This window comes from Mya arenaria, chromosome 3, assembly GCF_026914265.1.
Source record: "Mya arenaria isolate MELC-2E11 chromosome 3, ASM2691426v1".
Taxonomy (NCBI): Eukaryota; Metazoa; Mollusca; class Bivalvia; order Myida; family Myidae; genus Mya; species Mya arenaria.
Window position 1 is genome coordinate 72,841,368 of NC_069124.1, and position 138,418 is coordinate 72,979,785.

At 35.9% G+C, this 138,418-nt stretch overlaps 9 protein-coding genes across 14 annotated transcripts; 3 read left to right on the forward strand and 6 right to left on the reverse strand.

Annotated features, from left to right (window-relative positions):
* Nucleotides 1-3,143: 3,143 nt before the first annotated feature.
* On the reverse strand, nt 3,144-49,556 carry LOC128226706 (S phase cyclin A-associated protein in the endoplasmic reticulum-like). Of its 4 annotated transcripts, none has more exons than XM_052936690.1 (29): nt 49,286-49,556; nt 38,577-38,685; nt 38,059-38,279; nt 37,674-37,777; nt 37,350-37,490; nt 36,834-37,015; nt 35,729-36,540; nt 34,490-34,654; nt 34,303-34,375; nt 33,985-34,099; nt 33,204-33,315; nt 32,814-32,954; nt 32,093-32,194; nt 31,612-31,808; nt 30,831-30,912; nt 30,466-30,624; nt 30,136-30,237; nt 29,834-29,964; nt 29,013-29,078; nt 27,826-27,952; nt 27,364-27,476; nt 26,956-27,079; nt 25,134-25,360; nt 17,831-17,977; nt 13,913-14,150; nt 13,561-13,710; nt 9,292-9,483; nt 6,830-6,890; nt 3,144-4,824 (listed from the first exon to the last, which is right to left on the reverse strand). In XM_052936690.1, exons 1-29 carry the CDS (start codon nt 49,418-49,420, stop codon nt 4,718-4,720), a joined length of 4,635 nt encoding a protein of 1,544 aa, XP_052792650.1. In that variant the 5' UTR covers nt 49,421-49,556; the 3' UTR covers nt 3,144-4,717. The 4 variants fall into 4 exon arrangements, with proteins under 4 accessions (XP_052792650.1, XP_052792653.1, XP_052792652.1 ...); XM_052936693.1 differs by lacking the exon at nt 49,286-49,556 and adding an exon at nt 44,534-44,552; XM_052936692.1 differs by lacking the exon at nt 49,286-49,556 and adding an exon at nt 39,863-39,997.
* Nucleotides 49,557-49,675: 119 nt separating this feature from the next.
* LOC128226257 (heat shock factor 2-binding protein-like) lies at nt 49,676-58,366 on the forward strand. Its single transcript, XM_052936140.1, has 9 exons — nt 49,676-49,693; nt 52,017-52,155; nt 52,660-52,763; nt 52,991-53,140; nt 53,447-53,579; nt 53,803-53,926; nt 54,302-54,405; nt 56,805-56,905; nt 57,279-58,366. The coding sequence occupies exons 1-9, from the start codon at nt 49,676-49,678 to the stop codon at nt 57,384-57,386; spliced, it is 981 nt and encodes a 326-aa protein (XP_052792100.1). The 3' UTR covers nt 57,387-58,366.
* Nucleotides 58,367-58,375: 9 nt separating this feature from the next.
* On the reverse strand, nt 58,376-71,937 carry LOC128226707 (uncharacterized). 2 transcript variants are annotated; one of them, XM_052936695.1, is made up of 15 exons: nt 71,512-71,937; nt 70,719-70,822; nt 69,397-69,564; nt 68,963-69,062; nt 68,447-68,560; nt 67,184-67,310; nt 66,612-66,813; nt 65,896-66,060; nt 65,451-65,647; nt 65,119-65,245; nt 64,638-64,860; nt 63,665-63,825; nt 63,175-63,318; nt 62,656-62,908; nt 58,376-61,029 (listed from the first exon to the last, which is right to left on the reverse strand). In XM_052936695.1, exons 1-15 carry the CDS (start codon nt 71,699-71,701, stop codon nt 60,287-60,289), a joined length of 3,018 nt encoding a protein of 1,005 aa, XP_052792655.1. In that variant the 5' UTR covers nt 71,702-71,937; the 3' UTR covers nt 58,376-60,286. The 2 variants fall into 2 exon arrangements, with proteins under 2 accessions (XP_052792655.1, XP_052792656.1); XM_052936696.1 differs by lacking the exon at nt 71,512-71,937 and adding an exon at nt 69,816-70,184 and having other exon boundaries at nt 70,719-71,491.
* A 599-nt stretch (nt 71,938-72,536) lies between these two features.
* Nucleotides 72,537-76,253, forward strand: LOC128228798 (bis(5'-nucleosyl)-tetraphosphatase [asymmetrical]-like). 2 transcript variants are annotated; one of them, XR_008259983.1, is made up of 3 exons: nt 72,537-72,718; nt 74,579-74,919; nt 75,205-76,253. XR_008259983.1 is itself a non-coding variant. In XM_052940299.1 (2 exons), the coding sequence occupies exons 1-2, from the start codon at nt 72,613-72,615 to the stop codon at nt 74,896-74,898; spliced, it is 426 nt and encodes a 141-aa protein (XP_052796259.1). In that variant the 5' UTR covers nt 72,537-72,612; the 3' UTR covers nt 74,899-75,193. The 2 variants fall into 2 exon arrangements, 1 of the variants encoding a protein (XP_052796259.1); XM_052940299.1 differs by lacking the exon at nt 75,205-76,253 and having other exon boundaries at nt 74,579-75,193.
* Nucleotides 76,254-77,418: 1,165 nt separating this feature from the next.
* LOC128228755 (bis(5'-nucleosyl)-tetraphosphatase [asymmetrical]-like) lies at nt 77,419-78,977 on the forward strand. Its single transcript, XM_052940252.1, has 2 exons — nt 77,419-77,623; nt 78,441-78,977. The coding sequence occupies exons 1-2, from the start codon at nt 77,506-77,508 to the stop codon at nt 78,779-78,781; spliced, it is 459 nt and encodes a 152-aa protein (XP_052796212.1). The 5' UTR covers nt 77,419-77,505; the 3' UTR covers nt 78,782-78,977.
* A 2,264-nt stretch (nt 78,978-81,241) lies between these two features.
* On the reverse strand, nt 81,242-88,752 carry LOC128226496 (polypeptide N-acetylgalactosaminyltransferase 14-like). The gene is made up of 11 exons (XM_052936400.1): nt 88,713-88,752; nt 87,830-88,302; nt 86,927-87,096; nt 86,437-86,614; nt 85,348-85,551; nt 84,833-84,950; nt 84,395-84,580; nt 83,880-84,014; nt 83,455-83,598; nt 82,981-83,118; nt 81,242-82,795 (listed from the first exon to the last, which is right to left on the reverse strand). Exons 2-11 carry the CDS (start codon nt 88,198-88,200, stop codon nt 82,619-82,621), a joined length of 1,821 nt encoding a protein of 606 aa, XP_052792360.1. The 5' UTR covers nt 88,201-88,302; nt 88,713-88,752; the 3' UTR covers nt 81,242-82,618.
* A 4,072-nt stretch (nt 88,753-92,824) lies between these two features.
* LOC128226258 (uncharacterized) lies at nt 92,825-96,657 on the reverse strand. Its single transcript, XM_052936141.1, has 4 exons — nt 96,585-96,657; nt 95,682-95,889; nt 95,218-95,422; nt 92,825-92,941 (listed from the first exon to the last, which is right to left on the reverse strand). Exons 1-4 carry the CDS (start codon nt 96,655-96,657, stop codon nt 92,825-92,827), a joined length of 603 nt encoding a protein of 200 aa, XP_052792101.1.
* A 5,996-nt stretch (nt 96,658-102,653) lies between these two features.
* LOC128226623 (aldehyde dehydrogenase 1A1-like) lies at nt 102,654-110,532 on the reverse strand. The gene is made up of 15 exons (XM_052936586.1): nt 110,449-110,532; nt 110,207-110,290; nt 109,571-109,675; nt 108,690-108,830; nt 108,373-108,502; nt 108,200-108,261; nt 107,381-107,509; nt 107,149-107,262; nt 105,275-105,377; nt 104,924-105,108; nt 104,579-104,743; nt 104,228-104,385; nt 103,915-103,989; nt 102,992-103,031; nt 102,654-102,837 (listed from the first exon to the last, which is right to left on the reverse strand). Exons 2-15 carry the CDS (start codon nt 110,264-110,266, stop codon nt 102,808-102,810), a joined length of 1,497 nt encoding a protein of 498 aa, XP_052792546.1. The 5' UTR covers nt 110,267-110,290; nt 110,449-110,532; the 3' UTR covers nt 102,654-102,807.
* Nucleotides 110,533-114,512: 3,980 nt separating this feature from the next.
* Nucleotides 114,513-122,405, reverse strand: LOC128226624 (aldehyde dehydrogenase 1A1-like). Its single transcript, XM_052936587.1, has 15 exons — nt 122,256-122,405; nt 121,303-121,380; nt 120,995-121,099; nt 120,741-120,881; nt 120,376-120,505; nt 120,196-120,257; nt 119,934-120,062; nt 119,648-119,761; nt 119,080-119,182; nt 118,698-118,882; nt 118,344-118,508; nt 118,084-118,241; nt 116,706-116,780; nt 116,357-116,396; nt 114,513-114,737 (listed from the first exon to the last, which is right to left on the reverse strand). Exons 2-15 carry the CDS (start codon nt 121,351-121,353, stop codon nt 114,708-114,710), a joined length of 1,488 nt encoding a protein of 495 aa, XP_052792547.1. The 5' UTR covers nt 121,354-121,380; nt 122,256-122,405; the 3' UTR covers nt 114,513-114,707.
* Nucleotides 122,406-138,418: the final 16,013 nt, after the last annotated feature.

Genomic DNA, 138,418 nt, shown 5'->3' on the forward strand with positions numbered 1-138,418 from the left:
ACAATGACTGATGACGTTACACGAGCTTTGTCAGAAACAAGATACTCCAGTAATCCGCTCAACTTGCAGATCTTTCGAGACAATTAACCCTGACACCACTTCCATTCTGACAAACCCCGAAAATCCCGACATTTCTACGAGAGGTTTGTATTTCTGATGACATTTCCTGAGACCCAGGGGCCGTGGAGCTTGAAATATTAAATTGATTAATTTCCCCATTGACCCTTTAGTAGAAAATTGAAAATAAATGAAGCTTACGGACAAAGCTCAAGTTGGCAAAATGTTTGGATTAAAACTGTTTGTTTAATGGCGAGAGATGAGATCAGAGAGCCATTAATTTCTGGATCTGATGATTGTATGTAAACGGAGACAGTTTAATCAAATTTTATGGTCTAAAGGGGTCGTGCCAGTGGAAAATCAGGGTGGACGTCTGGTGCTGCACACAACATAGCAGACTTGGTGTTTGAATAGAAATAGCTAGCACTTCTACTAGATCATATACGGAATCATCGTCAACACAAATGTCAGGGAACTACTTGCACGATGAAAAAAAATGTGAAAACACCATATTGTTTTAAATAATGGTGACAAACAGTAACATGACCGAAGTCATTGTTTCAGCAAGCCAGAAACTGAATCCAATGTGGTTTTCTATTTAAGGTCGACAACCGACAGAGTATAGTAGGCGCCAGCGGCTCTGATTAATTAAAAGATCCGCGGACCCACGACTCAAAGTTTTACCCGAGCTATCAACGTCAATCTGTATTTTTACCTGGTAAATGACAAAGTTGTTTTCATGGATAAAAAGAGAAAGGATGATTTTTATTTTCCAAAAGCACATCAGTTATCATTTTCAATTTAATTGGTATCCTTAGGGTGAACATCGTAGTTTGTGTCTTAATATAATGCAATATCAACATCATTCGATCTATTTGTTTGAAATAAAAGTCAGCATCCTAGCCGTCGGAAGTAAAAATCGCTGAAGCCGATCTGTATTACCTATTTTACTCCTCTGTCGACACGAAGGTCACGTGACCAGGACTGGAGATCGCGAGAGCATTTCCGGTTTACGTCGCAAATCTCGCGAGAAAATGACGCCGGGGTTTCATGTCTTTGTTTTTATAACACGTCAGTCATCAATGAATTACTCGTAATTTCCGCAGCAATTTCAGGCAGCACAACGCACGTTCAATAAAATTTACAGCAATAATATTTTGTATTATCCAACCAATCATCGGTTTAAAAGGAAATCGAATACCGGGGATTCATCGGTTCTCAATATAAAACGCGGCTGTTTTTATGCTGCAGCTTGTTGTTTTTTGCCAGAACCTAAATATTTGAAGTAAAGAACCAAAATACAGACATTTCTCTTTTTCAAAACATTCGGCGCCACAAAACCTAAAATTCCAAAGAACGCACATGGTAAGAGAAATACATTAACTTATAAACGTGTTGATTTTATTTGAACAACATGAAGATATTTGTACAGTCAAAATGGGACGGACTCGTGTCAGTATATTGTTTTCCAGAAACATTTTCGGAATTGTTACTCTCGGGGTACATCGTAATAAACATAACTGTCATACCGGAGGACTACCTGGCTAATTGACCACAAGCACGGGCGAATTTAAGGTCCGTGAGATCAAATACACGTGAGCAGAGACGTCCACATGAGCAGGTCCGCGGAATTCCGTAACAGTTGGAAACAATACATTCTAGAATGCGGAAAGCATTATGGAAGTGTTAAAATACGTCGGTCTTTTGTCCGTGGATGACTTAAGAATTAGTTAGCTCACAACTAAGGTAATGGATTAAGATCTGATTCCACAAAGAGGTAGGCGAGATATATGTACGCTATTAGCAGATGACACGAAGGGGCGGAGTCAATATTCAGTCGCTAAAACGCCGGGCGGGAAGGGTCCACGGGTCGTCGCTCTCTGCACGCGACATGGCACAATGATGTACACTTAGAGCTAATGGAGAGCATATTTACCCGGGACAGGGCCTGCATACCTAGCGTAGAACGCCGTGTGCCCGCGTCCCGTGCAAGCAGACGTGCGTGATGGATAGCCCTGGGTCCGCCTGCACCACGGGGTCTCAATGTAGACATGCACGTAGTGATATTTTTTCTCGAAACTTTTTTTTAGCTCGTAAGACTTAATGACAGAACATGTGGTGATATTATACGTATTTTCAGCCTTGACATTTTCTCCTCAATCTGAATGACTAAGCCATGATGATGTTTACCATTATTAATGAATCCAATAATTGATGCTAAAAATAGTATAAATTTAAATCCAAACCTAAAAAGAATCAAGCTGACAAAATTGTCTCATAAACATCATATCATGTATGTGCATCAGAATAACCAGTGGCACAGTGAAAATTGTGGCCATAAAGAAGCAATACCAACACTTTCCAATTCAAAATAGACCTGAATTTTTCTATTTTAGTAACAGTGACCTCGACCCCTGGTGCACAATTTCACACGTAGACTGCCTAACATATCTTTGTGAAGGTTTATGACCGTAACTCTTCGGTGTATGCTACATTAAATGCTATAGATGATAATTTAAATTATGTCAAGGGCCAGAACTCTGGTGAGCATAGTCACAAATAAACCACCAGATCATCATGAGATGCTGGTAAACATTCCCGAGTTTCATTAGGGTGGTACAAGCTTCAATGCTTGGTATGCAGTTTTTAATGCGATCAAGGACCATTAAACTAGTACTAATGACAGCTGTACACTATACACCAGATACACACATTAACATACTGGTTGACATTCCTATCAAGTTTCAGGAGTCTGGCTCTCTCTTTGGAGATGCAATATTGCCTATTCTAAAGAATATTTTTAAATAGGTCAAGAGCAAAAATTCACACACAAACCCACTAGGTGCACAACTATATATGGCAGTTTACATTCCTGTACAGTTCTGTAACTCTGGCCCATATACTTTTGGAGACACAGGCTACACAAGATTGCATGTAGTCATTTGTTTTAACAAAGTCAAGGGCCATAACTTTGCACCGTTACTTAGTTATACGCGTAACACAATATTTTGTGACAGACTGACAAAGGCAAATCCATGTGATTCCCTACCCCCACTTTTAGTGGGGACATACAAATAAAAGTTGAATTATTTAAACATTTATTTACTTCACAAAATCAAAATGCAACTTTGACAGAACAGATCAATACTTCCATAATAAACACTCTAATGCCAATAAAAAGCTTTATACTATAAATTTAATAAACATTATTGAATAATAAGAATAATAACAATATTTTTGATCAGGCCTAGAACTCATAAAGCATCTTTTACAACAAGTTCTTTAAATATTTTTCTTCTTTGCGTTAAAAATCCTAACTCTTACAAACTAGAAGTAAAGACTAGAAGTTTTGTTATGATGGTATGCTAAAATGTGTAATTTGATTTTCAGATTTCTTTTTCACTTCTTTTTTAAAATTTAAATTCCAATTTTCTACATGTTTCCTAATTCTCAAATACCCTTGAAGTACCATAAAGTTGGAAGCAGAAATGTTCAATTTAGAAGAACATTTTCAAATACTAAATAATCAAGAAACACTAAACGTGAACGAACATAAACACATTTTCGTGACTGGATACTTATATATTGTATCTGTAAAAAAGATTTAATACTATATGAAAAAAACAATAGGGATTCACTGCTTTCTGTTTTATCCTTAACTGTTGCCATGGCAACGAATAAGCAACAAATTCAGTGGCATAAGAATTAGAAGTCACTATAATACGTACAATGGCAATGAACACAAACATGAGTATGTAATAGATAAAAGTTGTTCAAGATAAAGGATACAAGCACAACAGTTAAAAGAAATACCGAATCATTAACCAATACTGACATTACAACAGCATATGTTCACAAATATGTGGATATACATGAAAACACATGTCATCTTCGTGTCAAAGACCAGACGTCCTCAACTAAATGGATGGAATGGAAATAAAAATATCACAGACAGTCAATCCCTGTAACAATGGATTTCTACCACATAACATGGCGTAACACTTCACAAATGCATGGAATAGTGACATAAACCATCTATTATTGGATGGTAATAAAATAAAAGGAATTTTACATGCAGGGGACCTGTCTAAACAGGTTAACGTTATTACAGAAAAACTGCATACTGTTTTGAACCTGGGTGATCTGTTCAGGAGTTGGAAAATACCAAGAGCAAGACTCTGTTTCAGTGGAAACATTTGAACACGTGGTTTAGTTTTAGTACACACAATACAATACATCAACTGAAATAATCTCTGTGGATTAAAAGTGAAATTCTTCAAATCATAAATGATTAAATCATTTCCAATACTAATGACATATGGTTGAATAAAAAAGTAAAGACTTATTTTGCCTGTGGACTTAATTTCAAACCAACAACCAGGAAATCAGGAAAGATTTATAATAAAGTTTAAAATCAATAACAAAAAAACAAAACTCATAACACTATCAGCCAGTTGGAGCCCCAAAGACAAATACATAGATAGATTCTCAAGGGCTCATGTATGACATGATATGTCTTTCATCATTGTGCCTTGCAAAAGAATATGCTCTTTTAGACTGATGCCCCATTAACAATATGGTACAATACAGTACAATAATGTTCACAGCTCGGTATCCCACTAGAGCCTCTGCAGCCCACAAGATGACCACAGGTTCACATCTAGGTGACCTTGAAATACTCCTGTGCTGCGGTCCACTGCTCCTGTGGGAAGCGGTTCACCAGGACCGTCCGCTGTTCACCCTCACGAATGTCATGCTTTTCTTTTTCTGTAACAAATATATGATACTTATAGAAGGAAGCTTGATCTCAAACATGTCATAAGCCATGAGATGACATGAAATCACTAACAGATACAGTGAACAGTGTGGAAGGGTATGGATGAACTAACAGATACAGTGAACAGTGTGGAAGGGTATGGATAAACTAACAGATACAGTGAACAGTGTGGAAGGGTATGGATGAACTAACAGATACAGTGAACAGTGTGGAAGGGTATGGATGAACTAACAGATACAGTGAACAGTGTGGAAGGGTATGGATGCACTAACAGATACAGTGAACAGTGTGGAAGGGTATGGATGAACTAACAGATACAGTGAACAGTGTGGAAGGGTATGGATGAACTAACAGATACAGTGAACAGTGTGGAAGGGTATGGATGAACTAACAGATACAGTGAACAGTGTGGGAGGGTATGGATGAACTAACAGATACAGTGAACAGTGTGGAAGGGTATGGATGAACTAACAGATACAGTAAACAGTGTGGAAGGGTATGGATGAACTAACAGATACAGTAAACAGTGTGGAAGGGTATGGATGAACTAACAGATACAGTGAACAGTGAGAAAGGGTATGGATGAACTAACAGATACTGTGAACAGTGTGAAAGGGTATGGATGAACTAACAGATACAGTAAACAGTGTTAAAGGGTATGGATGAACTAACAGATACAGTAAACAGTGTGAAAGGGTATGGATGAACTAACAGATACAGTAAATAGTGTGAAAGGGTATGGATGAACTAACAGATACAGTAAATAGTGTGAAAGGGTATGGATGAACTAACAGATACAGTAAACAGTGTGAAAGGGTATGGATGAACTAACAGATACAGTAAACAGTGAGAAAGGGTATGGATGAACTAACAGATACTGTGAACAGTGTGAAAGGGTTGGATGAACCAGCTAAAACTAGAGCTGTCACAGTAGTGACGAATACCCCCAAATGCCGCCTGGACACAGGAATGGCAAACCATTCCTTTGAAAAGAGGCCATAACTCCAAGGTTACTGCAAACTGCATCTTCTTTTATCATGCATGTACTGTTTTATTTAAATATGTTGAATAATTTAGAAGTTACACTGCTGACAAGAAAAACTAGCCTTTCATGAGTTATCGTCCGGAAACTGTTTTTCTATTTTTAGTAACAATGACCTTGACCTTGGCCCCACCAGCCCCAATATCGAACTTGACCTGTATCTTCTGATGTTACACCTGTGTACCAAAAATTGTTCAAATCTGTCTAGCCTTTCCTGAGTTATCGTCCGGAAACCGTTTTTCTATTTTTAGTAACAACTAGACAAAGCTGTATAATTTTTGCCTATTTTAACTTATTCAGGGGCCATAATTGGAGACATGATCATGTGATTCCAACCACAATCACAGGGGCAAATGTTCTCACCATGGCTAAAAGTTTGAAAAAGATTCATTCAAAAATGACGAAGGAGTAGGACGAACAAAACTAATTTTACCCAATTTAACTCATTAAGGGGCCACAACTCCACTCAGGATCATGTGACTCCCACCAAATTCATGGAGGCAAAGGTTTACATCATGGCCATTAATATTTGAAAGTTTGAAAAAGATTTGCTCAATAGCTTCAAAGAAGAATCCTGGACAAAGCTAATTTTGCCCAATTTAACTCATTAAGGGGCCACAACTCCACTCAGGATCATGCGACTCTGACCAAATCCACGGAGGCACAGGTTTACATCATGGTCATTAATATTTGAAAGTTTGAAAAAGATTTGTTCAATAACGACAAAGATGAATCCCGGACAAAAAAAAACCGGACGGACAGACGGACGGACAACCCGATTCCAGTATACCCCCCCAAACTTTGTTTTGGGGGGTATAATTATTCAAGTATTGAGACAATCATGAAACAGTGAAACCCAGGTCATCGCAGAGTGAACAGACACGTTTTAAATGTTGTTACTGAAAGTTGATGGAAAGGCATCTTCTAAAATGTTTAACTACAGAAGAACCTACCTGACTTTTTGCATGCAGGTGACGGGGCTGCTGATGCCTGCTGGGTCTCTAGCATCTTCTCCTGTGAAGAGATGTAAAAAGGATTATACATTTAACCAGAAGACAATATATATGCACCATACATTTACGGGTGTAGCAAAATGGAATGTGTAAGAAGTCATCAAACATTGAAAATACAATCATTGAACTACTTCAGAATGATCAGGGGCACAGTGAGACCAAAGATACATTTACTCAGAGGGATGGAAATGGTAGGGGTGTATTTGTTTGGTATAAATAGCATGATAACTCGGCCCTTATCATGACATGGATATCATCACGATAAAAACATAAATTGGGCAAAAAATAGCATCAACAAGACTAAGAGTATTTGTAATCTGATTTCAATTTTCTGATACTAGTATCCGGTATATTTTTGTTGCGATGTGGTTGAAGCGAAAACAATATATCATGCGGTTCTTTGGTTTCTTCGATTTTGATAAAATACACAAGTGTCACTTAAAAAAGCATAATATTATGAAGAATACCTGCAACATAATTGGACAAAAAATATTATAAATAGATACTAATATACAGAATAGAATACATGACAATATCAATAAAATATGGTGAAAAAAGACAGATACTGCCAATGTTGGCAGCTAGTGCCTATACCTTTTACTTTTGCCGCAATAAGATTATATAGGCCCATTGCTGGACCCAATACAATGTGCATGCCCTGCCTGCTAGTGGTTTATACACAAGTATGCCTGATGCAACCTTTGACAATAGCAGGCGCAGGGTTTGGTATGGGTTTGTGATATAGAGAGCTCTGGAGGAATTGAGGGAATAAAATCATAAGAAAGGAGTGACACAGAGATTACATGAGGGCCTATACTACTTTAGGCTTATGTTTTTAAGATGTTTTTCAAGTTGTAAGAATTTGAAATTTTTCAGCCTTTAATTTAAACATGATTTACTCACGTGAGTAAATGAATATGGCATGCTAACCATCCACGTTACTAACCATCATCACTGATGATGGCTAGTAACCTGGACAAACAAAACTTTCACAAACAGAAATTTTAAACTTCTTATCCAATGTGAGAATTTATGAAACATGAGATCAAGAGAAACAATTGAATAACTTGTTTTTGCATTCGTTACAAATACAAATTTGTTAATGTGCTTAAATTCTTTTTTATATTTTTATCCCCTAATTTGTACTCATAATTGTAAGCTTCTGAGCTCACTTGCAACCTATCGATTTAAATGGGTATTCACTGTTTAACACCTATTCAGGAAACATAAACCTGTTTACGAGCAAGTATTTTCTCCACAACAATCTTGATCCGTACCAATCAAAATTGTTCAATCACTATTTAATTGAAATATATGTGCAATTTCCCGACCATGAACGTTAGTTTTCTTGCCAGTAATTAGAGGAGAAATAGCTAGCCATTTTTCCCAATAATTACACAATTATAATGTACATTGTCACCCCGATTACCCTCAAAAACGACCTAATCTTTATTTACAGTCCATATCTATTGTCAGGAAGTAGAACCATCAGTATTGTAAATCAAAGTAAATAAACAGCGTTTAAACATTCAACTCCCTGTGGAAAATACATTAATCTCGGCATGATTAAAGAGACAATGGTACATTTCCACATTTAAATCAAACACTGGCACAGAGATGCACTGAAAGATACTGAATAAACCACGGGGGAAAATTTTATTTGAAAATTGTCAACGGGAAGCTGAGTCCTCAATGACAAAAAGATAACGGACAATTCCGTGAAATGCGCCCCCAGAAATTTGAGACACAAACCAGAATGTCAATATTTACTCTCGGGCACTGATTTATAGAAGCAAAGTCAAGAACAAATTGATTGTATTGCCTGGATCGTGTTTTCATCACTTGTAGAACAAATGAGGGGAAATAAAAAACTGTAATTTAAGTCTGCGACTAAAACATCATCAAGCCATCACAGTCATAGATTGGAGGGCATTTCCATTTGAGCATAATAAAAAGATGTTAACATTGAAGACTGGTGATAAATTTTAATCTATTCAGAGATGAATTTCCATCTAGAAAAAAAGTCAGAAATGATCTTGTCGCAGACCAGTTATATATTTTTATTGTGACAGAAATATAACAAGTGCAGTGAATAATTCATCATAATGTCACATTTTAGAGTCAATTCCATCTCAAAACATATCAAAAGATAACATACATTTATATTGCATCTAATGCCTAGCTTTATAGGTGATCAGGTCATTAACTATTCAAACAAATGAGCTTCAGCACAATTCCACTGTTGAATCAGCAACTTGACTGATTTTGCTGTATCAGACAAATGATCCTGAACTAACTTTTAGTCTATTTACGATTATAAGAGATCTTTTTATTATTTAAATCATAAGAAAGAACTGTAAATACTATTGTAGAAACATTTACTCTGCTTAGTGTTATCTCACCTCCAGGAAGTTAGCAAGGAGACTTCCACTAAGTTCTTGTTCTAGAATCTCCTTGTTAGCTGTGTTGTTATAGCAACAGGAGATGAGGGTCGGGAAGAGAATGTTGACAAGCCGGGGGTCGGAGAAATATTGGAACGGAAGTGCACACATCTGTTGGAGAACTGTTGGCGGCTGGCCGGACTGGATCACAATCTGCAAGAGATGAGTGGAATGTAGGCTTTTACTTCAACCAATAGAGACAAGATGGGGTTGGACAAATACTGGTATGGTAGCTTGCACATGGGTTTGAGAATGGTCATCAGCTAGCCTGATAAAATTATTTTTCTCAGATGTCTACGACACTTAACATGTTTTGCAAAACTCTACCGCCACCGACTAATATGCTGTAAAGAAAAAAATACTACATTTTTTCCCCTTTTTCGGGTGAGCTAAAATGAAAAAAAATATCATCAGATAATAGCTGTCATAAATTAGACTTTAAAATAAATTAAATGAACTATAACATATATATATGCTTTAAAACCCTGTTCTTCAGTTCTAGCATAACCAACTGCATCGTTTAGCATTGTCATGCTCAGTAGGTTCCTGGAAGTAAACCTAATTAAAATACAGAAAGTTCAGACGGCACGTTTTCAGTAACACTATTCATATGAATTGTGCTAATATGTATGAGCATGTTTAGTCTTGCAGTTAATAGGTGACATTTTCTCAGTAAAAAAGTATTTTGTGCACCACGGACTGTAACATTTTAAAACTAATTTGTCTATTACATCAAATGCTCAAAAGAAATAAAACTAAATATGAACAAATATAGAAGTTATGCTAAAAATAATGTACTTTCTACTAATTGTTTTTTACTATGCTAAAAAGAATGTACTTTCTACTAAATCTTTTTAACTATAACTAAATGTACTTTCTATTAATTGTTTTTAACTATAACTAAACTCGCAGTTACTGTTGCATTACAAGCCAGTTGCTTAATTGTGCTCAAATTTGTACCAGCCTCAATTGGAGGTCTTTGTCTCGCCGATCTCAGATTGAAAACTTGATACCTGAATTTCAATACCTCCATGTGGGCCCACTATTTTAAAATAACTCTTGTGAAATTAATATGCCTCAACTATCTGTCAATCACAATAATACTTGGCGATAAAATTAATTAGAAAATTTCACAATATTTGTCCAAGTGAAAACCGCAGGCAGTAATCAAGCAGTTGTTGCATCTGTGATGAACAATAAGATCAGGGACTTTTTTCTCCTTCATTAAACATGACTGGAGTGTTACAATTATAATGAACTCTCCAACTGGATGGTTATGGAAAATGAAAATCTTCAAATGAAGAAATTGAAATGAAATTCTGACAGCACTGTTCAGCAACAACGGATCATGACTTTATAAGATTTGTAAAAATATGTTCAACAGGAAAAAGCATCCTTAAAAGTAAAACTCATTGATGAACTTCTTGGATTAATTTCCTGATTAGTTTAATTTCCTATCCTGGGATCTGGCTCCCAGCGTGCAGACTGGGACGCGGATTGTCAGCCATTGTAATAAATATCATGTGACAATTGTGACGGCAAGCCGCTGCTCCTTAATGAAAGGAATCAATAGTCATGCTGTTATGGACAGCCAGATTATCCCCTAGAATTTCACGCAATGAGCACCTTTAGAATTCAACTATCTCTAAAGCCATCATATGAGTATAGAACAATTTGCGTAAATGTCCCTTTCGGTGTTGTAAGTTGATATAAGAAAAGGGCCTCCAATGTATTCAATAAACACTGGTAGGATGTACATGTAATGCCAATCACAACAACCACCTTAGCAACCATCCCATATATTTTGTTAATAAAACGAAAAAAATAAAAATAAAATATAATTAAATATCAAAACACTGACTTTTATATATAGGAGTATGTCTATTTGCAGATTTTTCATATTTCCTTTTATTTGAGTCTAATGATATTTTAAAATAGCTAAGAAGCTACAAGCATTCAATATAAAATGACAAAAACAATTAACTAAGACATCTCAGAGGGATATATTCCATACACGGATGTCCTCTGTGATTCTAAACCCATTTCTGTGCTAGCCAATTTAGAGTGCAAAACATGAAAGTAAATTGATATGAGATTTTATCATAATTGAAGGATGACTGCTATACATAAAAAAGAATATTTAACCTATCCTCAAGGGCCCATTTAACATTCGCATAAACGGAGTCTAAAACATTTCTTCCTACGTAAATTAAGACAATTATTAAAACATTTTACAATGTGCTAAACCTCAACCATGATAGAAATGTCATTGTCACATCATTCTGGGTATTGTTTGGTATTCCTATATATTAACAATAAGGTGAAGAAAAGCAGTTTTCGCTATCAAATCTTATGAAAGGCTGTTTGGTCGCTTTAATAACAACAAACTTTTTAAACTGTTTGACACTATGGTTGTCCCCATTACGACATATGAGGCAGAGATCTGAGGCTCCTGAAATCGAACAAATTCAATTTCTGTAAAAACTTTCTTGGTCTAAATATCAGCACTCATAATTAATTGTATGGCACTAGGTGAATGTGGTTGTGTTCCATTTTGCGTGACCTATTATTCAATATGTATGAAATACTGGTGTAAAATGCTGCAAATGCGATCATCATGCAACCCCAAACAGTGTTACGTTATAGGTCAATACGTCATGAAAGCCAAAATTGGGTAACCAGTCAGAGAAATATTATTTCAGTATGGATTTGGTTACATCTTATTATGTCTAATTACAGCAAGACATAGGCAACATTAATATTTTCACAATACAAAAGCAAATACAAACTTTTACTTAAGACTGTATGACTCGGGGTTGACCCATAACTGTTAATATTTCTTCATAATGTGATCTCTATAAACATGTTAAATCCTTACTCAATCTGGAAAAATATCTTTTCATCAATTTATCACATAAATATGTATGTGCACTTGCGCGATTTAGGTGATCAAGTGTTAAATATTGAAGTTGGCTGCTGGCATCTTAACATAAATGACAGAATATGCACATCCTGTTTGATAAATGAGGGTAGACAAAATTCATGGGTTTTTCATATGCCAGAAGTTTTCTACTGTAAGAGTTTTTATATAGTTGGTACAAGGGTTGTTCTGACCTACATGCCTTTTACAGACTCCTACAGTCAGATAATAATTTTATTATTTACTATTTTTTTTATTTTAAACTTGTTTAAAATGGCAGCGTAGATTAAATTTTGAATAAAATTCGTATTAAGCAATGACACTACTGTATTGTAATTAATGATGAATATATAACATTATGTAATTTAGGCTGGAGGTCCATCCTTTATTTACTGAATAAAGTTGAGTTGAGTTTGCTTTGAGTTGTTAACGTACCTAGTCTCGACCTTGTTTAGAAAGAACAAGTCTGAAGATAGTTTGGAAACACCTTTGGGTCTGTTAAAGGCAATGAATAATGAAGGATTCCCATGCATTACCACTTCACTAGTCTCTGTCATATTTGTCACTACAATGGCATTAACTAGCCATATTTCACAGTTTAACTAGGCAGAAAACCTTATGGTTTATTAATTTTCAGAGCTAAAAGGTGCGATAAAGTAAAAGAACACTTTGAGACTCTAATTGTGCTAATGTGTTTGATAAAAGTTTAATAAAGGAGCTGACAGGGCAAAGACTGTTATGATGGAGTTATGATAAGATAATAGCGAAAAAGCTTGTGCATAAAAGATGTATAACTTTTCAAAGGTTTTGAATTATTTTGTTAATTTAAAAGACAGTTTTATGAGCGATTTGATAATGCTACATTAGCACAGACAATACTAATTATATGAGTGAACTGATGCTATTTAGACAATGAATGTTCAACTCTTGTGAGATGTGTGACAGATTTAACCGCTACACAAATAACATAGCAAACTAGGACAGCCTATCACCAAGGTTACTTTTGGGCCAATTTTGAAGTAAAGCTACACGCAATGCCATGAAAGTAAGTTGTTGCGGTATAAATGTCCACCTCTCACACACGAAATGGTAAGTTCAAGCCTCACCAAGGCGTCTCAAAATGAACTGGAGTACTTGTTTTTACAAGGAGGTCTCTCAAAATAGACTCAAGTACTTGTTTTAACAAGGAATCAGACTCAAGTTTGATATATAAGATACATCTGTTAGCTAAAGTGAACTACCATTAATTAGAAACTACCGGTAATACCATGATGGGTAATAAATGGACCTATCCCCGCCCCAAGTGTTACCTGGTTGTCCGTGTTGCGGATGGTAAAGTATCCGACACAGAGGATGACCTCATGCAGAAGCTCCTCGGCGTTGTGGTGGGAACAGTACCAGATCAAGTAGCTCGAGATGTGGCGAAACTCCAGAGAGGTCCCCTCCTGGCCAAGCGTCATCTGTAAACGAGAGAAAAAAAATTGAAATTTTTTTCTTAGGATACCTCATAATTATAATCGATTCAACTCATTTTTAGGTATATAATTCATCTCCATTGTGATAGCCAAATTAGTTGCCACTGAAAACCCTTGAAAATCTTACCAAGAATCTTTTCTGACAACGAAAACTTATTTGTATCAGACATTACTTTTGGGCCATTACCTGCATCATGTCAAGATCAAGGGTAGCCATGAAGTTGAGCATGCGGATACCAGTGATTGCAACAGCAAGTGTGTGGGCTGGAAACTCCGGCGGGGCAGAATCCCCACGCCCGGGGGTGCCAGAGTGAAGCAGCATGCCGTAGAGCAGGGACACAATACCCACAAGCTCGGTCACTTCAAACGTAGAGATCAGATGGGTCGGGTCATCTAGCTTCTTCTTCTCAAATATTGATGACTTCCTGAAGTCGGAGATAAGTAAACAATTAACAAAATATATAAAGTACCGGTACTTAAAATAACTTTTACAACATTTTATGAAGGAAGATAAAAACCCACAAGACTTTAATTAAACCACGCTTTTCTTCGGGCATTTTTAACAGTTCATTAACGATCAAAGATGTTCACCTTCAAAGGTAGATGAACAATTCACTCAGGCAAGATTCATCTGGATAACCAAATCAGTCACAAACTCAGGAAAGTCAAAGCTAAATACATTTTAAATTACCGAACTTCAATCTGCATTAGCAGAGTCTGTTTGCTTCTGGTGACAAGACCTAAGAGAATTAATCAAACAATTTTCTAGAATTACAGAACCATATGGCCGAACATCCCTGCAAATCCTAGCATTGGCACGGCTAAAGGCCTGAGGCAGACACTACCCCGAGATTTACAAACAAAGCTTCCTTTTGTCCCTCAAACCCAATCATTCCATTATCTTATTTGTCATTTATAATTTCCTACATCACAGATTAGTGACGACATTCCGAAAATTTTCTGAAATCATAGAAGCAACATTTATTGAGTTATCATAGAGTGTGCTGAAGTCCCCTCAAAACATGGTGAAAATTGCATGCTTTTTTGTCTCCTTTTTTCTCTATGGTTTTCCCAGCTCATAAGTAAATTAGGGAAAACCTAGTAGGGTGCTTCATTGTCAAATTGATTATAGCTTTGAGAGGGTGAACACCACTTTGTGGTTCTTCAGCAGACGTGAATTGGTCACCATATTTTCGTACGAAGAAAGGGGAAAGACCAAAAATACACATTGCCACATAAAATGCAATCAGCAAATGGGTTTGTAATAATCAGGCGTGATTATTTTATTTGCTATCATTGTTTGGTCATAAATATAACAATAGGGGAACATGCCCGACCCCTAATAAATCATCCCCAACCGCAATAGGAATGAAAATATTATTATGGGACCTTTGACCCACACAGGGTCCAGGCTAATTAAATGTAAAGACCATCCAGGGAGTTATTGGTCAGCGATCATGCTGGTATAATATCCATAATTTGTATTTTCCTTCCAGTTGATGACCACCAAACTGGATAGCTTGAGACGGGCAGTTTTAATACCATAAAAGGCCTGCGATGCACTTTATGGCCACCATGACATAAAATACAAATGACCATTACCCTGAATATGCAAACAAGCATGGTTATTTTAATTGAAGCAATAATAGTATTTCAGTCAAGTTCAGGAAAGAATGGCTCTTTTTTTTGAGAGGTGATAATTTGTTTGTACTCTAATGATGGTTATATCTTCTTTTAAAAATGCCGAATTTATTGCATTTGGATTCAAACTAATCCATCAACCTCAACACAGGGTGAAAATATTAAAGTACCATTGAGATAAGAAATTATTTTTCCAGGAAGCCCCATTGTTACAAACAAATGACACAACCATGGGTATATTGGCACTGCCCATCAACCGCCATATGCTGGCATACGACCATCATCATCAGATGAGAGGGTATCTCTGTCTGTCCCGGGCTCCTAGGTTCTGTGCAAAGTGTCAGATGGCACGGTTATCTCGTGCAGCTAATGGAGGCAAGATATAACGTGTGCACATTAGCACTAGTCTCAGACTAGGTGGCACTCAACACTTGCCATATCTGTTGTGCCGTATTTGGAGATGTAGCAGCTCAAGTACTCTTTGTCATTTCAATATTTATGATCGAGCAATGTGCTTATAAAACATTAATACTCCTGTGAAGTGTTGCAATGATACCTGGTAGGTTTGATTATCACAAAAAACCTTATTGCAATTAAAATGCTTAATGATGTTTTTATGAGCATAAAGGCAGACCGTCGTAACGAAATCCATATAAGGTTACACGCAATTATTTGGTGTTACATGATTGCTTCATTTCATAATATGCTTGTTACCACTATCAGATGATATAAAGACATTATAAAAGTGGGAAATTATGAAAACTAATTATGAATATGGACTTATTTTCACGCTTAATCCCTTGTATCACTAAAGTGCGTCTCTGTGGTAGAAGATCAAACAAAGATTATGCACGCAATTAGTGTATGGTGTTTGTCAGTATTTTAAAAAATTATACCAAAACATTACCTAATTGCAACAAACTTACAATAAAACAAGGGATTCCATCATGTTAACATTCTGAATTAATAAACAAAAAAGCCCACCAAGATGGCTAAAACACTGTGAATCAGACAGAAAAAAATCAGCACTGTGTCAACATCCAATGAGTAAAAGGGCCCCCTTGTGTACGGTATACGCCACTCTGTCTATGAGATATATAACTGAATAGCATGCATTTTTTATGAAAACCCCAACATGCTAAATAAATTTAACCCGAGTTTCTAAATCAATCAGGGGCCATAACTTGTGTTCATGATCATACAAAGTCATCTAACTTAAATCTCTCATGGCCCTAAACAACTGTCATAAGTGAACAAACCTTCTTTTTTTTACAAACGATTTGAAACCAAAACTTGCCCTTAAATGTTAACAAAATTCTTATGTCATTCATTGGATATAAGTTGTATTTAGCACCATAAGAGTTGCCTAACTGGATTGTCTGATTGCCCTGATCAACTGAATGGAAGTCAATTGAATGAATGGTTATGAAATATGACTAAAAATTCCAATTTACGACAAAACTTAAACTAGGCCTCCTTAATCTTTAATATGTCGAGCTTAAAACAAATTACCTTCTTACGTTTGTTTCAATATTTTGAACTGTCAGTACTTTTGAGGAAAATATTTTTAACAATGTTTGAGTCCATAACCCAGTAGACATCGCATGTGAGTTTAGTATTACATATGTGCCTATCACCTAGTAAACACCGCCTGTGAGTTTAGTAATACATGTGTGTCTATCACCCAGTAGACATCGCATGTGAGTTTAGTAATACATGTGTGCCTATCACCCAGTAGACATCGCATGTGAGTTTATTATTACATATGTGCCTATCACCCAGTAAACATCGCCTGTGAGTTAAGTAATACATGTGTGTCTATAACCCAATAGACATCGCCTGCGCATTTAGTTGAACATATGCGTCTTTGCGGACATACATGCTATATAATTATTTTACCTGAGAGGTCTGTCTATCAGTGTAGGGCTCAACATTAACGATCGTCTGATCGTCCCTGGCAAGTCAAAGTTGGGTTCGAACAACCTCATTCTAATTCTATTTGTCCAATTGGACAAGAAGAAAGCCTGGTATTTAATATAAGCGAATGCATTGTCTTAAATAAAAACGCTGATTGAACTGTTTGAAATTCATTTTAATTGCTTATCAAAGCCAGAAATGCGGTGTGTTTATATAGGCTAATGTGCATGGCAAAAGGAATGTATCTAGCCCAGAATTCACATAACTGGGTTTTCCCATTCCGGTACAAATAAAAAGTGAACTTCGAGCTATTGAAATTTATGTAACAGTCCAATGACTCTATTGTTTCCGAAGTATCGTGTGTATATTAAAACGGTATAATATTGTTTGTACCGGACGATTAGCTTGGAAAAACCAGAATATCTATAATTCCGGGCTTAAACTATTTCATTCCTATTTATGCTCAGACTAATAAATTTCCCGAAGTACTTGTCCAAGTGGACAAGGAGATTAGAAAGCTACTGTCGAGCCCTGCATCAGTGATTACCTGACAGTAAGGAACTTTGTAAGGGAGACAAGCAGGCCAAGACTGTGCTGGATGAACTCTGCGGCATCCTTGTTATTGTCTATAGGGCCCTGGACCAGCCGCAGGTACTGTGTCAACTTGTCCACAATCCCCACACTGATGATGAAGCTGAAACAGGGATGATAGAATCATTCATACATTTTTATAAGAAAAGTAACAGGTAAAATCAAGGACACCACAGGAAGTTGATGCAGCACCTATTTATTAACAAGAGGAAACTCATTAACATCTTCGTCAAGAGTTATAGGGAGTTACATTGCAACAACTACAATGACAATGAAAACACCAATAAGCTGTTACAATGCCTCCATTCCCATTACTGCAATTCTGAGGAATAAATATTGGTCTCTATAGATAAGTTTATTGCTACATTTGCAGATGTTGTTGTACTTTTAAATCAACAGACTTTGAACATATACTGTCCTTCTAAAAAAAATTCTTATGGAATTAGAAATTAACAAGAAATGCAGAAGTTTGTACATGATTAAACAAGTGTTGTCACTGAAAGTGATTCATAACCCCACCAAATGTGCCCTGAATCTACAAAGGGAGCTGGGTGTTTTAAGGGCGCATCATTTGTAATTAAATTTCATCAGTTTTATGTCCCTTTTAACTCACTGCATAATATTATGGCTATAATCATTTGAACAAAGTTTCAAAGCAGTACACACAATTCTGTTTCAGTTTAGTGGTAAACAATTTTCAGATTCTTGAATTCTAGTCAATGCTTGCCGTAAAATGGCGTGGACCTGAATCAATAAAAGGTCTATAGCTCTTTTAAAAAATCATTGAACCAGAACACACCAACAGTATGCGCATCTCCTATTTTTGGTGAAGCTTCCTATAAGGTTTCATTGAATTCCAGTGAGTGGTTGTTGAGAAACAGAAAGGACAACAATGTTGATCAGACTGACAGACCTTCAGAAAGCATGAAAATGAACTGCTCATTCTCCATACGAAATATTTTGCAATGCACGGGCTGGTCACATTTACTGTGAACAAGATCACGGTGGCGCAAATGCAGACACTCAGTGTGAACAAGATCACGGTGGAGCAAATGCAGACACTCAGTGTGAACAAGATCACAGTGGAGCAAATGCAGACACTCAGTGTGAACAAGATCACGGTGGAGCAAATGCAGACACTCAGTCTGAACAAGATCACGGTGGAGCAAATGCAGACACTCAGTGTGAACAAGATCACGGTGGAGCAAATGCAGACACTCAGCTATTGCTTATCAGTAGAAAAGAGATAATAATAATCAAAGCTAGAGTTATTGGCCTTGCTATACATGTGCATATTGTCGCTGGCAAAATGTTTCATTTGCATATCTCTACTGGTTTTTGAATGATGGCCATAACTAATGCTGACGATGACGACGGCATGTGGCCTATGACAATACCTCCATTTCTATCCATATCTTTCCATAGAAATTCAGATGAGCTAAAAGTAGTCACATCAACCATGTTCAAAAATGCTGACATCATACAATAAGATGATAACATTTCACAGTTTAGGGTTCAGATTTTATGGAACAGAAACTGATATAAATGAAAAGTATTATTGCAAGTGAAAAAAATGATACCTTATAAATTTATAGCAATTTAAGAGCTGAAATCATAAAAACCATGTAATGTTGAAATATATAACCAAAAGGGTATAATATATCATATATCAAAGATCTTGTGAGGTAAGACAAGATACAATTAAACTAATGCTTACCGGTAATTGCAAAACAAATTGTCAAGGAAATGCATGAACAACAGTGATTTACAGTCCTCGAAATTACCTTGTGGCCTAGTATCAGTCCGTATCATAACAAGAAAACACGTGTAAATTCATGTTTTTAGTGATCTGGTATTATTACAGTCTGCACTATTTTTTTTCAAAACCGCTTAATATGATTTACTAATCGTTGTAAAATGATCAGCAAATTGAGAAAATGATTTATTACCTTTACACAAAATTAATGACATATCTGAATATATTTTATAATAATATATCGTTGCAATGTCATTTATAAATAAAATTAAATACCTTTTATTATAAGCCACAAATAGGAAAAATTATAGGACATTAAAAAGGGAAGGAGAAAAAACAATGTCCCGTCGGCAGGACATTTAATAACTGAAGCTTTGGAATAGTATAAGAGGTATAATTTAATAATCAACAAAGCTTTGGAATAGTATTAGAAGGTATAATTTAATAATCAACCTTTACCTGTTATGTGCAAGTATGATCGTTTTCTAAAGATAGATCAACGGAATGTTTCAGATTTCTAAATAAATGAAGGGAGAAACTAATTACAAAAAAGAGGTTTTCGTAATTTACTAACATATTTTATTACATTAACACATTTCATAGATGAACGAAATGAACAGAAATCTTGTTTTTTTTATCTTAATAGTCTTATATTTGTCTTAAACATCATCAAATGTACAGAAAGTCTGATACAAAGTTGATGATCATTTTCTTGAATTAACAGCAACTGGAAAACCAAACTTCAGGGATAAGTAGTAAGATTAGATATGATTTGTGCAAAACAGACAGACAGACAGACAACTCAAGCAAAAACAATATTTTTCCCTATTTAGGGTTACATGAAGATATAATAACCTGCTACTACAGACTGAACACAGTTTTACTTTACCAACTGCATGCTTACTTTCAATGCCACCTGTCCCACATTTTTTTTTTTTTCAAAACCATATAAAAAATATTTTGTAATATTTTAAAGTAATATGTGGACAATTTTATTTTGCACATTCAAACCAACTTGTTCCTAAATTACAGCCATATCGACATAAAACCTTGTGTTGGTAAAATATAATGTATCCATTGAAAGAAGAACAATAATCATACAAAATGTCTCTCTTTTGCTACTTTAATGCCATCATCCACCAATAAAACATCAACATTAAAATCATGCCCATAAAAGTTTGCCGAAAGGTGTAAAATTTACATTAGGAGTCGAGGGTATGAGGGTCTGAAGCTCGTAACAATCGATGCTATGCTATCAATTAGATCCACACGAGCCCAAATATTCAAATAATCAACAATAAAAATCTTTAATTTCCCTAATAATCGTGTATGAATTTTTGTTTCATGAAGTGATATGGCTGTGTTTGGTTGCAATAAAACTGTTGGGAAAGTGTGAAGCTGGGATTCAACAATAATTCGCTAATGTACAATGAATGAGGAATAAGGGGCTCTTTCAATACAGAAAAAGACCTATGGCCAAGGCCATGCAGTTGAAAATGGAATATTTTTTTCCAAACAAAATCAGTTACATTAAACTATTTATCCATGCAAACATTATAAGATAATAAACTATGAATGTAAAGACAGGTTGTTACATGTCAATGGGAGCTACTGATTCACACAAAACTATCAAACTGGTTAACACGTCTTTTTTTTCAAAACTTGGAATTTTGTTCTTTCACAAATAAAGCAATTTTATAACACTGAAATCCATGAGCAACAAATGCTGATTCTTAAAGCTTTTGTTTCAACATATTAACATAAAATGCTTTTGCCAATATGAGACAACACTGTCCACATAATGATGTGGATTGTCAGTAGAAATACCATGTTGAATCTTGTACCATATTTGAGAAGGCAAAAATAATTATTCCCAATACTCTGACAACTCCAAAGATATGACAATACCTTGTGGGTTTTTTATCTTTAAGAGCAAACTAAAAATGGAGTATGAAATTTTTAACAATAATTACGTCCATCAGTCAGCTGCATTTCGGTAATATTAAATAGGTGAAATTGAGAAAATGATATTTCAATTATGATTTGAAGGTGAGTTAATGATTTGACATGAACAAGCTGACACTTTTTAATAATTGTAGGCTGGAATTCAATCTTTCCATAAATTGTGGTGACATAATAATTGATTTTTTAATAATACATCCTAAAAGAGGAGGCAACTTTAATTATTTTTCGTACTGAATAAGTTATTTATAAATAAACGATAGAACATACTTTTGAATAAACAAAAATATAATATATTAAAAAATTATATAAACAATTGATAATTATTAAAAAAAAAAACAATATATATATTTAATATTTAAAAGAAAACAAATTGCACTGCTGACTATGACCAGCTTACCAAAATACTGGTATTTTCTGGTTTTGTTCACGTTTGCCAAACAGTTTTATTGATTTGTCAATATATTGTCTTATAGCTACTGTTGACCAATCAAATTGCTTTTATATGCAATCTAACCAATAGGTAACATGAAGATAACTTATAGCCTAGTGAAGTCCATAGGGACAATAACTTGTGATCTTCAATATTCAAGAGGCATTTCCTCTTTAAACGATATGCATTGATCTCAATTTATATCAGTTACAAACACAGACAGTAAAAAAATACCAATATTGTTGGACACTCACAAAAGTGAGAGGGAACTGCCTAAATATTGCTGAACATGGGCTATGAACAGCGGTATGGTATTCAAAGTGACATGAGGAAGGTCATCCATCACGGGGCACATGTCAACTAGGGGGCTCTCATCATTAGACATGACTTTGGTTAAACTGGGGCTAATGTGGACCAGGCAGGCCATCACTGCATCAATCCCTCCACAGACAGGAAGCCTCACCTCCGGTCCACCGTACAACTTCCTGTTCCAGACAGGACACATCGGACGAGTATCTCCTTGCCTACCATGAATCCTCCTTCCGTGAGGTATCAATTTACGTCTCATGAATATTCATGCGATGTCACTACAGCTCCATCTCCTGTTTTCATCTCTTATCTGTAAATTGCTGCCGAGATGCCACGATACATACATAGGGTTTGTTGTCCCCATTTTCCAGTCCTTTACACATGCTCTGTGATGTATTAATCTTTCAGTTCAGAAAATAAGAGACATGATAGTCATCAATTTTGAATATTTTACACACAGGCTTCTTTCTTTTGCTGTTTTAAAATTCCTTAAATCAATAAACTTTTAGTAAAGTTCCTGGAACTTGTTAAAACTACTTTGATGACAAATATCTTTGACAGAATATTATGGAGAGGATAATGGAGTCATTAAATTATTAAACAATTTAATGGGCCTTGAGCAACGTAATTATATTTTGTCTTTTTACATCACCTTTCTAAAAGATTTGCAGTTATTATTAGGAGACATTACTGAATTCCACCAACTTAATAGAACCTATAGCATCAATGCTCTTTGTGGGTTTTCATATTTTGATAATAGTTTCCAGTGTAAAATATGGAAACCCAGCGTAGATGTTAGCAAGATAGCAGTAAATCAAAATTGACAACAACAGACTAGATAACACCACAGAGTGTAGAAACCAGATTTTCCACAATCAATGCCATATTAATCATATCTTGTATGAATTGTGTCTGTTGATCACGGTGATGTTTAAATTGATTTTTGCATATTTCTTGTTTACATTTCCCTGAAATGCAGGACCATGATAGCTGAGTTTGAAAAGGAATCAAGACTTGATAAATTGCTTACATGTTGCAAAAATCGACTGGCATAGAAATTCAAAATCTCATGAACGGCGGAGCAACTATCAGATTATAGGGGAGAAAACAAGGTAGTTGTATTACAAATACACATTATGTTTCCTGTAGAGTTACAGATAAGAACTCTCAACTTTAATATGTATGCCTCGTATGTGTTTCTGATCACAGAAAATAACAATCAGCATAAAGGAACTTTAAAATCAAAGCACTGAAAATTCTAAAAGATGGTAGACTGTATGTAAGTTATGAGAAGTCTAACCCGTTATTATATACATACTATTATGAAACAACACAACACTGACCAAATAACTTATGGAGTGCAGAGATATGCAATTTAGACTGCATATAAAGTAGATCTTTAGATGCTTGTTCTAACAATAGCCTAAAGCTGGCAAGCCAAAGCAATCTAAAATGAATATATTATGAAAGTTTTTGAACTATTGTTTGATCATAATTGTTCCTTAGTTTGCATGCGAGTGTAAATCATTTAGTTGAATAGCAGCAGTTTTTCAGGCATGTTCTGTTTTTAGAAGGTAGTTAATGTGGGTGGTATAAAGTAGGGGAAGTGATGTTGAATGGCATAGAAAGAGTTGTGACATATATAATATTCAATAAATTATTGTGGTACGAATAAGTTATTTGTGAAAACAATAAAATAGAAATAAATTTTAAGGTAATGCAATAACTATTTCAATGTTGCAAATAGATGAGCGTGATATGTGATATGAGAGATATGACTCTATATACCTGTAGGCGAATAACCAAAATGCACATAAAATGGTGCATCATTGAAATCAAAAGTTTTTAGTTGCAAATAAATTACACTCTGAAGCTCATTTGTTACAAATATGTTCATAAATTAAAGTTATAATTCATTTTAGGAGACATTTATGATTAAGTTGGGACTGAATTCATTGCATCAAAAGAACGCATAAAACATGAAAAAAATAATAAATAAAAACCAGTACAATTTTCTCATAAATGTACTACTTCACGTTTATAATTGGCAATGGAAACAAATACTACATATCCAGTGTTACTGATATATTTAAGTTTAAAACATGTATATTCTTATCTGGTTCCTATGTTGTCATGATAAGTAAAAACCAAACAGATAATCATTTTGTATTTCTCTCCAATTAATTAAAAAATTGAATGTTTTTCTTAAAAAAATCACTAATTGATTAGATAGATTTTTTTCGGCAATGAGTGCATAACATGGACAATCAAAACAACATGTACAGTAAATATAAAAATATAACATACATGCAAATATAAAAGGTCCATGTCCTGCACACCAGCACCAAGGAAAACTTAAAAAAGGGTCATAGAGAACCCTTATTTCCATTGAGGTCCTTTAATTGTAAAGGAAATCACATGGAGAGTCCGACTCAATTTAAAATGGTACAAGGGGAAAAACTCCTGCCATTCTTTCCAATATTTCACCACTACATCCTTTGCTTAATGATCTTTGTATCTGCTATTTATTGCTATACATACATATATCGTCATATGTCACATAATGTGAACAAAAGCTATCAGGTTTATTTTACCATCATTGACAAACAAATTTATAAGGAAATGTTTAGTGCCATTAAAATAGATTATTTATATAGCCTATATTTTGCTATTGGTTTCATTGTAATAATGTTAAAGCCTAGGAAGGCCCTTTGAATATTAAGCAAAAATTTAATAACAAATGCAAATCAATTTCCCCCCATTTGAACATGCCTTAAACCAACTCCTGAAGCTTCTAACCTGATGATGTCGTTGCCGCGGGAAGTAAAGGCATCAGTAGTGTTGCTCATCCTCACTAGTGACGCCTCCGAACTCTTTGTGTTGGGCGAGTTTTTCGCGAGGCAGTTCAGGATGACAGTTAGGAGCTGTTGGAGGCTGAGCCCCAGCAGGTTGTACGGGAGTGTGGGCGGTTCAGGCATCAGCGGGTTCTGGGTAGTGGGGGTGACTGACTCCCCAGGCAACATCAGCTGGAATGGATAAGAACAACAGTTTACAGATATGGTCAGACGTGGAATAAAAACATTCTTCTCATCTGTATGAAAAGTATTTAAATCAAAAGTAAAGAACATTAATGCAAAAAGGTGTAGGGCTTTCACGAGAAAATTGTGACCAAGTTTAGTAAAGATAAGAAAATGGATGATAACATAAGCAGGCCGTCAACCAAGTTTTGGTGAAAATATAGGAAATTTTGTCCAAAAATATAGGAGGTTGTGGCATTTTCTGGGCAAAATATAGGAATTTTAAGGTTGAAAAATCGAACATTACTTGCTTGTTTATTGGCTATAAATAATAAAATCATAAAATTGGTGTTTCACTTAATCCACATTCCTTAAAGGGAATGTACACCAGATTGGCACCAAAAAAAGTTTTTTTCTGTAAAGAATCTCAGGACAATTATTTAATAAAATATTTTACTCCTTGATATCATAATTGTAAAAAAAAATATACCAAAATGTAAAAACAAAACAAGTTTGAGACCGGGTTCGAACCAGAGTCGCCAAAATTGCAGTCCAGTGTTGTATCCACTGTGCTACGAAGGCTTACCCTTAATATTTTAAATATATACCTAACTTGGTAATATCACGTGATAACATCGACTAGCCAATCATGCATAAGGATGAATTCTACTATAGGTAGACATACCTTGTAATCTTTTTTAATGGAAAAATACCAAAAAACTACGAAAATAAATTAATTGTAAACTATGTGGTACTTCAGTTAGTAAGTTTCAATGCATTGTACACATCAATGCCAAGTTTATGTCAGCCCCTTTAAACCTCTCCATCAAGGCAGACTATGCTGCAGCAACACAACTGTGGTCATCAAAGTGGACACCTTTAAAATTTGATGTTCGGCATACTCTTCATCAAAGGTGTCCAGATGGATAACCAAGGGTGTACAACAACAATTCTGAATGATGGTGATGGTTTGGAGGATAAAGACAGTCTAAAACTGTAAATAAACAATAACTAAAGGCAGTATCAATCCTTTGAATGATTTCAAACATATCCCAGCACCAGTTTTTAAGAAAAATATAGGAAAAAAATCCAAAATATAGGAAATATAGGTTTTAAAAAATATACCGGTAGGAAATTTCTCAAAAATATAGGAATATAGGAATTGGTTGACGGCCTGCAAAAGGGAGCAGACATGAAAGTGTGATGCCATGGACAATGATGGCTGAGAACATGATCCCTATATGTCTGCTACGCATGGGACATGAAAACACACTAAAAAAAATGTATGAATTGTTCTGGTCATATTTTGAAGAAAATATCTTACTGAACATATTTTAAGCTCAATCTCCTGTCATACAATAGCGGTAGGAATTTTATCTTTATATGTAGCAATAGTTTAGAAAATAAAGAGGCATCTGCTGCCCAAACAGCCTGTTGGCCCTACATGTAGATCTATATGCTACAAAATGCAATTTTAGCCATGTTTGTTGGATCAGCCACAGCTAAGGGGTGGCCATAGATTGAAGTCTTACATACATTGTACATTTTAGGCTATTTATAACATTATACATCTTAACGTTCTGTTTGACAAAGATTGTGCATACTGTGAGTTGGTGTATGGTGAACTCTATGACAAGGCCAATCTTGTTGCTGAACATCATGTAGTGACAGTTGTCATAGTGACCCTTCACTGCCTGCCTCAACACCTGACATGTCAACACCAGCGACCTGTAAACATTGTATTCATGATGTGAATCGCTTAAAAGTCCAGAATAATTCTTTTTTCATAATTCATAGTAAATAAGAAAAATCCACCTTGCACAAAGAAGTTGCAAAGAGAGCTTCACTGAAAGTGCAACAAAGTTTGTTTAATTGTGTTAATAACTTCCTTAAACCAAATTCACATCTCAACAAGTACCATCTTAGTATATTATGAACATGATAATGTTTTTTAAATTCTATATTCTGGAAAAGTATTCTTTTGTCGAACTAAAAAGCAGTAATTGCCGTACTTCTGTGGTATGGGAGGTGTGGCCTGTATGTTGGAAGTGTCCACGAGCTGGATGATCCTACACAGGCTGGTGAGCCCACCCAGGTGACGGAAACTGTTCTGGTCTCCTACAATCTGCAATACAACAAAAACATGCAAACTGACAGAGCCACTCAAACACTCAGAAGGTGATTTTGTCTTTATTTCCAGTGACCACTGACCATTATTTTACTATCACTTCACCAAAGACCGAACCAGTTGTGAGGCAGAGTGCCCATGATTGTGAGCTGGGAGTTTCACAAAATGATTTTTGTTGATCAAGTAAGTCAATAACAATTGCATTCAAGCTGATGCTTTTATGTCATAATTTTGTAAACATGTTATATTAGCATATTATCTGAAGCAAAAAATGTCATAAAAAAACAAACTATCTTAAATGAAGTTACAGAGGCCAAAACCCACTACTTCACTGATACTTTCCTACCTTTTTCTCAAAGATCCTATTTAATTCCCCGAGTGCCCTATCTAGGGCGGAGACCCGGGGCTGGGACCATGGGCCACTATCTGGTGACTGCAGGTACTTGTTGATGTCCCGGATATTCTTCTGTATCCTAGCAACACAACAGAAGGCAGGGATAACACACTTTATCTTCACCATGAAATATTGCATAATATTATTCCTTATTAGAGTGCACAGTGTCCATATTCACTCACATCTTGAGTCTGGATTTGAGACTGGGAACTCAAAACTGATCATCTTAATTGCATTGTAAAATTCTTATAAGAATAACAAGAGCTGTCACAGAGACAGCGCGCTCGACTATTCTGCCACTTTTCAATGTAAGAGTTGAACGGTTTTGGCGTACATGCATGGATCACTGTATTCAGTCTCGATTCAATAAATCAAGTAGTTGGTGAGATATTAACCTATATGCTTACATGCAAAACCTTGACCAGAATTTCTAAGTCAAATAATAAAGGGGCAAAATTTATATTATATGCAAGATAGAGTTATCTAACTTGATTAATTAAGAAGGTTGAATTGCTGGGAGCCCTTGTATAAAGTTTCAATGCAATACCTGATGTATTTGCTGAGATATTAACATAAATGTGGTTACATGCAAAACCGTAACCAGAATTTCTATTTCGAATAAAAAAGGGCCAAGGGCCATTATTTATATTTAAGGCAAAATAGAGTTATCTGACTTGGTTATTTAAGCAGATTGGATGGTTGAGTACCATTGTATAAGGTCTCAATACAATACATCAAATAGTTGCTGAGATATTAACCTACGGGTATGTGTGCTTACTTGCAAAACCTTAACCAGAATTTCTAATTTCTAGTCGAGCTAAAAATTGTTTTGTTAAACACCTTTTACAGTTGTTGATGTTAAGATAAACAACATTAACAATAAACAACATTGAAAATATTCTGTTACATTTAAGAATTTGCTTTTCTGAATTTGAGAACCAAACTCAGATGTACATGTACATGTAAAGTGAATTTGATTTTTCATTAATAATTCATCTGTCAGACCAGAAAACTTGCTTTGAACAAAAGAATACAACAGACTTGCTGGTAATATTTCACTTCCACAATTTCCTGTACATAAATTGCACTGAATGCTATTTTACTCCCCAAAAATGTTATGAATCAGTCACCACACTTACTTGGCTTTATTTTCTGAATCCACAAGAGGTGACTTCCCTTGTACAGTGTTCTCATATTCCAAACCCCTGGAAATACATAGATGTACTGTTGGAAATGGGTAAAAATATAAAGTGTTTAGTAACATGCAATATAAAAGCATACCTGAATATACAATAAAAGAGCTTCAAAGCCCACCAGATTGGTAAATGGTATTTTGAAAATTACAAATGCACTGTTTATGCCTATTGTTGCTGCTGACAATCCAAGAACGAAACAACTTTTTTCTTAGGAATCAGACCCGGATAATACACTTTATGTATCTAGCGCAAAATAGTGCATGCTTCCAAAACACCAGCACAGTATCTAGAGCAACTGAGTGCATGATGCGAACCAGCTCATTAACTAAAGCAACAGTGTATATGTTACTTAAATGGCCCATTATCTAGAGCAACAGAGTGCATGTTACCTAACCAGCACAGTATCTAGAACAACAAAGTGCATGTTATTTAACCAGCACAATGTCTAGAGCAACAGAATGCATGTTTTCTAACCAGCCCTTATCTATAGCAATAGAGTGCATGTTATTTAACCAGCACATTACCTAGAGCAACAGAGTGCATGTTATCTAACCAGCCCAGTATCTAGAGCAACAGATCACATGTTACCTAACCAGCCCAGTATCTAGAGCAACAGAGTGCATGCTGCTGAACCAGCCCATTATCTAGTGCAACAGAGCACATGTTACCTAACCAGCCCAGTATCTAGAGCAACAGAGTGCATGCTGCTGAACCAGCCCAGTATCAAAATAAACAGAATGTATGCTGCCGAACCAGTCCAGTACCTGGAGTTCATTCTCTGTTTCAGTTTCTTGCAGCGCTTCTTCTGAGCCTTGATGCGCTCTTTCTCCGATACAATCTTCGGGTGGGTGTTGTTGTCAGGAGCATTTACTATGTGTGCCAAGTTAAATGATTCCTGAAACACAGATTGAATAACAAGGCTTTATACAATTATGATCTTGGTACTCAAACATTTTATCAAGTAATTCATTGCTTTTTCATCTGGTTGAATCCAAGCAAAATGCTGCCAATATTTCAAACAATGGTAGAATACAATTCATGTAATTTGCAACAAAAGTTTACGTACAATTTCCTGTTTGGTCATAGACATGCCGTTGTTATTGTGCTTGAGTGCCTGCTGGTGAGTTTTCCCTCGCAGATGGCTCAACAGGTACACTTCTGACAGGATCTGTAAATGGATAAATAGTTTATGGCAACTTAGTACAAATACTTTAAATTTAAAAATAAGATGAATTTAATCATAAACATCAACTTGAGTAATTGAGAAGTATTAACTTGATTACATCTCTGATATTCCTACAAATTTTACGATACAAGAACCAAGATGACATGGGGCCTCGGCTATTTTATGGATTCATCTTTTTACGAACGACTGACCAAACCCTTCCAACCATACCAGTGTGTTACAGATAGTGCACATTTTCTTGACTGGGTAAGGTGTGATCTGTGGGGCATCGTTATGGTCCTCCGTTGAGTGTCGCAGGATGCTCATCTCAAACGCTTTCTCACGGATATGTTTCAAAGCCTCCATGTGACGAGCAGAGCTTCCCTCTTGCTGAACAAGATGAAACATTGTAAATTAAAAAGACTGAATGGAAGAGATCCTAATCCCTGATATTGCTCTTGAATACTTTCAAAAAACTCCTCTTAGAAATGGCTCATGAGTACACCACAAATACAAATAATCTGACTTCTCCTTTCTTCAGGTAATTTCTTCCTCATTTTATTTCCTGATATAGCACAGTGATTTCAAAAAATTACCTTTTGTTGTATTTTCTTCTGAAGTTCCTGTTTCTGTGCCTCATGTTGTTTGCTGAGTGTAGCTAGACGCTCCTCTCGGTCTCTGAAATATGCCATTATATATTTACTCATGAATCATGTATATTTACCTATTTTACATGTGTATTGTATTGATTCATTATACATGTATATCTTCTAATGATACATGTGTATTGACATAATTTAAACATGTATTTATTCATCATTGATTACATAAAATTTACATTCAAACTTTCTGAAATTCATCAATTAAAATACACAAAGGTACACAGAGTAACAGATAAGGTGCGTATTTGCGTAAATATGCAATTCAAATAATTGAAACGCATTTTTTTTTAAAAAGTTAACAAAACGCATAAGAAAAAGCAGAAAACCTGAATAAATTGAAATGGACGTGTAATGAATTAATATTGAAATTTGAAACTCAATTTGTCTTATTTGGTGAACTCAATTTGATAACCTTATTTAACCTCAATTTAAAATATACCATTGTTGGCTGTCATTTTGCAGAAGCAAACCAGAAATAAACAATGACCTTGACTTTATAAGCTTGACTTTATTGCAGAGTAAAAACGATATCCTTGGAGCATGAACATGCAAAGTTAAAGGCAAGCACACACTCTTAAGTTCATATTCTACACCATCACTTTGTCAAAGGCATAGTCAGAATTTCTTTCGAAAAGAAACAACATAAACAATCAAATGACAATAAAAATGTATGAACAAAGTCACAATTTGTCCATGTGTGCAAACAAGGCCATACTTCTCCTTGGCCCGAAGAGCCTCAATTCTCTCTGTCTCCCTCTCAGCCATCTGCTGTTCCACACGGGCGTCCTTAGTCTTGCGTCGCTCCTTGATCTCCTGGAGCCGCGTGAGTCGGTCAGCTTGCAGCGCCCTCCGTCTTTCCTCCACTGCAGCCTCCTTCGCTAACTTTTCCTCGTGCTTACGCTGGCGTTCATCCTTGGAAAAAACATGGGCTAAGTAATGATAATGAAATAGAAGATGTATTTTGACAAATTGCAACACCCAATAATGTCCGTCAAATGCATTCTAAACAACTTAATCTTTTTCCATTTAATTAACTGTGTATAACATGTTCGTTCTATTTCAGATCTACGCTGAATGGCTTCAGATACATAAAACTGATTAAAACATTTGGCACTGTTAATCCTGCAGTATGTATAGTTTTTCTCTTTACCCCTTAAAATGCCCACTTGTTACCTGTGTTGACAGTTTATCCATACCATGAGATCCTGCAGTCTGGCCTCCGACTCCTGGTGTTTCGACATGATGTCCAATCTCTTGTTCTGAGCCTCTAGGCTGTTGATAAATGCTATCTCATTGGCCTGTAACAAAATTATTATTCAAAAATTCCAACTTTACAAACTAGAAATTTTAAGTTGATTTAATTCAATTGATTCAATTTAGGTAATACTCAAAATGCAACAATCAGAAAGAGGATTAATAGTATATGCAAAGAAAGCAGAAAACATGACATAATAGGATTCTGTGATAAACAGTGATAATAAAAGTATAAACCAGAATACTGCAAGACCTATATCAATTTCTGCTTGCTTAGGTCAAACTCTTAAAGTAATAGACTTGCAATGCAATGCCTTTTAAAATAGTGATTGAAATATGTTGACTAGTAGTCAACTAATACATTCATGTATCTGACAAACAGCAGCCAAACTGCTACTCTGTGCTTCTCAGTGGCTAAAGGGGCGTAAATCTAAAAATATTTAAATCGAGTTAATGGACTTGCAGGACATGTTTGTATTAGTGACCACATTTAATGCACAAAGTAGTATTGAGAATTTTAATTGTTTTTAAGATTTGGCCAAAATTAGTCTGCAAGCTGGCAAAAATGACGACAACACAATGGATATGACAATATGTTCAACATTCTTCTTCCGAAATCAGACGATCTAAAATAACTGAATAATCAATTATCTTAATCCTTACCTTGGCCTCCTCATCATGAGCCTTCTTGGCTTTGGACTTGAGCATGATCTGCCTCTTCTCCTCGGCCTGGGCCATCTTCCTCTCAATCATATCCCGCTTCTGCTTCATCAGCTCCTCCTTCAACGCCCGCACCTCCTCAACCTAAGATAATGTATAAAGTAGCAAGCAATGCAGGTGAAACAGTCTCACTATTTTAATAATTCCTGACTTCACGTCCAACAGAATGATTCTGCTTTTGTTTCCTTCCTCAAAAAAGTTTGAGGACTTAGTTATATATGCAACACTGACAGACATCCTATTGCTCGAAGGAAAGAAAGAGTTTGGTTACCATTTTCACTTAACCCATACATGTTGCTCATAATGTTACATCGATAACAACACTGTACCCACCTTGGCACCAATCACTCTGAGCCTCTCAGCCTTCTCCTGCATGAACTTGTCCCTCAGCTCCTGGGCCTTGGCCTGCTTCTCTTCATGGCGCTTTTTGGACTCTGTGGGGGATCTACAAGACAAAGCAGGATCTACTTTCATGAGGAAATATCACATGTAATAATGTTATTATTATTATGTTATGAACACAATTGGGTTGGTCAAAGTGTGTGGAGTCCGAAGGACGCATTTTGGACTCCACGCATACTTTGACCACCCCAATTGCTTTCATATCCCCAATAATGACATCAACCCCGCAATTCATTCCTTATATTTACACCAATAGCTCATTATTTTATTCAAGAATTGTTAAAAAAATACTTCATTTCATTTAAGAAAACCTTTCAGTAATCCTTTTCTTACCCATTCTGTAAATAGAACGACCCGACTGTAACTGGAAACATTTTTTAAAATGACATCACAATAACGTGGGATAAGATCAACCACTAGAAATCACTTTAAAACGTAAAATTGAAACACTTATGGCAACAAAACATTAAAATAATAATAAATTAACACATTCTAAAACGTTGATTTATATTTTACGGGACCTGCTGACACAAAACAAACAATAACAAGACCAATAGTTTTCATGGATATCGTTATGCAATGAATCGCGATCCAAACATATCCGAAGATGTTGCGTTCATCGATAAACGCAATTGCCGAAAGGCAGTTCCTTTATGGAATGAAAGTTGAGGTGTAAATATTTGTTAAATGATATCATTCGAATCTCACTGACCGTTTCCTTGAAGGTGATGAGAGCTTCTCATGCATGTGGACAGCGTACCCTGGGGTGCGCGTGTCCTCCTCCGCCATTTCACCCCAGTTCTTCTTCACTCCAGCCTTCTCCTCAGCTGGTGAAACAATAAATGTTCATACTAAGGGCAATTTAAATTCCTTAATTGCAAGCACCATTGTCAAAAGACTATAATTTGAAAAGATGCTTTTGAGCTGTTTATACCTAATTCATTTTTTACTTCAATTCCATTTACAAATGTAAAAATTGTACGAAATCATAACTTCTCCTTTATATTTATACAAATAAGCTTATACCTACCATCATATTCTGCCACCATGGCATCCCAGTCTAGGTTCCCAGGAGTTGACAAATCGAGAGAACTCATCGTATTCTGAAATATACATGAAGTTTTCTTTAAAGGTTGAACTTGAGAATGTACTTTTAAACATTTTGCTAAATTTGACAGAAGTTAAATCATCATTAAAACATGCTTTTGACAACCTACCCCTAGATCACTCTCAGTCTCTGTCTCCACATCGATGACTGTGTTCTCCTCCTTGGCAAGTTCCTTCAGCCATGTCTCCTCCTCAGCAATGGCTGTCTCTATCGCCTGCTCCTTCGCCAGTTCATCTGTCAGACTCGTCTCTGCCTTCTCTGCGGATGCTAAAGCCTGAATGACAAATTTCTTTCATTGGTACAGAAGTTTTCAAAACAAATTTCATAACCAGTTGGAGAGAAGATCTCAGATGTTTTGAATTTTTTTCAATATACCTTCTGGAACAGTTGAGATATTTGGTGTATTTTCTAAACAGTAAACTTTAAGTCTTTGTCAGTTAGAAATCAACAAATAACCTGAAATAAATTAAACATGTACTTTTTATGTCTCCAAAATAGGTTTACAAATGGAGATAAATTCTTGTTCAAGTTTAGACAACAGTTGTATTTTTGGATGTTTTCTAAAAAATATTATTTTCAATTTTTCTGTTTAATATTTGAATATTTCAAAAGATTGAAAGTAAATTTGAAGCTTTGCATTTCCATTAAAAAATATTGTTCAGCAGAACATGTGGTGCCTATAACCCATGTCTTGACTACATGTTCCATGAACTCTGATGTACCTTGTTCAGCAGAACATGTGGTGCCTATAACCCATGTCTTGACTACATGTTCCATGAACTCTGATGTACCTTGTTTGGGTACAACATCAATCATAGAAAATTGAATATAGACAAAAGAGATAAAAAAATATTGAACAAATGATAAATCACAATATCTGATTTATTTTCAACAGGCACTTGATATATATCTTGTAAGCAAAGCAAACATTGTGACAGTCAGAGATAAATTTCTAATCAATATCGACTCTCCAACTGGTACCTGCTTATAGGACTCTAAATAAATAACAGCACCCTTGATTGATGTCGGCACTTTTCTCAACTAAAAAGGGGCTTTACTCAAGAAATGTTTCAGCTACTAGAGTGATGGGACTTGCTGCATTATTAACACATAAATGTAGTTACTAAGTTTGTAACTATATAACAACTTGTATTCTTAATACATGTAGCACATAGACAAGCTAAAAATGACACTGATAAATGGTTACCACACCATGGTTAAACAGATAGGAATAGAAAGCCTTCATTTTTGAAATTACAAATGGGTTGACACTATATTTGCCCTGAAACTTTAAAGCAAGTAAACATTTTAACAAAACACCATTACAACTACAATGAAAGAAACTCACATCATCCAATTTCCTCTCAGATTCATCGTCACTGTATGTTGACATTTCAACCTTAATTTCCATCTCATTCTCCACAACAGGCTCAACAACTGCACTCTTATCATCCGTCTCCTTGATGTTTTCTAATGAGTTACTCTTTGGAGACTTTTTGCCACTTCCAATATCCTTATCTGAACCTTTAGGCACTGGAGATTTCCTTCCAGATTTTTTCACAGATTTTGAGGTATCAGTCTTTTGTGTTGGTGTTTTTTTCCCAGACATGGGTTTGGTTTTTGTCACTGCTTTAGAATCTCCAGCTGAGGGTTTCTTCCCAGTGTCTGTAATACTACTGTCACTTCCAGACTTTCTTATACTGTCGGTGGATTTCCTTGTCATTCCTTGAGATCTATTTATCACAGCTTCAGGTTTTTTAAGGTCTGTTTTCTTGTCTACAGACACAGCACTGTCTTTACTTTTGTCAGATGAATCTTTCTGTCCTTCAGAATTCACACTTACATCACCATTAACAACTACTGGCTTATCATTAACAACAGTATCTTTCTTCTCTCCATTAACAAGACTATCTTTCTTAACAGGAGACTTCCTAGCTGTTCTTCCGTTCACAAGTTTAGACTCCTTAGGACTGCCTTTAGTGTGAGCCAGTTTCTTCTGGAGTGCCTGTCCGGCCGTGTACGGCTCAGAAACAGACCGAGTCAGTTTTTGGTGCTCTATTTTGGTGATGGTAGACAGGTTTTCCATGGATCGCTGGGAGGGAGAGCCATACGGCTTCACCTTCCGCTGTACCATCTCCCAGCCATCGGAATCCTCAGATTCTGAATTCAATAACAAAGCAATTCATTGTAGTCATGTGAATAAACAGAAATTGTTATATTCAATGAAACTTTTCTCAGGCAGAATAACAGAACACTTCTTAAATCAACTCCTTTATCAACAATACCTCTATATGTTTATTGTATTCAACTAAAAGTATCAAAATTGGAATCTTTAAAAAAAAAATTATCTGTAAGAAGTACTTAAAACTATAAGAACATTTATTTATTAAATATTTATAATATTACAACCCAACCTGTTCATGTCATTCATTGATAAATTGAATTCATATTACCATTGATCTCTCTGTACGAGTCCGACTCCGTGAGTGAGGAGGGGACAGGGGAGAGTATGGGAGGTTCAGGCAGGACAGGGTGATCCCCCTTGTCTGGGGTGACATCACTTCCTGTGGATGGAGCGGGACTTGTCACCGTACCCTTCACACGGTCAGCCCAGCTGTTGCCTACAGGGGTACTTCTGTAAAGGATGAAAGTCATAAAAAATTTATTTCAATTTAGAATTAAATAGTCCAGTATCATGCTGATTTCAAAACATCCTCAAGGCTATTAAAGAAGCCTACATTATTGTCATAACACTGAAAAGTAAAATTGCAATACCCTTTTTCACAAATATCACTTCTCAAGATCTATCTGTATTTACCATACCCCGCAATGCAATCAGATAAGTTGTCATAACTGCTCAACCAGGATATATATATATATGTCAGACGAACCACTTTTTATTTCTAAGATTCTTTTATAGTACTACTAGTATGTGAGTTTCACAAAGCATTTGATGTAACTACACCTACCCCTGTTTCTGGCCCCTGCCTTGGTCAGGATAGGAGAAGTTGAGGACCCTCTGTGCAGGGCTGGGGGAGGTCCGGTGACCTAGGCCACTGGGAGACTTCCCTGGTGACATTTTACGCACCTCCCATGCTATCGATGTTGGCCTGAAACAAGCCGAGTAAACAATACTGCTACGTGTATAAAGAATGGTCATAGTTACAATAGCACATGTAAAGAAAACCAATAAAATTGCTGGTATGCTTAAGACCCCTTAAAGACATAACCTTTTCAAAAACTATGAAGAAAAATCTTTAGACCCAATTTTCGATCACTCATTCTGTATGTACCTATCTCCATCCTTGGTGGCCTGCTCGTACTCTTTCTGGACATGCAGTCTCTCTATCAGAGATTGGAAGTCCTTCGTACTCTGCTGCAACATCATTATCACCTCCTAAAACAGACATTTATTCCATGAATACATAACTGTTGAAAAATAGTATTGGCTTTCTGTTACCATTTCTCTAAATTTCCAAAGATTCTTAAGTCACATGATATTTTCACATGTTTTCTATAAATTTCAGAACATCATTCATGGTAAGCTTGAAAAAGAAACAGAATTGTATTTATAAAGCTTAAGATCAGGTTTAAATTTCCACAGATAACCATCTTACATATATTTTTCTATTTACTAACATATATTACTTAGTCAACTGAAGCACAATGAATATATACCTTGCACTCTAGAGCACTCTCATCCTGTTCACAAGTCTCATAGATGGCATCCACCGCCCTCTGCAAGTTGTCAAACAGGAACTTCCAGTATCGAGCCCGCAGGTCGGGTTTCTTGCCTCCATCAGACTTGGGGGACTTAGTCAGGTCAGACTTCTGGCTGGCCTTCAGGTCGGACTGATCCTTGTGTAGGGGCTTCCGCACATGACGGGGACGGGAACGATCTGAAAGAAATCCTTTTAGGCTTATACTCAATACCATGAGTTTCTTATTCAACCTCTATAGAATTTGATCATTCCTTTTGATAGATTTTTTTAAGCATATGTGATACGTGTTTACTGTAAAATACTTGATTTAATACTGTGCTTCTACAGGCTTTATTGTTTTACACATATGATATATAAAAGGTTGTCTCGTCTGATGAAATTTGTTTAACTTGAATGAAAAATTATAAACCAATTCAATTTGTTAAGATACAATAATGTACTAATCTGCTGATAAGGAATGAACACAAAAAATACCATGAGCTTGGTTTTCCTGCACAGGTACATGATAGATCACAAGATTACGCGCTGTCCTGCCCTCCTCCTGTACGATCCGCTTCACATGGTCAGAAGTGCTCATCCTCACCTGATGAAGAACATTAACTGATCATTGATGTAAAAGTAGAAAATTTATAGGTATACTTCACAGTAAGTCTACATACAAAAGTGCCTCAGAGCGACACCAAAAGTCTTCTTGTGTTGTTCTGGTTTTTCACATGAATAGATTTTTGAATTATGACTAAAGCCAATATAAATATATTTATTTATCTCATTTTTTTTGTTGAATATGTTTTCATGCTCTTTCTTATTGCATCAACAACTATATACATGTGTTTCCAGACAAACCATTAACACAATTGTTACACATCGTCACCATAAATGAATACACCGTTCCCGGACAGTACCGGGTAGATACACAAATACAGACCCCTAAGTCAATAAAAATTAAGGGGCACCGGTCAAAAAGGGGGGCTGGCAGGGATGAATATCTAGCAATTAATTTATAGTGGCTTAAGGTTATCACCTCAAAGAACAAGGCTATATTATATTACAATACAAGTTGGTTTGTTTTTTGAAAAAGAGACAAGCTAATAACATAGGACTTTCACATTTTTATGATCATAAACTATATACAATCATATGTGTATACAGGCTTTTTGCTGAAAATAAATAAATATATAAACACAATCCTCAGCTTTAAATTTATGCATTCTGTTCAACTTCTAAGTTTAAGAACATTTACTTCATTGACTTAAGATAACATATTTACTACTGCGTAGTACTTGCATTGAGTTAGGAATGTACTGCATGATCTAGCATTGAGTTGAATGGATAGAATAATTACTACTTAGTACTGCATGGGACATGCATTGAGTTAGGATATATAATATAATATTTGTCTTTATAAGCTTATGAATCAATATCGCCCATTGATATATATCCTTAGCCCAAACGTATGATGGTCAACTGGGCTGCATGGTACAAACACAAAAACAAAAATTAAACACCAAAAAAAGTCCATATATTTAAGTTAGTTTAAAAACCACATGGAATTCCTATCACATTGTATGAAGACTGTATTCACATGTCTAAACATCCATTATATTTGAAAACATTGTAATCAAATGTCAACACTCCATCTTATCAACATTATTTTCAAAGGTTACATTGACGAGACTGTGTAGACAGAGTTATAAGTGACAAGAGCAGACAGCATATGCATACTTTCTTCAAAGATATGATCACCTATATAAAATCCTCACCTTAAGATTTCTCCTTGTAATCCACAACTTAACTCACACATTCATACAGGTAGGCTCACTACATGCAGGTAGTCTGATCAAAGAATGCACCAAAAGCCTGTTTCCTACTCATACCTGTAGAGTTTACTGTTATAAACCCTGACACTGTATACAGTATATACAATAGTTTGTACAGGAGCATCCCAGCTATCAGCCAATTACTTATCTCTACTGTAAACACACCACTGTTTGCTTGCTGACTTTTTACCTGATATGAACTTTTATTTGAAACTACTTTTGATTTTTTTTATATCATTCTAATTATAAATGATAATATTTTGTTATTCAGATGAATTTCATTGCACTAATAGAGTTCAAGACAAAAGGTTTTCATTTTTTTAAACATAATTATGTAGTCATGCAAATAGTTTAGTGGTTTTCCATTTACATAGATATGCATGCTGTTCTACTATTGTTGACCTTAAAGCAAAAAAGATTTCTTTCATGTTAGAAGATGAGAGAATATGAGTCATTATGTTTGACTTTCATATTTTCTTTGTTTAATATTTCTAAAGTCTAATTTAATATTGCCCGCATCCTTCACGAACATACATGTAGTTCAAAAAGTAAAATAAACACATGTGAAGCAAAGCTTCTGATAAGCATACCATAATAGCATACATATGACATTGTAGTTAAGCAAAGCTGCATGGTTGTGGTGGTGCCACTGCTGCTGCTGGTTGAGATGATTGAAAGAAATACATGAACTGTACAAAGTGCACTTTAAAAAATCCATATCATCATTGCTTACAATAATAATTTATACAAATCAATATTTCATTAAATCATTAACATAAAACACATTATGCTAAAAGTGAGTGAACTTTTTCAATGGCGGCTATGTGCTGTTGAACATCGCCCTATTTCAACTGCTTAATTTTCTCATGTATGGTAGTAAATGACAGAGGCAAAAAGCAGTTATTGTATCTTATGGTAAACGAGGGCTAAAAATTATTGGAAGGAGCAACGAAATGTGTTATTTCCATGTTTTTGTAGATATTTTAGAACATGGCACTATTGAAAACAACTTTTCAGCCAGCAAGGGTTAAATATGTAAAACAGTATATTTTGTAACCTATTGCCGAACATAAATAAAATAATCAATATACCAATGTCGAAAAAAATGTGAATTTTCCACATAAAAAAGACTCCATGCAGTTAATCAAACCTCTAGTAAGAATTTAATATTATTAATGTGCTATTCTGGTACATTCCCCTGAACTAAGCCCCATTGAAAATCTGTGGTTGCTTGTGAAAAATGCCTGGTTTAAAATACTTATAAACCTATATAGAAAAATAGATATATATCAAATATACACCGAATACCGCAAACACCGACCAACATAATTAAATGATTTAGGTCAAAAGCAACTATTACATTAATCATAGTTTATTTGACATATTAGGACCAAAAACTGAATGATGCAGAGAAATTAAGAAAACTAGAACGAAAAAGAGTTCTTGATTTCGCTTTTCATCTCATTTAAGTAATGAAGAAACGCTGTACAAAATTATTGAAAATAAAGTAGTATTTTTACTTGTTTTATGTTTTATTTATGAGTTTTTTTTCATAACAAGTTCACTCACTTGGCGAAGGCTCTGTAAATGTACCATTACTTTAGTTGATAAATTAGAGGCTACTCTGTAAAGATTATAAGGAACACATCTTCCTGTGTCTACAGTACAGCTGGTAATGCGATATATGACAACTTCACTGATAATGTGGAAAACAGTACAGAAATCATTATGGTAGTTTATGTATGTAGGAGAAGTTGAAATGAGAGGTTGTAAATAATTAACATTAAAAATGATTGGCTCTATTTACAAAGCAGTGCATATATCAGTTACACTGGGAATTACAGATGGACAATTCAGGTATTTATTTATTTACTTGTATCTATGCTGCTTTAATATATAAAAAAAATATCATTATGAACTAGAATTGCTGAGTTCCTTATGCTGCTTTAATATAAAAAAAAAATATCATTATGAACTAGAATTGCTGAGTTCCTTATGCTGCTTTAATATATAAAAAAAATATCATTATGAACTAGAATTGCTGAGTTCCTTATGCTGCTTTAATATATAAAAAAAATATCATTATGAACTAGAATTGCTGAGTTCCTTATGCTGCTTTAATATATAAAAAAAATATCATTATGAACTAGAATTGCTGAGTTCCTTATGCTGCTTTAATATATAAAAAAAATATCATTATGAACTAGAATTGCTGAGTTCCTTATGCTGCTTTAATATATAAAAAAAATATCATTATGAACTAGAATTGCTGAGTTCCTCTTATCTTTTGACAAACTATAGAGGTCACCACAAAGGAAACATAAAACTTCCTGACTTTTCTGAAATTTCATTTTGTATATTGACTTAAAATTCCATGAAAAATCACTGACCTTGAAAAACACATCTCTTACTTTTTGGGGTAGGTGGGAACACTTTAATTTGCATTCCACCCTTAGCACAGATGATAATAACAATGACCGTTATCATTTAACTCTTTTTCTCACTTGCTCATACATGCCATATTTCTGGAGACCATTCCTGGGGATTTTATCAGAAAGGCTGAACAGTCAGGGGGATTTTGATAGAATTCTGGGGGATTTTTTTAGCAGGTCTAAGTTGGCAAAATAGCAAAATAATTCTAGACACAAGTGTGATCAAATGTATTCACATATATTCATTGCTATGAAAATCTTTACCTTTTTGTACATATAGAAGTATTTTATAAACCATCATATTCTTATAAGACACTGTTTTGTTATGTCACATGCAAATACTGTTAACTGTAAGGCACTTGCAGAACAAATTATGTCATAGAAAAATATGTTTTTGAGACAATTAAGTTGGCTTACCTTCCTCCAAAATCAATTAAAAATTTCTGCTTACTATCAGCAATGATGACTTTCAAACAAAAATAAACATAAATATTGTTTATTTCTTCCATTTCCAAAATAAATTGCCTAAAATTATGCATGGTTTTAAATGTTACTTGGTATAAATATGAAGTAACTCATGGAGTCAGTACCAAAGACCATATTTCCCAAATTGAGTAGCCACACGTGAAATATTTGGTGGTCATGAGGTAAAATGTATTGCAATCCTTTCACTTAAACGAACAGTTCTGCTTTTTATTATACGATATTAAATGGCATTTAATTATAGCTTTTAAGGTAATTTTGCCGGATTGTATGCTATAACGTTATGTTACTTTTTTTTTGGACATTGATGAAAATGTGTGACATTGATAAGGCAAAATTAACTAAAAATCCATTAGGCCTTTCAACATTGATGCTTAATTTTAAAGCGATATTTAAAGCGATATTTTCACTGTTTTAAAACAGTGAAACATCAATTTTATTTCACTGATAAATCTCTATAAACCAGCGGAATGCATATAATTAATTAGTTGTTCAACAGTCAGTAATTATTATGGAAAGTGCTAACAAAATTAAGGAATAACCAGTCTGTTGCTACAACTTAATTGTATGCTACAGTAAAACTGTGATCGTTCAACGACACAGGGGACCAAGCTAAAACCTCGAGTGACATTCAACGACACTGGGGACCGAGCTAAAACCTCTAGTGATCCGATGATTCGAACAACCCAAGTTTCCATTTCACTCTGTTATGAAATGTCTTCAAGTGCAGTGGTCAAAATTTAAAACAAGCCCGCAAGCCCTGCACTGGTAAAATGTCTTCCAGGCTTGCTCAAATTCTGAATTTTATATAGCAAAAGTATATGAATTCGGGCTTGCTCATCCAAGTCTTATTTCAATGACTGCCAGTGTAATTTCAAGGTTTGAAGATGTCAGATTACTTTGGCACCGATTATGTATTGCGTTGTGGAAATCGCTCTTATGTTTAAAAGCAGTCGTTACTAAATGTGAAAAAAGATGAATAATAAGCAAAGTTAATTTTTACCCAAAAAACACATTTTCTAAACCAACAACACCAGAATATGGTTTTATTCTCCTCATTAACTTTTCACAATTATCCTCTCAAATCATCCTTATCAAGTATTAGCAATGAAAAGTTGAAATCAAGTTTCCCTTCAAGAAATCTGGAATCCGTTTGAAAATTTGTCTTTGTTCTATGCGTCAGTTGAGGCTTTTATTTCTCTGTTTAACTAAGAATTTCACATCACATATGGCGAAGAAGGGCTCTTAAATTCTTCAGTTTAAATAGTTATGTTATAGTGTGTATATTATTTTATATAAAGCCATTAAAGGTGCTATTAGCATTAAAAAAACACAAAATGCTTAGAATCCTAATTTTGAGTAGATCGCGATGTTAATGATGGGGTTTGGGGTACCCCCTCCAGCCCCCGAAAAACTCCCCGGATTTACACGATTTAGAAAAATGACCCCTGAGAAGACCGAAAATACGGAATTCCGTATTAATACGGAAAACTTTCACCCATGTAATTATATGAATGAAATATTATGAGTTTTGAATCATGTGTATGAAACACATGGAGTACACAACAGGGTTTCATTGTTAGCGAGTTCTTGTCAACTTCATATATTGCATGCTTGAGAGGTTAAAATCTAGTGTATGTAGATATATTGTCCTATCTAACTTTCTGCCAAAAAAAGAATGGGTGTCCTGTTTGGAAACCTGATATGGTAGTTCTGGAGTCCCTCCTTGGAACTTGGCGTCCTCAAGATCCTGGGACAGCGTTAAGTGTCTAACGTTGTCAAAAAAAAAAGAAAAATGGCTAAGAGAGTTATAACGATAACAATGAGCATACATTGATAAAATTTGACGAAAAGTATCACGATAATCAATGGAAATATTGTGATATTTTTCCTTACAACAAGTAGTACTAGAGTAATTAGACAAACAGTGCATAGCTGCCTATAACAAGTATTCACTATCTCACTGTTGGTTTACACAAAAATACACATTCTTCAAACTGTTGATTTCTGATTAATTTGTATATATTTATTATGATGATGTACATTCAAAGAATAATTTACTCATCAGAAAATTGCACATGCATAAAAATGCAACTTGCATTTAGCATGTTACACCCCTGAATGATAACAATGACACAAAAGATTCTCTACTCTTCCAACAGAAGGGTCACATAGTTTAACTTGCATGAGTGCTTAACTGCATAAGACTGAGCTTGAAGAACTTGTTTCACCCATTTTATTCGAAGAGCGTAAATTGCAAAATATATAATTATGTAAATAGCCATTCTAATATCAGCTTGCGCTCATTTGAATCCACATCACAAGTATACTCTCCAGAGGGATGCAATGAAAAGAGGTGATGTTGCCTGCATTAAGTTAATGCCGAAAGTTTGGGGATCAGCCTATGAACTCCTAGCTTGCAAGTCAGGTACAAGTATTTTACCAACTAACCTGACTGGCCTGAGTAACTCACAATTAACATAGTACCTGTGCAACTCAATAGCACTGTGCTATTCACCAACTGAGCTAAAATTCATCTCAAAAGTCCCAAACAAAATAACCATCACAGCTCAACAAACTTACCGGGTAACCACAATATACTTAAGGGATCTAGCAGCTGTGCATGTTATCAGGTGCAATGATTTCCTCGACACCAATTTCTATGCAAAGGACTCCCAATGCTATTTAACTGTGCATCTCTGGGACCCCCAGGGAATTTCACATGCGTGTGAACCTAATTTGCAAATCTAAAAAATGTTTTCCTAAAATGAGTAATACAAACAATGATCATTGTGTACATACTTGCAAAGAGTATTGTCAAGTTAATTTCACACGCACATTCACCAAAATGTATAAAAAGCTTAAAATTAACTAGCTATCTAACATTTTCTTATTATAGCATAATATTTAGTTAATTAAAAACTCAGACAAAAAATACATGATAAGCACATAAAGCCGCCTCAAAATATATTTAACGGAAACTGCTCCTCATCACCAGTAAATCAGAGAGGTGTAATTACCCTCTTGGTGCCCCTATCACACTATTAGTAACATCAAACATATGAAAATATACAGCAGCTTTAGCTGCAGTAATCTAAAATGTGAACATTTTTAGTATCGATTGAAAAACAGCTCCTATTTATTCTACAAAATATTCACTTATTTTTTAAAATTTTAACTGGTCCAAATGCCATCTGAACTGTCAATTTGGGCCAGCAGCTGGTTCTTATTGAAAACACTGTAATTCAATAAAAACCTGAAAAAACTGTTGGAAACTGATTTCAATCCGTATATGAATATATATATTTAACAAGATCCCTAATAGGTCAACCATGAAAGTCACAGGACACTCAGCTGGAAAATTTAAGGAAACCCTCCTTATTAGCACCAAATCAGAAAAGCATCTGGCCTGGCCCAATGCTTGCAAACCAGCCCTTATAACAGTATACTTTTAACACAGTACATTCCCTATGATACAGCCTAATTGGCAGACTATATAGGCAAGTTTTATGAAAAGGGCTTTGATTAAAAGATGTCCCAAATTGAACGACCATACGGTCAAAATCAGTAGACTGTAAGATCAGCAAACATACAGGCCAGACTTAAAGAAACAAACGTAATTAAAATTTGCCAATCCAGGCTGTATGATTTTTTTAATCTGGGCCTGGAGGACTAATTAGGCCAAGTAAAAAAATAGGTCTGTTTCAGGTTACCCGACCGACCCTATTTTTTCCCGCCGACCCTAACCTATATTACCCTTAAAAAAATGTGATTTGGGTACGAAAAGCATTTGTTACGAAATGTATGTTCGTAAAGTTGACAATATAAGAGTTGGATTTCTGAATGTATTTACCGTACTTCAGCTTAGAGTTCGGACACCTTGAAATAATTATTTTTCGCTCTGCAAATTCATAGAAAATAACCATTTTTACATTTTTTCTACATGTATGGTAAACCTGCCTTTTTTCTTCATTTCTGCATTTTACCACTTATTAATTTATCCGTAGTTATCAATGGTTATTACGCCTATAAGTGTAACTCCTTCATCAAGTTAATTAAAATCCCAATCAACACCATTTTATACATGCATTGAAATGAATTAACACCTTTTATCGGCTTCAGATCAAACAGTCACATTGTGTGACGTCACATAACTCTCAGTTATACCCACGAGGATTTCATGGAGAGCATGGATATTGCTATGCAGGATTAATGTGTCTGGGTGGTGTTTTTGATTGTAACTTAAGTATTGCATTTCTAACTTTAATTCATCACATTAAATAGTTACCTGTATCATTGAATGTGTTGACTTTCATTGTTCTATTGGTGTTTCAATGAGTATTACTGTACGATTATTGCTTCATAAAGTCTATATTAAAAGTGTGGTACAAGTTTCAAAGTTTATTGGCGGATCGTTTTACAAACATGTCATGTCTGTGTTTTCTTAATCTCCTGATTGCCCTTGTTTTTTCTTTAATCCTCCATTAAATATATCACACATCCTTTTCAAAAGGCAATAAATCGTTTAGTAGGTAGTAACTATCACAGTGATGTATACGGTTAGGTAATCTAGCCAGGCATTGTAACGATAAAGATCAATAATTTTTGTCTGTGAGACTTAGTAACTGTAAGTTACAATCGATGTCCTTTGGGTGTCCGAAAATTAGGTACCTAAAATTAATTATTTTTGAAAATAATAATGGATGTCCGAATTTTTAGATTGTCCGAACTCAAAGGTGAATTACGGGTAGTTTGTGCTTGTGTGGCAGGTATATTTCAATTCTTGAACTATATTTTCTTGTCAGATACTGACTTTCGGATTGATATGTCAGACTTAAGTGTGCAATTTTGGCAATAAAACCTGCATGTTACTTGTTCTTCAAACCTGGTCCTCTTGACAGCATTGAGGTTTCCTTGGCTGATGGCTTATATGGTAAATTTGCTGTCCCACTCTTCATGTAATTATGTTACAGGGAGGTTAGCATTCTACAGAGGGTGATTGAAAGCAAAAGGGTGCATAAAGAAAAGTAAAACCGTTCCTGGAAAGTCTTAAATAATAGCAGAGTGGTGTACCATAACTTAGTTGAAATCCAACCATCATTGTCGAAGTATTTAACCAGACAAATAAAGAATGTTTCCTTTGAAGCATGGAACATGTTTAAAAACTACTGATAAACCTGAAAATTGATGACTTTTATTTTTGTTACTTTCTGAGTCAACAGTTACTGAAATCAATATATCAAAAAAAAAAAAAATAATAATAATAATAAAAAAATATACCTACCTAGTCTAAAATAATAGACGTGTTATACGGGATTCTTCCAATCCCTAACGTCTAAACGGGAATGTGCAAAAAACGGGGGTATTTTAAAAATATTGAAATTATTTTAAGTGAAGTATTTTATGGTTGAAATTGATCATTAAGAGTTATATTCATATTTTACCATGTAAGTGAAATGTTATTTTGCACTAAACAAGCATTTAATGCATTGAAACAAGTTGTTTACCTTTCCAATAAAACGAAAGTTGACTGACACAGAAAACAATTATGCGAAGGGGAACAACTCGATACAATCGTAATAACTCGGCCTCCTCCGACAAAGCTTCAAGATAGACCTCGTTATACAATCGTAACAACTCAGCCATGGCCGAAATGTTCAGAGCGATTTAAAACTGTGCCCTGAAGCCTTGCAGGTGCCCTTCATGTATATATCGTTATGTTTTGACAGAATGAAATGAAAAAAAGCCGTCAAACTCATAATTTTAAGTTGGATATTTATTTTTTGTGTACGGAACTAATATAAAATAACATTATCTGGTAATATTTCTTGTTTTTATGATATTTTATAGACGCTATATGCTTTAACCCGGAATCCTGATCGGAACAACTACCCACTTTTGATACTAAACAATTTGTACGTGAAGGATTTGCCATATCAAAAATCTAAAAAAAATCCGTCAACGTACAATTATTTGGACTACCTACCTACCCTATTTTTTTTGGCAGTGTTACCTGAAACGCACCAATTTTTTTTATTTGGCCTTAGGTCTTTTGATATGGGAAGTATTGTCTGCCAATATTTACTAAGTAAAAATGTAAATAAAATTTGCCAGAAAAAATAAGCAAAATAAATAGGTGGGCTTGACTTTTGCATAGAATTGATAAATTTGTAATGTCTAAAAATATCCCAATACACTATGACAAATACATGTACTATTTCAACAGTGGCTGAATTAAATGTATTGTGATTTCATGAAAAAAATGTTTCTAAATATCAGAAATAAAATGGGTTGGTCCAAACTTGTTTTTATTTAGAGTCATTCATGTGGAACCTTCAGGCCACTACATGCCTTTCCACGCTGTAAGATTCCTCATTGATAATTTGTTCCCGAAATGAAACCAAAAATAATAAAATGAATTTCAATGTATTAGTCCCATATTATTACTTACGTTTCCATTGTGAGCATTGTTATTTCTTCCCCTGTGATTGCCACTCTGTTGCCCTGGTTGAGACCTTGCTCCGGCACCAACTTCAGAACGCGTTTTCGCTGTTCCGACTTGGCGCTTTCGCCGAGCATCACTCATATTTGCTGTCAAAGATAATATCCTACCAAAAACTTCTATCTGCTTCCCCGATCTTATCGTTTTAACAAAAAATATCGAGAATTTCTGCAAGTCAATTGAAAATATTATGCATGAAACGCAAGAATTTCAGCACCGATAAAACGGAAGTTGGACCGCTTAGGCTATTAAAGGATAAATAATATCTTGTTCTGTAAGAGTAGTTTCCCCTTAAAAGAAATTGTGGCGGGAATTTTTGACAGTCGCACAAATTTCAGTATGGAACGCTACCAAAAGGTATAAATTAATACATTTTTTTGAACAAAAGTCAATATTTGAGCATATATCAACATTTATTGAAGGGTTTCGTAAAAAAAGTGCATTTTACAAATCATGAGCGACCCCTTTAAGAGACAATCATGATATATATATGTATCCACACAACTTTCAAGAGTATTTTATAATAACTTCACCATCAATGTAAAACATAACACCACCACAAGAAAATCTTCTGCCATACCCTTATTCTACATAAAATAAAGTGAATTTAATAGGACTTGAGCAGGGGCGGATCCAGGAATTGATGTTAGAGGACGCACAACCTTTGACATGCTGTGTGTCCCCCTCCCCCTCCACTATATCCTCTAATTTTAAGTGTCCTTATGCACCAGAAATTGTAACCACGGCCCCCAGGTCTGGAGATATACCAGGGATAGCAAGGAAAATGCTTTTACCTTCTAGGTGGCCCCGAAGTGCCAAGTGAATGCGGGGGTTTTGTTTTCGCGTTGAAAATAGTGAGATTGGGCTTTATCTAGGATGTCCAAGGGGGTGGAAGGGGGAATTTACCAGCAGTTTGTCCCCGGGGTTTTACCTAGGATTGGCAGGACCGAAAGGCAAAATCTCCGCTTTTCCTCTGACCATGGGGTGGAGAAGTGGGGGGGGGGATAAGATCAGTTTTATTTAAAGTCGGCACGGCATAATACAAATAACATAAGGCATAAAAACCCTTCCTCCTGACCAACCCTAGGTTTTTTTTCATAATTTCCTAAAAAACGTTGTTTATTTGAGTGAACAGTTATATGTTAAAATTTTACCATTTCATATTTGTAATTTGTGATTAGTTTGTTATAGGTTGGTTTGGAACAGACTCCTGTTTCTCATAAAAAATAAAGCTATGCCTACCTACCTACCCCTTATTTGGGCCTGAGCTCACAAAGCTTTTTTAATGATACTACTGCATTAGCTATTAAAATAATGTTGAAGTATAACAGATGTATACAGTAATGGCTACAAAAATAAAACAAATAATTTAGGATGACATGAATAGTTACAGCAAACATTACAAAGAGATATTGATTGATGATATAAAATGTTATTTTATTTTAAAGATCAGTTGTACAGAAAAGAGATGAGATGAGACATATATCAAATTCAAACTTTTAGATAATTAAGGACATACAACCAAAATATATTAACTTTAGCAAAAACTAAGTTATCACATTCACTTTTTTCTAAATGAAATATTAAAATGACTAGCTAATTTAGTATATACAGTGGAAAATAATATTGTATGGGCTACCTTGTGATTAATATGTATGTTTATATATATAATATATATATATATATATATTATATATGTTGCTTTATATATCATTCCAGGTCTTAGAATGGAATAGTCCTAAGCATGGGTGGGTTAATATGATGTCTGGGCTACCATTTAACAGTATAATATTGTATGGATAACTAACACAATGTTCACCAATATCTCTGCATTGTAACATATGTTCGACATCAATCAATGTAAACATAAGACAAAAAATAAAAAAAAGTTGTCAAAATGTTTCATCTGTGAGAGTGCAGCTTTAAAAAATAAAAAGCTCATAATTAAGCCCCACACATTCTTTCACAGTGACTTTCAGTTTTCCATGGATGTTACCAACATATGATTATGATAGCAAGAAAAACAATCAAGTTTTTTTTTAAATCACTCTCTGAATACAGGTTGTCTCTCTTAGTCTGTAATTTTCACTTGCCAAAATAAAATAATAAGCTGTTATTTTGTGGTTTCTTAAATTCTAGTATATTCATTCAGTTAAAAGAAATATATAAATGAATGCATAAATTTTCTATTTCATGGATAAATTAATGGTCAAATGTCATACATGCCATATTTTCTGCAGACCATTCAGGGGTATTTGTTCAGAAAGGCTGAAAACTCCGGGGGATTTTTTTATCTCTCGCCAGGAGACCGGGAGATGGATTGAAATTTTGGGGGATTTTTCCATATTGATATTCGGATATGAGATATACCATATTGATATTCAGATATAAGATTTACCATGTTGATATTCGGATATAAGATATGACATATTGATATTCAAATATAAGATATGACATATTGATATTCGGATATAAGATATGACATATTGATATTCGGATATGACATATTGATATTAGTATTATAATACAGATATAAGATATGACATATTGATATTAGTATTTAAGATATGACATATTGATATACAGATTTAAGATATGACATATTCATATTCAGATATAAGATATGACATATTGATATTCAGATATAAGATATGACATATTGATATTCTGATGATTGCAGGCAGGTATCCAGCTACTGGTTGGAAAAGAAGACCTGGCCCAGTTGGCTACAGAAATAACCCAGCTAAAGCAGAACATTCCTCTTGTACTCAACACATCAGCCTCTGTGATGCAAACAAAGATACATATTCTGGAAGTAGGTAATGAGATTAATAAAGTATTTTCATAATTCCCATTGTAAACTTTTTATTCAAGAATTCTGCCTAATTTATACACTGTGTTTGCAGTCACAACAATTGATGTGTCAGAAAATATCAGTGGCATCTGACATCTGCCACCTGGTATGAATTCAAAAGAAATCACCGATGTTTAACTTATTGACTTGAAGGATTCCAGTTTAGTATTTAATCCCGGAAGGTTTTTATATCCAGTGTTTAACAAATAATGTGAATAAGTTGTAATATTCACTGATGTAAATGACTAAAAAGTCCTCTAATTATTAATAGATATTGTCCTGATAAAATAGTATACAGTAGTCGAAACTAACACCAGCCCACATTTATTGTCCTGCGCTGGTAAAATGTCATTCAGGCTTGCTCAAATTCTTGTTAAAAAATTTGATGCCAAGCAATAGTATAAGAATTTGGGCTTGTTAATCTAAAAGTCTAATTTTGATGACTGATTATACAGCCACTTTTTTGCAGAAAATGAAAAACTGAGAGAGCAATGCAGACATTTGTTGGCAGAAAAGGACCACTGGAAATCTCGCCATGAAACTGCCATTGCTGATACACAGACAGAAAAACAGGTCCTTCCTTGAATGTTGAAATATTTACCTGAAAAGTGCATGCTTAGAGGTTTACAAATCTAAATGCTAGTTGAATAAAATGCAATTAAGTTAAAATGTTTAAATATTACAGCTCACTTTTTAACAGGTCAATTAGAACTATTTAAACAAATAAAGTAATAGTTAAATGATAACTTCATCATTTAAGTATACCATTCTGTGATTTTAAATCTAAGTGAATCTTGTAGGAGTGTATAAAATTGCGATGTGAGCTACAGTCCCTGGGACAACAGTTGAGTCAGCAGTTGGAGTACTGTACCAGCCTTGGCAGTGCCTGCTGTACATTACTATGGAGGGTCTCCAGACAGGAGGACACCATCCAGGCCATTCTGGCTGGGGTATAACAACTTTTAAGTCTGAAGTTTGGATACAAAGATTTTGCAAGGATGCTTTCAATCAACATACAAACATCATCTGTTGTGAGAATTCTTTGGCTTTGATTTTTAAACCTCCAAAGAAGATTATTCAAGTTACCTCTTACAGAATATAGATTAAGGTATATCTTGAAAAACACACACTTATTTACCTATTCATGTAACAATCAAACCTGCAACCCAAAATGAGTTTACCTCACATCATCTTGCTGTTTTACACCTTATGAACATTTACAAGGTTTTAACATTGGTTATTTGAACTTATTTCAGACAAAGGTAGACGAGTTCCTTTCGCTGGTATCAAGCACCCTAGCCAGTTATGTGTCTGCGTACAGGGAGGACTGGCCCAGAGATGACACAGAAGAAACTCACTTCATTCTTGCCCTCTGTGGCATCATCACAAGTAGGACATCACTTTGATGCTTCATGTATCTTGTTTTAGTTTAAAATTCTCAGGTAAAATATATCATAAATTAATAATTATAGTAAAATTAAAACTGTACAGAATATTGCCAGCCTCATCATCATGGTATTTAATCAGCATGGCATGAATTTGAGGTAAAATATGTCTCTTTGATTTTTATGATCCCAATATCATACATAAGGACAATAATTGTGCCCTGCAGACATAGCAGCCTCAGCTTATGGTCGGGAGTTTCTGTGCACAAACCCAACTGGTAAAGAAATCCTGGACACCTATATTAAGGCACTATCTGATGCACCCCAAGGGAAAAGTGCCAGGCTTAAAAAGTAAGATTTGGATGCTGTAATCAATATTCTTCTTCTTCTTCTTGTATGTGCTGTTTTATATATCAATGTAAAATCTAGAAACCCCACACAAAAAAATATTCAGGTTGTTTACTAGCCTTGTTTTTTAATCTAGACTATTATTATGCTATCAATTTAATTTCATGGATTTGATTTTTTGTGGAATCATCATCATATTGAAATAGTGACCAGTCAAATTCAATATACAAATGTATATACAATTATCAACCATGTTGACTCATTATGTATCCTTCTGGCGTGCCTTTCAGCATCAACCATGTCCGTTCTCCTCTCACTGGGTTCCATGCTCATACAGAATAGAAGTGTTGTATTAAAGTAATAGTATTATCTCTCCAGTCTGCTTGTGATGTGCCTTTACAATGCTAGTATCAACCAGAAGGGCAGCAAATTCCTGGAAGCCAAGCCGGGACTGCTCTCACTGTGTGCCTGGCTCATACAGGGTAAAGTGTTGTAACAAGACAGTATACATATAATTAATAAGAGATGTTTGTCAAACATTTGTTTGTCAAACATTATGCCCCCCCCCATTTTGACCATGACCTTTGACTCTATGACCTCAAAATCAATAGGAGTCATCAACTGGTCACCAAAAATCTAAATGTCAAGTTTGAGGGCCATGGGTGCAGGAATTGACAAGTTATCACACAGAAAAGCTTTTTTCGTTCAAGGTCACTGTAACTTTGACCCCTAAAATCATAAGAGGTCATCTACAGGTCAGACACAACTACAAGTCAAGTTTGAGGGCCATGGGTGCAGGCATTGTCAAATTATCACTTGAAACATTTTCACATTCAAGGTGACTGTGAACTTGACCTTTGACCCAATGACTCCTAAAATCAATAAGGGTCATCTCCTGGTCAGGCCCGACTTCCATGTCAAGATTGATGATCAAAGGTTCAGGCATTGTTGAGATATCACTGTGAGAAGTTTGTTAACTTTTTTGTGTTAAAGGTTACTGTGACCTTGACCTTGGCGCCGATGACCCCCAAAGTCCAGAGGGTTCATCTACTGGTCAGGCCCAACCTTCATGTCAAGTTTGAGGACCATGGGTGCAGGCATTGTTTGATGAGGTCCAGGAATTGTCAAGTTTGCTTTCATGGTCACTTTGACCTTGACCTTTGACAACTAAAATCAATAGGGGTCATCTATTGGTCAGACCCAACCTCTAAGTCAAGTTTGAGGACCATGGGTGCAGGCATTGTTGAGTTATCACTCGGACCCTTTTATCATTCAAAGTCACTGTGACCTTGACCTTTGGCCCAATGACCCCTAAAATCAATGGGGGCCATCTACTGGTCAGGCCCAACCTCCAAGTCAAGTTTGATGGCCATGGGTGCAGGCATTGTCGAGTTATCACTCGGACAACCTTTCGCCATTCAAGGTCACTGTGACCTTGACCTTTGGCCCGATGACCCCCAAAAACAATAGGGGTCATCTACTGGTCAGGCCCAGACTCCAAGTCAATTATGAGGACCATGGGTGCAGGGTTTGTTGAGCTATCACTCGGACAACCTTTTACCATTCAAGGTCACTGTGGCCTTGACCTTTGGCCAAATGACCCCCCCAAAACAATGGGGGTCATCTACTGGCCAGGCCCATCCTCCAAGTCAAATTTGAGGGCCATGGGTGCAGGCATTGTCAATTTATCACATGGACAACCTTTTACCATTCAAGGTCACTGTGACCTTGACCTTTGGCCCGATGACCCCCAAAATCAATAGGGGTCATCTACTGGTCAGGCCCAGACTCCAAATCAATTATGAGGACCATGGGTCCAGGCATTGTTGAGTTATCACTCAGACAACCTTTTATCATTCAAGGTCACTGTGACCTTGACCTTTGGCCTGATGACCCCCAAAAACAATAGGGCTCATCTACTGGTCAGGCCCAACCTCCAAGTCAATTATGAGGGCCAAGGGTGCAGGCATTGTTGAGTTATCAATCGGACAACCTTTTACCATTCAAGGTTTTTGTGACCTTGACCTTTGACCCGATGAGCCACAAAAACAGTAGGGGTCATCTACTGGTCAGGCCCAACTTCCATATCAAGTTTGATGACCATAGGTCTAGGCATTGTTCAGTTATCAGTCGGACAAGCTTTAAAATTATTTTACCATTAAAGGTCACTGTGACCTTGACCTTTGACCCGATGAGCATTAAAATCAATAGGGGTCATCTACTGGTCAGGCCCAACCTTCATGTCAAGTTTGATGACCATACGTCCAGGAATTGTTGAGTTATCACTCGGACAAGCTTTGGTCTACCAACGGACCGACCGACATACCGACCGACATGTGCAAAGCTTGAAGGGGGGCATAATTATACTATTAAAGTATTTTCATACTTTTTTTTAAATATCAAAAATGAAATAAATTAACATTTATTATATATGCATCATTGATTTGCAAACAATATATATCGCAAAATACATTTTTTCCATATTCCATATTGTGCATCATGACACTATTCCTCTCCACTGACCTTGCATCATAACAAGTATTATTGCATGATATAAAAATAAGATTGGTTAATAAATTATATGTTCTAAGTGTTGTGCATATAATAAGAGGGTTACTAGTACTGCTTTTTTATCCAGGTCTTAATCTACTCATGGAATTTTGAAAATTACGCAAAAATCAGCTCAAGTCGAATAGGACCTCAAAGATCAAAATGTTCTAAAATTCCAATTGTATTAAAATTTGCTCAGTTAATTTCAATACTTCTTATAGAAGCCATCTAGTACCAGTTCTTCATTCTGGCTTGCTTAGATATCAATGATAAATGATTTAATTATATCTGGTTGAAATGGACATCATGTATTTTAATAGTGGCATTTCAGGAGAAAGTGACTGTGAGTTGCGGTTGAACAGTCTACGGTTGATACAGTCTCTTGTGTGTGACCAGACGAATCTCAACACCCTACACAAGCTCCAGGAGGCAGTACATTGACAGCTTACACAGTTCTTAAATGACAATACCATGGCTTATATGCAATGCCACATTTTCATGAGGGACTTTCCTTTGCCTGACATATAAAACCCCATATAAGCCCCTTTCAAAGTCATGCTCTATGGACTTGCTCTACTGTTTTAATAAAATTACAACAATATTTAACATTTAATACATTCTGTTAGATGTTAGAGTGCTATTTTTGAAATCTTATTCAGGTCAATGTTTTTGAGCTTGATGGTGTGGTGGAAGAATAAAATTGTTGCCCATAAGTAAATTAAACAGAGCTCAGAAATTCAATTTTTTTCATCTATTTTTTTATTCAGAATAACAATGATAGTTTATTACTTTTTTTCTATTCCAGCTGCCATCAGTGGTCCTGGACCAGCTAAGCCGGGACAGTAACAGTGACATGAGGAACCTGGCCCTGGAACTACTGTCCGACATAAGCCAGATAACACACAATACTTGAACATATGCAATTAATTTCATGCTTCATTTTTTAATAAAATTGTTGTTGTGTTGTTTTTTTCAATGACATTGGTGAAGAAAGGATCTTTGCAAATCAATCAATTAAGAGTTATATAATATATTAATCTATTTGATTGATACTATAATAAAATTGATGAGTTTCAATTTTTGTTACCAAGATACAATTATGTGCAAGATAGTGGCTTTTGTATGAAAATCTTTAATACCTAAAACAGACTTACCGGTAATTTTCATTAAACCCAAACATTTTATCTCATTTTACTGGGTTGCCTGATACCCTGGATTTTGGTTTTGTTTGCATGCAACACAAACAAAACTGCAACACGAGCGTGGGGGCAATTGTAAAGGCCCTCTTTATTCTTTGAATAATCAGCAGCTTGTAAATTTAAATAGTGGCAGAAAAAAGAACAGTACATAGTTATGAGTGTGCTTATCACAAATATATTAGTTTTGAGTAAGGCAACCACAATGACACCTATATTCTCTGCCACAAAGAGTAGACCTGTTTTATGTAAGGACTTGCACAATGCCTGATGCCTTAATGGGTAAAAGATAAATGAAGAATAATGCAGGGTTCAAACCCTGGACATAATTCTGTTACCTTGACCTTCAGTCTTAATAGTTTCAAGATCAAGTTTGTACATTGCATTGTTGAATATAAGATGTAACACAAGGCAGTGTGACCTTGACCTGTACGATTCAATATGGGTTCTGTTTATTGCATTGTTGAGTGTAATATGTAGCCTTAGACAAGGGAGTGTGACCTTGACCTGTGTGATTCAATATGGATTCTGTACACTGCATTGAGTACATTAGAGATATAACCTTATACAAGGTATTGTGACCTTGACCTGTGTGATTCAGTATGGGTTCTGTATGAGTAAGTTATTTGTAGAACAGTTTCAACAATGTCCTTCAATAGGCATATGAGGCATGGAGTGAACAAATATAAACAAAGTAACAACTGGACTTTAGTCATTTCTATATTTTTATTTATTTCATAACATTTCAATACAGTGCTGATGCTAAAACCATACAAATTCAGTGTTTATAACATTTTATCCGTAACATATTGCTAGAATCAATCACATATTATTAATACAAGTGCTGTGTATATAAAATAACTGTTTCAACATTAAAAATTCTTTATGAACTAGTACATTCAAAATAAAAGAATAAAAAGCATGCATTTATATCACTAATATAACCAATGAGAACAAGAGTGCAGGGGAGCAAATATCAACGCTCGTCTGTTGTTGTTTCTTCAGTCGCAAAAAGAGCATAAATCAACACTTATTAATGCCAGAGATATAATGGGCCTTGCTGTTCATTTGCGAATTGTCTCCGGCAACCAAGTTTCATGAAAATATCTTGGAACTATTTTAAAATTCTCTATTATTAGCCAAGGCTGAAGTTTTTCCCACCTATTCTGACAACACATCAACTTTTTCCTTTAAAGATTTCAAATAAAAACAAGCAAATTAGGTGAATTCATATCCTCCATCTGATTAGGCCAAGTAGATTGAAGGAAACAAGTGTTGATGAAATATTTCAACAAAAACATGCAATATGGCTGCAGAGTGATGGACTCTTCTTAACATTGGATATGAGATACGAGTTTTTTTTTAAATTGTTTGAAATAAAAAAGAAATGGTAAATTGTGTAGCATTTAGATTTGACCTAGTAACCTAGTGTTTGTCCCCTCGTGATTAAGTTTCAAACTAATGATCTTTTTTTATTATGATGAAGCTTTATAAATAATGGACCAGATATATTTCCGGTGTTTCATAGATTTGACCTAGTGAGCTAGTTTCTGAACCCCTGTGACCAACTTTTAAAAGCAGTTGTGACTTGAACAAGGTTAACATTGTGAGCAAGTTTGAACATAATCTTACCATTCCCTACCAATATATGGTACTGATGTTCCAGACAAAAAAGACTAGTCCTAGTCAACCAATTCTTGATTGCATGTGATCCAGTTTTAAATTTGTTCAATAATTCTTCAAAGGGAAACATTCTAATTAAATATGATTTTGTTTGCGTTCCAGAAATGTTTCAGATTTTTGACCTGGTGAACTAGTTTTTGATCTGCCCAATCCCTACCAAGAAGATCTTGACAGATGAAAGGTTGATGGATGGACAGATCAGACTGACAACGCCAACACAATACCTCCTCCAGAAACCTTCCATTCGGTGGGATATAATAATACAAATTATTATTACCTTGTGTATAAAAAGTTATTAGTGTATTAAACATTTAACACAAAGAAAATTAAGTGCATTATATGTTGAATACTTCAAAATAGTAAATACTGCTGTAACTAAATGTGATTGATACCATGTTAAACAGACACAGGTATGATAAAAAGTGAACTAACTAAACTAATAACGTAGTGTTGAAACAAATTTCTTCTAGCAATCATCTGTGTGTTTCATATAATATTTTTCAGTAATAACCTCTTTTCTAGTCATATTATCTCATAAGGTTATCTCATAAGGTACCATTTGCACAAAGTTGTCAACAATCCATCTCTATGATAGACCTATGAATTCTTATGAAAAACAAGAAACTGTATAAAAAACCTTTAAAAGATTCAAAAATAGAATTTATGCTGCTCTTTGTGACAATGACCTTGAAGATGTTCAAACTAAAATGACTCTCAATCTTTTCTGATGATAAACAAATAAATTTACCCTTTCAAAAGTCAACATACCCTTTGCTCTTTGTGATGTTTTTTAAATGGCATACTTGTTAAGAAAAACATCAATGGTCATAAACAATGAATCAAATGACAGCAATTGAAACCTTCTGTCTCTTTTGTAAACCTTGTTAACATTTTCAGCAGGGTAGAAAAACAAGTTCTGGTTTTCTTTGTGATATCAGAAAAAGTCATTGAGTAATCTCTTTCTTGGCGTTTTCTTTCTTGGGCTTGGCATTGTCACAGACCCTAGAGTTGACAATGGCTGGGAAGACAGGAAGTTTCCAGACAAGCTGAATGTTGTCATCTGGCTCCCAAATATACCATTCGGACTGAAAGTCACATTATGTGGTGACTGCGATGGGTTGATTTCAGGTAATGAGTTTTGCGATGGTTTTAATATGTCCTGAGTGAAGGTAAGCTGGGAGTTTTCAGTTAAACTTTGCTCTGAACAACCTTGGGAATGAGCATTCTGTACACTATTGTTTTCCACTGTAGAAATGGACGACCCAGACTGTTTGTGTTTCGAATGTTTTCGTTTTGATTTCTTTTTTCTCAAAGATTCAGAAGGCACACTCGAGAACAAGGAAGCAGACTCGTTCATCTCTGATGATAAAATGTTCAGTTTTCCCATTGATGGTGTGGGTTTTATCACAGGGACCAGTTTGTCAACTGATTGGGAAGTTTTTTCTACCTGGTCCCCTCCTAGTCCCAGCCAGCCACTCACTTTGTAGCTTGTTTCATCATTGTCACACATTGTACTACTAGATACTATACTCCTGGCACTTGTTGATTTTGGACTTGCTAATCTTCGTAAGTTTTCAATTTGTGGTTCATACAGCTTTGAAGCAATGAAAGGTTTATCTGATAGGTTCATTTGTGCAGCTCCAGATAAGGCATTTTTCTGTGGATCATTCTTAGAGGCTGAAAGGCAAAAGCAAACTTTGACAAAAATATGTTCTACTGTTCTTAACTTTACCATATTCACTAAATAATGTCATAGCTTGAAACAAAAAAGGTACCGGTACATATTATTTTATGAACAAGAATACATAAATTAGTTTATTTGTACTTCTGGGCCTTCTATATAAAGCAAAAGTTTATTACTGAATCATTAAATAGGCATAATTCTAGCTCAGCTGGCAGCCTATTTTAAACGTTTAGAAAAGCAAAAATGAATTACTATATGAGTGTTCGCAGGAATGACTGATGACTAGCCAGTTCTTAATGCGAACCAACCCCAAACCCATGTAATGATTAAATGAAGCTTTGGCAGTCATGTTGTTAAAAGCTTTCTCAATCATTTAATCAGAATCTGTGCGGTGATTTCATTGGCAAAGACATGATTGTAAACACTAAACATGAGCTTAACATTAATACCAGTAATTCAATTAGTAGGGACAAAATTAGCATTATATGCAAAACAGAGTTAACATAGTTGATTGTAAAAAGTTTCAATGCAATATAATCTGTCGTTGATGAATTATTGACTTATGTGCTCACATGCAAAACATTTACCAGAATTTCTAAGTCGAAAAATAAAGGGGCAATTTTTTGCATTGTATACAAAATAGAGTTATCAAAATTGATTAATTAAGAAGGTTGGATGTTTGGGAGCCCGTGCATAAAGTTTCAATGCAAAACATGATGTATTTGCTGAGATGTTGATTTAAATGTGGTAACATGCAAAACTTTAACTAGAATTTCAAAGTCAACATCATTTGCACAATATAGTTTTAATACTAACTTGGTTATTGAATAAGGTTGGATGGTTGAGTAAAGTTTCAATGCAAAAATCAAATAGTTGCTGAGATATTAACCTTTGTGTGCTTATATGCAAAACTTTTACTTTACTTTAAATGTTGAATAATAAAGAGCAATTATTTGCATTGAATGGTAAGTTATCAAAATGATGAATAACCGGTAAGTAGGTAACACAAGCATAAAGTTTCAATGCAACACATGTTGTAGTTGCTGAGATATTGGCTTCAATGTGGTTACATGCTAAACCTTAACCAGAATTTCAAAGTCAAATAATAAAGGGGCATAATTAGCAATATATGCAAAATAGAATTACCTTACTTGAGTATTCAAGTAGGTTGGGTGGTTAAATACCATTGTATGAAGTCTCAACGTAATACATCAAGTAGTTGCTGAGATATTAACCTATGTGTTCTTACATGCAATACCTTAACCAAGGTGTGACGTGGACGCCAATGCTAAGGTGAGTAGTAAAGCTCTCCTATTCATGAAATAGTCCAGCCAAAAGTAGCTAGTTTGCTGTGTGTGAGAAACTCAGCCAAATTACTCTGAGAATAATTTGTTCAACATAACCATAATGTAAGCCCCCTTTAAATTATTTAAATGTTCTCATTTTTAGATTAAGTCATCACTCACATTAACATTATCTGAATTTATTGACTTGCTGGAAAAGCCTGGTTCAGGCTATGCTCTAATAAACCTTTAATATGAAAATGTCCTATTAATGAGGATTCACAAATTTTAAGATATGTGTGGAAGGGCAGGTATTTACATATATTTTGTTCTCACCTTGCAGTGTGCCACTTGAGTCCATATATGGCACGACATCAGATACTTCAGAGGTCATATCTGCGTCATCTCCCAACAGTAAACTGGTATCAACTTCAAATTTCCTAGTCCCTACTGGTTCACTCAGACCCAGGTCACTAGGTGGAATGGACAGGCCAAGTAGTCTCTGGATCACACTCTCTTCATCCATTCTTGCAACAGCATTCTGAGACTGGATTAGTTTCTTTTTGCGAAGTTCAATAACTTCAGAATCCTATAGTGTACAAAAATTGAGGTATAACATCATTTTAATGACTATTATTCCTATCATTAATACCTTTATTATGTTTTGGTTAAGCTACTTTAAGATAGCCAGTACTGACATAAGTATTTTAAGAGGCATGCAATTGTGATGACAACGGTAAGAGCTTCGCAAAACTGAACTCTCATATTTTAAATATCCTTGCACATGTAGTGCTTTGAATGTACCACAACTTCTGGTAAAATCACCAGCACATGGTATGCCCTATCTCTGCATACCCATAGCTTCAGCTCCTCATCAATGTCAAGGTCCCGTTCCCAGTGCTTGAGGAGAAGGCGGGAGAGTGCTGACCCCTGGGGTAGGTTTTCCACCCCGTATAGACCCACTGGCTCCCACAACACCTCATCACCAATCATCTGCTCCTAAATACAACATCACACTGTAACACCCAGCTTAATTGACTGGGAACTCATTCAATGCTATAAAAGAAATCCATTCACTAAAACTATCGACATTATTTTTGACCAGTACAAATAGGAATAAATACTGAAGGTACCAGAAAAACTGATCATTCGAATTTGCAATTATCTGTTTGTTTCTAAATATTTATTGGTTCAAAGATCCCCATCACACATTTCATTCTTTGCAGATTATTCAACTTTCAGATTTCTTTTTTGTAACTACATTATGTTTAAAAGTTAACATATGTAACTGGTCTTGGCATAACTTGTTTTATTTGTTTCAAAAACACCCATAACCCAACCATACTTGTTTGTGTGCCTGTGTGAGGTGGTATGCCCGATCAGTGGAGACAAGGCAGCGATTACACAGGTCACCAGTGGAGACATCCCCGAGAATACCAGGCGTGTGGTACAGCTCTCGTCGACACAGGCAACAGTTCTTATGGCTCTCACGCAGGTAAACTATTCCTGCAGGAAGTATAATAAATACATATTTCACTTTTTTCAACAAGAAAACACATCTTAATAGGCTCATCAATAAGATTACTGCATTTTGTATTTCCTTTGCATACATATAATCTCACTGATTTCTCTAATGCATCATACATATAGTTCTAAAATTTAAAAGTTTTCCTTTTCTTTAATTCCCCATCACCAGTCTAAAGATGACATTTTTTCTGTAACGAATCTCAGGACAATTATTTTATTTACTCTTTCACATCATAATTGTAAAAAAATACCAAAATGTAAAAAAAAAAAATCGAGACGAAGACCGGGTTCGAACTGGTGTCGCCAAAATTGCAGTCCAGTGTTGTATCCACTGTGCTACGAAGGCTTACCCTAACAAGTTGGAATATTTAAGCTATATACCTAACTTGGTAATATCACGTGATAACATCGACTAGCCAATCACGCATAAGGAACAAATTCTACTAGGTAGACATACCTAGTAATCTTTTTTAAAGGAAAAATACGAAAAACCTGCGAAAAAAAAAAATATTGTAAACTATGTGGTATTTCAGTTAGTAAGTTTCAATGTATTGTACACATCAATGGTAAGTTTAAGTCAGTTTTCGACAATTTTTTTTTTTTTGCTATTTCATCATACGGAGTACAGCCTCTTTAACACTATCCAAAAGCAACAGTTTTATCAGAATCTGACATTTTATAGCGTACATTACTTAACTATAACTCACTTATCCTTGCATCAATTTCTATTGTCAAATGCATTATCATACAAGTGAATGTATTAATGGTATAAGTCACAGTAATTTTCTTGCCATGCATGGCTGCCCGGACATCTGTAAGGGCCATGTTCTGCTGGGTGTGAGCCAAAGTGAGGCTATCCCAAGAGGCTATCCATTCCCTAGCAATTTTGGTAGCGATGGGGTCCGGGTTCAGGTCATCTGAACCCAGGCCTGCAGAGAATGTCACATCTTGATTGGTCAATAAGGAGGACATCTCTGTAAAAACCTGGTGAAATATTTCACCATGACTGTCCATCTGAAACAAGTATAATCTTGAGACAGATTCTCTTCATACAAATTGTACAGCATTATTTTACATTCATAAAAATACAATGGTTTCATACCAGTCTAAGGGCACGGTTAGACAAGTGACTGTGTTAAGATATGTTTAACACAAAAGATAAGAAGAAAATTGTTTTTATCAGAGTTGTTGTCAAGACATTTTGTTACAGAGTAGAACACCGGTAGATAAATGACAACCAATGGTTTATTGTTGATGTTACCAGGTGTGTACCTGGAATACTGAATGTCTGCCGTTCTGGTCACACACAGCAAGGCCAGCCAGGGAGGCACAAAGCCTCTCCTCAAGTGATTGCAGGCCCTGACACTGCTCTGTAAACACTCCCCATCGGCACAAGTCGCTGGAATACAAAATAGTAAAACTTATGCAAAAATAATGATAATGATCACATGCTTGCTATACAGATTGAAAAATCTGACATGATTGCATATGTGACAGCTTGTAACATACTATACTGAGAAAAGCAGTCAGTTTATGGGATAACTATTGAATAAAATACATATGGAATTTTCAATTAAAATAGTTATGACTATGCTAACATCTACCTGTATCTGGCGACTCTATGTGGCGAGCCCACTACCTGTACAGGCTGGTTTCCTGTGAATTGAAATGTGTGAACCTCTGCAGGGAACTGGCTGCCCACAAAGATCATTTGACTGTCAGGCCCCACCCCAAGGCTGGAAAGGCTCAGGCCACAGATGTACTGGGGTGGGGAATGTAGCATGTGATCCCACTTTACAACCTGGTAAAAGAAAGAAAATCAGATTTCAATTAAAAACTAATCAAATTCTAATAATCACTGAAAAACATGTTTGTGGATTATTGTTATACATTTAGGCGGACACTGATAGTAGATATCTTTTGCACTTACACAATACTTGTAAGCCCATATAATGAAAAGGGCAAAATATGTAGAAGTATAATAGTTATGCACAGAATAGATTCCACAGACAATATTTTCTAGATATTAAACTGTAAGACTAAACATACAGGTTGCCTTGGAAACCTCTGGTCCACCAGCATGAGGGAGAAATCTGTTGCCAGTACGGTATAGAAGGTGGAGGCTTGGTGAGGAGAGCAGGTTCGCAGGCGCTCGTTGATGTGCAAGCTCTTGTTGGGCAGTGCAAACATGTCCACACCTTCTTTAGCTGGTGTCTGAAATACAAGTTTGGGTATTATGACTGATTTAATTTCTTATTAAGGTCACGTAAAAGTATATAACCCCCGGTGCCTTATTGTTAGTCTCAGCTCCTTAGACACTTATCTGCTCATAAGGCTGCAGTCAGCTCCAGACTAATGTTGATTTAAACTAGGCAAAAAGCTTTTCATAAAAGCAAGCTACCTTATTTCTCTGGGGAAATTGGGTCCCAATTTTAACCAGGTAGTTGGGGCCCCGTCTTGTAAACACTTGTATTAGATAGTTTTAAACCATGTCAACTCCACAAGGCAGCCATTTATCACTTGTAGGTTTTTATGAATAATGACATCATGACTATAAATGGTGACCAATCAGCATATTAAAAGCTATTTTAGTCCTATTAAATAATCACAACTACACAAAAACTTATTTCCGTGTCCATTTTTGATTTCCCCAGCTAAAAAAATATTAATGTTTTAAACGGCAGTAATTTCAACCATTTAACACTTGAATTGAATTAATCCAGGAACAAGTTATCATAATAAATAACACATGGAATGGCACCCACCCTAATGTCAAGTAACTGTAGTGCAGTCTGGTCACAGTAGAGCAGCTCCCTGGGATGGGCACCAAAGTGGGCGTGACTCCAGCTGTCACTCACAGCAAACCTTGGCTGGATTGGCAGGCCACATTTGGTCAGCTTGTCACCGGTCCATAAATAACATTGGCCCTGGCTGGTGGTTAACACACACTCATCGAGAATGTATGGGCTGAAATCACCAGCATTGTTGTCAAAAGTAAAAACTAAAAGATGTGTGATAGCGGGAGATAAAACTCACCAACATGGAAATGTTGAAAAGGTAGATACATGTTATTTGTTTTGGCGTGTACAATGTATGTCAAAATTTATTTCAATATATTACAGAATCCAATCTTATTCATTGCAGCACTGCTAATTTGCTATATACTTTTGTTCTAAAAAGTATTTACACTGTAGTGCATAAGTAGCAATGTTTTTTTTCAAAAGAGAACATAATCAAAGTATTAGCAATACCCTTAACAAGCATTCCATACCATAACCATAACATGTACAGTAAAAAAGTCTACTCTCCACACGAAAATATTATAACAGCATCTCACCTGATGGAGGCTGACATGCAGAGTCCCCCTGGGTCCTCTGGCAGGTCCACCCTCATCGCTTCCTTCAGGGCGGCATTCTTCACCTTATACATGTAACATGTTGCGTCTGTCCATACACATACCACACCTGCATATGCACAATACAAATGTTTATAAAGGAGACCATGGTAGGAGTATTATCAAGTTTAACAATACACACAATTCAATTTTGTCTTAAATTGGGATTGTATATGAGCAAGGATCACATTTTCTAAAAATGTTATTTGTATTTAAGCAAAACACAATTAAATTTTCGGATTTTTTTCTTGTATGTTAGATAAAGACACAATTAAATATTCTATATTTTTGCTTGTCCATATACTATATCTGGTTTAAACCTGGCATATACATGTACATCAACATGTTGAACTAAAGGCTTCAAAAGCTTAAAAAAATCAAAAGATTTTAATTGTACAAGACCCAATTAAAGATAATAACACTCAGCTACCAAAATGAGTCATTGTGTATGATGCACAGGCTCCTCATTTTTGTGTGTTTGGGTGTTGGCTCCAGGCACAAATGAAACTTTAGACAGTATTTGAGCAGTTACACACAGTTGTGGGCCTTCAGACATACATCTGCCCGTTTTTGATATTTGATACATTGAATTTGATATTACAACTCAGTGACATTTCAGAAAGTAGCGCTGAAAAAAATCATTATGATATCAATAAAATTAAGAAAGTATTTGTTTACAATAATGACCATGTGAGGCAAATAATCCAACTGGGCTTAATTTTAGTTCATCCTAACACATAGTCATTAAAGATCATAAAGCTAGGAATCAAAGCTTCATAATTCTAATAAATTTTAACTTTCAGGCAGTTTAAAAAAAGCAAGGGAAATTTTGTCAAATTATCATCACATGTAATAATTATAAACATATAAAAACAAGGTATGCAATAAACCTTTCCATTCAAAGCATTCATAACTTGTTTTAAAAAAATCAACACTTTTTGCAAATTTTACCAACGATTAACCCCATATTGAAAGCTGCAGTACATTTAGTATCACATTGCATGATTTGACAACCCTGGCGTTACCACCACCAGAGGTATTTGCTACATGATATCTAGATTGTGGATGACTAAAACATCCATGACACCAGGTAGTTTGATAACTTCCTTGCACCATGAGTGGGGTTTGACAACAAAAGTGGCAGTTTGTGCAAATATTCTTATTGTGTCTGATGAAAGCAAACTTAGAGCAGATAGAAAACTGTACTTTTGCCCTGGACTTCCTGGGCGGTGATTCCGTAGATAGTCTTGGGCAGCTCAATAGTGGACAGCAGGTTAGACCGGAGTATTCCCTTCTGACGGTCCAGTACATGATGTAAATCTATATACAGTTAAGTCAAACAACTTAGTTTCCCAGTATACCTCATGGTACGCTACTCGCAATGTAAGCATATGCATTATAATGTAAGAATATGCATTCTAATGTCAGCGAATGCGTAAGCATATGCCTTCCAGTTTAAGCATATTTTTTTGTTTGTACTACAATACAAGTAATTTTACTCCACCTCATGTATATGAGCCACATTATGAAGGCTAGAGCTAATTTGCAGTGTAATCAAGTATTATTTATCACCATATACATATAAACATACACATCATGTAAATCTTTCATAAACTACCTTTCTCCCAAAGGGATCTTTTTGCAGTTATTTGGTTTTGCTAAAAGTGTTATTTGGAATCAACATGTACATTGAATATTTAATGGTTGAAAACAAAAGGATACAAATGGTTTTGAAGTCATGGCCACCAGCGGAGACTAGAAACAAGTTATTTCTCTTCTGGATACATACCAAGCATCCTCCAGCATACATGCTGTTATTCAGCTGAAAGATATACTCTATACATTTATTTTAAGTTACTTTTAATTATTGGCATATAACATTTTTCATAAACATGTACATGTAAAACATTAAATGAAAAAATAGGGTGCATGTATATACATGAACTACATGTACATGTATCATTTACTGCTAAATTAAAATATGCTTTCCTTTGCTGGCTTTAAAAAGAGCTCATCGCTATAAAGTATTTAGCATTAAGAAAACAACTCAAATATATGATATAATATATGGTGCTTTTCTCATCACTTGTCTTTCTTCCCAAGCTCATATTAGGTAACAGTCAGTCAAATGTCTTGAATGCAAAATGAAAACATACATTGACATTACTAATCTGTTCATTATCGACATATTCACTGAGAAGCTGTTTAAACCAGGGAGCCATTCTGTCCCGCATTGAGATCAAGTCCACATCCTTAGTCAGCCGTGCCTGCTGTATGATGCCCAGTACAAGATCCGCCTCCCGAATCCTGGCATTCCGCACATTCTGCAAAACAATCATATCACAATTATATGAGGACCCTACATAATTCCCATCAATCAAGTTTACTGTAAACTTAAGTTCAGATATGAAGATCTTGTCTTGACACCTACAATTTTGGATTCAGACAATATAAGAAAAAGGTTATAATGGTTAACAACAATTCATCAATTAATACAGTTGAACCCCGTTGGCTCGAACTCCAAGGTGAAAATATCTCAAGCCTTGGAAAATTTTAGCCAAGTGGAAATGCTTACCTTCAGAATAAAGAAATCAGTCCTATTCATCCAATTCGATCAAACAAGGAATTTGAGCCAAGCAAGTATGAGCTAACGGGGGTTCCACTGTACCTTGGTTTCTAATTATTCTTTTGGAAGCAAGCTTGTAAACATCATGTGTTCTTCTTCTTCTTTCTTGTTTACGTTTAATAGTTAGCCTTAAATATCTATCATTTTAATCATTAAAAACTTCCCTACTTTCCCATGTTGATAAGCAAGGTATGAATAGAAGTTGATAAGTCAATGCAAGATGAACTGGAGCTCAGCTCATGTCTCTTGTACTTGAACATGTACGTTTGTGAACATTTTACATAATGTTAGAAATATTTTTGACAGGATACTGAAAACCTAGAATAGAGAAAAAAGTATGAAAAACTGACATCATAATCTACAGGGTTCATTTTCTGGTAGAATTCAAACTAGCTACCAAGAATGTGGTACATGTACCTATGCCCAAGAGTTATTTGCTTTAATTTTGATCCACTGACCTCAAAATAAATAGGGTTCATCAACTAGTCATGACAAACCTGCCTACCAAGTTTTGGGTCTCTGTGCCTCAGCTTTAGTTATTGAATGTCAACAGGTTTTGAGTTCAGGGTCACCACAAACTTGACCTTTAACCCACTGACCTCAAAATTGATTGGGTTCATTTGTTGGTCATGTCAGATTAGCAAATTATAGGTCTCTGTGCAAGTTATTGGTTTGTAATGGTGGGGACTGACAGACAGAAAGACGATAACTATATGCCTACCGTAGGGGCCAATAAAAAATAATATCAAATTCCCTATATACTACTGTATCGTTACATTACATAACATTTCTGAGTGATTTTATTTTTATTCATCATTTTATCATTTGTTCTACATAAGACCGCAACATTACCTTTGTTTCTCTTTGAAGTCTTTTGACTTTTGATACAAATGATTTCAGCTTCATGTATTCATTTTTAACTGGACCTATCACTCTGTCTCTAACTGGAAACACCACTGGAACGAATGTTGCAAATGGTCAAAAGCTACAAACATACACACGTAGCATAATTAACATTCATTTGTTTTTCTCTGCTATATATATAAAAATGTAATCACTGTATTGCTTGAAACTGCAAAGTGTGAGACCAAATGAAAAATTTAAGAAAGGTTTACAACCCTGCATTCTGGCTTTTGATGACTGCTGGAAGAAAAATGAAAAATGCACGCAAGATTTAAGAAACTGGTAACCTATGCAGCTTATTTTTTTGCATCGATGTTTATTTAGGTTAAAAAGCATTAAAACACACACTTTGTTATAAATAATACAAAAGATTAAATGTTATCATTAGAATATAGCTTTAAATTACTTGAAAATATATACAGTATTACATTGAACTTATAATTTACAACTTACGTGTGTGACTGTAATTACATATTGTGACCTGAAGTCAATTTAAGGTATAAAGTGCAGCCAGACATAGACACAAACTAGTCCAAGCAATTGTATATTGACAGATTTTTATTATGATTTTTGATATGGCAAAAAGGATTGGAAGAATCCTGTATAACACATCTATTATTTTAGACCAAGATTCAAACCAACCACTGCCAGAACTTAAGCTTTACGCTCTAACAAACTGAACTAATCAGGTAGCTTGTTCTTACTCGCACAAACTAAAAACACTTAAGTCTATGTCACTCACCGGATTCACATTTTGTGTTGAGTGGTAAAACAGGATGACAAGCTACAAATCTACACAATTGACCTGTATTCAAGAACCCGTAACCCAATTTACCAACATCTAGTGTGGGTTTCATTCCATAATCACTAAACGCATTTCTGATTTTGCGATGCTTATTTTCTTCTTCTGGAAAATTGACAGGCATATCCATGTTTACGTTTTACTTATAGCCATGTGAATGCCATTATCCGGAAAGCATATCCGAAAATACACTCAACTGAGTCAAGTCAACTTTCTTTGACATTTAAAGATTTTCGTAATCCATCAATTCAGTTAAACTAAAGGCTATTCTTGTAAAAATCGAAATTGAAAAAAATAAAAGGTTTTGAACTACGGATGTTTAACTAAATCTAATTTGTTTAATTTTTAAGAAATATATATTTTTAACCCAACGATAAAAATGTAGCAGACAACAATCTGTAACAGTTAGCTTAATGTATATGTCGTAGTGTATACATGCATGTAGGTTGAACATGCTGTTTATTAACCGTTAAATGAATATAGAAGAATGTTTGTTTGTCTATTTATTTGAGTTTATCAAGGTCTGCCCGAGCTTTTTGGCTGCATTATGCCTTTAGCCCGCCTTGACGCCATCACGACTTAAATTGAGTTGATGAAATGTCATACTTGACATGAGAAAAAAGTAATATGAATACCAAGTCACATCCAGATGTTAGAATACTTGAAGAGTGAGATACAAGACTCAAGAACCTTTATTCGAAGTCGTGTATATGATAATAAGAAACATTAGCCCAATGAGCTATCGGACAACCAGTAGGCGTAGGTCACTATTGCATAATGTTTAGCTCTGATCTAGTATATACAATGTATGTCCCTTTTATGTGCATTTTAGGGCGCCACCCAGAAGTACTGAGGTAATTTTGTTTCATCTCGCATGCATATTCATTTTGGTCGTTATTTTGATCTTGTAACGTGACACAAACAGCTAACCTAGACTCCGCCTCCTCCACAAACTGGATGTCGTTTTGTATTAACGGACCTGTGTAAGGACAAAACGGCAGGTGAAAATATAGCTATTAGGATATTTGACTACGTTTCACAATGATCGTTTCTGCAGGTTTGATAGTTTTCAGGAGAGTTGTGGACAGTGTAGAGTACTTAGTCTTGAAACATTCTAACACGGAGGGACATTGGTCCCCTCCTAAAGGTACGTTTAAGTTTTGTCTTATATACATGTTTGCCGTACTAAAAGTAATAGTTTTGAATGCTAGTAATTCTTCAAGTGTGCTCATCCCTTTGACCGCTTATAATATAAACCATGTAAGATTTTCTTGTTACTACTGGCCATACCACAGACGGTGTTAACTAGTTATCAGTCAATATTATTTGATTCAAGTCAATAAACTGACAAGTATTAGATCATAGCCTAGCTGAGAAAACCCATCCTAGCTATTATTAACCTTCGTGGTATACATGTACCATGGAGGTTTCCCAGTGTAGACCTATTTTTAAAGGCTGGATTTTAGTGGTCTATTTATAGCATACAGCATGTACCAATAACGTATGATGACATTCATTTTACTTCAAAATATTGACGTGGGGATGCAGCAGAAAGGCGTTATTGGTTCCATAACATTATGCTCACCTACCGAGGAAAACGTTGCCACCTCAAAAATACTGGCCTTCGTTCAAATGAAAGTGCTTAAAGTGTCGAAAGGCTGTAGGCGCGACAAGCGTGATTTCACTATTTTTTAGTTTTGTTTACAGGCAAAAACAATCGGACCAAAACATTCTTTTGAGTGTCGCCGAACTGTTACAGATAAGTGCCTGTAATTACTTAATAATAGCTAATGTAAACTAATGTCAGTCATAACCGAGGAAAACTATGTCAGTCATAACACTAATCGATAAACCTTAATGTACTAGATTATTTAAACATTAATTGCTTTCAACTCGCAAGTGTATTGCTAGTGTTAATTTAATCTAATGACACAAGATATATTGAGGATGTTTTGACTATTTTGGTAGGTAAAATAAGGCAGGGTCGTTTTGTATATACATAAACCAACATATACAATAAATACATTCCATGAAGTATGACAATTGGATTGACACACCAGTTATATATATAGAAACCACACTAACAGGCCATCCACAGTGCCAAGGATTGTTTGAAAGACCAAAACATAAATGTTAAGGTATAATATTGATAAGATTTTATCAGATTTTCAATCAAAAAGCATTTACATTTTTTACGGAAATGTCTTTGTACAAAACTAATATGTTTTTGTGTCATAATAGCCAGGACTACCCGATCAATGTAACAATGTTTTTGAGAAAGATGCTTGCATTATTGTAACCAGGAAATTATTTAATCTGACCACTTTTTGCATTGTGTTCTTGAATATTTTTTCTTATTTGAAAATATATAATCAAGAACCCGCAAGACATTTTCCTATAGAATTACTATATTTTTCCTTATGTCCAATAGGAGTAATTTGACAACTTGTTTTGAATACACTCTTTAGATTTGAAATTTACTAGTATAACTTTGAAAAGAATGCAATATTGTTTGCTGTGTACACAACCATATTGTAAGGTATATGGATGCATATATTGTCATTTTTTTGTCCTTTTCTGTGACATTTTCCCCATCGAAAACTCAACGTTTATGAAAACAATGTTATAACTTGAAAATAAAGGTATGATTCATTTGGAGCTCCTCGACCATTTTTATCGAAAACAACATCGGATGTATGCCGGTACATCGGTTGAAGTAGTTCGTAATTTTTTTAATTGTATCATTTATGAAATGAAGTGTTTTAGAATTGTATTTAATGATCTAAGTTTAAATTGATTGTCAGTGAAGTATATTATTGCAAACATAATTAAGATTTCCAAGATTAAAGTCATAAAGTTTAACTGCTAAATAAAATTACTACGCGATCTACTTGCAGCGGACTTAAACGTACCTCTTTTTGAGTATGTAAACCGTCCAAATACATCCGAGGTTGTTTTCGATAAAAATGGTAGAGGAGCTCCGAATGGGTATGATCTTTTCTTTCAGGTAAGATAGATCCCGGTGAAGCATTGTTTGATGCCGCTCTGAGAGAGACCAGAGAAGAGACTGGACTTACCGTACCACCACTCGTACTCCATAAAGACTTCCACAACACCGTCCATTACCAACGGAAAGGGGTACCAAAGAAAATAGACTTCTGGCTAGCAGAATTATGTGATGATACTGATGTGAAGCTCTCTGAGGAGCACACCGAATTCAAATGGTTAAAAGTCACAGAAGCTTCTGAATATGTTCGATATAAAGAAGTGGGAGGAGTCATAAAAGAAGCTGATGTGTTTATACAAAAGAACATTCTAAAACTATAGCCATTGACGCCAGCTTCAAATGTAAGGAGATCCCGAACTAAACATACTATGTGTATAGTAAATGAAACTTTAAAATAATACCATCGGCAAGTTGATTTGTTAGTATTCATGTATACAGAAATAAAAAAGGAAGTTGAATCAAAGCTTAGTGAACGCTTCTAATGTAACTAAATTCGTACACTCTGATAGCAAACTTGAAGTGTTTACAAAAACGATAACTTTGTTTGAATGTGTGATCATTTCATTTGTTACAATAAATTGTAAGCGACTGTATTGACCTGACTTATATGCAAATATTTATTACAGTATTTCGGGAGTCGTAAATAGTCCACCATAGCATCGGCATCCACGCTACACAAATGATACGTTTAAACTACGCAAGAACCGTGGGATATTCGACTTGCAAAGTCTTTTTAGAAAGAAAATGAAAAATGCAAAAGTGTTTTGGTGTAAATCGGACCTACAAGGCAACATTCTTTGATCTCCTCAGTCAGCTGTTATATTGTTAATTGAATGCTTTATGTGTATAACTTATATTTCTTAATTAATGTACAGCTGTACGCATCATCGATGACGAGGCTAAAATATGTCGGACGGAAATAAAAAGACAATTGACACTTTGACAAATATAATACTTGTATTAAAAGTGAATGTTTGCATGCTGAAAATAACAGATGCTTACTCTGTAATTTAATTGCATAGCGTGTCTGCGGCGGCCATGTATTATAGTTCTCAGCCTGTTTGAAGCGACGAAGGTCTTGCACAGTCCCAGTGTAATAAATTTTAAAACTATACACCAGTTAATAAGATTAAATGCGTTGTTCCAAACGATATCAATTTCAATTTTCTTTTTGTCTTGCAATTGCATCATCTGCATGGTGTCTAGTCCTTTTAAGACAGTTAGATGACCTGAAGTTATATTTCATTGATTAAGCAGGGCTCGTCGCTCAATCTCTGTGCCCATTCTAAGTCAAATGTTACTTCAGGTCATCTAACTATTATTAATACTTAAGAGTCAATCTAAGAAGTAATAACAATAAACATTTAGTGAATATGTAGTCGCGTAACTACAAATTAGATCAAATATAATGAGATCAAATATTGTAAAAAGCACAAATTTGCAGCTTGGGTTCATGTACGATCTTTAAGTTTGTACCAATAAGGATGGATATGATATCATTTAAAAGAACAAATATCATCATTGAAAGGATCACACTTAAACAAGACTTTAAAAATGAAATTCGTCAGCATGAAGGTGTATTCACAGAAGGTACATAATTTTCGATTAATTTCAATGCCAAAATGGTGCCCTTTTTATAGGCATGGAACGGTTCATAGTCTTAATTTACAAAACAATTTTCTCCACTAAACCAGGTTATATATATCTGTATAATCTTTAAACCAATAATCTGTTTTATATAAACGATATAAAATACATTTTTAATAAAAATCATATACAGTACTTACAAAATTGGTCATACTTTTTTCTTTACAAAAACTGGTAAATATTGTCGATAGTGTGGTTAATGAAATATTCAGACACTCCCAACTTATCTAATGTATTTTTTACAAAAGCGGTCCATGGAAAAATAAGTGTTTTATCACTACATGTATGTCAAGAAAATGCAGTTTTATACAAAATATTACAAATTTTGTCTGTTTTTGAATGCAGTTACTTGGCTAAATGCAAATAATTCTAAAGTGTACTGGTATGATAATTACGGGACTAATACACAACTCTCCATACACCATACCATACGGAGTTGATGATTTAATACCCAGCATTAAAACACCAAACTGCACTAGCTTATATGAAAGTAGGGGGCAATCTTTTAATCCAATAAATACTTTTATAATATTATTCGGAGATCAAGCTTTCGAGATGTATTATTAAAAAAGAACATCGATCACATACATGTAGTATGTCTACTAGCTGAGCTTTCGTTTCAATAGCAAAGTGAACACTGTAAGTGAAATGCACACCAAGGTATCAGAAATCATTTACTTACTCCAATTTCACGTCTTAAAAAGTATCATTCAACATTAAAGATTTGGTTTACGTTAAAAGAATAAATTATAATAGTTTTTGTTTTAGCTTCATAACATTGAGATATCACATAAAACAATTATCATACTTCACATCAAGTGATCTTTGTATTTCATCTTGACTTATAGCTAATATGACTGTATCATCTGAGTGTAACAGAAGAAATGTACTTAAGTGCACATCAACATCATCGTAAATAAGTCATCTAAGAGTTAAATCTCTAATTCAAACTGTTTTGATGTAAACTGAGATAAATCGTATAGAAATATGGAGAACAAGAAACGAGACAGGTTTTTACGCTGATGTTGACCGTTACTGGGAGAATGATTATTTATTGGAATGTTAGTAACGAAGAAAGACAATCTAATCTAGTCACAAAGTGATATTGGAAGTAATCCAGACTAAATCCAAACAGGCAAATAAGAACTGTTGTCTGTCTCTTTTTTACCCCAAAGAAAATCAAGCGTCTGTAAACGATGAACTATCAGGAAAACGCTTATTGAAAGGAAGCAGGAAAATGATATTTGTGCTGTTGTAAAGAATCTGTCAAAGTAACAGAAATGACTTCAAAAATAGTTGTCGCTGGTGGTTTGATAGTTTTCCGACGAATAACAAACACAATAGAGTATTTGCTTTTGAAAGCTTCTTATGGAGATTATCATTGGTCACCACCGAAAGGTTAATGATTTTTATTTCTATCTAAGTAAAGCTGAACTTAACAGCTAACACTTTCACCGCTCACTTACTGACTTTAAATGCTGCAGGTCATGATGCCAGTCATGATGTATTGCAGCAATAAGAGAACAGTGAAAAATTACCCATAAAACCAAACCGTTAGATCCACATCAAAAGACAAATATCGCTATTTTTAGATTAGCCGAGGTTTAAGCACTGATCGTCACTGTGCACATCTGCTATGGCCAAAATGCCGCTACGGCCAAAAATCAGCAGATCCAATATACCATAACACTGATCATTAAACTGCCCGCAGGAAATCTGTAAAGTTTGCACTCCATTTATTGTTTCATTAATTAGGGGCTTAATTTGGATGTTAATTGATGAATTAGCACAAACTGAACCATTCAATATTATGCAAACTGGGACGATATGTTTAAAATTAAATGAGAAATACTTGTATCAATTTAAATGAAAGAATGTAGATACAATAAGTTTGCCGACTGATCTTTGAATATTTTTTTTCACCTTTGGTTTAACCAGTATTTATTGCAGAAAATATTGAACAAGGTGAATAAGCTACAGAAATGCATAACATACATACAAAATAAGGAGTGATGAAATGCATAAACAGTGAGTAAATCACAATGAGTAAATCACAGAATTGAAATTTAACCATAATTGGTGTTACGAAGTCTCTCTTCTTTTTCACCTTTATGTGAAATAAATAAAATTCTATAAAAATCAAATACAGAGTGACAGTCAATTTGTCTTCAAAGGTTAAATCTCAAATTACCACTGTCATTTCTGAATAATTCAGGTCACGTTGATCCAGGTGAGAGTGAGTTAGATGCTGCAGTAAGGGAAACTGAAGAGGAAGCAGGCCTGACCAGAAGCCAGCTAACATTACACCAGGATTTCCAGTCAGTCCTTAACTACAAGGTTAGGGACAAGCCCAAGAAGGTGGTTTATTGGTTAGCGGAGCTTCGCAGGGACTGTCTTGACACTGAAGTGAAGTTGTCTGATGAACACACAGACTACAAGTGGCTCAAAATTAAAGATGCCATGGAGTATGCTGGCTATGAGGATATGAAAAAGTCATTAAGTGAAGCTGACGTGTATGTACAAACGAAGATTTTAGGATTAGATTCTAAACAGTGATGATGTATTTTGCATTTTTCATATTTTGCAATTTGTGATATTGATTTATATTAAAACACAAATGGGAAACGGTTTCTTTTGAACTGTTAAATTAAAAGTGACATATCATTCACGAATCATGTTGTCATATGATATGATACTTTCTTTTATGTATTTTTTTCATTTTGTTGGGGATAAATTAAAATTATAAACATGACTTTTTATTATTCTTGTTATTTTACATTTATTTTGTGTTTAATTGATGGATCAGTGTGGCTTTCTTTAAACAATATTATCCCAAACCATGCTGAACTGTCCATAAACATATCCATACTCTTTGCTGCCCATCAAAAAAACAAGAGCTGTCGTAAGGCAGCGCGCTCAACCACGCCGCTTTGTCTTAGAAGTGAATACAATGATGTAATATGTGCCTGTCAAAAGCAATTAAAAAATCAAACTAAAAAGTAAACAAAAACCACCATGTGACAAAACAGGGTTTTTTAATGATAGCAGAAGACTTCAGTTTCAACTGCTGTCTTCTATTTTTTGTAACAGAGACCTTGATCCTAGGTGCCCCAAACACAATCCTTCTTACATATCAGCTTTGGTCACAGTATGTCAACCATAACTGAAGTTATTTAGTACCAGTCAGTAATCTATTTTTAGTAACAGTGACTGACCCTAAGGGGCCAAATGGCAATCCAATGAAAGGTCTCTATAAACTTGTCCTATATACCGAGTTTGGTCACACTTTGTCAACCCTTACTTAAGTTATTTAGTACTAATTATTTTTCTATTTTTAGCAACAGTGACCTTGACCTTGACCATAACACTTGGGGCCCTAAACACAATCTCATGAAAGGTCTCTGGAAAAATCTTCTTAAATACTAAGTTTGGTCGCAATATGTTGACCCTTACTTAAGTTATTTAATACTAACCATTTTTCCAATAATAGTAACTTTGTCCTTGACCGTGATCCTAGGGCCTTCAAACACAATCCCATGAAGGTCTCCAGAAACTCTTCCTATATACCAAGTTTGGTCACTATAATATGTCAAACCTAGCTAAAATTATTTGATACATAAGGTGACTTTGATAATGCCCTCCCACCAGCCTGGCCGAAAAATGACGCAAGTCATTCTAAAAAATAGTTTCCCCTTTGTGAAAACCTGGTTAAACCTGATAATAATAATTATGTGCGTGTCAAAAAACAATAAATGAAAAAAAACGACAAAAAGTCAAACATGGGCCATTGTATTTAGGTTAATATGGAGTTATGTAACCTCATTGTGTAATGGTCCTGAACAACTGTCTCCGTGGCCTAGAGGTTAAGCGTCCGCCTACGGAGCAGGAGGTCGTGGGTTCAATCCATGGCCGCGTCATACCAAAAGACATTAAAAATTGGTACAAGTAGCTCCCTTGCCTGGCGGGCGGCATTTAAAGGGTAGTGGTTAGAAAAGTGGGGTACTCAGTACTGGTTTAACCCAGGAAAGTTGTACTTTCCACAGTGCATGTAAAAGAACCAAGGGGTCTCTTCGAAAAAGAGCTAGGGTATCGCATCCAGACTTCCTTGTATCCCACCACTGTCTCTTCAGCATGTTGTTCCTTCAGCAAAAACAAAGGACCCCGTTGCACTTTCACAGGTTATCCTTGACCACATGGTCTAAAGAAATACATAACATACATAAAAGTACCAAGTGAATGAAGGATATAGAAGTTATTAATAAATATCCCAACCTGCTCTAAAACTTTAACTAACCTAAGTTCCATAGTTTGTATAAATGATAATATGGAGTTATCTAACCTCATTATGTGATTGCCCTGAACAACTGTGTGAAATATTTAGTGAATTGAATGAAGAGTTATTGGTGAAAATCCCAATTTGCCCTAAAACTTTAACCAGACGCCGACGCTGGGTCAAGTAAAGCCCTCCTTATTCTTAGAATAGTCGAGCTAAAAATCAGTGCTCTAGCCAGCATTTGAAAAGAGCAGGGTGCTAGGTCAGAAAGGGCACTTTTTCAATGTTCAATTCATATTTTGTATGTGTTGTAACTACTTTCAATGCTTATAGTTAGTTATGTATACCTTAGCGGTCATCTTGACTTAAGTGTCAAAAGTACGTATATTTAATATTTTGAAACCTATCTCTATAAATTGAGGACAATATGTCCAATAAATATCAAATATAGCTCATTTTCATCAAAAGAAGCTCTGTCAAACAAAAGGGCGCAGCAGGAAACGGTGAAAAGGTAGCTGGGTGCCGTAAAAGGGCAGCAGGGTTGCCCCCCTGCTATTTAAGCCTATTAAACTGGAGCACTGAAATTAAACATTCATTGTGCATGGATTTTTTAATAAGGCCATACGTTTTCATACATAGCTTCGACCGTTAACTCTGCTCATTACTAGCTTTGCTGGTAAAGATATATTTACACTACATCTCATCCCAGGTGACCCCAAAAAGAAGAAAAAGCCTTTTTTAAACTTTTGTTTACTATTTATTACATTGACACCATCAGGTGAACTTATGGAATGTGGTACAATCAGTACAAGGTTAGCATAGTGTTAAGCTGATCTTTATATATTTCATTATACAAAACAATTTAACTGTACTTCTAAATTATAGAAAAATATATACAAATGATTATTATAAGTATAGCTTCCAACTGCAGCTGTGTATATTTAAAGAAAACAATATGTAAACAATAAGTACTGGTATATGGAGAATACAGGAACTTTATTTTGCTTGAACTAATGTAAATGATGAAGGCATAATCATTTTATTAAATGTTGAAACGAGTTAATGTATACACCATGTATTATTATATGAATATTATAATAATAATAAATCAACAACAGCAAATAACATATATAATGCCAACAACTCACCGGACTGATTGAACATGTATAAAGTTAATGGGTACATTAGCAGTCCTCATGTAACCAGGTAACAAATGTTTCTGATTATTAACGCTCAGTGATTCATGCTCACATTTATTTGAGTGCACCTTTCGTGACTTGCATATTTCACAAACATTGGTCCTGAACAAAATTCAGGCCCCCAATTCACCAAGGTCTTGAGTCGGAGTTTGTCTCCGGCTCAGAAAACTGAACTCTTAAATGTAAAATTTCTTAAGTATAAATGGTTTTGACCACAGCCATGTACGTTATTGAAGAACCTGCTGATTGTTTCAGGCACAACATTAGTGAATTAGTGAATACGGACCCTGGGCTTCAAACGTTACTTTGTTCACTTATAACCTGATGCACATATTATTAAAGGAATAATGGTCCCTTCGACGATGAGTATAGATTTCGGGATGGGCGGCTAAAGGGATATATCTGTTCATAAACTTCTAATAGGAAGATTCCTTATTACGGTAATCAGTTTAAAAAGGATAAAACAAATGTAAAATATATTACCGTACATAAACATGAAATAAATAGTATGCATGCATTGTGATTCATAATATCTTTTATTCTAGCGATAGTGCACGATACTTTCTGTTGTTTTTTTTTTGCAGACCTGCAATGCGTTGAGTGGGGCAAAATCTGTTATGGTTTGTATCCCTGTTTCAACTCAGCGCAGACAGCGGGAACCAAACAGCAAACGTCCATCGCAAACATGCTTACTGAACGCATGGCAGCTCGAGTGTAACAATTTTGTAACTAAATATCATAGCACAAATAGAGTTTGGAATAAGTTTAAGTAACTGTCTTAACCGTCCTCCGTGCACTGAAAACTAACGAGTCTTTCTCCGAATATTGCACGATATATTCTGAGTGCGTAGTCCAGACGAGTCGGCGGTATCAGACATTAATTTCGTTGAGCAATAAGAAAAGGGGCTGCTGGTCTTGCATCTACTCAATTCGATGTTGTAGTTTTGGCGGTTCAGCACGCTTGTTGCCTGCTGGATTGTAGTGAGCGAACACCCATCGTTGCCGCGGATTTTCAGTGTCGCACGAGGACATGCGCAGTGTTCCCCTTTTACCGATTTCCAGACAAAGCTCGCTTTTGTCGTGCTGCAACAAACCGGGCTGAAATAAGATATACAGCAAAGTTAAAAAAACATAATGTATATCCAACATACAGAGAAAAATTTTAAAACAATAATTTCAAACATTTACCAATCACGACTCGAGTAAGAAAATGGACACTAGCTGAGGGTACTGACGAGTTTCAACCATCACTGATTGTACTTAATTCAACAAGAAGATTTTACCCCTGTGTGTGTCCATGTTTCTGGTTCTCTGTCAAAGCAGCCGACCATGACTGGTACCCGGTCCGACAGAAAGTGACCTTCCACGGCCACACATTGCAGAAGCGTTCGCAGCCGCCGCTCCTTTGTCAGTGCCATCGTCTGAGGAAAAAGGATTAATATTCTTTGACGGAGGATGATCCACATTTATGGGGAACATAGTTGTGCTTTGACAGGAACTAGTTTTTTTTAAATAAAAAAACTAGCTGATTCATTAATTGATAGTATTTTTCTCTTCTTTTTTGAGGGGGGGGGTAAAACTTGAATGAAAGTAGCCTATACTCCATCAGTGCTTTACAATGGATGATACGGAAACTAAGCATTTAAAACTATGACCAGTGGCGGTATTACCCATAAAATGTCTTGACATCGAAGTACATGATAAGTTCTATATATCGACCATCAACAAAAAAAGGTTGTTCGTTCCCCAAGTCTTACTTGGTGTGTGGCGGTAAGGTGTTGAGCGTACTCTTCCGGTTTGAGCTTATATGTGCAGGATTTCGCCACCAGCGGATGAGAGACCGAGAAAAGGTACTCGCTGTTGTCAATGCAAAGCTCCTGTCCGTCCGCTGAACATTTCAACTAAAAGAACACGTACTGTTCTCAATTAAAAATATAAGTTTCTCATATATCGCCGTTGAATATCGCATTGCCTCGTTAACAGAAAAGAGGATTAAATTTTGCAATATTGATTAATTTAATTGACACGGTTAAATACCCGGAATATCATTCAATATACGATGACACTGGGTTTTAATTTTCGTCGTTTTCTCGAAGAAACATTGTATACATTCAAGAAAAAATCAACCGGCTTGTCATATACACTGTTCTCGATACCAGATGTCTGGCACTAGTATCCATACCCATCCCCAGGCGAGTGTGTTCTCCTTGTAGACGAGCAGGTCGGGCCAGACGTTCTCGAGCAACCAGCTGAAGGGTCGGCACTTAAGCCTCGCTTTCAGCTCTAACCGCTCCGTCAGATCGCCGGCCTCCGCATGCTAAAACAACAACAATTTAATTACTGTATTACCCGTTATTTCACATTAAGAACTATTCACTTAAATACTTAACATATAAACTTATTTCCAAATCACAAGCACATGTATGCCTATCAAATCCTTTTTTCTTATTTTTGGTTGTGAGAGGGGGGGGGGTACCAATAAAAATATATGCATAGTAACTAACACTGGTGTACATACTGTATATATCAATTTAATCCAAATAAGTCAGTTTGTGTACGTTGGTATAAAACATTTAAAACATTTAAACATATCCCATGAACACCAGCCAGAGAGAATAGAACTGAACTGATAATACATCAACTTTACATGTATACTGTACGACACGGCGAACCAAGACACTGTGAACATATGCGTACCTTGATGGCTGGGTTGGCCTCGTACACATACTGCTTGTAGTCGTCCATCCAGACCTCGATAGCGCGCTTATAGTTCCGATGTTCCGTTTCCAAGCGCCCATGCGGGAAATGGTACGGCTGTGAACGGGCAATGTGACCGATACGTGAGCAAGGCACGTGCAGCATGCGCCCACCACACAACCAAACCTTGACAAAGAAAGTTAATATACACATTGCAAATTGAATGACATTACTCGTTAGTCAATTATTAGCACCAAAAGAGGTCCTTTTTATCAAGATACCGTATGAGGAGAGAATACCTAATGATCAAAGACTGAACACAAAAACACCGTAGTCTACCTTTTTTCTATAGTTCACAGAAAATTTGCTCCAAACAAAATTTGATGCTGGCTGTCAATTTGATAATAGCTGCTAATTACAGGGACCCTTAATGCTTACCCTCCATGGGAACTCGAGATTCTCGCCTCCCCAGATCATCATTCCGTCATCATAAGACCCCAGCTCCCTAAAGTACTGCACGTTCATCACCGCACCAGGACCAACCATCACCACGCCCCTACATGTATGAAACACAGGAGGTTATATGCTACTGCATTCTCGGAACCCATTTATCTTCAGAGAATACCCTGGGCAAATTTCTGCAGACAGGTAATCGTGATGCTTAAACGAGGTGAAATTTTGCAGACGTTAGGTTTGACGCCTGAGACACACCTCAGGAAATAGCGGATAGGTTAGTGAGGTTACGGTTGAAAACCAACTGATGATATCGGTGCATTACGAAGTTCGTAAGCCGATCTTCCCATGGTACATTCTGTATAGTAATCGAATAAAAGAAAAACTCAGTAGTAAAATAAAATAAGTCGGAATTTCCATTGCAGCAAATTTCAACGTTACCAAAATAACGCAAAGAAACTGCCAACTTAAGCAATTTATGAACTATTTAGAACTCTTACGGCAGTGGGTCTGTATCGGACGTCCCCTCTATGTGATCGTCTCGAAAGTAGGTTTCAAAGAAGACGAGTCGCCAGTCGAAGCCGTAGCGAGTCCGGTATCCGTCGGTGAACTCGTACTCGAGCGAGTCCTTATTGACATAGTCGAGCTGCGCCATGGCCACCGTCCGCCGGTCTTTCAGCACCTCCGACAGCAGAGGAGGTAACCTGTGGGGACACTTGGTTTCTATTTTACACTGACGAAATGATTAATATCGTTATAGATCATGTTTTCTCTCACCTCAGATAAGTACATCCAATAATTTAACCATGCTAGAAATTCTTATCTTGCCCACGGGCGAAGATAAAAGACCCGCATGGAACTCCTTTTTAATTGTCATCACATTGTAATTACCTCCATTGTTGAAGACTGGTCTGTAGCATCATAGAAACCTCGTCTTGTTGCAATATTTAAAACGCTAACAAATATTTCTCGCTTCAAAACAGTTTTCACGCACCTTTCAATAAATAATGCTTCACTCTCCTTAGAACTATTTAAAAACCGATTTGACTTATGATTAACTTAGTCTGAATCACTGCACGCATATCCATGACAACCACGAATTATCGCCTATCCATACGCAATTATTTTCACTACGCACAAACGAGTTCCAGCAAAAATACATTTTTAATTAATTTTGTTTTACTGAGGTGGGAGAAAAAGCATCTACCATAGCCGCTCGGTAAACCTCGTTTCCGCAAAACACCCTACCGCTCGGGTCGGAATGAACCTTACACTCTCGGACATGGAATATACTTATATTCTAAGCCCTGTTTAAAAAGAAAACATACCCAGTTAATATAAGAATCCTTCGCATTGATTTGTTTTTCTACTTGTTTACCAATCAAATGTTTGTGCAGTTTTTTCACCCAAAACAAAGAAACTAAAATTCATTTTGGCTTGATGATAATAGTATAATAAAGGACGGACGGACGCACACACGCACGCACGGAATCGCGCCTACCATTACTATATCCCCTCGCCTTTTCAAGGCAGTGGATAATAAAAAGAAAGGGGTATAATGAACGTGAAGACATGATTTAGGTGCTCACCAGTTCTCATTGACCTCCATATGGCTGTCAAAGAAAGATACGGTATCGGCAGTCACATATTTGAGGCCTTCGAGGCGCGCGCCTATTAGCCCCGTGCGGACCTGGAGGCGCCGGAGCTCCACCAGCGGCCCCGGAAACTGACGTCGCAGTTGTTCCTCCAGGTGTGCCTGCAGACCCGCTGCTCAAGATGGCGATAAACAAAATATTCATTAGCAATTTCGAGCGATATAATTTTCACTGAAAACATACATGACCTAATACGAGCATTTTTATTACATGAACTATCATTCTCGAAAGGCTCACCTACACTGACATATCCAAAGTAACTTTAAAACAATGAAACAGCTACAGTTCGTGCTCTGAATTGATTTTTAAAGTAAAGTGCAATTGGCTAATGACCCGAACCGGCAATATCATCTAATGAAGCATCGACAGGACAGACGCTGGCTGCCAGTTAAACTGGCTTCCTGTTGCGCATGCAGCTACTCACGGAGGTTGCTGTTGTCGTCGACGAGGATGATCTGTTTCAGGAGGCGCGATGGCGTGCGGCTCACGAGACTGTGGACGGTCCGCAGCAGCACGGACGGCCACTCGTTGTGGAAGGGGATCACTACGCTTACTGTCGGCAGGTCCGCTTCTGGGTATTTCAGGTATCGGCACCTGTAGCGCGAGTATATACATGTATAAAAGTGAGATTATTGAGTACAAGGTTCTTGATGAATACCAAATTGCAGACAGGGTGACCATTAAACCAAGAACTACCTATTTGTACCAGGTTTTCCTAGTATTATTATGATATATGTTTCGTTAAATTCAAAAGTATCATCAAAGGGATCATTTGACAGGCATCACTTGGCTTTATAAATTTGCAATTGTTAATGGTAAAGTCATCTCCATTTATTATATAAATGTATTGACATAGTAGTTATGAACATGAGGTGTGAAAAAATCACTCAATACAAGGACATTTTAACATAATCAATAATAACAAATATCAAAACTAAATGCAAAGCGAAATGATGCACATAACGTAAGATCTTGAATGCTGTTGCAAAATGTCTTGGGCTTTCGATACAACGCAATACATGCTGTTTAAGTGACGTTCGGAATTATTAATTGTAAAAGTCACTATTATCGAGAAAAATACCTGGACAGAAGCTTCTTAACAAAACTTAATGTAGAATGATAAAATGTGATAGATCAAATATTTTCTCAGAGAGTATACCTGATACTGAACAATTATTGATCAAAGCATTAAAGCACTGGAATTAGACTTTAAGGATAGCACTTTAATTAGTCGTACATGATTATATGATATCCTTCTCCGGTTCAATTTTGCTCCAATGTTACCTTTCATTAGATTTCACTGTTAAGTGTAAGCCACTGTACATACCCGCTAGGCCTTGAGTCCGGGACGGGTCGGTTAAGCGGTAGGAGGTCGCTGAGCGCCACGTTAATACCGTGCTTTCGTTGGCTCTCCGTCACCAGGTCGCTGTCCAACACCTCTTCCGTACGGTAGTCCGTCAACGTTGACCGATCAACATCTTTCAAAATATTGTACAGTGGTGAATGTTCATAGAGATCATAAAAAATAGCGTTTGGATTTCTGTTGAATGTCATTGCGTCCGAGAACACCCCGCGTCGCCCACCCAGAATCTTGCTGCTGTACTTGAGTTTGACGTGCTTGTAAATGAAGAACGTCACGTACACGGTTAGACATGACGCTAACGTCATAAAAAGGACGTATCTTTGCCAGATTTTCATACTGCTGACGTCGTCATAATCGCTGGGCAAGGATGTGGTCTCTCATGGTAATGTCACGACATAAGCTGAACGTCTGATGCTGTCTACAGCATTGTGTTATTCCTATGAAAACGAGAGAACATTACCAACGTTGATTGAATTAGTATGCGACAATGAATTTGAATGCAATTTATATATTCGAAATACTCATTAATTCACCGAGCACAAACGATAGATACAAATCTTTATACCTACTCTTATACCCCATTCTATCTTTTCTACCGTTTCTTTCCTAATTGAGTAAATTTCGCTTATGAATAAAAAATATTTCACTGTTTTCTACATAACAATACCTTTGTGATTTCCGACAATCTTACTTAATTTATCTTTGTCTGTATTGCTTATACATATCGATGTTTTAATGATACAGTGTATAAATAAGGAGATAAGTCTTAAAATTAGCTTTAGTCTTCAATCTTTTACCGTGTCTACGTGTAATATGCTGGTATATTAACATCATATTTAGTACTCACCTGGTCAACTCTACTTTCGGTTTACACTTTAAAGCTCTTCTAAGGGAACTAAATCATAAAACTACTAAATAAGGTCATATGCCAACTATAGTATAAACTGAAAGCTGACTACAGTATAACATTTTATTGCGTTATAATGTTCCTCTGTTTCCGCTGAATATCGACTGAACCAACTACAGTGTTTGTTTAGCAATAAAGAATACAGAAAACATTTATTTTAGCAAAGCTGACAAAATAACATGAAATAAGACACTTAAATGGGGCGTATCTAGCACTAGCAGATCCGCACCCCCCCCCCCCCCCGAAAAAATCGTACAAGTTTACTTTTTAATTCAATATAAGAGAAAAAAATACGCCCCAAATGCACCATTTTGGGCTTGATATTTAAAACAAATATTGGGGTAGTACCCCCAAACAACCATACAAACACTTAAAACTAAATAACTTTCGGAGATGCGCAAGACAAAAAGCTACGCCCCTAGGTTACACCCCCTCTAACGTCCTGGAAATCCTGGACCCGGCCCTGCCTAGGCATACTCAAGTTCTCACTAGCGGAAAATCCATTTTGTTGTTTCCCCGAAATGTCACTTTTTATTGGCTAAAGTTCGTCGTCATTTATTCGAATGAATGTTGGCGTTTAGAATGCTTAAAAATATTCTACTTTATTCTTCATTTTCCCCCCAATGGTTGGGACACGCAACCCCACTCTCTGCCTCAGGATGATGCTATTCAACATATTTGAGGATATCATGAAGACTTTTAAAGGGACTAGACACCAGCCCAGATGATACAATTGCAAGAGAAAAAAAGCAAAATGCCATAAACTTACATAATATTGACATCGTTGTGTACAACGCATTGAATCTTACTCATTGATGTATGACATCGCTAACGACACATGCATCTTTCCCAGTTTTTTCGCATTTTCCTAATCGAAATTTACCATGGTCGTTTACCATGTAAATCCCAGTAAGTTTTAAAATATTATATTTATTTGTTCTTATGAACATATATGACTTTACTGGGAAACCATTATGCGCAATTTGAAACAGGGAAAACACAGATGAGACAGCAACATGAGTGTTGCGTTAATTATTTAAAGCCGCACCCTCACAGATATAACGTATTGACAACATTTTAATTTCTTTGTCTTGGAACGAGCCAATTTTTGCGAAAATCCATGGGAACCAGTTATATAAGACTGCTGACAAATAATTAGATCGCAGATTTTTATATTTCAGTTTGAAAATTGATGTTTTATGCATTTTTCTTAAACCGTTAGTAAGGGTTTAAGTCATAAAACATTAATTTTTGAACGGAAAGATGAAAATCTACGGTCTGATTCTTTGTCAGCATTATTATAGCATTGATTTGCAGATATTAACGCAAAAAATGCCATTTCCAAGACAAAAAATAGAAAAGTTGTAAAACTGATAAATCTGTGAAAGTGCAGCTTTAAGGGAGACTTATTTACACGAAATTGAATATTTATTGTTAATGTTTAAAATTAACAGCGCATAATATATGTAAATTTAATAACATCTTATTATTTATTGTGCATGCATTACATAAAATATACATCACTCTTTGAACTTTAAAGACTTGCATTTTTTGTGTCGGTGGCCTTATGTATTACACATAAATCACTATTGTATTGTCTTATCTTATCCTGTCTAGTCTTGGTATTGGTATTGGTATTGTATTGTATTGTATTGTAGTGGTATTGTCTTGGTATTGGTATTGGTATTGGTATTGGTATTGGTATTGGTATTGTATTGTATTATATTGTTTTATTTTTTGAAAATCTACTAACTACTTCAACTGATATACCGGAGATAAAAAGGAAACGGAAGTCGCTCATCATTGCCGTGCTGATCGATGTTCTAACATCATAGATATTCCTAAATAGGAGTTTATATATAATAACTTTTGCTAGTGAAGCTTTAAAATTGTGTTTTCTAAATAGTAAATACCATAGGATCGTAATGAATGTATTTAAATTGTTGTATTCAGGGGGTGTCGAGTATAATCAAAACGCGATGCGCTGAAAGACTATCTGCAGGCAAATATGTGAGAGTTGCAAATTTTATATGAACAGTGGGAATGGGTAAAGGGCACATAAATAAAAGTGAAAACTGTGCCGAGGGTCAAGAGAGCTTGTGCCCAGATTGGGCGAGGAAACAAACATATCTATATCTATTTTATGGCGTCTGGTGTCATTTTGTATATGTAAACGTCACTTGTTCACTTGTTAAACGTCGTAACCCCCCATCCCCATGTATTTCATGTAACAATGCATGCCCCTTTCAATCGTTTTTAAAGGTTGTTCGTTGCTTTGATTAGCCTGATATCATACGACAGGAAAGTATAATACATCACATATACCATTTCCTTTTATGAGCATACATGTTTTGTTTAAGGAAAATCATTTGTTTAAAACCAACTTCAGCAACAATTCCGTTCTAAATGCACAGCTTATCACTTCAGTCGACGTATCCCCCATCCCCATGTATTTGAAGTTATAATGCATGCCCCTTTCAATCGTTTCTAGGTATTTCGGTGCTTTGATTAGATATTATACGTATGTCAAGTTTTATGAACATACACGTTTTAATTGTTTAAGGAAAATGATTTTATTTTAAGAACGACTTAAGCAATAATTTTAAATGCAGAGCTTATCAGATGGTCGTTTTCCCGCGGTGAGGACAGACATGTGGTCAGTTAATGTATGTAGAAACTATGTTTAGAAAATCGGTCAGTTAATGTAGTTGAAACTTTTTAGATTATCGGAACTTGTTTGTTCTAAGAATGAGAAAATGTTTGTGCTTTTTAAAGTTTATTGATAAATTTAATGTTTTATGTAAGTACCTGTGTAGAAACAGTACTAGTGCTGTTATGAATGCTTCGTACTCTTTGGATGTTTTACAGGTTTAATCCGAACTACTTTGCTTCACCAAACGTACGCATGACTCACTGTCGTATCAAGGCTTGTGCGCTTATATAAATTGAAAGCCTAATGTCTTAAACTATGCCAAGAATACACCGGAACGAAGCGTTTATGCAAAAAATGAAAACATCTCATTAGAAATATAAACGCCTAAAATCATAGAATGAATAGTATCTTGTTATTGTGTAACAGGTAAATTATAGTATTTTAAGCATTAGCAACGCGACACCTGAGATACAACTATTTTGACACTCAGACAATCATTTTTGTTTCTTATCTCATAAAAGTCAAATAAAAAATGCACCATTACTAATAAGCGTGCTTCAGGGTCACGTCAGGTTATAATAACAAACCCTGCAGGCGATGGGACACTTGCGGTCGGTAATAATTTCTGGTAACATCATGGGCTAAACTCAGAGTGAATATCATTGTTACCTTCCTACCAGAGCCTTCAATATTTTGACCCACACTAATCTTATAAATATAGCGATCTAAAAATAGTTATATTCTGCTAAACGGTGAGTAAAATGCCGGAATGCAGAATAATAGCGCGGAAGTAGCCGAACAAGCAAAAACTCATACTCGGACTGCAATACAACCAATCTATTTTTATGGTTTCGACGTCATTCTGCTAAACATAGAGCGCATTGAGACAAAAGAATGGGTTAAAACGACATGAATAGAAGTAGTTCTTCGGAGTTTGCGGTCTTAAGACTACCTGTGCGCATGCGCAGATAGTCTAAAAACAAGAGACACTCCATTCAGGAGGAACGATGCATTCAGCGAACCTATTGATGAATACTTTGATGATACTAAATTTTCCCAAAATGTGTCGAAATACACACTGAAATAGTTTAATGTGTGAACGGTCTTTTGCATCATGATAAAAAAGTGCAGAAACATATCTTAGCTATGTCTATTGTTAAAAAGATAAGATAAGATAGCATGTACGTCATGTGCACGGTTAATAAAATTCAAACAAATTGTACCGTTTACAAGTATGCATAGATTAGTATTTTACATCGATGTTCGTGGTTCAAAGACTTAGCAATTAATACCTCGGACATACAGTTGTACATAGATCATATCAAACAATTACTCAGCTACAATAAAGTATGTGATGAAGTTTTTTTTTATTATTGATTGAACGACGACACGAACATTTCTATCTACCGACAACAGGATCAGTGTTCTGGCGAATACCTGTATTGAACTCGAGGCATCCGATGTTTTCAGTTGCGATTGGATCGTCCTTCATCCTGAAAACAACTCTGAAATCCCCCTGCAATAGAAAAAGATACAACCAGTCAATCTCATGCGTTTACTTATCTCATTCTCTAAAATAATTTTCTACACTCCTTACACAGGTCGGCAAACCATGCATACAAAAATGGACCCATCTCTATCGTACGGTATTTTTTCAGATTAATACATCCGAGTACTCAGTAGTTACATACTCTATTTCGCACATAACAGATTTATTGGTCTGTTGAGCCAAAGCGAATATGTTTTTGAACATAAAACTTTCAATTCACATTGTGTCACTCAAGAAATATTAAAAATAAGTTCTTAATTGTATGATAGTTTGTGATCCGATCGTTGATACCGTCGACCCCGTATCTTGTTATTGGCCCCCATGTGCATGTGTACTCTCCTCGTTGTAAGCAATAGAACGCCAGTGTTATTCGCACACATGTGTATGTGTACTTTCCTTACTGTAAGCAATAGAACGCCAGGGTTATTGGCCTCCATGTGCATGTGTACTGTCCTCATTGTAAGCAATAGAACGACAGGGTTATTGGCCCCCATGTGTACGTGTACTCTCTTCATTGTAAGCAATAGAACGACAGGGTTATTGGCCCCCATTTGCACGTGTACTTTCCTTATTGTAAGCAATATAATGCCAGGGTTATTGGCCCCCATGTGTACGTGTACTCTCTTCATTGTAAGCAATAGAACGACAGGGTTATTGGCCCCCATTTGCACGTGTACTCTCTTCATTGTAAGCAATAGAACGCCAGGGTTATTGGCCCCCATGTGTACGTGTACTCTCTTCATTGTAAGCAATAGAACGCCAGGGTTATTGGCCCCCATGTGTACGTGTACTCTCTTCATTGTAAGCAATAGAACGACAGGGTTATTGGCCCCCATTTGCACGTGTACTCTCTTCATTGTAAGCAATAGAACGCCAGGGTTATTGGCCCCCATGTGTACGTGTACTCTCTTCATTGTAAGCAATAGAACGACAGGGTTATTGGCCCCCATTTGTACGTGTACTCTCTTCATTGTAAGCAATAGAACGACAGGGTTATTGGCCCCCATGTGTACGTGTACTCTCTTCATTGTAAGCAATAGAACGACAGGGTTATTGGCCCCCATGTGTACGTGTACTCTCTTCATTGTAAGCAATAGAACGCCAGGGTTATTGGCCCCCATGTGTACGTGTACTCTCCTCATTGTAAGCAATAGAACGCCAGGGTTATTGGCCCCCATTTGCACGTGTACTTTCTCATTGTAAGCAATAGAATGCCAGGGTTATTGGCCCCCATGTGTACGTGTACTCTCTTCATTGTAAGCAATAGAACGACAGGGTTATTGGCCCCCATGTGTACGTGTACTCTCTTCATTGTAAGCAATAGAATGCCAGGGTTATTGGCCCCCATGTGTACGTGTACTCTCTTCATTGTAAGCAATAGAACGACAGGGTTATTGGCCCCCATTTGCACGTGTACTTTCCTTATTGTAAGCAATAGAATGCCAGTGTTATTGGCCCCCATGTGTATGTGTACTCTCTTCATTGTAAGCAATAGAATGCCAGGGTTATTGGCCCCCATGTGCATGTGTACTGTCCTCATTGTAAGCAATAGAACGACAGGGTTATTGACCCCCATTTGCACGTGTACTTTCCTTACTGTAAGCAATAGAACGCCAGGGTTATTGGCCCCCATGTGTATGTGTACTCTCTTCATTGTAAGCAATAGAATGCCAGGGTTATTGGCCCCCATGTGTATGTGTACTCTCTTCATTGTAAGCAATAGAATGCCAGGGTTATTGGCCCCCATGTGTATGTGTACTCTCTTCATTGTAAGCAATAGAATGCCAGGGTTATTGGCCCCCATGTGCATGTGTCCTCTTCTCATTATAAGCAATAGAATGCCTCAAGTTTAACAAACTGCGTACATGTGATTGTGAAACTGTTTTGATTTATAAAAATTGTCACGTGCCTTTTTTATTCGGCTGGATAGGTCAGTTCTATTGCACGTATGGAATACCGGTCTTATTACTTGAGCTGACAAATATCGCCACCCGCCTCAATCCAACACCATTAAACTATTATATAAGATTATAAATAAGCCAAGTTTTTCCAAAAGTAATAACTTGGGTACCGAAAATTACTGCGGGTGTCCTTTAGTAATCATCCTGTTTGTCTGCCAATCATTGTATGACCCTGGTCTTTGGTAGGCAAAAAAAACCACTATAAAATTAGCATTCGTCATTTTTTTTCTAAGTGTTGTAAATATTGTTATAAAAGTAATGGCCACAAAACTACAAACTTACTATGGCGAAAGGTCTGATTCGAGACGGTAGGTCCGGAAGTACGATGTGCTTGTTTTGCAGCGTTAAACTCATCGGGTAAATGGGGCACTGGCCCAAATGACTAAGGGCGGCGAGGAATATCTGTATATAAATGCCTCTATCCGTGATAACACCAGAGAAACCATTCCACATCCGGAAGATAATCCCACAGGCGTCAATGTTCTTGCTACAATGCAAAACAGGAGAGATGATTTCAATTTCTAGTAGACATATTCTACGTATGCTCTACCATGCTTGCCGAGGAATACTTTATGTACATGTTGTTGTTGTTTTCAACGAGAAAGATTGGCCGGATTCGGATGTCTAATTCTGGTATAAGTAATCTACGCAGACATGACTTTGATCAATGGTTTGTCATGGAAATTATATTTTTTTATTAAAAAGGTTTTCACTATTGTCCCTTAAAACGAAAAAATATCACATACCATGAGCCAATGCTGGTGTCTCCAACACATGGCACTTTGGAATCTCCGAAGGATGTTTTCTTCCAGATCTCTACGTCGATAAAGAGCTGATCAATCGTCTGGTTAACGGTCAGGTCCAGGGTCACGTGCAGTTCGCCCGGGAACACTACGGGGTTTGGGCGGACATCAAACGAATAAACCGTCAACACCGTCGGGCTACCTTTTGGGGCTGTGGTTGAAAAACACTTGGCTTTTTATGGGATGTTTTTATACGCCGTATTCTGGTAGCGACGAGTTTTGGTAGAAAGCGATAATGATGATCGTAGTAGTAGTAGTAGTAGTAGTAGTAGTAGTAGTAGTAGTAGTAGTAGTAGTAGTAGTAGTAGTAGTAGTAGTAGTAGTAGTAGTAGTAGTAGTAGTAGTAGTAGTAGTAGTAGTAGTAGTAGTAGAAGTAGTAGTAGTAGGTAGAAGTAGAAGTAGTAGTAGTAGTAGTAGGTAGTAGGTAGTAGTATAGTAGTAGTAGTAGTAGTAGTAGTAGTAGTAGTAGTAGTAGTAGTAGTAGTAGTAGTAGTATATATATATATATATATATATATATATATATATATATATATATATATATATATATATATATATATATATACGTGTGTTTCTTCAACACACTCGACTTCCCGGGTTCATTAAAAAACCCTTATAGATTTCGGCATTTTTGCGACGCATACACATTGTTGGCGCGGTCAACGTCTATGATCGTGGCCTTGTGGATGTTGATAAGGGGTTGACAGTCTGTCGCTTTTCATTGTCGTTCGCAGGAAGTTTTTCATTCATTTCAATCCACTAAACGACCTTTCACAAAAGTCTGAAGTAGGTGGCATGGTAAGAAGAACCTCTAATATTGTTAATATGCACGGAAACAGGTCCTACTCGGTCTGCTTGAGGGTCTCTTTAGGAGTAGTCTAGAATGACTTGCGGTGCGATGCTCCATCTGACCTTCCATCGTGTAATTTCTGTTTTAATCGCTTTGCAAAAAGTACAATGATTTCAGTGATTCAGGACAAGATGTGCTAATTTTTCTATCACTGACAGTTTCAGGAGGCGGTTTGTTGATCGACTCACTTTCCTCGGACTGGATATGCTAATAGCGAATTGCTAACTTTAACAAAGTTCTGAACAATCGGCACTATTGATTAAGAGAAATAGTTTATATTTATTCTTTACCGATATTAACCTAACCCTGAAAATTTAACTAAGATTTGAACTACATCTCCCCGAAACATTCTTGTACAATGTAGCTATTTCTAACATTATTCAACAAAATAGTTTTAATTAATTTCATTTCATCAACAGCTTATGTGTTTTTAATCAATAACTTGCACGAAAAACTTCGTACTGGGGTCTTAGTTTGCATAAATGAACCCTGGAATTACCGAACTTGCTTAAGTACATGTATATGTGTTGACAGCGGTGTTGTTTTAAGTTTCAGTCACACACATAGAGTGGATGTTAGATATGGACTTATTGTCACTTGTGCACCAATCTTCAACCATAATGTCCATTCAAACTCGGTAATTCTGCTGCATGTGAAGCATCGTTTCGAGTTTCAATTAATCACATTCAGTGGATGGTGAAATATGAAGTAAATGGTACCTGCACACTTTAAGCAGCATTTACAACGAGGGCCATACTTTGCATTAAATCATGCAATAGCTATATACCAACCTTGCTTAATTAAATTGGTATGATGACTATAAAGCTTTTTTTATATTTCAAGCAAACACATTGATTGGTTGGTTGGTTGGTTAGATATGTTGGTTTGCATGCAAAAAATTGATTAAACTGTGACACCGCTTCCAACGCTTCAGTTCTCTGTATTATTTGAATAGTCGAGCTAAAAATAATTACATAATAAACATGACAAATTTTAATAAATATTTTTGATGATACAGTTTATGAACCAGACATTACCCCTGTAAAGGCCTCTGTCGACAAAAGCCCAATAACCATTGAGTTAAGTTATTAGATGTAAATCATCATTTACTCGTATTTCTAATTCATTGCCGGATGTAGCGGAGGTTTGTGCCATGTGACGCCGCATAGCAGCATCGCCGCATAAACGTGTTTTTATTTTTCGTTTATGCGGTGATTTTCAACGCATAAACAGGGCGACAACGTTTATGCGGCGACGCTCAACGCATAAAGCAGAAATTGCTTATATGGGGCACATAAAGAGGATTAACTAAACCATTCATTATAAAGCTAAACAATAGAGTTCTAATAATTGAACAAAAACGATGGTGATGACGTTGTTGTTGTTGTTGTTGTTGTTGTTGTTGTTGTTGTTGATAATGATGATGATGATGATGATGATGATGATGTCCGTCCGTCCGTCCAGAAATCTTGTGACAAGGGAGTTCCATAGTCACTTACATTTATTCATTGGTGTATGAATGATGATGGTGGTGGTTGTGATTGTGGAGATGATGGTGGTGGTTGTGATTGTGGAGATGATGGTGATGGTTGTGATGATGTTGTTGATTATGATGATGATTAATATTAAGGCGAAGCATATTACTGTCATTTTGAAAAAATACGGGAATGATGATGATGATAATGATGATGATGGTGGTGGTGGTTGTAATTGTGGTGATGATGATTGTGGTTGTGATAATGTTGTTGATTATGATGTCGATTAAGATTAGGGAGTAGCATATTACTGTCATTTTGAAATATTTAGGGAAAAGTAGGCAAGCAAATTGGTCACATCTACATTTTTGTTACAAATGACTAGTGCATAAAACACAATCAATGAAAGAAAGACGTCCATGATGACCCTATATCAGTCATCTGAGTCCTCTTGTTTAAGTGCCCAAAACTAATGTTGTGTTGAAATTTTTGGAAACAATATCATTTTCAAAAGTATTCCTTTCCTTGCCCTGGTAACCAGAGATATATGCTGATGACCTAGACGGGAATAATTTTCACAATCGCACCATTATCAGTGGTTTGTCAGTAGAAAACGTGAAAAGTCAAAAGGTCCTCGGGGTGCATGTTGATCAGACATTGTCATGGCATACATATGTTAAGATTGTAGTGAATAAGCTTAATTCAAAATTGGCACTTCTAAGAAGAAAAGCATATTATCTAACAGACGAGATGAAATTATTGTATTTATAAAATGAAAAACATGAAAAACAATCTTGACACTTTATTAAATTCACATTATATTAAAAAGTTCATTGTTTACATGAATTGTGTTAATGTACGTATATGGCATTCTTGCAACAACTTGTAATGGATACTACCAAATATGTAAATGTTGAAAATATATTGATTGAATGTGGTTTTACTGAATATATCTACATTATTTACAGTATGAAATTATTGTAATTTATAATCATCATATTAAACTGAGTTGTGTTTGTCGAAGAAATGTATGATAGTGATAGTGTGATTGTATGTTTTTTATGTTGCTTAATATGTAACTTAGTATATGTTTTTTTGTAATACTTTTTGTGTGAAGGCCATGCTGGAAATAAGTAGAATGTCTGTAATGATTGTACACTTAGTATGTAACCTTCGTTAAATAAAGTTGTTATTATTATTATTAATATTATTATTGTTCTTGACATTGGAATCATTCTTAGCTCATCTGAGCATAAAGGGCACATGTGGAGCTGTGAGGATTGTTGGATTTCTGATGTGTGTCCGTCGTTAACACTTGACTTTTCTAGAAACGTTTGAAATGACGTTGAAAGTGCGCATTGTCGTACATGCTCGTCAGTCTGACAAAAAGGCAAGAATATATGTTACGTCATACGACCAACCAATTTTCTGATTGTCCCTAATGACGGTGTTGTGCGTTGTCGTAACATATATTCCCGCCTTTAGTCGGGCCAAACGTTATTTCAAACGTTTTCGTAGAAAGATCAATGGGTTTGGTTCACATTTAAATAGAACTTACTAAATCTTTGTCAGAATCTACGTCTCAAAAAGTCTAGTTCAAAGCTTGGTTAATTGGAAACTAAGTCCGATCTTGATGAAACTTTATCAACCACTATTGTACTAGTATGTGTTTGAATTGGGGGTTTTATTCGGCGAAAGTGTGCTTTTTTGTCACAGAAGAAAGTCCTGTTTATGCGTTGAAAATCACCGCATAAACGTGGTCAATTTCGTGTATGCGTCGATGCTGTTATGTGGCGTTACAGTGCCACCCCAGTTTGCCGAGAAATGGGTTTATGGGGAAATAAAAACACCTTATTAGTGTTAACATATTTTGGTGCATGACGAAACATTTAAACAATATATGACGAAGAAAAACAGCAAAGAAACAGAAACAATGTAATGTAACAAAGCTGACGTTTTAACTCAAAACACTGAATTGATACCTTAATAAGTAAAACGCTGAAACCAATGTTTGACGCCCGTAACCAGCCCGCTCGCCCAACGACATTCTTATTCTAATAACCTTTTTTTCATTGAAAATTTGGTTAATGAGTCGACAATATTACATGACCACATCAGTATATATATATATATATATATATATATATATATATATATATATATATATATGATATAAGCGTTCATATAAAAGGTGTTGCAAACGTAGACACAGGGGCCGCAACCGCGGTCAGTTATGGCTAAAATATTATCGTAGCCGGTGCCTCATGATTGATTTGGCCGCCGTTCCTGTCCTTACTCTACAACCTTCCCCTGTCTGTGACGCAAGGCATTGCCTATCATTGCTAAAAAAACATTTTGAAAAGCAACACTTTAGCTGAGAGTTATTTTAGTGGTATAATTGACAGATTATCGAAGTTGTTAATAAGTTTGACTATTTAGGTCCTGGGATAGCCTTCATGTAGAGTATAAATTAAATTTTGAATTGAACCATAAGCATTTGATTTCAAAAGCCCGTTAGGCTATGAATGCCTTATCATATAAATGTAAAGGATTTGACCTAAAGCCTAAATATTATGTCAATTGTTCGATTACTTTATTAGTTTTAAATTAGTATTGAATTGTAAATGTGCAATATACTGACATTATATATATATATATATATATATATATATATATATATATATATATATATATATATATATATATATAATTAAAAATTGGTGTGTCACAATTACAGTTACATCAGTGAACTTTTTTTCATTTTAAAAAATGCCTTTCATGCTTGACCTGTCATGGTACTTTGGACATCTGAAAGAGCCACTGGGGGTTATTCCGAAATAATTAAGCTTATGAACAATCTGAATTGCATATCCGTTATTACAATAAAAAGATACACGAGTCTTCCTCCTTTACTAAAAACATGGGTTTTTTTTCAGTATGAGCAACTACTATTCAACGTTCGCAATACTCTGATAACGATTAAGTATCTTTTGCAATTCTACCGTAGTTTTAGCAAATAGAACAGTATCATCAGCATACAGTAAAAAAACGTCAAAACCTTTTTTCACAGTAAAATATAGATTTATTATTGATATTTCTTAATATGAGGTCGCCTTATAACATGCAAGGTATCAATTTGTTAAAGTTAATAAAATAACATGTTCAACTGTCGTCCAAAATTGTTATTCCTCCTATAATCGTGTTTTGCATGTCCTGTGCACTCAGGAAAAAAACTTTGTGAGTATTCTCCTAGCGATTGAATCACTAGTCATGACACCAAAAGGAATGAAAACACACTTAAACATGTCAACAGATCAAATATGTTTTAAATGGTTACTACATTAAACATGTTTTGTTTGTCCGATTTTTTGGTGTTTTTCTTCCGTAACGCCATTCACTTGGTCAGTTTTTATATGAAAAGAGGATATAATTATTATTATTATTATTATTATTATTATTATTATTATTATTTACTTACTGAGCAAAAAGACACCATTAATGAAATACAATAATGCACAAATTTAAAGAAATCAGTTAAATTTTAAAAACTAAATTCCTCCGTAAAGTTATACTTCTGTAGCAATATCAATGTCATCAGCACAGCATTTATGAAAATAATGTTAGGCAATCTAACCCAATATGGTTCTAGGGGAGAGGCTTTAGTGTCCCCTATATACAAATACCCGGTCTTCTGGGGTCATATCTTCCTCATCTGGCTGAAAGTTTTGTTCAGTTTTGTTTTATTATTCTTTCATTTTACCAATGCCCTTTCTGTGCATTCAGTCACTATATTTAAAAGTATTCAACTGCGCAACTATCCAAAAGTAAAATAAGCGACTTATGCATTTGTTTTTGGATGTACTAGCTTTAACTTGGGACATTCTTTTACATGTCATTGATGTGTGTTTCGAATTTATTATTACTATAAAACAATTCACTTCTTGAGAATTCACCACTTTCATCGTTCCTGGCGATGAAAAATGGGTGGTGTACAATATTAGGGTCTGTTGCTTTTAGGGCCACCTACTATCGAGGTCAAGGTCGCTGCTACTCCTTCATCTGTTATCTGTAACCGCTTAATCCTCGAACCAGAAAATAGAAAGTTGGTACACCTAATTGGATTGCAGTTATGTCCCTTGGTTTACATATGGAGGTCACATACTACTTAATAAATTCCTTATATGCTCTATAGACAATTGACCAATTTGCACGAGAAATAACACTGAATTCTAGTGCTTCACGACCCAAACATCATATATGGGGAGAAAGTACCGCATGTGTACTAAAGTTTAAACAACGGTAGAAAGAGAATTAGGTTTCTTGTAAGAAAACTAAATTTGTTGAACGTAACCACTGTGTATTCGATAAAGTGACCAAATCCGGTGTGTGTGTGTGTGTGTGTGCGCGCGCGCGCGCGTGTGTGTGTGTGCAAACACTTCGATGAAAACGTAATGAAAAAAGTAGATCAAGCATGTTCAACATGTTTTTGAAATCACAAACCAGTCAGCTTCATGCTTGAGATGGTTTAAACATGTAATATAAAAGCCACATACATGTATTTGTATCCGATTGGCACCATAATGATATAAATTATATTCCTGTAATTTATTGAACTTGAACAAATGAGTTCAAAATTATATGTTTCTATACATATTCAAATAAACACTTTCGATAGTCATCATAACAACCTTTTCTCAGTCCGGAGTGTCACAGAGATATGGCAGAGATATTTCAGGTGCTTAGTCTACAGCTTCGTCTGGGTCTTGATTATTACCTGAAAAAAAATGTTGAAGGGTACATACACTGATAATTCATAGTTGTAACCGGTAAAACATTATATATTCTAAGAACTAATAGAAGAGTTAAAAGGTTATTAAACACCTTAAGAAATACTTTTGCCCATTTTTATTGAAAGTAGTTCTACTCACGTTCTTGACCTCCGAATACTGGGAGAGCCCGTACTCGCCCCTGGAACAACAGGGTCAATCGGATTAACATGCATGTTATTAATTCATTATTGTCGCCGAAAAGCGACTGGGATAATTATAGTAATGGTAGGCGTATGTGCGTGTGCGCGTATTTGCGACCGGACAATCTTGTCCGGAGTACAACCAGAAAAGTGTTTGAGGTATATATACTTCAAATTTCATACACAGAAAGATCTTAAAAAGGAGAAATGCAGCACACAAGAATCACTGTAGTATGTTTTTGTAATTTTCATTTGTTGGTTTTCATTATAATTGTTTTTGGTCGGAGCTTAACTGTAAAGATAGTTAAGGTACTGCCTTCATATTTCATAGACAGATATATTTATTTGAGGAAACGGACAGTGCGTGGAAACCATAATTTTTGGCTGTAGTTTGTATTGCCCTTGATTGATTTTCATATTTTAATCCGGAACATAACTTGAAATGTTTTGACTCCAAACTTCATTTACAGATATATCTCATTAAGAAAGGTACAATGTGAAGAAACAATAACTCTGGCTGCGGTATTTTGTTGTTATTACGCTTTGTTGATTTTATTTACTTTTTTTGTCCGGAGCGTTACTCGAAAAGTATTTTGAGGTATTACCTTCAAACAAGGTGTACATATGATCTCCTTTTGAAAAAGTAAAGTGTCCATAACTCCAGCTGCAGCATTATTTTAGTAAGTGCCTTTTGTTGACGTAAGGCGAAGTTGCTATTGTTTTTAATTCGGCGGGAGTTATGGCAGTCTATGACTGCTCTTTTTTAAATATCTTTTGAATAATGTCATTAACATTATAATACATGTCTGAATCGGACTTAACGTTCACAAAACACACACGACTTTAGGCATTGACCAGATATTAGAAAGGTTCTTTACTTACATTTCTCTGCCTACACCGGACATCTTGAAGCCTCCGAAAGGAGCCGCAGGGGAAACGAAGTGGTAAAAGTTCACCCTAGAGACGAACAGAAAATATGTCAAACCAAAGATTTAAGATTTAATACCTGGCTTTTGATTAAATGAATGTTATATTTATATTGTATTACTACATTAACTTGATTTTGTCTTTGAAAAACAAGACATTTCCCGCCAGGAACCTGTAAAAGGTCAACCATTGGTTTAAACCGACCGTCGCCATTCTGTAATGTGTGTCATATGCTTCATTTAATACACCAGTCGAATTTTCTACTTACCAGACAGTTCCTGCCTCAACTCTACTGGTAAAGGTCAATGCCGTGTCAAGGTTCTCGGTAAAACAAGCAGCCGCCAGCCCGTACGGAGTGTCATTGGCCCGGGCTATGACCTCTTCCATGTCCTTGAACTTGATGATCTGCTGTACCGGGCCGAAGATCTAGCGAAATGAAAAGCAAAATTCCTCTGAGCTGGTGATTTCCTCTTCAACACTTGAAGGACAATACACGGAAACGAAAAGTGACCATTGGTAACTAGTAAACACTGAAATCACTAGATCCACATGTGATCATAGTCAATATTATGAATTGTGGTACATGACGCTATGAAACGACTTCTAAAGAGTAACTTACCTCTTCCTTGGCTATCCTCATGTTGTCTGTGACGTTGGAGAAGACTGTGGGCTGGATGAAGTAGCCCTCGTTCCCCAACCGGGCCCCGCCACACTCAAGCTTCGCACCCTCCTGCTTGCCACTCTCAATCATCCCAAGAATTTTATCGAACTGTTCCTCGTTTACCTTAACAATATGTATTACATTGAACACAAATGATACCGAAAAAAGCTACCACGTCTTCAATTTTAAGGTTGACATTAAAACTGATGTCAACTACTCTGAAACTTTGCCAGAAAACAAAGCTTTTCCTTACATACTCGTTGCTTCGTGTGTTTGTATGTAAGAACGTATGCAGTAATATACCTGTGGTCCACTTTCAATTGTAACATCAAATGGGTCTCCGACGGTTTTCGCCTTTGCACGTGCAGTAGCCTTCTTGACGAACTCGTCATAGATGTCCTCCTGCACAAACGTCCTAGAACCGGCCGTGCACACCTGACCCATGTTGTAAAACAAAGCCATGTGTGCGAATTCCACAGCCATGTCCACTGAAATAAAACACACCAGTGTGTTATCTCAAAATAAATCAATATATAAAATTTATTATATATATTCTCAGAGTAGGATTGAATCGGTTCCAGATATAAAGCCCCTCATCCAATACGACAAGCCATAAATGAGTTTTTACCCTGCAAAATAAACACACAAACTTACAGTTTGCGTCCTTGAAGACGACAAGCGGACTTTTTCCCCCGAGCTCTAGAGTTACTCGTTTCAGGTTGGATTTCGCTGCGCCTTCCATAATGAGTTTACCGACCTGAAATTACAAAGCAGCTTCTGAATTTATTTTAATGCAGACAGTTGCAAAAAGTATACTAGTAATAGATAAGAGATCGGTTAACAAAGATAACATGAACTAGTTTTCCCGGTTGTACGGCCAGTCCACACGCGCAAGGCACCTGTAATTGGGTCAATCCCTTCCTACACGCAACCATCCAAACCTTTGCCAGGCCACTGTCCTGACAATATCAGCACATGCCACATTTTACAAATGTTAATTGAATACTTCATTAAAAACATGCCAAAAAACAACAACATTTATAATAGATTATATGCACATTGAACATTTACAAGATGGAACTCACTCACAGTTTAAGTGCGGCTCAGCCTTCTAAATTGCAGATAGTTTTGAGAGCACCTTATTTCCTTTGGAAGCCTGTTCCAAACCTGTGTGGCCTCCAAGCGAAAATAATTCATCGCATATTAAGTTGTTCTTACTGAGGCACATTTACATATGCATTACTTGTCCTAAAAACATATAATGGTAAGATACCGTACATACAAAACGCTGCTTACATTTTATTTTGGCAATTGAACAAGATGAAGACAAGTTCACAAGTTGATGTGTAATCATTTAAAACAGTTGTAAAAGCTACGTTTGGATTTTGTTACGCCCCCACTTATTGGGGAAGGCATATACATTTGCCCTTGTTGTATGTGTGTCCGTCCTTACGGCCTTGCGTCCGTCCGTGGTTCCGTCCGTAAGTATTATGCGAACTTGTATCACTTAAAACTCAAAAACTAGTCGACCTAGAGTCTTGAAACCTTAGGGGAATGTTGTTGGGATGATGAAGTTGTGAACCTGAGGTTTCGTTTGCAGCTGCACATATTAAGGGGAGAGTTATGGCCCTTCAATTACCATAAATTGGCATTTTGCAAACATGTGTCAATCAAAACTCAAAAACTATATGACATAGAGTCGAAAAAATACGGTAATGTTGTTGGGGTGAAGAAAGTTGAATTGTATCTTATGAAATATTAAAAGACAATAAGATAAGTATTAAAAAATGCTTAAAAGTCCTCGAAAAATATCCAGTTGCTCAGCTGTTTTTTCCATCGAGCAACAACAATCATGGAACTAAAAGTTGCAACAGTGCAAACGTTGTTGTTGTCTAAAACGTGTATAAAATATCAATATTTTGACTAAATGCTTGATTTGTTAGCATATTTCATAACATTTTCGAATTAAAGGTTATAGAGCACTAAACAAATTTTCTATATATTCTTCAGTAAACTGACCGATTTGCACGCAAAGTAAAAGTGATTTCTAAAGCTTCACGACCCCGAATATCAAACATGGAATGAAAGTTCTACTTATGTGCTTAACACTTAAACATTAGAAAGTTGTGTTTCATATAAGAAAACTAAAATTAGTCTAACTTAACCACTGTGCATTCGATAAAGTAACGCCATCCCGTGTATGAGCACAAACAATGCGGTGAAAATATTGACAAAAAGGTAGATCAATTAGATCCAGCATGTTTGGAGCTTTTTTTAAACCACAAACCATTTAAAACGTACAAAGATGGAAAGTTACCAAGGATCTGATATGGGATTACCATGATTTGATTCACTGTTATTTGTTATTAAAAAAAAACATGCTACACTGAGTAGTCAGTTAGGAAATGGTATTATTTGCCCATTATTTGAAGTTGGTAGGATTCCATGTGAAAATGTTCTATATAAATGTGATCGAACGTATCTTTCTGTTTGTATAAATAAATGAATATTATAAAAAGAATACGAACCTCAGTAGATCCTGTGAATGCGACCTTTCTTACATCTTGATGGTTTGTAATGGCGGCTCCTGCCGTAGGACCATAGCCGGGAACCACATTCAGAACGCCGGGCGGGAAACCAGCCTGTACAATGATACTGTATCATTGCCTTTTTATTATACAAACAAATGAGAAAGATGGAAGTTCTGACATTAGTTACTTTTTTATTATATACAAAACAAGTAGATCTACATCTATGTACCTCCTTAGCCAGTGAGGCCAGATAGAGGGCAGTCAGCGGCGTCTGTTCCGCGGGCTTAACAACCACCGTGTTTCCACAAGCAAGGGCCGGGGCAATCTTCCATGACATCATGTTCAATGGAAAATTCCACTGGAAGAAGTGAAAGTTAGTAAAGCAATGATCCAAATTAAGATAATAGAAGTAAAGCATTTTCTTACCACAAGATTAGTGTAGTATGTATATTAATTAACCAATGCTATGGATAAACTACTTCAGTAATTGTTCTATTAAAATATGATCGAGAGCATGTCATCGCCTTAAGAAATAGAAATGCTCAAAAAGGATGTTCTTAAATCATTCATATTTTCATATTACACATTTTTAATAGTCATTGGATATTAAGATACAAACAGTTTGTTAATTTCACCAAATTGGTATATTTAAATGTACTTGGATTATAATTTGATATTGTTTACGACCAATCGAGTGACAGATTAATTCACATAGCGTATTAACAACGTTGCTTGCAAATGAATACTTAACAACATTTAATAAGAATATAGTAAAATCAATATTTTGCCATAAACTGCAAAATTGCAGGTATATAATTCTGGTATTCATACAGTAAGTTATCTTTCTGTTTACAATCTGTGACCGAGCGCCTTGTAAATATCGCTAATATAGCATTTATCAACATTTGAAGGTCAAGCTTGACTTATATCATTATGTATACTGTGTCAAAACTGATTAAAACGACATAAACGCCATTCTGTTTTCATTTCTTTTTCTGTATTGATAGTGGTCGCCTTGATAAAGCCCTTGTTAGGAGGCAGTGCCTACGGGTATGATCTGTCCGCAAACTCCAACTGGCTCATGTCGAGTGTAGCAGAAGAACGTGCCATCTGCAAAATGAGTAAAACAAACTAGAACACCTTGACGCAGACAATATTCTTGTATAATACAGTGTTTTATATAATAACAATGTTTTCTGAGAACTAGAAAGAGTCACGAACCTATAGGGATGGTCTTGCCGGTGACCTTGTCTGTCCAGCCGGCGTAGTACCGGAGTGTGACCATGGCGGCATTCACGTCCACGTTGAAAGACTCTCGATACGGCTTCCCATTGTCAAGCGTCTCCAGGCTCTGCCAGGGGTGACAAATCACTTAATCGGATATCTAGCACTAGTGCTCGTATAAATAGCCTTTATATTTAATGGTATTTTTTAAATACTAAATGGTCACTATTAAAGTTAGAATTAAGTTACACAATGTAAATAAGCAGGTGTTTAATATTGTTCTCGCATGTTATGACGTAATCAACCCCACGTACAGCCAAGTACACATGATCCCTTTCAATGAGGTCGGCGAGTTTGTTAAGGAGCCGCCCCCGCTGGCTGGCGTCCATGGAGCGCCAGGGCGAGCCGTGTTGGATGGCCGCCTTCGCCGCCGCAACCGCCTTGTCCACATCAGCCTACGGAGAAAAACCTGAATTAGTCAAGCATTGACACTCGGTAGATGGCCTGTGTATAATTTAATGAAACAATATTTATTTCAAAGCAAGATATAGAATTATACATTCAAACAGTAAAAAAATACTTACTTATATGTATATCAAAGATATACAGTGTTTACTGCAAACACATGAAAACTATTCTCAATTGACTGAGCACATGTTGAATACTTGAAGTGACACTCTTATTCAAAATCAATACATACACATGTATAACAAACAACAATATTCCTTTAACTACTTGCTAAATAATGCATTTATGGAAAATATTAATTACTGGTAACAAGATTGTAACCGTGTATTTAATTGCAGAAAGCGCAAATATATTAAATGATTGGTGAATGTTAAAAGAATTACTGTGATCTACTATAGGGTAGCAATACCAGGTTTTATGCGCATTTCTTTCAAATTGAACTAGGTTTCCTTCATAAGAATCATTGTTTTCGACATTTATTCATCCTTTTTGGATTATTAAAACAATATCATTAGTTGTGGTAAATCTGATTTGGGAGTAAGAGTGCATCTTTAATGATATAAATGGAGACTAAGTAAAGCAGACTTGAAGATAATTTTTCAGTGTTTCGCTTCCTAATGGACAAACGTCGAGCACAATAAACGAAACGGGCATTATGGGTGAATAATATGTTAACTAGCAATTTCTGATTTTTGTTTTATCCGCGCGTTTTGTGTACTATTCTAACCTTGTCTCCCTCCTGTACGTCGCATATCTTCTTGCCGTTGGTCGGGTTGATGGTCGGGAACGTCTTCCCGCTCGCAGAGTTCACCCACTCGTTGTTGATGAAAATCTGCAAGCATTGTTGTTGCTTCAAGAATCAAACCTGGCCAATTGATGTTATTAAAAAATCGAAATGTAATATGGATGAAGCATTATTGTTCCTTCAATTGCTGTATAATGAGATATGAACATACATGTCTCTCTACGCGGAATGTAGCCTACATTCCGCGTAGAGTGTTCATATCAACAAATGATTTGATATCTTAAGCATATACATGGTTAGAATTAAGACAAGAACAGTTAATATATAGAACATTAGTGGTTCATAAATTAGAATGCGAATGACGCACATGATAGTGTACTTTATCAAACAAAAGCAAACAGTAAGAGTAGCTATAAGAGTTTTATATTATTCGACCAGCCACTTTTTCTGTTTGTAAAGCAATATCTTGAGACCTCTGGCTTTTTAGTTATGAGGTAGCTTAAACTAATATAAACCTCTGCATTTTGCAAGTCACAACTGCCAAAAGGCTTCAAAATGGTAAAAAGGTACTTGATTAGTAATGTTAAACTCTATAACAGTCCGTTTCCTGAGTCTGACCTGCGTGTATTTGATGTCCGGGTTCACGATTGGCGCGGGTGGTGGTGGTTGAGAGGCCATTGTTGGTTCCTGGACTCTGCTCGTCTGTAGTAAAACACACCCATACATACATGTATTCTTAACACTTCAATATAGAGACGACATATATTATATTCCAAGAAATGAATGTGTATTATGAATTATAAATATGAATATTGACCTAACGTTTTTGTTAAAAAAAAAATAAAAAAAAATAAAAATACCTTTTCGAATGGGCTACTGAACTACCCGAGTGGCTAGCTGGTACTGAACAATCGTGAAAGTGCATCCTCGAGATAAGATACAACAAGATATACTGAGGTCAAATGTTTACGACAGGCAAGTACGGGCAGTAATGTCAGGTGCGTCCATGCTTCCCGGTTCATTGTTTTGAGTGATAAACGTCCTCGATTCGGTGAGTATTACCACTGTTTTCTATATGTTTCAACGATAATTTTTAGAAACGACCTTGTGCACCGAATAAAGGGCAATTGCTCGTTTACGAAGACGCTTGTTTTAGATCAAAATAATGTCTGTATTAAAATATCTCGTGAAAACAATGTACGTTCTTACTAGGCTTCCCGACTCACTCAATGCATTTTTTTTCTTCAAAACAACTATTTAATATCGTTCTCTTGCGTACAAACCCCACCCGATGCTTTGTTTAGGTTAATAACAGTATTGCTATTGTTTTCCGAATGCAGACAGCAAATTTTGGAGTTAAATCGGCTCATTTACGAAAATGCTTGCATGTTCATTCTGTACATTTTAGAACCTAGGTTCATACCAAATCTGGAAGATCTATGGCACATAAAAATAACGAATAAAAGGCGTCGATTTTTTCTAAAATTCATGTATATGTTCTAAAGCACGTCTAAGAAGGGCAATTTTGTTCCCGTGATAAATTACCCCATAATTATATGCTACGTCGGAAGGCAACTTTTTGCTTAAAATGAAGACTTAAAGGATAACATAAAACATAAGGAGTCCCGCCTTCGTTGGTTTACCGGAGTTTGATTAGGTGATTAGTTTCAACAAACACTTCGACAAACCTGTTTCTAAAATAATGTTTTGACTGTGCTCCGTCAGACGGCCGTATTGTGAAAAATTTTGTCGAAGTGTTTTAAGAAACTAAACTCTCAATCAAACACTGGTAAACGACCCAATGCGGGGCTCCGTTAGCGGCGTAGACTGCGCTATATTTCATTTAAAATGGTGAAGAAGTAGGAAAGTTATCTTTGTTTAAAGTCTTCATTCGAAGTCAAGACACGTTATGTCTTTACATAAAACAGTTTGAAGACCTTAAATTGTTGACTGTTTCCTGCAGGTTGTCTCCCTTTTTATTTCGATTGCCAAAGTAAACATATAGCACACTCTTTAAGGTAAACTCTTAGTTCCCTTTCATTGCTATTTCCTAAAAAGGTAGTTTTAAATAATCCACAATTTTACCTTACATTATTACATTTACAATTTTTAAAGGGGCTGTACTCCGTATGATGAAATAGCGAAAAAGAGGGGAAATTGTCGAAACCTGACATAAACTTCGTATCGATTTGTACAATGCATTGAAACTTACTAACCGAAGTACAACATAGTTCAAAATTAATTTATTTTTTCGCAGTTTTTTCGTATTTTTTCAATTTTTTTTTTTTACTAGGTATGTCTTCCTAAAGGAATTCATTCCCGTATTGCGTGATTCGCTAGTCGATGTCATCACGTGATATAACCAAGTTATATAACTCAAATAGTCCAACAGTTTAAGGTAAGCCTTCGTAGTATGGTGGATACCACACTGGACTGCAATTTTGGCGACACCGGTTCCAACCCGGTCTCCGACTCGATTTTTTTCTACATTAATGATATGAAAGAGTAAAACATTTCCTTAAATACTTGTCCTGAATTTCTTTACAGAAAAAAAACAACCTTTTTTGGTACCAATCTGGTGTATAGTGCCTTTAATATATAAAGAACCTCTATTTTTATTTTATCATCAAGTATGCAGAGTTCATTTATTATGTCGTTTATATTGACTACCTTAAAACGTCTTGTTTTTTGTCTATTAAGATTCAGGTTTGATCTCTTCTTTCGTTTTATATTTTATTCCTTGAAAATATAAATTATATATCTGTACACCCTCTTATTTAAAAATAATAATTAACAAAATTCATATTCTTGAAAAACTAAAACAAAACGACTGGTAATTCGGGTAAATACAGTGTGCCATGGATCTTCCAGATTTGGAGCAATTGCTCTTCATTCGGTGCACAAGGTCGTTTCTAAAAATTATCGTTGAAACATATAGAAAACAGTGGTATTACTCACCGAATCAAGGACGTTTTTCACTCAAAACGATGGACCGGGAAGCATGGACGCACCTGACATTACTGCCCTTGAAGTATGACATGATAAATAATCAAACTAAGCCTCCTCAAGGCCAGTCATTCTGGGTTGAGACAATATGGCCGTACTAAAATCAGAATCCATTGGACAAGTGCAAACTCTTTTCGATGCCGTCACTTTGTATGTATATAAGTCGGCGTATTTGTGTAGTCGGCTTTTAATACAGTAAATTAGCTTTGTTTGCACTTTTCGGATGTCTAATATGTATATACATTTCTTCATTATATTTGCTTGCTCAATCTAAAATTTGTATGTTATCACGTGCAAAGGTTATCTAATTAAATACTGATTAAACAATTTAAGATCTGGGACTTATTTGAAGATTCCTTTCTATCATATTGTAAAGCTCTGTCCGGGATAATCTCCTATTTATGCGGATTAAATTCATAAAATTGCCTTTCAGGAACAGAAATCACTGAGCATAAACTAGCGAATCCAGGGGGCATATGCGGCGCCCGCCCCTTTAAAATATTCCAAGTTTACCTTTCATGTTAATATGAGAGAGAAAAAAAGGTAAGCTCAAAATGCAACATTTCTGACTAGAAAGTATTAAAAGTTTCAAGGGGAGTACCTCCAAACCCCCTTGCCAACATATAAAAACAAATACATTCTGGTTTTGAGGGAGGTTCAAAGGTCAAAAGGTTACGGCCCTTGGTTACGCCCCCGCTAACGTAATATCCTAGATCCGCCCCGACATCTCGTCTCCTACATATTTTGAAACATTGCTGAGATGCGAATCAACGGTGTCTTCATGACGATCAAAAGTTTGGTATTGATTTCAACAAAACTATGTAAATTAATTGTGCAACCATCTTAAGCGATGTTATTCTTTGTCCGTTTATTTATATCATTATAATCAAGACAACATAAAGACTTAAACAGACGACGGGCGACAGGGACGTTCAATTTATTGGAGAATGAGCAAAATAATGAAAATCATGATTGCTTGATGCACATAATTATATAACGACGAGCTGGCCCAATAGAGAAGCATGGGTGATGTGTTGCAATTGAAACAGTTCTGGATTTAAATTGATTTACTAGTAGTCTAGTTCCTCCGGCCAACAAAATATACTTTCCCATTTACTTTATTATCTGCTATTTACATGACCTTTTCCTTCAGTTTCAATGTACGTAAATACAGCTTCGGTCGAGTACCCATGAAACAAATGGTTGAAGAATTATTGTCCAGAAACCATATCATGTCTGATCATTTTTGCCCAATGTCTGGCATCTATTTTCTTCGAAACGCTGTATAGCCAGTCATGTTTACCGTTTCGTCCTTGTCTGGCACACGCAACTTGCACGCATTTAATATGTATATATATATATATATATATATATATATATATATATATATATATATATATATATATATATACTTATACTTGAAACAGTTCTGGATTTAAATTGATTTTGTCTAGTCCACCCGGCCGTCAAAATATACTTTTCCATTTACTTTATTAACCGCTTTTATCACGACCTTTTCTTTTAGTGTAATTGTTCATTTAGGAATTGCATACAATTGATGAACATTCACTCGTTATACAAAATCAACGCATTCAAACTAAACATGTAAGAAAATACAGCCTCGACCGAGAACCCATGACGAAAAAAGGTTGAATAATTATATTTCACATTCCATATAATGTCTTATCATTTTTGCCCAATGTCTGGCATCTTATATCTTCAAAACGCCATAAAGCCAGTATTAAATGTTTATATCACCAGTCCGTTCTTGTCTTGCACACGCAACTTTCACGCATTTTATATGTATATACCACCGGCGGCGTGCATAATGAGTTGTCAAATATATTTGACTAATATCCTATCCTTGTTAGAGGAGTCTTCTCCTTTGACGGGACAACGAACATTTACAAATCAAATATATGGAAGAAAAGTTTATTTGTTTATTTAACCTTAACACAGATTAGACCTTAACAAATGATTTTGCATACAAGTTCAATCACCATTTTTTGTTCATTCACTGTTTTAATAGTTCGTTTATGCCACTTTTCTGTAGTTAGCCTAGACACTGTTGCCTCTCCGCCCCCTTCTGGATTCAATCTGTCCATCTACCGGTCTACAGCTTTTGGCTTGTTTTCATCATCACCTGTAGCATAAATGAGAAAGTAAAATTACAAGTAAAACCTTCTTGCATGGCATACAGCCGCCGTGACAAAAAAAGAAGAAAAACATGCATCAAGATCACCAATAAAAAGTGTTTGTTTACTTCAATGATAAAATATAAAGTATACGATTGTTCTAAAGTCATTATTGTGGAAAATACTGTTACAATTGTATTATTTTTTGAGAACACACTTTACTGTTATGACTGAAGTGATGGGGGTAAAAAATACATGATAAGGAAACTACCTGGATTTTTTTCTTTTGAATGAAATTGCAAAAACGAACATAGAGTATAATGTTAGTTTTCAAAACTTTTTTTTTATCTCTCGCTCATGCGTATGAGATTGAGAAACATAAAGAAAATTGTAAAAGTATAGTGTAACCATCTTAGATTTAGGGAAACGTTCATCGGCACATCGGCCATTTTCCATCGAAAACAACTCCGGATGTATATGCCGGTATATCAGTAGAAGTAGTTCGTAAATATTTTAAATAATAGTATTAATTTTTGTTGTATTTTAACGTGTATTTTGTATAACTTAGTTAATATTGATTGCCAGTGAAGTGTAAAATTGCATAAATAATTCAGAATTTCAAGGGTAAAGTCATCAAGTTTAACCGCTCAATAGAAATGACTTCGCGATCTATTTGCAGCGTAGTTAAATGTAAAGATTTCTGTCATTGTTAACCGTCCATATAACCGAAGTTGTTTTCGATAGAAAAAGGCCGATGGAAAATGGACTTTGTTTCCATTTAAATATTACATTATTTAAAACACATCGTCTTTCACATTTTATCGTGATACCTGAAAATAACCAACAGCATTCTTCTGCAATTTCAGAACTGGTTCCTAAGTTAAGGAACATTTTGAAAAATATCAAAATAAGTTAGGCAAAGCAGAGATTTATCTTATCAACGAGTGTACGAAAAAAATGTCGCATGATCAATACATTTGATTGAGTACTCAGGGAGTATCAGAACCTCACTTTTAGAATTACAAATAAAGAAAATGAAATTATCCGTTTCAAAAAATATCTCAAAACCATTGAAATAATATCATGAGGGATTGAAACCATATATACATTATCTGTATACCCAACGTTTCAACAACTGTAACCATTTTTCTGTCTAAACTTTTAAGAAGCTGCTGTATTACCTTTGGTGGTTGCTTTGTATGACAAGCAATCTGTTAAATTCTCAGAAGTTAAGACGTTTCAATGAATAGAATTATACCACTGCAAAAAGTTTGTCATTTGTTTGAAGCGATGTTCTAATTTCGTCTCTACTATGCTTAAAATGTGTTTTGTTAGCATTGCCAAACACACATTTATTTATGTTGCTTTTATTCAATTTAAAGCATGCTCTGTAGATGAGAATTTCAGTTGTTTAGCTATACTTATTATGTATTATGTAAAAGGTAATCTTGATGGAAAACTTTTAAAATTAAAATTATTCAAATTATTTTCCTAATTTATTTAAGACCTTAAATGTTAGGAAACCAATTCAAAAGGTGATCAGAGTATGCATTAACAAGACAGTCTGAATGGCGGACTTTAAATTGTGACAAAACATGTTTGTAAATTCAGAAATCAATACACTTACAGTTTTGATTTCTGTGTACTGTGCCAGGCCATATTCACCCCTGAAAAAGAAGTTCAAATATAGCAAGCATGAACAACGGTAATTCAAGGAAAATCATCCAACATGAAAAGTGTTTGAAATAAACATCCTGCAACTTTAATGGTTTAATATTCTTTTAAGAGATCCATCAGATAACAACGCTTTTGTTTAAAATGGCTTTATAACATTTACCTAACAACAACATTAGCGCTTATAGCTGACACTGTATTTAAAATTACTACATAACTACGGCGGCTAACGCCCGTCCATTTAGCTCGGTCGATTCATGGAACAACTAAACATTTACATATGATCCATTTTAAGGTCTTACATTTCTCTTCCGATTCCGGACATTTTAAAGCCACCAAATGGAGCCGATACCGAAGACTTGTGGTAAGCATTCACCCTGAAAAAAACAACATCCCCACAGTGAACTAGTGATGTGTCATTTCATTGACAATCCTGCTTATGAAGAACGAAATTACATTCAGGAAACATTTTCCTCGGAAATCACGTATGCTTAGTTCAGTGTTGATAACTATAACTGTAAAGGTCAACGTATTATCAAACTCGTTGGTAAAAAATAGAGTATTGTAGATTTTGTATTTGATTCCTCACATAACTCAACATATATACGTACATGTACAGTAACCTTCTAGCTTCGACCCTGCTTGTAAAGGTCAAGGTCGTGTCAAGGTCATTTGAAACGCTTATCGCTACTGTCAACAGCCAGTATACCAACGTTACAGACACAAGGCCCCGAACCTTTTGGCAAAATACCAAGGTAGTTCCAAATTGCCAATGGCGTTAGTGAAATAAGGCAGCACATATCCATGCTTAGTATCCCAGCCTTTAACGCGTCACAATAATTAAACATGTAGTCGGTCCTCCAAAAACTAAAAAACAAAATCTGTACTAAACACATAGTTCCTGACTCGAACCAATGCCTTGTCAAGGTCGTTTGTGCAGCAGGCCGCCACAAGGCAGTGCCGAGTGTCATAGTTATTTAAGTATGGCGTATATTCAATCCGGCAAGAGCGGATTGTTAGGAAAATATCAAGTATGTATACATAGCGATTTAAAAGAATAAGTTAACATTGATAACTGAACCTGCCAACAATTGAACATTCTTTTTTTATAAAAAGAGTCAGTGTTAAAATTCGATCAGTAATGGGGTCATTTCTTAAACGGTTAATACAATTTAAAATAAACGTCACAGATTAGCTGTCCGTTGAAGAAAAACACCAAGGTGTCCCTGGAATTGACCAGCGACTACCGCAAACTTAATGACTAACTTATTAACACGCATTGCCGAACCCGAGCTCGTGCCTTCAACTTAGTACCTCGAACATAGACCGTTTTGTCACTGATGTTAGATGGATAGAAATAAACCGACCTTGGTTTTACAGAATGCCCTTCTATTATATTTAAAAGTCTTTTTTGAAAATATACCTCCATACTACATTTTTACAAAAATTCTAATAAACATGAACCCGTTTAGAGTTATAGATCTTGACAAAGCAAAAACGTTTATGTTTAGCTTGTGGTGTACGTTTCACCGATGATACATTACTAACTACCCAAACATGTTAATCGGCTGTAATTTGTAAAATACATACAACTGTGCATAACTATACAGTTAAGCAGTACAAGATTTCTCATGATTCCAAAATTGAAAATTCCTTAAACCAATCAAAATATTTCCGTACCAGACAGTTCCCGCCTCGACCCTGCTGGTAAAGGTCAAGGCCGTGTCAATGTCATTCGTAAAGCAAGCCGCCGCCAGCCCGTACTCAGTATCGTTGGCTCGTGCTATGACCTCCTCCATGTCCTTGAACTTTATTATTTGCTGAACAGGACCGAAGATCTAGAACAAATAATACAAACGGCATGATTTAGGGTATCACAATTCAATAATGTATTACAAAAGGTAAAACCTAATTCAATAGTAGTTTTTATTGTATATAACCTCTTCCTTGGCGATCCTCATGTTGTCGGTGACGTTGGAGAAGACTGTGGGCTGGATAAAGTAGCCCTCGTCACCCAACCGGGCCCCGCCACACTCCAGCTTCGCACCCTCTTTCTTCCCGCTCTCTATCAACTCAAGGATCTTCTCGAACTGATCATTGTCAACCTACAAAACACAGACTGGAGCCATGATCTTCTTCAAACGACAAAAACCTGTGCCCTTTTCACACATTATGCAAATAGTACGTGCTGGTTGGTTTAGTAACAATGTTTCACCATTTTTATACGCTATGTAACTGTACGCCAAGACATGTCGTTCGTATGTTATAGCATTCTACATGTCATATCTGATTACCTGTGGTCCGCTATCGTTTTTGAGTTCAAACGGATCACCGATGACCCTTTTCTGAGCACGTGCAACGGCCTTTTTGACAAACTCGTCATATATGTCCTCATGTACAAACGTCCTTGACCCGGCCGTGCACACCTGACCCATGTTGTAGAATACTGCCTGATGCGCCCACTCAACCACCTCGTCCACTGAAACAGGAATAAATCCCAGTGATAGTGCCTACAGCATTTTCAGGTACATAATTATCAATCATTAGCTTGGTTTAACGTCGGATACCCATACGCATATAAGCGCCGTGGTATGACACAAGAAGGGCTCACACAAATTTTGGAGCATGTCAAACATATGAACAATGTTTACGCACAAATAGGTAAAGTATACTAACAGTTTGCGTCCTTGAAGACGACAAGCGGACTTTTCCCCCCGAGCTCTAGAGTTACTCGTTTCAGGTTGGATTTCGCTGCGCCTTCCATGATGAGTTTACCGACCTGTGTGATCGAGTTATTTGACTTATTTGTATAGCACAATGTTATATCAAAGATATGTATCTTTATTATTACAGTATTCTTAATGAATATTAGCACAATGAGAGGAACATGGCATTCATGACACCGCTTCCTAGCTTAAAGGCAACGGACATCATAGTCCGGTCCAATAGTTTCATTAGTATTAGTTTCCAGACATAACTATGGCCATTTCACCATCTAGTAGATTACCGATACCAAAACCAAAAGGGACATCATTTTGTGGTTCATTACGAATTAACACAAACTATTTTCAATGACACCCTAGCAACTCTGAATTATTATCTTGTAATAGTAACGCTATGGTGTTGACTCTGACATACATCTGAAGCTTTGCCGTTTCCATAAATCTCAATATAAAATAAAATTATTATGGTATAAACAATCAGTCGATGAACTTAACTGTTGACTTATCGTATTATAACAAACCTCCGTGGATCCGGTGAATGACACTTTCCTGATATCTGGGTGGTTTGTTATGGCTGCGCCGGCTGTGGGGCCATAGCCGGGAACCACGTTCACAACGCCGGGCGGGAAACCAGCCTGAAAAATGGTGGCTATGTCAGGTCGACCTATTTGGATTAGCTATATGAATCATGTTCATTGCAAATAAATACACACTTTAAGCACTAATGGCCACTCGTGCACAAACAAATGCTGCCATTGGGCAGGCCCTTTCTAGCGAATGTGCCAACAAGGACATCTTAAAATATACCTCCTTCACCAGGGACGCCAGGTAGAGAGCGGTGAGAGGCGTCTGTTCCGCTGGCTTGAGGACCACGGTGTTACAACAGGCTAAGGCAGGGGCGATCTTCATTGCCACTAAAGCTGCAGGGAAGTTCCACTGAAAACAAACGATGCACTTAAAGACATGACGGTCTAAAAACCAACATCTATGAATATAATATTTATAAATCGATATCCTATATCTAATGTGTACTTGGTATACCAGTTTCAGAAGGAAGATAATAAATTACGGGTATGATTTGTCCACAAACTCCAACAGGCTCATGACGAGTGTAGGCGAAAAACGGCCCGTCTGCAAAACAAATAAACATTAGTGTTAGAAGAGCTTTTGACATTTGATCAAAACAGAAAATAGACATAGTACATTCATAAATAGCATGGAATATTGAAAAAAAGAAATATCCACACACCGACGGGTATGGTTTTGCCGGTCATCTTGTCCGTCCAACCCGCGTAGTAGCGCAATGCACCGATGACGCCCGATATATCCCCGGCGTATGCTGCAGTGTACGGCTTTCCGTTGTCAAGGGTTTCCAGGCTCTGAACAAAAAGTAAAGTGTAGCACAATATTAAAGCCATCCAATGTTGAACTGGACACTGTTTAAAAGAGGAATTTTGAGGGCTTTCAAACCAGATTCCGCTCAATGGGAGTTCATTAGCACTAGAAAGGAGAGTGTGCATTACCATTTGTGATGTTAACGGTACATATATATAAATTAAAGATACTTTTTACATTTTATTCAGAGACGGCACGAGAAAAAATTTGAATACGAACCGCTAAGTAAACGCGATCCCTCTCAACTAGGTCCGCCAGTTTGTTCAAGAGAGCAGCTCTCTTCGTGGCGTCCATGGACCGCCAGGGGGAGCCGTGCTTGAAGGCAGCCTTCGCCGCAGCCACCGCTTTATCCACGTCATCCTGGAGAACAAAATGTTATTGTAACAATAAAGGATCAATCAATTGTTGTGTATGTGCTTTTGAATATAAAAATAAAATTTAGCTACCAACACTATAGATTTCACAAACATTACCTTGTCTCCCTCCTGGACGTCGCATATCTTCTTGCCGTTGGTCGGGTTGATGGTCGGGAACGTCTTCCCGCTCGCAGAGTTCACCCACTCGTTGTTGATGAAAATCTATTGGGGAAATGTTAATAACTGTGTAAACTGTTTCAGAGTATTCAACAATGTGTGTAGTATTCAGCATGCCTTTGTAAACTTTGATGAAAAAGTCGAACTGCCGAATAAAACGTTTTATTCTGACATTTGTTAAATGGTTTAAAATCATTTTGGCGAAGAAAAAGGTCCGTTTGAATGTTATTTTACTACAATAAACTGACCTGTGTAAATTTGACTTCCGGTGATGTAATAGGCGGTGGAGGGGCTGCCATGTTCACTTTGTTGTTGTCGGTCGTTCGCTTGTAAGAGACCACAAAGAATTAATACATAGAGGATAATTGTTTGTTTTAGTGTTGAGCACCAAAAGTTAGATTTTACGAGTAGCATAGTCGCGAGTAAAATATTAAATTTTGGTGTTAACGAGGTAAAATATAATGCTATCTTTCACTGAAACAAACTTTTTTTCTTTTTAATATATGCCTTTATTGGGATTTTAATATTTTTATTATATTTGTTTAGGAAAAACGCGGCGCCAGTGTGTATGCGCACGTAACGTCAATTTGGAAATGACGTCGTTGAAATTGAGTCCCAGCCCTACGCTTACGTTTGGTTTGTAACTGCGAGCGGGCTAATATTTCAAATCAGTGAAAATTGTCAGTTTGATACTTTCGCTGTTTGAAACAATGACATATCAATTTTATTTCACTGATCATTCTCTGTAAACCTCCAAAAATAAAATGAAAACCTCTCTATAACTCTTCAGTCTCGGTATAAGTTATTAAAGAAAAAAATATCGCACCAAAGAATGTTTTAAGTTGACTGTCAACCCATAGTTTGCACCCACCACTAAGAAAAACAATCGTCTCCCGGAAGGGACGTTATATTATCAAACGGTGCTATACAATTGCGCTCGTTTTAGAAACCAGGCTACATCCTGTATGAACAGTTTTTACTACATTCCTAACTAAGGCCGACGTCTATGGATAGGCCAGTGTCGTCGTAAAGTAAACCCTATCCCCTACCCTCCCACCTCTAAGAAAATGCAGAAAAAGTTTCCATGTTAAATCGATTTGAATCAATTAAACATATAATAATTATAGTTGCAATTACGTGTATATCTGCATTCAAAATATTATATAGTTTTATATACATATGTTATCATAAATGTAAATACCTTAAAATGAGGTAAATTCCGAAGCTTTACTGTACAGCGTTCTTATGAACAATAAACTCTCTCAATGTCACCGTTATCAAACACTGCATGTTAAAATGTTCTAGTTCTAGATTTTGCACTCACTTAATGCACAACCTAGCTTCTCAGTGTTCTAGATTTAACCATAAATCATTTAACATGTTTTTCATCAATATAATAAAAAAACATCACAAAAAGAGATGTTATCTACACATTAGTGCAGCCCTTGCCCGAAAACGAAATAACTAAGTATGCAAATTGTAGTGTTGATAAACGCTGCCTAATGGCTTTCTAATTTCGACTTAACAATATTTAATATGTACATAAACATAGCGGCCTAGTGGCGTGAAGTTAGCGGCCTAGCGGCGGGAAGTTAGCGGCCTGGAGGCGTGAAGTTAGCGGCCTAGCGGCGTGAAGTAAGCGGCCTAGCGGCGTGAAGTTGGCGGCCCAGCGGCCTAATTTATTTCTCTATTTCAAAGCAACTGCCAATGCGTTTTTTTTGGAAAACAATGATAAATCAAAGTGTTTTTTATTCATAAATTAACATCGCTCCCTTAAATTGTTTTCTTTTCAGAGCATTTTTCTTTACATTTCCTACTAAAACAATGATTAATTAACTGTTTTAATGCACAAATTATCAATCTGAAGCGATTATAAACATTTTTTTTCAAAAAAGTCGATCAAGCAGTTCAGCGGCCTAGCGGCCCAGCGGCGTGAAATTTTCTTCTAAAACAATGATATATTAACTGTTTGTATGCACAAATCATCACTCTGAAGCAATTATCAACATTCGTTTTCAAAAAACCCGATTAAGCAGTTAGCTATTTCAAATCATGTAAACATCCATTTACTTCTAAAAATGATATATTGACTGTTTTTATGCCCAAATGATCACTCTGAAGCGTTTTTCATTATTTTTTTTACAAAAGTCGATCAAGCACTTCAGCGCCCTAACGGTCTAGCGACGTGAAATTAGCGGCTTGGTGGCCTAGCGGCCTAAAATGGTATCCTATAATAGGATTGTTTTAGAAGAAAAGGCATGCAAACATGTTTTGCATGTTTGCATGCCTTTTCTTCTAAAACAATGATATATTAACTGTTTTTATGCACACACTATCACTCTGAGGCGATTATCAACATTTTTTTAAACATGCCTGTCCTTCTATTTTTTTTATATTTACTTTTTTATGCCAAAATTATCACACTTAAGCAATTATAAACATTTTTTTCAAAAAAAAGTCGATCGAGCAGTTCAGCGACCTAGAAGCCCAGCGGCGTGAAGTTTAGCGGCCTGGCGGCCTAGCAACATAGCGGTCAAAATAGTTTCCTATTTCAAAGTATGTATACATGCGTTTTCTTCTAAAACAACGATAAATCTATGGTTTAACAACTTTGCTAAATACAAAAAAAAATTTAAAATGCTTATATTCGCTATAATGGATTTTTTAGGCAGCTTTTTTGGGGAAAATGCAGATATTCGCTAAAGGATGGTGATTTGTGAATAGAAACCATAAATTTGTCATTGTTTTAGAAGGAAAGGCATGTATAAATGGTTTGAAATAGAAACCAATTTTAGGCCGCTAGGCTGCCAGGCCGCTAACTTCACGCCGCTTGGCCACTAGGCTGACACTGACCTGCTTGATCGACTATTTTGAAAAAAAAAGATAATTGCTTAAGGGTGATCAAAAATGATACAGAAATGATTATAAGAATGTTGATTGGAAATGGTGTGTCTTACCATGAATCATAAAGTTCCCAAATATTTCTGGTTGGGCATTTTCTGCTTTTTTAGAATTGTTTTTCGGAAATCCATGCATAACTTTGCAACCATTAAATCAATAGTGAAACCATTTTACAGGCAGGTCTAACATTCATAGATAAAGTAATTTACATAATAATGAGGTCTTAACATCCAAGTTCAATATCAAATTTTTAAGGTCAAAGGTCAAAAATAAGAAAATAATCCTTTATAGGCCAAACACACAAATTGCCTTTGATAGATATCCAACTACATGTATTTACATATAAATGTACACCATTACAAAGTTTTGTTATGCATATCAAAATCAAATTATTATATTTGAGGTCAAGGTCACATTTAAATAATGAAAGGAATCCAAATCAATTACCATATTTTCGGCGATACATTTGAGTTTTGAAATTCTACATTTAAATATCTCATAGGATAAGTGTTGTAAATATGGCAAATATGAATGAACTGAACGTTTTTCAAAATTATTATTTCTTGGACACCTGTTTCGAAATTATGATCATTACATTTACCGAAAATCTTTTTAATATACACATTTAATGTCTGATCTACCGGTACTCGATATTATTTAACTGTAGCAAGCTCCGACGCAGTTACGGCACATTGTTGAACAAATATGGCCTAATTTACTGCTGCCACACGCCATACTTCTACACCCAGTTTTATAAGAAAATCGTATTTCTTGAATGAAGGTGGCTGGAGCTGGTGCCATATCAGTTGGCTACGGTACAAGTAAGCCGTTTTAGAGAACCCAACCTAGTCACAGGGGGTTTCGTCCAAACTTTTCCATTACACTATTTGAGAGTATGTTCGTAGTGTATGGTATTTTGTTGCACTGGACCAGGGTGGTAATGTTTACAGATCAATAGATAAAGAGTTGCTTGAAGTTTTCTCAATGAAAAACCTGACTCTCAGATCATTTATGCTGTCTATTTGCCTGTCCGTATATAGGAGAATCAGTGCACGCTCACCTTGTTCAATCTCTTCTTTTGATATGTTCATGTGGAAGTTTTTCGATTTGCTGAGCACATTCGTGGAATTTCATAGACTTGTTAAACAACTTCAATGAAGCAGTTTTGCCTAATCCACTTGGGTTAAAAAATAGCATCAGACCCAAGTATCGCATGGATAAACAAAATACTTTTACACAGTATAATCAATACCAAGGCGCTCTTTAACAGCTTTAATGTTTGTTGATTTCTTTTTCCTGCCTTCACTATTGAGATGTACTGAGAAACCATGATCTTCAAAATAATAGCACACTAACACTAACAAATATATGTCGACACCAACAAAACAATGTGTATTGGCTTTGAATAGTACAAAGTTATCGGACAGTAAGGTGCACATCAAGCACATCAGCATGCGACACTAGCGAGATAATTGTGGTTGCCTTCTGGAAACCACTATTGCAAATGCTTATAAACGTACCACGTATTTTAACACACGCGTCATCGATAGTGTCAGAAATATTGATATATAGGAGATATATAATCGGCGACGACTTGCCCTCCTGTCTGGTTCCCTGTCGTACTGAGAACCACTCTGATGTATGTCCGTGGTAACGTACGAAGCTTGTCATATCGGTGTACATCGTTGAATAACATAGTAACGAAGTGTGGTCAAGATCACACTCCTTTTTCAGTTTGTATATGATTCCTGGGTGCCAAACAGTGTCGAAGGTCTTTCTGCAGTCCATAAACGCTACATAGACCTTAGACCCATGTTCGCGTGCAAAATTAACACTTTCCCGAAGAATGAAGATGGTCATGGTACATCCAAGACCTTCTTGGAATCCTCCTTGCTGAGTGTTAATATGTTTCATTATACACTCCTTAGATCGCCCTAAAAGAATATGCTCAGAAAGTTTAAAAATAACTGATGAAAACATAATTGCTCGATAATTGTCCGGATTATCCTTGGGCTTCATGCCACCTTTATGCAACGTTATAATAGCACCCCTCTTTAGCGAGTAAGGAATGTATCCAGTCCGAAACATCCATGTAACCACGTTAGCAATAATAGGTGGTATAAAATCTTTAGCGTATCTCAAATGTTCATACTGTATTTTGTCCGCGCCTGCCGCTTTACCGCTCGGGGGAGAGGCTATAGCACCACGTACTGTATCCGGAGTTAATACAGTACTGGGATCGAAATGCAGTGAGCTCAGAGTGTCCTGAACTTCAGAATTACTATCTGCTCACCGGAGACATCGGTGTCCAGGGTCGCCGACAACGTATATAAATCTCGGAAGTAGTTAGCCCATCCGTCTGTTATCACCTTTGGGTCACGTACCACTTCCCGGTTAAAGTTTAAACCTGAATATAGTTTGTTTTTACCAGTTCTCCTGCCATTCACTAATGTCCAAAAAAACATTTGTATCAACTTCAGCCATTCTATCTATAGGTCTTGGTCCAGTTTTTGCAAATATTTTGACAAAAGGTACCTATGCAGGCGTCGAAACTTGCATTTTTCCCGTTTGTAATCAACGTAAGACCTGTTTGTGCCACCACGTGGGCGTCCGTCTGCACACCAAACCGTCCTCAATGACCGCATGTGATTATGTGCATTTTTGAGATTATCGTTCCAGAACGGTTATACATATTTAACAAACTATTTTTTGGAATACATTTATCAGCGAAGTAAGTTTATCTACTAGCAACCAGTATGCATGATCAACAACATTAGTATCTAGATCACAGAAAGCCAAATACAATAGCCCATTATCCGTCTTGATACTCAAAAACATCGCTAGCTTTAGCTTTTTGCCAGTTCGGTCGTTTGTTTGTCAAGGAACATTCACTATTTTTAAATCCAATTGGTGGAACATGCAATCTTACAAACACAGGTAAGTGTCTAGAAACATTAAGACAACTGTCATCAAAAATGTTACACTTCCTAACACAATGATACAACTCAGTTGATACGCAAATGAAGTCAATCAATGTATGGTATTTGTCATCGTATGACACATATGAATATGGCGAGCCTGTACAAAGAGGTAAACAGTTTACAGGTAACATATCGGGATATTACCTTCCGCCGTTCAAGAAACGTTTTAACACGTTATCACGTGTACTAACGTTATCCGAGACATACTTGGCATTATCATCACCTAGGAATATGCCGACTCCACTGTTGGAGTATTGATACCATAGATCATAATTATGGTTATCAATATGCTCCCTATACATTGAAATTGAGTGATTACAACAATGCATGATTATGAATCGTAACATGCATGCTTATTGAGAATGGTACCGTCATGTGGCGTTGCTGTTCTGAATTGATTTAAGTAATTTTAGGACTGATCACCCTTTAAGTTATTCCAGTATATCGTATACATTGACAATATGGTCTTATTGGCGGCGACGAGGAATGCTATTCTATCATTGATAAGTAGTTCTGATGTCAAATGACCATAATAATGGTTTCATTGGTACCGCGGGAGCTGCTCATTGGTGTCAATTTCAAAAATGTGTGTCTATGATATAAGAACAAATTTTAGAAGTCTATTTGGTTAAAAGCATTTAGTGATGTGGAAAAGATATATATTTTAAAATGTTTTTGAATAAATTATTTACTTGAAACATAACTATTAACTCAAAAATACAAAATAGAATATATGAGCAAAACATATGGCGCAAAGGACGGCCGTTATATTTTAGTTCATTATTATCGAAATGGCACCTTTACAGCACAGTAAATGGATGTTCTATGTCTGAAATTTGTTTGAAATAGGGGCATTTTCAAAGAATTGAAGAGGAAATTAGAAAGCAACAATTATTTAAAGAGTTCGTCCGTTCCCACGAGTTGTTGCCCATTTGAATATCTCACTTATCACAATGTTCTTGTATTAAACTGTTTTCAATATTTTTTTACGGAAATGACATAACATTGCATTATGAGAGGTACATGTATAAGAAAAGTAGGTCATGGTGAAAATGCAATCAAAAATGTTAAGATGGCAACGACACGAAAACATTGTGATATATATTGTAAGCCGGATGGTTCAACGCGAGATTCTATTCATTGATTCACTTTTGTAAACCATTAACGAACTTAATACAAGAGTCAGCAATGGAGCCAGTAGTCAGCTTATGTATCCCGGATATAAACTACTTCATTGTGTATTCCATAATAGTTATTTTAGTATGCTAGTTGTATTTTGTAGGTATACATGCAGTTAATTAAGGTAGTGAAGTGAGGGTGTTATATGATGTAGAAATTGCCATCATAGTTTCTTTTCATGACTGATTTGGACTGACTGAAACGTCACTCTGATAATTGACTACTGACGACTGACTCCATTGCAACAACGCAGTGCCTTATACCATGGTTGCAGGTGCAGGCTTTGCTGGCAACCAATTTTAACCAGCATCGCTGGCTGAATAATGCGGTTCATATTTTGTATAACATAACTAATATAAGTGTATATAGGCTTGAATTAGAGAAATTAACACATATTCTTCAACAATACAATGCAGCATCAACTACTTTGGTCTTACCAGTCTACCCGGTCTTACAGAATGCCCAGTTGGATCAAGAAGATGAAGATCACAATATAGTTCGTGGGGCCTGGAGGCAAGAAGGCACCATACAGGTGATACAGCCTGTCATCGGACCAAACAGAGACTCCACCGCTGGTAAGAGACAACGTGAGTTACTAAGACTTTAGTTTAACAGTTCATCAGGGTCTGTGTCTGAGCAAAACCTGATGGTATCTCAGTAAAGTGCAATGTGAATGTGCAAATGTGATACTCACGAACTAGAACATAAAGAATAACTTATTCTACTGTTACCGTTTTCAGTGTGTGTATACCACGTGATAAATTGCGTCATAAATGCTACGTCGGAAGGCAATATTTTGCTTCGAATGATAACTTTCATATTTTTTCACCATTTTAAATTAAACATAGCGCAGTCTACGCCGCTTACGGAGCCCCGCCTTTGGCCTGTTATCAGAGTTTGATTGAGAGTATAGTTTCTTAACTAGGGCCTGGCTCTTTAAGCGGCATAGACTGCCTTTTGTTTAATTTAAAATGGTAGATAGATAGATAGATAGATTTATTTCAACATAAAATGTACAATTTACATGGCAATTTTAAAATTAAGACATAAAGGTGTTAAACAAACTGTATGAGTTAATACAGCCATGTCAATCAACATTACATGTTAAGGATATCACAAAAAAGAGTTTAAATAAAACTCTTATTTCCATTGTGGTCCTTAAAATATAGTATTGTGTGACATAGGAAGACTTAAAACAAAATATACTAAATTATCACAGTGTGGTTATCAAGGAAAGACATTGAATTGCATAAATAAATAAATTAAATAGCTAAAATGATGGAACAATATGCGGCTTTGACAAAAATTGTAAATAGAGTGACTAAGTAACAATATTAACTAAAGCTTTATCAGATAAAAATATATGGATATCACAGATGAATATTGCCATGAAAAAACTGACCTGTAAAACTAACTAAGTAATTGAAATATATATCTTTATGCATGACATTTTAAAATATTATAAGAAATAAATGAACTTATAGTAATATTGCATTAAAAGGAGAGCAAATACAGTAAATAAACCGAACTTAAAAGGTGTTCCTTGACCTTGCTTTTAAAGGAAGAAATAGATTTGGCATCCCTCACATCCTGTGGTAGACTGTTCCAAAGGTTACAACCATTAAAAGCAAAAGATTTGCCACCAAAGCCTTTGACCTTAGGAATTGCAAACCTCTTGCATTCCGACATTAAATTATTTGTACCATCGACCTTAACTCTGAACCTGGTAGGATATTTATGAACTTCATTGATGGGGGTAAACTGTTCCCTTAAATAGAAAGGGGAAAGTTTGGAGTTGATTTTATATACATGACATAATGTTATTTGATTCATTCTACCTACAACTGGCAACCACTGTAAACGTGAAAAATGCTCTTTACCAATATGTGACCTAGGTTGTAAGTTCAACACAAATTTCATTAACTTATTTTGTGTGACTTGCAATTTATTCTTTAAATCTTGTGTCAAACTGTTATACCAAGCAGATGATGCATAGTCAAAGTGACATTGTATAAGAGAGGTAACCAGAAGTTTCTTTGTATGTACGGTGAGGAATTTACTTTTACGGTACAGAAATTTTAGCCTTGCATTTGATTTTCCAATAATAGACCTTGCCATAGACTCAAAGGACAAGTGTTGATCAATGGTTACTCCAAGATGTTTAACTGAAGTCGTTGATTCAATAGGTTGGCCATTACATTGAATATCAAGTTTGGACTGGGATTTCAACCGTTGTTGGGACCCAAATAGAATAGACTCTGTCTTTCCAAGATGCAGGGAAAGTTTATTGCAGATGAGCCACTGACTAACAATATTCAGGTCATTACTTAACAGGTTTTCTATTTCCATTTTACTTTTACCTGACACAAGAATTGCTGAGTCATCTGCATAAAGGAGTAACTTATTTTCGACAACAGCAGACATGTCATTTACATAGAAAAAAAAGAAGTGGCCCTAAAATTGACCCTTGGGGCACACCACAGGAAATAGTTGTTGAGGAGGAGTATTTACCAGAAATTTCAACTAACTGACTTCTATCAGACAAGTAGGAGGTAAACCAGTTAATGGACATTTCATTGAGACCCATCGATTTTAGTTTATTCAATAAAATAGAGTGATTTACTGTATCGAAAGCCTTCTGCAGATCTATGAGGACCATGCCAGCATAGTGTCCCTTGTCCATCTGAAAGCGAATGTAATCTGTGAGATGAATCAGACAGGTATCAGTTGAAAATCCTTGTCTAAATCCAGACTGATACTCGTATAATAAACTATTTTGGACTAGGTATTCTTCTAATTGTTCATAGATAACCCGCTCGAAAACTTTAGAGACAATGCTCAAGATTGAGACAGGGCGATAATTTCCAACATCAGTCTTATCATTCTTTTTGTACAACGGGACTACACGAGCAGACTTAAGATCATCAGGGACCACACCCTGTATTACGGAAAGGTTAACTATGTGAGATATGGGGCCAGCAATGATTGAAGCCGAGTCCTTAACAAAACGAGAGGGTATGCCATCTAGGCCTGTAGCCTTTTTAGGACTGAGACTATTCAAGTATTTATATACTTTCTTCTCTGTAGTAATTGAGAATGAAAAACTGTTGGGTTTAATGGTGAAGTAAAAAAAGGTTATCTATGATTTGAGTCTTCATTTTAAGCAAAATGTTGCCTTCTGACGTAGCATATATGACGTATTTTATCACGTGGTATACACACACTGATGTTAGCTGTCCAATGTTTACTTTTAGACGTCAGACAGGCAAGGTATGCTGTATCGATAAACACTATGACTGGATTAAAGATTGGTGTATGCACATTTTTATTAACTTCTTACTGATTTTAAATGTAAGAGATTTCTAGACAGTTACCGAGAATCGATATAAATGTATGTTTGTTTCTTATGGAGTAACATGGCATGTATTTGATAAATAAAAGAGATGTGCAATGCTCATATAAGTAATTGTTGTTGTTAGAATAAATTATCAAAACATGTAAATTTAAATGTCTTGAATTATCAGATATCACAAGTTTCAATGCATTGATGCACAAGTCTTTATAAGCTAAACATACATTTCACCTGGACCTCAAATTTCAAATGCTCAACGTAAAAACCTTTGCTTGGAGTAACACTTGCTTCAGTTATTTCCAGGTCAAACGTCAAATACGATTACAAGCAGTCGAGCTATAAAGTAAAAGACTTGAAGGTGAAGTTTGAAATAAAATCGTGATTTCTTTCATGAACTTAATCATGCATTTAGTTGATACACGTTTATGAACGGGTCATTTTAACAAAGTAATGTATAAAAACTTATGAGTTATGAAAAGACTACATTTAATACGGTTTAAAATGGAAAACACACGATAATTTAACAAATATATACCGTGTAACATACCTTGTTCCACGTACAAATTATAAAGTAAAGGCTGTTCTATTATAAACGCGATAATGAATGTATAAAAAGAAACCTTATAGTTAAAGAATGAATGAAACCTTAATTTGGTCATAAGTGTCTTAAAAGTGCTAAATACATTTTAACAATACATTGATTTAGTTGAAATGAGTGTTTTCATTCGACATGTGGTCGTTGTTGTTGCTGTGCCTGAGGATCTTGCTGATGATTGTCCATGTCCATTAGGAAGCTAAGGCCTGATGAAGCCTGTCCAGACGACTCTACTGAAGACACATCGCGAACAACGGGTGTAGGAACTGGTCTCGTCGGCTGCTGATATTACTGCTGTTGTACCCAAGACGCATCTTGTGGCCAACAACTCCGACCAGATTGCAGTTGGATCGGGCAGGGGATAGAAGTCTGGTCGCTAGCAGGTGTAGGTTGGCCTATTTGACGGTTCTGGTAACGATTGACAAGATGTTGTAAATCGTACTGGTATCGGCACCAAAGGGACCTATCAAAGTCTGCCACTGTGTTAAGGCGATCAAGTAACTCCCCTTGCAAGGATATGAGCCGCTCTCTACTAGAATCAAGATCAGCTAGGATTGCCTGATCGGATGCCTTCGCTTTTGAAAAACATGTAGATGCCATGGTATCCAAGGTTTAAGAAAAATAGGGACAGTGGCTATTGTCGTGCAATCAACCGTAGCTTGCGGTTCGATACAAGCGGTATTTTGCTCAGCATGTTCGTCAGTTAAAGACACAGTTTCTGTCTCTTCTGCTGGCACCAAAACAATCTTCTCTTTCAAGAGCTGCAAAAAGGACAATGCATTTTTTATTGTTTTGTGACAATGGTACGTACATTTTTGAAATTACTGCAGTCCGATTTAACTGTAAAAAATAAGGAAAAAAAAACACTTTTTATTTCATAGTATCCGTTCCAAGACGGAAAGCCTGCACCCTCCGAAAGAATTCCTAACTGTTTGTTTCTTTGTACCGTTTAAGTTTTTATTGAATAAAACTGGGGTTTCGGCGAGCAAATCTATTGGCTGCTGTTCTGCGGATATAATCCAAGCGCGAGGCGCTGAAAGACTATCTGCGGGCAAATATGTGAGAGTTGCAAATTTTATTTGAACTATGGGAATGGGTGAAGAGCACATAAATAAAAGTGAAAAATGTGCCGACAGCGCTTGTGCCCACACTGGGCGAAGAAACAAACATATCTATATCTTTATGGCGTCTTGTGTCATTTTGTTTTTGTAAATGTCACTTCAATCGTCGTAATCCCCCATCCCCATGTATTTAGTGTTACAATGCATGCCCCATTTCAATCGTTTCTAAAGGTTTTTCGTTGCTTTGATTAGATATCATACGATAGGAAAATACAATACATCATATATATATATATATATATGAAGTTGAAACTATTTTTAGATTATCGGAACTAGTCTGTTTTTATGAATGAGAAAAGGATTGTGCTTTTAAAAGTTTTTTGATAAATTTTATGTTATTTATGTTTAATGTAAGTACTTGTGTAGAAACAATACTAGTGCTGTTATGAATGCTTCGTACTCTTTGGATGTTAAACAGGTTTAATCCGAACTACTTTTCTTCACCAAACGAATGCATGACTTACTGTCGTATCAGGGCATGTTTGCTTATATAAATTGAAAGCCTTATGTCTAAAACTATGCCAAGAATACACCGGAACGAAGTTTTATGTCAAAATGAAAACATCTCATCAGAAATTTAAACGCCTAAAATCATAGAATGAATAGTATCTTGTTATTGTGTAGTAGGTAAATTACAATGTATAGTATTTGAAGCATAAGCAATGCGAAACCTGAGATACAACTATTTTAACACTAAGGCAATAATTATATTTGTTTCCTATTTCATAAAAGTCATATAAAAAATCACCATTACAAATAAGCGTGCTTCAGGGTCACGTCAGGTTTAAATAACAAATTCTGCAGGCGATGGGACACTTGCGGTCGGTAATAATTTCTGAAACACCATGGGCTAAACTAGAGTGAATATCAATACTGTATGTTATCTTCCTACCAGAGCCTCCATTATCTTGACCCTCATTAATCTGATAAATATAACGATCTAAAAATAGTTATATTCTGCTAAAAATAAAACGCCGGGATACATAATTACAGCGCGGAAATAGCCGAACTAGCAAAAACTCATACTCGGACTGCAACACGACCAATCCATTTAAATGGTTTCGAAGTCATTCTGCTAAACATAGAGCGCATTGAGACAAATGGGTTAAAACAACATGAATAGAAGTAGTTCTTTGGAGTTTGTGGTCTTAAGACCACCTGCGCGCATGCGCAGATAGTCTAAAATATCAATAGCAAAGTGGTTACCCATGCCACTGTGAAACCGAAGGTAGGGTGTTTTATGGAATTTTACATATATTTTTGACAAATTATTGCAATTTGTATGAATATGATATATAAATGAATACATGTTATATGTATGGTGTGTACATAATCAAACCAGTGGTTCAGTTAAGCCCACAGAACATGCAGAGGCGGTGGCCGAGGCAAGACATATCGATATTGTGTAGCTTATTGTGGAGTTACAAAAAATATATAGCTATAACATTCTAGTGCTCCGTGGTATACTTCTTTTGCACATGACATTCCTCCGTTCAACAGTAGAATGGAAATTATTTGGATTGTTGTTCATCGCCGATTTGTTTTCAGCAGGGAATGACCGGTGCATGTGCAAAAAGGGTACCGTTTCAGTAGATTTCGCAAAGAAGGTACCGATATGGATACGCACCGTGTATATTGATCCTTTAAACATGCCTTTCACTGTCCCAATTTTGCCTCGATTGGACCCGACTGTCAAATGTTATTCATAAAATTAAAAGCATGATTGGTCTTTTCTAACCGATAAGGACTTTTTTCAAGAATATTTTGTGAGAAGAGGACAGGTAGAGGATCGAACTTTGTACCACTAGTGACACGATTTCTTGAGGCGCTTGTTGGAATGAGTCGGAAGGACCCGAATAACTGGCTATTATCCTACGACGGGAATGCGAAAACAGAGATATATGTATAACCAATCATCTGACACGACAATGGCTTTTCTTCGCCGAGAGTACAAGTCCTGACATCACAAGATAAACTTCGACTACTTGCCGTCCTCTTACGTGGAATTTTCAAATATCCTTCCGTAAAAGAGCCGTGCTAGGCCATAACACGGGCGTAAAAGAACGTTGAATCTTGGTTGCATTCGTTGGTAATCGTTAACATTCGTCCTCTCGTCGTAGAATAATAGTGTGTATTGTCGTCAAACTGTCAGAAGTCATGTTATAACGGCCCTCACTTCATTAAGCAAATGATTAAGACTAGCAAATCGAGGGCACACTTTTGATGGTAATTGCATAAATCTTGACTGCTACTGTGTATGGGCCAATACAGATCGGGAAGAGGCAAACACATTATGTTGTTGTTTTTCGCAAACAAGTCATGTCATTAACACCTTTTGTTAAAATTGATGGGAAGTCATAGCAAGCTTGTGAGTATTATGTCATTCCTTGTCTTCAGTAGTAATGTGTGCCAATTTTTTGGCTGAGACGCGGCATGCAAACATTTCTATCAATGCCCTACGTTGTGGTACGTGTTGCTACGCAGCAGGCACCATTTCATCATTAAAGTTGTAGCTACGGTTGTTTAGATATGACTCCAGTTTGATCCTCTACGACAATTATCTTTAATAGACTCAACAATACATGTCAAATACGGCTATTTTACGGTCGATAACGTTGTCTGAATGGCTATTCAAACGCGCCACACTTGTACTTGTAGCTTTTACGGTGCCGCGCAGGCAACGCTGTTGATCGTCGAGTAGTAGAGATGTGTCGTGTATTGTTTGATAGGTCAAGATATGTGTCGTAGTAGTTTGCAACATGGATAATTCGAAAGCTATCGAAACTGTGCTAAACTGTGCTAAATGCGTAGCAAATAGTTATCGTTTCTGTTTCAATGTTGCATGTTCTACGATATTGCGACAATCCTTAATTATTGACATCAGTTAACATATGTGGTCTTTGTTAGAAGATATGATTATATTATTTAGATGAGTAAATATCGATAAAAATGCATATTGGAAATGTCGACATCGCATGCAATGTCACACAATGATCCAAATTATAATAATCATAGAAGTCCTAAATCAGTTCTTATATCATTCAATACACGCATATATCTAAGAACATTATACATAAACACATTTAAAGGAAATCCATCATTACTACCGGGAGGCTCTCTTGTCGACCTTGATATTTTTACCGACACGATCGTGCACTATGTTGGCTGGACACAATTACCGCCAAAACCATCCCTGTCGGTGAGCAGCCGTGAGTTTAGTCAACATGTTTGCGGCGAACGTTTGCTGTTTGGTTCCCTTCTTGCAGTATATACGCTGCGTTGCCACATGGATACAAAACAAAACGCTTGCTAACGTTTATTATTACTGAACAACGAACAAGAAGATTTAAAACCTGGGAGAGGAAGTAACTGTGTGCAGTAGTTTGCCATTTCCCCCAGGAATCGCTTTCCTGCGATAAAAAACAACAGTTTCTTACTATAGCATAACACAATACAAGGTGACAATTGCAACTGCTCGACCATCGTCGGCATAGCTCTAAAATGATTCCTTCGGGCTATTTCAATAAAGGATTTCAGAGTTAACTTCAATCGTTGTAATGTATTGATAGTTTGATTCATTTGTTGGAATTATGACTTCAATCTTTTAATAAAACGGACCCCAGCCTTTGGGAAGTCAGTGGTCCTCAATTCCATAGTCAGAAGCCGATCACATCTCTCTATCTGATATCACTGGCCAAGGCGCTGAAATGGCGTTTTCACTAAAACTGCAGTAAAGACATAATGTTTTCAAAATATGGATCATGGTTTCCTTTATCGGTTTTGAAAGTAAAAAAGTTAAACGAGCAAGGAACTCGCTCCATTTTTGTTTTTCTTTTGGCAGAATAGAAAACTAAAATTGATAGGGTTTTACCTTTTCCCTTTTTTTCAATTATAACCATGGAATACAAAAAAAAGAGAAAATTATTTATTTATACCGTTTTCATTTAAGTTCTGTTTAAGTAAGTGTAAAACTATATAACTAAAGATTTCGAAGTGGAGAAGGCACATTAGGCAGTAGTCTTTAATATCGGTCAAGTGTGAAAGGCCAGGTCAAGGATGTATATGCACGAAGACGTCTATGACGAGTTCCATCAAGAAGGCCGGACAAGTCAATCTTTACCATTATTAATTATACTATAAATTATAATAGTACATTATTTCCAACATAAATATGTTCTGCTCTAAAAAACCTGCGAATAAGTAAACAGTTTTACCAATCTATACAAAGTTAAACTGAGCAATGTATACTTAACATATTCGCATGTTTTAACCTATTTCTCATTGTAGGTATAATGTAACTACATGTAGGAAGAGTAATATATGCTCCCTTATTAATTTGCCCTTGGTGGATTTTAAAATAGAGTTTATTATTGTTGGCGAAACAGATTGGACGTGTGAACACGGTATTATTTACGATTATCTAATTACTTTTTCAACTATAGTTTAAGCAGCACTCTCAGATTGAATTTTTTTTACAACGTATTACTTTTTTTATCCAGGAACGAGCATTCTTTGCGAAAATAAATTGAAACCAGAGATATGAACGTGCTGCCAAAATTCAGATCGCAGGTGTTTATACTTATGTTCAAAAATGATGTTTAATGCATATTTATTTAATTTTATTATATTATACGAACGCGTTTAGCCATAACTCATTATTTTTCGAACGTTAATATGAAAAACTGTGATCTGATCTTCTGTCAGCAGTCTTATATTATTGTTTTTCTGATATTTACGAAAAAAATTGGCTCATCCAAAGACCAAAAAATTGTCAAAACGATAAATCTGTGAGAGTGCATCTTTATATAACTGTAATACATAATTATGCAAAGCAAACGCTTTTCCCGTCCTTTACAGTGGTTGATACACAATATAAACAATGCCTATAGTCAAAGCCTCGTCTAAGCTATATAATTATCAAGAATAAGGAGTACTAGTATATTGTTATTCAAAAACTGTAGGTCTATTTCAGCTAAGTCTGATTATTTATGTATGTATATCATGTACGCATTCCTTGCTTATTCTATTCAAACTTGACCTTCAAGAGTAATTCAATATGAAGTTGCATGGTTGACCTGTTTAAATGATCTAGTTTGAGGTAAAGTACATGTAATATCGCCTCAGGTTGAGAACAGAAATTTGTGTTGTTGTTGGTGTTGTTACTATATGTTGTTGTGGTGGTGGCGGTGGTGGTGGTTCATTGTGCGGCTGCTGCGGCTGCTAATGTTGCTGTTA

Coding starts and splice junctions, on each gene's coding strand:
- LOC128228798 (XM_052940299.1), top strand. CDS start 72,613: ATGATCGTTTCTGCAGGTTTGATAGTTTTCAGGAGAGTTGTGGACAGT. Junction 72,719..74,578: donor ACATTGGTCCCCTCCTAAAG/GTACGTTTAAGT, acceptor CTTTTCTTTCAG/GTAAGATAGATCCCGGTGAA.
- LOC128228755 (XM_052940252.1), top strand. CDS start 77,506: ATGACTTCAAAAATAGTTGTCGCTGGTGGTTTGATAGTTTTCCGACGA. Junction 77,624..78,440: donor TCATTGGTCACCACCGAAAG/GTTAATGATTTT, acceptor TGAATAATTCAG/GTCACGTTGATCCAGGTGAG.
- LOC128226257 (XM_052936140.1), top strand. Junction 53,141..53,446: donor TCCAGGCCATTCTGGCTGGG/GTATAACAACTT, acceptor AACTTATTTCAG/ACAAAGGTAGACGAGTTCCT. Junction 56,906..57,278: donor TACACAAGCTCCAGGAGGCA/GTACATTGACAG, acceptor TTTCTATTCCAG/CTGCCATCAGTGGTCCTGGA.
- LOC128226707 (XM_052936695.1), bottom strand. CDS start 71,701: ATGGATATGCCTGTCAATTTTCCAGAAGAAGAAAATAAGCATCGCAAA. Junction 69,565..70,718: donor GACTTCAAAGAGAAACAAAG/GTAATGTTGCGG, acceptor ATTGTTTTGCAG/AATGTGCGGAATGCCAGGAT. Junction 65,246..65,450: donor CATAGAGTCGCCAGATACAG/GTAGATGTTAGC, acceptor TTTGTATTCCAG/CGACTTGTGCCGATGGGGAG.
- LOC128226258 (XM_052936141.1), bottom strand. CDS start 96,657: ATGGAAGGTCAGATGGAGCATCGCACCGCAAGTCATTCTAGACTACTC. Junction 95,890..96,584: donor GAGACCCTCAAGCAGACCGA/GTAGGACCTGTT, acceptor TTTCAACCACAG/CCCCAAAAGGTAGCCCGACG. Junction 92,942..95,217: donor GAATCAGACCTTTCGCCATA/GTAAGTTTGTAG, acceptor TTTCTATTGCAG/GGGGATTTCAGAGTTGTTTT.
- LOC128226496 (XM_052936400.1), bottom strand. CDS start 88,200: ATGAAAATCTGGCAAAGATACGTCCTTTTTATGACGTTAGCGTCATGT. Junction 85,552..86,436: donor ATGGAGGTCAATGAGAACTG/GTGAGCACCTAA, acceptor GTGTCCCCACAG/GTTACCTCCTCTGCTGTCGG. Junction 83,599..83,879: donor ACACACTCGCCTGGGGATGG/GTATGGATACTA, acceptor GTGTTCTTTTAG/TTGAAATGTTCAGCGGACGG.
- LOC128226624 (XM_052936587.1), bottom strand. CDS start 121,353: ATGGCAGCCCCTCCACCGCCTATTACATCACCGGAAGTCAAATTTACA. Junction 120,882..120,994: donor ACGTCCAGGAGGGAGACAAG/GTAATGTTTGTG, acceptor TTTGTTCTCCAG/GATGACGTGGATAAAGCGGT. Junction 116,781..118,083: donor GTCGAGGCGGGAACTGTCTG/GTACGGAAATAT, acceptor TGTTTTTTTCAG/GGTGAATGCTTACCACAAGT.
- LOC128226706 (XM_052936690.1), bottom strand. CDS start 49,420: ATGAGTGATGCTCGGCGAAAGCGCCAAGTCGGAACAGCGAAAACGCGT. Junction 30,913..31,611: donor GCTCTTCGGGCCAAGGAGAA/GTATGGCCTTGT, acceptor GGCATATTTCAG/AGACCGAGAGGAGCGTCTAG. Junction 14,151..17,830: donor ACAAAGTTCCTTACTGTCAG/GTAATCACTGAT, acceptor CTCCGACTTCAG/GAAGTCATCAATATTTGAGA.
- LOC128226623 (XM_052936586.1), bottom strand. CDS start 110,266: ATGGCCTCTCAACCACCACCACCCGCGCCAATCGTGAACCCGGACATC. Junction 108,503..108,689: donor GGGATCATGTGTACTTGGCT/GTACGTGGGGTT, acceptor CACCCCTGGCAG/AGCCTGGAGACGCTTGACAA. Junction 103,990..104,227: donor GTTGAGGCAGGAACTGTCTG/GTAAGTAGAAAA, acceptor GTTCGTCTCTAG/GGTGAACTTTTACCACTTCG.